We start from the raw sequence: 144179 nt of genomic DNA on the forward strand, positions 1-144179 counted from the left end.
AAAACTGAACACAATATTCCAGGTGAGGCCTCACCAAGGCCCTGTACAACTGCAGTAAGACCTCCTTGCTCCTATACTCAAATCCCCTAGCTATGAAGGCTAACATGCCATTTGCCGCCTTCACCGCCTGCTGCACCTGCATGCCAACCTTCAATGACTGATGTACCATGACACCCAGGTCTCGTTGCACCTCCCCTTTTCCTAATCTGCCGCCATTCAGATAATATTCTGCCTTCATGTTTTTGCCACCAAAGTGGATAACCTCACATTTATCCACATTATACTGCATCTGCCATGCATTTGCCCACTCATCTAACCTGTCCAAGGCACACTGCAGCCTCTTAGCATCCTCCTCACAACTCACACTGCCACCCAGCTTAATGTCAAATGCAAACTTGGGGATATTACACTCAATTCCTTCATCTAAATCATTGATGTATATTGTAAATAGCTGGGGTCCCAGCACTGAGCCCTGCGGCACCCCACTAGTCACTGCCTACCGTTCTGAAAAGGACCCGTTTATCCCGACTCTCTGATCCTGTCTGCCAACCAGTTCTCTATCCACGTCAATAGGTTACCCCCAATACCATGTGCTTTAATTTTGCACACCAGTCTCTTGTGTGGGACCTTGTCAAAAGCCTTTTGAAAGTCCAAATTCACCACATCCACTGGTTCTCTCTTGTCCAGCATGATTTCCCCTTCATAAGTCCATGCTGACTTGGACCGATCCTGTCACTGCTTTCCAAATGCGTTGCTATTTCATCTTTAATAATTGATTCCAACATTTTCCCCACTACTGATGTCAGGCTAACTGGTCTATAATTCCCCGTTTTCTCTCTCCCTCCTTTTTTAAAAAGTGGTGTTACATTAGCTACCCTCCAGTCTATAGGAACTGATCCAGAGTCGATGGACTGTTGGAAAATGATCACCAATGCATCCACTATTTCTAGGGCCACTTCCTTAAGTACTCTGGGATGCAGACTATCAGGCCCTGGAGATGTATCGGCCTTCAATCCCATCCATTTCCCTGACACAATTTCCTGACTAATAAGGATTTCCTTCAGTCCCTTAGTATTTCCGGAAGGTTACTTGTGTCTTCCTTCGTGAAGTCAGAACCAAAGTATTTGTTCAATTGGTCTGCCATTTCTTTGTTCCCCATTATAAATTCACCTGATTCTGACTGCAAGGGACCTACGTTTGTCTTCACTAATCTTTTTCTCTTCACATATCTATAGAAGCTTTTGCAGTCAGTTTCAAAATAGAGGGAGGGAAAGACCGAGTAATTACAGGCCAGTCAGCCTAACCTCGGTGGTGGGAAATTTATTGGAAAAAATTCTGAGGGACAGGATAAATCTTTATTTAGAAAGACACGGATTAATCAAGGACAGTCAGCGTGGATTTGTTAAGGGGAAGGTTGTGTCTGACTAACTTGATTTAATTTTTTGAGGAGGTAACAAGGAAGGTCAATGAGGGAGTGTGTTTGATGTGTATATGGATTTTAGCAAGGCTTTTGATAAGATCCCACATGGCAGTCTGGTCACAAAAGTAAAAGCCAATGGGATCCAAGGCAAAGTGGCAAGTCGGATCCAAAATTGGCTCCGAGGCAGGAAGCAAAGGGTAAAGGTCGACTGGTGTTTTTGTGAATGAAGGTTGTTTCCAATGGGGTTCCGCAGTGGTTCAGTTTGGTTGATAATGAAGAAGAAAGCTGTAGACTGCAGGAAGATATTAATGGACTGGTCAGGTGGGCAGAACAGTGGAAAATGGAATTCAATCCGGAGAATTGTGAGGTAATTCAGTTGGGGAGGGCTAACAAGGCGACACTGGTAGGACACTGAAATGTGTAGAGGGACAGTGGGACCTTGGAGTACATGTTGTAAGAATGTACAGACCATTAATTTTGTATATATTAAAATGCTCTGCCAGGCCAAAAGGTTTTTCGAAGGGAAATAAAGTTGGTGAATGTGACAGACTGTCTTTCACTGATAAATGGAGATAGGCAACCAGCTTTGATGTGCCTTACTAAAAAGCAAATGTACCTGTTGAACTTGTGAACTGTTTTGTGAGTTCAAAAGCTGTGCTGAGATGGTTGATCGGCAGGAGGTACTCACAGATAAACAAATCCCTTTTATCTGAGGCAATTTGCAGACTTTGTGCCTACAACGAAGGAGCCACAGGATAGTAAAACTAGGCCTTTGTGGCTAAAGGGAGCAGTCAGACCATGGGAATTCTGCAAAAACAGGACGCAAGGTAACACGTGAAATGTGACCAAATGGTTTGCTGCCACTTCTGTAAACGCTTATGAGTGACTGAACAATTTGGGATCTGATAAAGGCAGCTAACAAGTTAGGATGTGTGGGTGTGAAAGATTGACAGCTCAGACAACTCAAGTCGAACTTTAAAGGAATGCCTCTCGCAGTCCTTGAATGATGGATTTAAGGAGAGGAACCAAAAACTGTATAAAAAAGTGACTAAAATATATCAGCACTGCAGTCAGAGGAGGTGGCCTGGCCGATCATCTTGCCTATGAAGAGCTGTTGCAGTCAGAAGGTGTTGGTCTGGCCAGTCATTGTGTCTACGTGGACCGACAATCAACGCTGGGCTGATCATCTGGGGGTGGTTGTGTGTATGATTTCTTGTAACATTATTGTTGTACTGCTCGAATAGTGGTTGGGGTTTTGAATCTGTCTTAGGAACAATAAAAGTTTAAAAGCAGAACTCGTGTCTTGTGTAATTTCTCATAAGTCTCAAGTCGGAACTGTATAACCTGTTGGACGGGACATGGGGTAATTCCGCACATCCTACATTGTCCACAGATCCTTGAAGGTGGCAGGACAGGTAGATAAGGTGGTTAAGAAGGCGTACAGAATACTTGCCTTTATTAGCCGAGGCATAGAATATAAAAGCAGGGAAGTTATGCTTGAACTGTATAAAACACTAGTTAGGCCACAGCTAGAGTACTGTGTGCAGTTCTGGTCACCATATTACAGGAAAGATGTAATTGCACTGGAGAGGGTACAGAGAAAATTTACACGGGTGATGTCTGAACTGGAGAATTTTAGCTATGAGGAAAGATTGGATAGGCTGGAGTTGTTTTCTTTGGTGCAGAGGAGACTGAGGGGAGACCTAATTGAGATGTATAAAATTATGATAGATGGAATGGATAGGAAGGACCTATTTCCCTTAGCAGAGAGGTATATAACTCGGGGGCATAGATTTAAAATAATTGGTAGGAGGGGATTTGAGAAGAAAATTTTTCACCCAGAGGGTGGTGGGGGTCTGGAACTCACTGCCTGAAAGGGTGGTAGAGGCAGAAATGCTCATAGCATTTAAAAAGTACTTAGATATGCACTAAGTGCCATAACCTACAAGGCTATGGACCAAGACCTGGAAAGTGGGATTAGGCTGGATAGCTCTTTGTCAGCCAGCATGGACACGATAGGTCAAATGGCCTCCTTCTGTGCTGTAAATTTCTATGGTTCTAGTTCAAGTGTCTGACCTATAACAATTACCGATAATTATTCCCTGCCTGTGAGCTTGGTTCACTTGAACCCAGATAACCTCAGTTATGCTAGATGAGGCAATATCAAGTCTTTCTCTAGCTGTTATATTCTCACTGATAAAAATAGCAACCCCACCTCCGCTTTGACCTACTCTATCCTTTCAACACAGATAAGTGTGAGGTATTACATTTTGGTAGGAAAAATAAGGACGTCACATATTACTTGGAAAATAAGAATCTAAATGGGGTAGTGGAGCAAAGGGATCTGGGAATATAAATACACAAATTACTAAAACTAGCGATGCAGGTTAATAAGACTATTACAAAAGCAAGCACTCGGGTTTATTTCTAGAGGGATAGAATTGAAAAGTAGCGAAGTTATGCTAAACCTCTATCAAACCTTGGTTAGACCACACTTGAATTTCTGTGTACCGTTCTGGTCGCCATTATATAAAAAGGATATAGAGGCACTGGAGGGTGTAAAAATATTCACAAGGATGATACCAAAACTGTGAGGCTATACCTATCTGGAAATGATGAATAGGCTGGTCCTATTTTCTTTTGAAGAGAAGGCTGAGGGGTGACCGAATAGAGGTCTTTAAAATTATGAAAGGCTTTCATGGAGTAAACACACAGAGAGTGTTTTCACTTGTGGGGAAGAATAAAACTAGAGGCCATCAATATAAGATAGTTACCAAGAAATCAAATAGGGAATTCAGAAGAAACATCTTTACCCAGAGAGTGGTGAGAATGTGGAACTCGCTACCACAGGGAGCAGATGAGGTGAACAGTATAGATACTTTTATGGGGAAGCTAGATAAGCATATGAGAGAGAAAGGAGGAGAGGGTTATGCTGATAGAGTTAGATGAGGAAGGATGGGAGGAGGCTTGAGTGGAGCATACACCCCGGCATGGGCTGGTTGGGCCGAATGGCCTGTTTCTGTGTTGTATTTTCCATGTAATCCATCCCTATTTGCCCTGACAAAGCCATAAACGGCTGAAATCCAAGCAGTGATAGTGCTCCATCAATTGTGTTCGGTAGGGATTCCATAATATTAACCCAGCGATAGGATTGCCCTGGAGTCTCCAGGTATTGAAGATTAATCTCCTAGACATGCTGTAAGCAACCCGAGTAAAAAGTCATAACAGCATTAAAAGCAATTAAAAAAAATTATTTGAACACTTTTTTAATCATTATTAAAATGTGGGAGATGGGGAAAAAGGCTTTTTGACAGAGTGGGGCAGTGGGGTCGAGAGGTCATGTGATGAAACCTCCAGGAATACATCCATCCAAAGTTGGCAACCCTACCCAGTGAAAATGAAAGAACGGCGATATACATCTGAGTCAGGATAGGGTGTGGCTTGGAGGTGATATGGTGATCCCAATAACTTCATCAACGAGCACCTGCATTTTCTTGATCTGAATTACACTTAAACCACTTAGATTTATGCACTGCTTCCTTAAAGAAGCAGTAAAAAGAAAGACTTGCATTTATATAGCGCCTTTCAAGAGCATCAGATGTCTCAAAGCAATTTACAGCCAATGAAGTACTATTGAAGTGTAGTCACTGTTGTAACGTAGGAAACGCTGAGCCAATTTGCACACAGCAAGCCCCCACAAACAGCAGTGTGATAATGGCCAGATAATCTGTTTTAGTAATATTGATTGAGGGATAAATATTGGCCAGGACACCAGGGATATCTCCCCTACTATTCTTTGAAATAGTTCCATGGGATCTTTTATGTCCGCCTGAGAGAGCAGATGGGGCCTCGGTTTAATGTCTTATTTGAAAGACGACAGCTCCGACAGTGCAGCGCTCCCTCAGTACTGCACTGGGTGCTTCTATAGATATGTGAAGAGAAAAAGATTAGTGAAAAGAAACGTAGGTCCCTTGCAGTCAGATTCAGGTGAATTTATAATGGGGAACAAAGAAATGGTGGACCAGTTAAACAAATACTTTGGTTCTGTTTTCACGATGGAAGACACGAATAACCTTCCGGAAATACTAGGGGACCAAGAATCTAGTGAGAAGGAGGAACTGAAGGATATCCTTATAAAGCAGTGACGGGATCGGTCCAAGTCAGCATGGATTTATGAAAGGGAAATCTTGCTTGACAAATCTTCTGGAATTTTTTGAGGATATAACTAGTAGAGTGGACAAGGGAGAACCAGTGGATGTGGTGTATTTGGACTTTCAAAAGGCTTTTGACAAGGTCCCACACAAGAGATTGGTGTGCAAAATCAAAGCACATGGTATTGGGGGTAATGTACTGACGTGGATAGAGAACTGGTTGGCAGACAGGAAGCAGAGAAGCGGGATAAACGGGTCCTTTTCAGAATGGCAGGCAGTGACTAGTGGGGTGCCGCAGGGCTCAGTGCTGGGACCCCAGCTCTTTACAATATACATCAATGATTTGGATGAAGGAATTGAATGTAATATCTCCAAGTTTGCAGATGACACAAAACTGGGTGGCGGTGTGAGCTGTGGGGTGGATGCTAAAAGGCTGCAGGGTGACTTGGACAGGTTAGGTGAGTGGGCAAATGCATGGCAGATGCAGTATAATGTGGATAAATGTGAGGTTATCCACTTTGGTGGCAAAAACACGAAGGCAGAATATTATCTGAATGGCAGCAGATTAGGAAAGGGGGAGGTGCAACGAGACCTGCGTGTCATGGTTCATCAGTCATTGAAAGTTGGCAGGTAGGTACAGCAGGCTGTGAAGATGGCAAATGGTATATTGGCCTTCATAGCTAGGGGATTTGAGTATAGGAGCAGGGAGGTCTTACTGCAGTGGTATAGGGCCTTGGTGAGGCCTCACCTGGAATATTGTGTTCAGTTTTGGTCTCCTAATCTGAGGAAGGACGTTCTTGCTATTGAGGGAGTGCAGTGAAGGTTCACCAGACTAATTCCCGGGACTGACATATGAGGAGAGACAGGATCAATTGGGCCTTTATACACTGGAGTTTAGAAGGATGAGAGGGGATCTCATAGAAACGTATAAAATTCTGACGAGACTGGATAGGTTAGATGCGGGAAGAATGTTCCCGATAATGGGGAAGTCCAGAACCAGTGGACACGGTCTTAGGATAGGGCGTAGGCCATTTAGGACTGAGATGAGGGGAAACTTCTTCACTCAGAGAGTTGCTATCCTGTGGAATTCCCTACCGCAAAGAATTGTTGATGCCAGTTCATTGGATATATTCAAGAGGGAGTTAGATATGGCCCTTACGGCTAAAGGGATCAAAGGGTATGGAGAGAAAGCAGGAAAGGGGTAGTGAGGGAATGATCAGCCATGATCTTATTGAAAGGTGATGCAGGCTCGAGGGGCCGAATGGCCTACTCCTGCACCTATTTTCTATGTTCTAGATTTCTATAAGCCTGGATTTTGTGCTTAAGTCTCTGGAGTGAGACTTGAACCTATTAACCTGCTAACTCAGAGGCGAGGTTGCTACCAACTGAGCCACTTGTATGATTTTTTTAAATCCTTCACTTTCTGGTGATATCATCAGGTTTTTTGGCCCCTTTTTTTGCCACAATTGTGTGCCGTTTTTTGGCGTCCAAACATTTTTGGCATCAAATCCTCAGTTTCCAATTTTCGCCAATGTTTGTACGCTGGCGCAGACCATGTACGACAGTTTAAAATTTTTTGCCACAGACATGAGTGAAAACAGGCTCATGCCTCGTTTTTCTGCAGTTAGGCGATTTTGGCAGTCCACGATTTTTGTCAGCGCGATGCACACTGCCAAAAAGCCCCGAAAGAAAAAACCTTCTGTGAACTTAAGGAAATCGGCACGGCGCACAAAAAGACATTTCAGATTGAGGTCAGTCTGGCCATGGTTGAGTGGACGAGATGCTTCCTCACATCATTGCACCAATGTGTGTTCATATGATCTCAAAATGTCCCAACTACAAATAGAACATGTACATCAGGCACCCAGTTATGCACCAAACGACCCTATCCGGATAACACATCCGATAGTCACGACAGGTTCAAGGCAGGATGTCTGTTCACATAAAAATTGCCCCCCGCCCGAAACAGGGCTCACGCACCCTGTTGCTACTGTTTTTACCGCCGGAGTGGTTGAGATGGCCTCTTGAGCGAAATTCTGCTTTTTTGGCTTTTTCTTTTCAAGTGGACCAGAGGTCGCTCATAATGGAGACAGAAGTGGGTCGGTGAATGCACCAGAGGGGCGGAAGTTGGGCGGGGGGGGGGGGGCTGCAGAGCAGCCGTTGCTGTCAGTCATCACGGCACCGTGTCACCACAGCTCTCCCCTTCACTTAAAGGGGAGAGCCTGCACGATTTCTAATGTTTGGTCCACTGGGCCACCAGCGAGGGTTTTGGCTGGGTCAGCGGCCTAGCTATGGGTGCCAGGCTGCCCAGCCAAACCCGGGTGCATAATTGTCGGCCCGACATGGCAGTCGGTGAACAAAAGAAACATGGCGGCAGCACAGCCTCCCCTTTAATGGGAAGCCGCACCGCCATCTTAGAAGGCCACAGCCTCACTGCACCATCGTGAAAAAGCAGATTTTGGCACCGCCCGACAGGAAGAAGATTTTCACGACGGAATTTTGCCGGCGAGCGGGGAACATCAGCGGTCCGCACTGTGATGACGCACTTAGCACGGATTGGCAGCAGTGGAGCAGTGGTGGGGGGGGGGGGGGCGAGGAGAAGAGAGCAGGTTACCACCGAGATACCGTAGGAGCAGAATTTTTAAGCGCCATTATACGTGTGTATGTATGCATGTATGTGCATGTGTACACTACGGGGGCTAATCCTAGACACTGTGCAGGGTGAGGGGGGTCAGATGTGACCTCAGACACGTGGAGGGGGGTTGGGTCAGGTGTGACCTCACTCATTGGGGAGAGGGGTCAGGTGTGACCTCAGTCACTGGGGGAGGGGTCAGGTGTGACCTCAGTCACTGGGGGAGGGGTCAGGTGTGACCTCAGTCACTGGGGGGAGGGGTCAGGTGTGACCTCAGTCACTGGGGGGAGGGGTCAGGTGTGACCTCAGTCACTGGGGGGGAAGGGTCAGGTGTGACCTCAGTCACTGGGGGGGAAGGGTCAGGTGTGACCTCAGTCACTGGGGGGAGGGGTCAAGTGTGACCTCAGTCACTGGGGGTGTCATAGAAACATAGAAACATAGAAAATAGATGCAGGAGCAGGCCATTCGGCTCTTCGAGCCTGCACACCATTCAATATTATCATGGCTGATCATGCATTTCAGTACTCCATTCCTGCTTTCTCTCCATACCCCTTGATCCCTTTAGCTGTGAGGGCCACATCTAACTCCCTTTTGAATATATCTAACGAACTGGCCTCAACAACTTTCTGTGATGGAGAATTCCATATGCCCACAACTCTCTAAGTGAAGAAGTTTCTCCTCATCTCGGTTCTAAATGGCTTACCCCTTATCCTTAGACTGTGACCCCTGGTTCTGGACTTCCCCAACATCGGGAATATTCTTCCTGCCTCTAACCTGTCCAATCCTGTCAGAATTTTATATGTTTGTATGAGATGCCCTCTCATTCTTCTAAATTCCATTGAATACAAGCCTAGTCGATCAAGTCTTTCTTCATATGTCAGTCCTGCCATCCCAGGAATCAGTTTGGTGAACCTTTGCTGCACTCCCTCAATAGCAAGAATGTCCTTCCTCAGATTAGAAGACCAAAACTGTACACAATATTCAAGGTGTGGCCTTACCAAGGTAAGACCTTCCTGCTCCTATACTCGAATCCTCTAGCTATGAAGGCCAACATGCCATTTGTTTTCTTTACTGCCTGCTGCACCTGTATGCCAATCTTCAATGACTGATATACTATGTCACCCAGGTCTCGTTGCACCTCCCCCTTTACCAATCTTTCACCTTTCAGATAATAATCAGCCCTCCTGTTTTTACCACCAAAGTGGATAATCTCACATTTATCCACATTATACCGCATCTGCCATGTACTTGCGAACTCACCTAACCTATCCAAATCACCCTGCAGCCTCTTATCTTCCTCACAGCTCACACTGCCACCCAGCTTAGTGTCATCTGCAAATTTGGAGATATTACATTCAATTCCTTCGTCTAAATCAGTAATGTATATTGTAAATAGCTGGGGTCCCAGCACTGAATCTTGCTGCCTGCCATTCTGAAAAAGACCTGATGTCAGGCTGACCTGATGTCTATAATTCCCTGTTTTCTCTCTCCCTCCTTTTTTTTTTTTAAAGTGGGGTTACATTAGCTACCCTCCAGTCCATAGGAACTGATCCAGAGTCTATAGAATGTTGGAAAATGACCACCAATGCATCCATTATTTCTAGGGCCACTTCCTTAAGTACTCTGGGATGCAGACTATCAGGCCCTGGGGATTTATCGCCTTCAATCCCATCAATTTCCCGAACACAATTTGCTGACTAATAAGGATTTCCTTTAGTTCCTCCTTCTCGCTAGACCCTCATTGTATTTCCGGAAGCTTATTTGTGTCTTCCTTAGTGAAGACAGAACCAAAGTATTTGTTGAATTGGTCTGCCATTTCTTTGTTCCCCATTATGACTTTACCTGATTCTGACTGTAAGGGACCTACATTTGTCTTCACTACTCTTTTTCTCTTCATGTATCTGTAGAAGCTTTTGCAGTCAGTTTTTATGTTCCCTGCAAGCTTACTCTCATACTCTATTTTCCCCCTCCCAATTAAACCCTTTGTCCTCCTCTGTTGAATTCTATATTTCTCCCAGTCCTCAGGTTTGCTGCTTTTTTTGGCCAATTTATATGCCTCTTCCTTGGATTTAACACTATCCCTAATTTCCCTTGTAAACCATGGTTGAGTCACCCTCCCCGTTTTATTTTTACGTCAGACAGGGATGTACAATTGTTGAAGTTCATCCATGTGATCTTTAAATGTCTGCCATTGCCTATCTACCTAACGAATGACCTTAGTCACTGTGGGCGGTGGGGTCTGGTGTTTGGTGGGGGGGGGGGGGGGTGGGAAGGCGCGGGGAGGTGGGGCTCAGGTGTCTGAATGCTTTTGACGGCACATCCGCGATAATTATATGCACATTTGCATTGCCTTTGTAGTGTATCTGTGCAATTGTAAAAAAATAAACTGCTAAAAATATTTGCCTCACTTTGCTGCACAGCCTACATTTTCCGTGCTGGCTACTTTGCTGAGTTCCCACCCTGTGTGTCCCCGGATTCGGTTTAGAAAATATGGTCACCCTATTCTAACAACATAGTAACATGTGCATTCTGATTAAAAAAACAACACATGACAAGTGCAACTGGTGCATTTGTTCCACAATCTGTTATTTATGGCCCTGAGCAACCGGAGGTGTGTCCTTGGTTAGTAAGTAAAACACTGATATCTATCACTTTTTAAACAGTGCAGAGTTCAGTTTAACTCATAAACACCTTATCAAGACAGGAAATGAGAAAAAGCCTGTTGTCTGACAGACCATACTTTTCTCACTTCTAGTCACCAATCTCCCATTCCTTTCTGTTGCAACCATACTTATCTCTCTCTTTTATTAATACTATGATGGTCATTGTTTCTCTGAATGTAATGGGGCAGTGTAGAGGGAATTTAAACGACATCTAATCCGTGCTGTACCTGACCTGGGAGCGCTTTACTCTAGTGAACTTTACTCTATATTTTTTTTTAAATCTTGCGATCTTAGACTTGAAAGCTCCAAATGTCCCAGCATCCACGGCCCTTTGGAGGGAGATGTCATGTATGTAGACCATGTATACTAACTGTATCGTCACATAAGGTGTGCCACCAGAGGGCACTGAGGTGGGAGACCTGAGGGTCATCTACATAGATGTGCAGTGCCCAGTATAAAAGGCTGTCCACCATGCTTGTGCCTCAGTCTGGAGTTACAACAAATGGAACTAAGGTCACAACAGCTCAAATACAATACTAGACCTCGTGGAGTCATTCATAAGAGTATTAAAGACATAACAACTGGCAACGAGATTATGAACTTTCACGCAAAAATGACTAACATTGGTGCATTAGAAAAGTTCTCAGAGGGTGAAGATTGGGAAGCCTTTACAGAGCAGCTCGACCAATATTTAGTAGCAAACGACCTGGTAGGCAATGATCCGGCCACGCTGGCAGATCAGTGCAGAGCTATCCTGTTGACCAGTTGTGGGCCCGCGTTCTACGGCCTCATCAGGGACTTGCTTGCACTAGAGAAATCAACGACCAAATCATACGAGGAGCTGAAAGTGCTAATTCAACTCAAACTGAAGGAGAGCATCCGCACGGCCAGGCATTGATTTTATACACACCGCCGCCCCGAGAGCCAGGAAATCGCGAAATATGCTGCCAACCTCAGGAGGCTGGCAGGACCGTGTGAATTCGGCGCATCCCTCACCGGTGCATTACGGGACATCTTCGTAATTGGCATCGGTCATGAGGCCCTTCTTCACAGGCTACTGTCTGCTGAAACCACCGTCACTCTGCAGAAGGCCATCAGCATCAGCCAGGCGTTCATGACCTCAAGCTGCAGCTCCAAGCAGATGATAACTCAATCTCAGGACTCAAACCCGGCAAGGACTGTAAATAGAATGGCGCCTTTCACAGGCAGAACTGTTGAACGTGAATCTGCCCAGGTCAGAGCGTACAGGCCCCAGAATCCTTTAACTCAGAGTCCGCCGAGGAGTGCAAACGTAAGTCGAGTGCTGGCTTTGCGGAGGTAATCACAGGGCTCATCAGTGTCAGTTCAGAGACTATCTGTGCAAAGGCTGCAGCACAAAGGGCCACCTCCAGCGAATGTGCAAAAGAGTTGTGACGCACCATGTGGAAGAGGAGTCAGCAGATGGCTGTGAATCCAGCGCGGATTACAAGGAGATGGCTAGAGAGGCAGCTCAGTCCCAGGACGAAGTGTATGGAATATATACCTACACCACAGATTGTCCTCCAGTGATAATGGAAGTCGAGATAAATGGCGTTCCAGTCTTCATGGAAGTGGACACGGGGGTGAGTCAGTCAGTAATGAGCCAGGAAGCCTTTGCGAGGCTATGGAACGATCAAGCTGAACGACCCAAGCTGGTCCCGGTTCAGGCAAAGCTGCGCACCTACACCAAGGAACTGATATCAGTCGTTGGTAGTGCGGATGTAAGTGTATTCTATGATGGAGCAGTGCACAATTTACCATTGTGGATTGTTTCAGGTGATGGACCAACGCTGCTTGGAAGAAGATGGATGGGGAAGATTCATTGGAACTGGGATTCTGAGGTGGCTTGACAAGGTAGATACAGAGAGGATGTTTCCTCTCGTGGGGAATCTAGAACTAGGGGGCATAGTTTCAGAATAAGGGGTCGCCTATTTAAAATAGAAATGAGGAGGAATTTCTTGTCTCAGAGGGGCGCGAATCTTTGGAATTCTCTGAATGTAATGGGGCAGTGTAGAGGGAATTTAAACTACATCTAATCCGTGCTGTACCTGACCTGGGAGCGTTTGATGAGGCATTGGGATAAATGGGGAATGGAGAGAAAGCAGGAAAGGGGTACTGAGGTGAATGATCAGCCATGATCTTATTGAATGGCGGTGCAGGCTTGAAGGGCCGAATGGCCTACTCCTGCACTTATTTTCTATGTTTCTGTGGGAAGACTTCATCCCTCCAGCGATCGACGTCCCCCGTGCTCAGAGGCAAAGCAAGCCTCCACCTTCGATTGGACCAGGCACCAGAGAGCAGATCCGCGCAGCCCCCGAGGCACAGGCCACTCATCACGACTGCGTGGCGATGATCCAGCCGAGACAACCTGAACGCACCTTCCCGGTTTCAATGGCAGGACTCCTGGGAGGAAGATTGGATCCGAGGGCGCCTTCCCAGCTTCAATGACAGAATCGCTGGGAAAAAAGATCGCGGCGGTCGACATCATGGACAGGGAAAAGATGGCGTCCAAACCACGAGGTGCAGCGCTAATGGAGCAACGACATGTGGTTCTACGCAAGGAAGATGATTAGGGTAAAAGTAGTAAGGCCGTTTTAAAGGAGGCCAGCAACCCGCCATTTTTGAATGAACTGCTTGAAATTGGTAACCAATGTAAAAGTCCAGCTGTAACGAGCAAAATGTCGGGTGCAAATTGCAATCAGCCAGTGTAGCGGGCGAACACCTAATGGTCGTATACAGGTCCAGCGGGCTACCCAATGCTGTAGCCTGCGTCCCCGAGACCAGAACGATGTATCGCAAAGTGTCCCACAGCTGACAGAATCAGACAAGCCGCAGGGTAAACGATCCCCGGAGAGCAAAGGCACCGGTAGCGATACCCTGCCTCAGATCAGTTTAACATTGCAGCCACCCAATGGCATGAACCGCCAGGGGCCAGAAACAGTAAACTGCACTTATGCTCGCAGTTGGCTACCGTCGCTCACCACCTGGGTGGAAAAGGCACAGCCCACAAACCCACTCGCCACCACGGCAATGCCCAAGAGCGAAGGGTCACCCGCAACGGCTTTTCCGAATGGGATCTGGACCAGTCAGGATTGCAAACTAGAGAGTGCTCACAACAGTGCCCTCAAGGAAAGCGAGTCAGCAGTCTCCTGCGAACTGCTAAACAAGACGAGGCAGCCCCACCGTCCCTTCGATGAAATGCTCACTCGCTCAGACCGCTTCCCAGGGAGCAGCAGTGACACTGTGCAAACGAAAAGGAGAGAGAGGTCACAGACACATCAGCTGTCTTTGGGCCTGCACGACACTCGGAGTAACAGCAAGAGTCCTGAGCTCCGGCAACTCGAGCAAAATGAGCTCACCTCGCCCACAGACCCACTAGCATGGGACGCTGCGCTGCCACCAGACGACCCGGATCTCATCCGGCCGTGCTGGAACTAGACTTTCCTTGTGTACCTGTACTGAGATACCTGTACTGATCATATAAATGTACCACATAAAAATAAACTGTAATCTACCCAATGAATGTACCAAGATGTAAATGTAAAACCCATGTGATGAACTTGAATGCAACTTGCATGTAACGGGCCATTAGCATGATCTGTGTGTGGGAGGGGTGAGGGGGCGGGGGGGGTGGGGGGGAGAATGGAGTAGTCATGAACTCACAACCAGAAACCACGGGGACCTCCACTGACAACAAATCTCACTACCAACCTACCCAAGCTAGAAGCGACCCTCCAATGGTCAACCAGGAAGAGCAAAGCCCAGGTCACCAGCAATGTATGAGTCAATTTGCATTAAAGACTTGGGGGGGGAAGTGATGTCATGTATGTAGACTATGTATACTAACTGTATAGTCACATAAGGTGTGCCACCAGAGGGCACTGCAGTGAGAGACCTGAGGGTCACCTGCATAGGTGTGCAGGGCCCAGTATAAAAGGCTGCCCACCATGCTTGTGCCTCACTCTGGAGTTACAATAAATGGGACTAAGGTCACACAGCTCAAGTATAATACTAGACCTCGTGGAGTCTTTCATAAGAGTATTAAAGACATAACAGGAGAGAATTCCAGATTTCTATTACCCTTTGTGTAACAAACTACTTCCTGACTGTAAACCAACAGAATGGCTTATCTTACATTAAATATATGAACAAACAGAATGTAGTTTTCATAGTAAAATTTGACGACTTTCTATCACTCTCATTCCAAGAAAAACCATAAACTCAGACTTGCTGCCATTCCAGGTGAAAACTCACTTTCAAGCTAACTATTGTCACATTAACTGCTACTGTTATTATTCCCTCGACAAGGTGAACCATTTCCCATACCTCGGGAGTCTCTTATCAACAAAAACAGACATTGATGAGATTCAACACCGTCTCCAGTGCGCCAGTGCAGCCTTCGGCCATCTGAGGAAAAGAGTGTTTGAACACCAAGCCCTCAAATCTACCACCAAGCTCCTGCTCTTCAGGGCAGTAGTAATACCCGCCCTCCTGTATGGCTCAGAGGCATGGACTATGTATAGTAGACACCTCAAGTCGCTGGAGATATATCACCAACAATGTCTCCGCAAGATCCTACAAATCCCCTGGGAGGACAGGCGCACCAACATCAGCGTCCTTGTCCAGGCTAACATCCCAAGCATTGAAGCACTGACCATACTCAATCAGCTCCTCTGGGCAGGTCACATAGTTCGCAAGCCCGACATGAGACTCCCAAAGCAAGTACTCTAGGCAGAGCTCCTTCACGGCAACCGAGCCAAAGGTGGGCAGCAGAAACGTTACAAGGATACCCTCAAAGCGCTGCGCAGCAGGAGCTGCTGGGGGTGGAGCTACAGCCCTGCACCGAAAACAGTGCCGGCGGCTGCACGCGTGCGCAGTAGCTGCCGGCGTCCTGTCTCCGGGGCGGCGACCCTATCCCAGGCCGAAGGGACGTCATCCCTATCCCCGGCCAATGGCCTGCGCATCTTACCTCGGCGGCGGGGCCCGCCCGCCCGGCCTCTCGCTTGGGCGGGCCCCACCCGAAGAGACGTCGGCAGCCCGGCATCGGCTACGTGCGTGGCTTCTTCGTCGTCTTCTCTCTTCCCACCCCCCATCTTCCTCTCTTCTCCTCCCCACCCCATCTTCCTTTCTTCTCCCCCCGCCATCTTCCTCTCACCTCCCCCCCATCTTCCTCTCTTTCCTCCCGCCATCTTCCTCTCTTCTCCTCCCCACCCCATCTTCCTTTCTTCTCCCCCCGCCATCTTCCTCTCACCTCCCCCCCATCTTCCTCTCTTTCCTCCCGCCATCTTCCTCTCTTCTCCTCCCCACCCCATCTTCCTTTCTTCTCCCCCCGCCATCTTCCTCTCACCTCCCCCCCATCTTCCTCTCTTTCCTCCCGCCATCTTCTTCTCTTCTCCCCCCACCCCCTCTCCTCCTTGGTGCTGCAGCAGGTGAGTAGAAATAATGTTTTATTTATTGAGTGATTTTTAAATTTTTTTAATTTTTTTATTGTTTAATTTATTTGGATTGATTTATTGGTTTATTTATTGATTGATTTATCATTTATTATTGATTATGGCTCTTTATTTGTAAAAGTGAAGTGTTTAATGTTTGTAAACCACCCTCCCCGCCCCTGCCCTCCCCCATCTCTCGTTCCCTCGCCTGTTTTTCTGAGCGTACAAAAATCTACAATTACTCCATTTTAAGTTAGTTTGGACTAAGTTTTTGCTGCCTAAACTTGCAAAACAAGCGTAAGTGGCCGGACACACCCCCTTTTGAAAAACAAAATCTGTTCTCAAATGAAACTGTTCTAACTCACTAGAACTGGAGCAAACTAAAGGCCGAGAATTGCAATTTCTAAGATACTCCATTCTAAACTAGTTGCTCCAAAAAAATAGGAGCAACTCAGGCTGAAACTTGTCCCCATTGGAACTGGTTCTGGGGCAGGTGGGACCAGTACAAACCGGACGGTCTGCACCTGGGCAGGACCGGAACCAATGTCCTAGGGTGGGTGTTTGCTAGCGCTGTTGGGGAGGGGTTAAACTAATATGCAGGGGGATGGGAACCTATGCAGGGAGACCGAGCGAAGTAAAATGGGGACAGAAGCAAAAGATAGAAAGAAGAAAGGTAAAAGTGGAGGGCAGAGAAACCCAAGGCAAAAATCAAAAAGGTCCAAATTACAGCAAAACTCTAAAAGGGCAAAGTGTGTTAAAAAGACATGCCTGAAGGCTCTGTGCCTCAATGCGAGGAGTATTCGTAATAAGGTGGACGAATTAACTGCGCAGACAGCAATTAATGAATATGATATAATTGGCAACACAGAGACATGGCTCCACGGTGACCAAGGCTGGGAACTCAACATTCAGGGGTATTCAACATTCAGGAAGTATAGACAGGAACGAAAAGGAGGTGGGGTAGTGTTGCTGGTTAAAGAGGAAATTAACGCAATAGTAAGGAAGGACATTAGCTTGGATGATGTGGAATCTGAATGGGTGGAGCTGCGGAATACCAAAAGGCAGAAAATGCTGGTGGGAGTTGTGTACAGACCAAATAGTAGTAGTGAGGTTGGGGACAGCCTCAAACAAGAAATTAGGGAGGCGTGCAATAAAGGTACAGCAGTTATCATGGGCGACTTTAATCTACATATAGATTGGGCTAACCAAACTGGTAGCAATGTGGTGGAGGAGGATTTCCTGGAGTGTATTAGGGATGGTTTTCTAGATCAATATGTCGAGGAACCAACTAGAGGGCTGGCCATCCTAGACTGGGTGATGTGTAATGAGAAAGGACTAATTAGCAGTCTTGTTGTGCAAGGCCCCTTGGGGAAGAGTGACCATAATATGGTGGAATTCTTTATTAAGATGGAGAGTGACACAGTTAATTCAGAGACTAGGGTCCTGAACTTAAGGAAAGGTAACTTCGATGGTATGAGATGAAAATTGGCTAGACTAGACTGGCAAATGATACTTAAAGGGTTGAGGGTGGATAGGCAATGGCAAACATTTAAGGATCACATGGATGAGCTTCAACAATTGTACATCCCTGCTTGGAGTAAAAATAAAACGGGGAAGGTGGCTCAACCGTGGCTAACAAGGGAAATTAAGGATAGTGTTAAATCCAAGGAAGAGGCATATAAATTGGCCAGAAAAAGCAGCAAACTTGAGGACTGGGAAAAATTTAGAATTCAGCAGAGGAGGAAAAACGGTTTAATTAGGAGGGGGAAAATAGAGTATGAGAGAGTAAGCTTACAGGGAACATAAAAACTGACTGCAAAACTTCTATAAATATGTGACGAGAAAAAGATTAGTGAAGACTAATGTAGGTCCCTTGCAGTCAGATTCAGGCGAATTTATAATAGGGAACAAAGAAATGGTAGACCAGTTGAATAAATACTTTGGTTCTATCTTCACAAAGGAAGACACAAATAGCCATCCGGAAGTACTAGGGGACCGAGGGTCTAGTGAGAAGGGGGAACTGAAGGCTATCCTTATTAGGCAGGAAATTGTGTTAGGGAAATTGATGAGATTGAAGGCCGATAAATCCCCGGGGCCTGATAGTCTGCATCCCAGAGTATTAAGGAAGTGGCCCTAGAAATAATGGATGCATTGGTGATCATTTTCCAATTAGCTATCGACTCTGGATCAGTCCCTATGGACGAGAGGGTAGCTAATGTAACACCACTTTTTAAAAAAGGAGGGAGAGAGAAAACAGGTAATTATAGACTGGCTAGCCTGACATCAGTAGCAGGGAAAATGTTGGAATCAATTATTAAAGTTCAAATAGCAGCGCATTTGGAAAGCAGTGACAGGATCGGTCCAAGTCAGCATGGATTAATGAAAGGGAAATCATGCTTGACAAATCTTCTGGAATTTTTTGAGGATATAACTAGTAGAGTGGACAAGGGAGAGCAAGTGGATGTGGTGCATTTGAACTATCAAAAAGCTTTTGACAAGGTCCCACACAAGAGATTGGTGTGCAAAATTAAAGCACATAGTATTGGGGGTAATGTACTGACGTGGATAGAGAACTGGTTGGCAGACAGGAAGCAGAGAGTCGGGATAAACGGGTCCTTTTCAGAATGGCAGGCAGTGACTAGTGGGGTGCCGCAGGGCTCAGTGCTGGGACCCCAGCTATTTACAATATACATTAATGATTAGATGAAGGAATTGAGTGTAATATCTCCAAGTTTGCAGATGACACTAAACTGGGTGGCGGTGTGAGCTGTGAGGAGGACGCTAAGAGGCTGCAGGGTGACTTGGACAGGTTAGGTGAGTGGGCAAATGCATGGCAGATACAGTATAATGTGGATAAATGTGAGGTTATCCACTATGGGGGCAAAAACACGAAGGCAGAATATTATCTGAATGGCAGCAGATTACGAAAAGGGGAGGTGCAATGAGATCTGGGTGTCATGGTACATCAGTCATTGAAAGTTGGCATGCAGGTACAGCAGGCGGTGAAGATGGCAAATGGTATGTTGGCCTTCATAACTAGGGGATTTGAGTATAGGAGCAGGGAGGTCTTACTGCAGTTGTACAGGGTCTTGGTGAGGCCTCACCTGGAATATTGTGTTCAGTTTTGGTCTCCTAATCTGAGGAAGGACATTCTTGCTGTTAAGGGAGTGCAGCGAAGGTTCACCAGACTGATTCCCCGGATGGCTGGACTAACATATGAGGAGAGACTGGATCGATTGGGCCTGTATTCACTGGAGTTTAGAAGGATGAGAGGGGATCTCATAGAAACATAGAAAGTTCTGATGGGACTGGACAGGTTAGATACAGAAAGAATGTTCCCGATGTTGGGGAAGTCCATAACCAGGGTACACAGTCTAAGGATAAGGGGTAAGCCATTTGGGACTCAGATAACAAAAACTTCTTCACTCAGAGAGTTGTTAACTGTGGAATTCCCTACCACAGAGAGTTGTTGTTGCCAGTTCAATTAATATATTCAAGAGGGAGTTAGATACGGCCCATACGGCTAAAGGGATCAAGAGGTATGGAGAGAAAGGAGGAAAAGGGTACTGAGGTGAAGGATCAGCCATGATCTTATTGAATGGTGGTGCAGGCTCCAAGGGCTGAATGGCCTACTCCTGCACCTATTTTCTATGTTTCTATTCCAACCTCAACTCGAGGGACTGCCTATGATGAATCCAACCACATTGACTGGCAGCAAAGAAGGCCGTCTCTGTTGCTGGCTCGAAAATCTTCTCAATGATATGGCCATTTGAGCTCATGGATTCTAGGTCTCTTCCTGTTGTTTAAAAACGAAATCTAAACTTACAGCAATATCAGAACATAGATTAAAACAAAATGCTCTACAGGCCATTTAGGTAGGGTGCCTTCTGCTGATGACCACCCAGAGATGCCTGATGGGATGTGTGGACATCATGTGACACCATGTGAAGTCAAGCTCAGGCTCAACTGTGATTCTTTCCGCAGTCGAACATCCTGCTGGCACTGCCCAGGCTCACACATGAAGAATTTGGGTGAAGCAACAGAGATCATCTGGTGCCCATGGAACCACGAGTAAGGGTCAGCACCTTCAAAAGAGTTGAGAACTAAGTACGCATAAATGTACCATGATTTCATCAATAAATTTGTGCCAGAACAAAGGCATTTGATCACAGACAGAAAAGATTGCTGTGTCTCTGATTTCATCATATAAGTGCGAATAAACATGTAAATGTGCAATGGATGTTTGACGGTGGAAGGAATCATAGCGGAGCCTAATCCTAACGTCAAATGGTGTCCCACACATACATCTGGGAATTTTTTTCACCTCCTTAAGCTGAGGCACGGAGGACAACTCGCAGCACTCTTAACAGTCTCCCGGCCTTAGATCGGCTAACTCAGCATAGACCAGACAGCCCAAACCTGAATTTTTCTTTTAAAATCATACAGCCTTGAAGGAGGACCTTAATCAGATCAGTAACTCCAAAGGAGACGGGGCAGTTTTCCATGTAATATATATGTGTAATTCTACAATGGCCTCATAAAATATATATGTGACTGTACAGTTAATTGTACCATGGCTTCATGATATATGTGTACAATGACTTCATAAAATATACTTTCTTGAGAATCCAATAAAAAATACGCGATATAAAAAAAGAGAAAATTGGGGGAAAAAAAATCACGTTAGCACATTGCACAGATCGCCGCATTTCTCAAAGCCAAGGAGTATTTATAACTGTCTGATTTATTTATTTATATATAACTGACAAAATAAAAAGTGGCAATGAAAATATAATCAGGGTGTTGTCCCAGGTAATGGCTCTCAGCCAAGGGAGCTGGTTTGCCAGATTTCTCTCTGTTGCTGCTTGTTTATCAGATTATGGGCAGGCGGCCATGGACGGGAGCGGGAGGGGTAACTGGGAAATCAATTGTGTCTCGTCGCCGAGAGCATGCAGAAATCAAGCGCAGGCAGCGGAAAGAGCGTGCGGCAAACCTGTCCCACCCACCCTTCCTTCAACGACTATTTGTCTCACCTGTGACAGAGACTGTGGTTCCCGTATTGGACTGTGTTGTAGAGAGTCGAAAGATATATATATAGACTTAGGCATTAGGCACCTGCTGGATATTTAGAACTCACATAAGCTTAAATGGACACACACATAAAATGGCTGCCCAGGCATTATGGGAAATCAGGTAGTCAAACTGTGAACTGTTGAACGTTCACTGACCGAGCAATAACCCTGTGAGGCCCACTGTAGGAATGCCTGGGAAGACAGAGATAAGAAGGAAACCATCTCCTGTGAACAAGGCCATGAAACCAATTATTTCAGGAAGAAAGATAAGAGGGAAACCATTTGCTGTAAACAAGGCTATATACCAATTATTTCTCCAAGAAGAAAGAACTAGTGAGAGAACCTATATCAATCAGCCCAAGCTGACAAAAGACGAACACATGGTTCCTGAGACATAAGGGGAATTCTATTGGGTTAAAATAACCTATATGTAATCTATAATCGTTCTGATTGGCTTGTGTCCAGCCGTGATGGGCTGTGTAGCTGCAGTAAACTGTTTTGTAACTGTTGTGAAACATATAAAGGTACATGTAACTCTTTGTTCTGTGAAGAGAAACCTGGATACGGTCCTGAGTTTTTCCTTCCCGCTGAGCGTAATAAAAGCTGCTTCAGCATTGGAACCGACCCTGAGTGTTGAGTGATTCTTCTAAGAAAACACTAACGCTAACAATGGCGTAGTCGACGGGATTTCCCGGAGTCGCTGGACGCCCTTGGAAAAAAACCCGGGTGAGTATAAAAAACAATTTTTAAGTATAAAGGGTGCGGAAGGTGGAAGCTGGTTGATCGACATGAGGGATCGTGATACCGAGAGACATCTTCCGGACCCAGTAGTGAAATTTGAAATACCCCGGGGTAGAACCAAGCGGTGTACAGCGGCTAACGGAATCCAAACCTGTGAACAGGGTCGGACCAACAGGCTGAGCGGTGGTAGGTAGTCGTTAAGGATATGTAGAGCACTGCGGGAATTGCTTAAACGCGTTTTTAAGAATTGTATAAGTTTGTGTAACAGCAGAACTTGTGACCTGACAGTAGCCAAGAGACAGTTTACTACAAGTCGCGCTAGAAAGAAAGCGGACCGCTGAGAGTAGATTCCTAACGATACCAGTCCTACCCAGGAATGGCCATGAAAACAAGTAAACTCGAGTGGGGACCAGAAGGGTCGCTTACCCGCCACCTGGCGGAAAAACAAAAGAAGCTAATTGAAAAAATGATTAAAGCAGGGTGGAATCCTCAGGAATTAGTTATGTGAGGAATTATTTAGATAAAACTACGAATTCCCTGAAAGGTCATGGATCCAAAAATAGAGCCGGCCAAAACAAGAAGAGAGACTGTTGTAAATGTCTGATCGTTGAGTGAGAAGTGTCTGTGTGATTTTTGACTGCAGAATGAATTTTTGTTTTATGTTTTCATGTTCCGAAAGCCTGGTTGGAAGAGTAATGCAAGTGTCTGTTTATTTTAGAAACAGAGTGAAAGTCTTTTTTTTTAAACCCTTTGTAATGTTGTCCTGTATGTGGGAAGTTTTAAGACATTTAAGTTAGAAACGCAGGTGTGGATTTATTCGGATGATAAGTTACGGAGCTAGGAAAATAAACAAATAAAGAATAGGTTTGTTGAGCAAAATATTTATTTGACATGCTCACTTACTTGCCGAAAGAAAACATGCAATGATTGATTGGGTTGAAAGACATAAATTTAGTCTCGGAATGAGATAAAGAATGCTTTAAAAAAAAAGAGCTTCTAAAAAAAAAGTTTCAAATAAAGATTGAAATTACAAAGTTTGAATTGGGATTTTGAGATATTCAGAGAAGGCACAGGAAATACTGAGGTGGATTTAAAAAAAAAAGATTAAATTAAATCTGATCAGGTCAAACTCCTGGGCAAGTGGCGAGCTATCTGCGAAGGTGTAAAAGGAACTTTTGGAAAATGTTAAAAAAAAAACAGCAAGCTTCAGTAACGACTTTGAAACTGGAGCATTTTGAGATAACGAAAAAGCACTCAAACTCTCAAAGATGGACTTCATTCCAGTTATGGAGAAAAAGAAAAAGATAAAGACGCCACTTTGAAAGTAAACAAATTAACAACTTTATGGAGTTACGAACCCTCCGTGTAAAATACAAGACCTAATTTGAAGAAAGAAAAAAAAAGATGTAACGGACTAAATGGAAAAAGACATAACTTACTAAATACTAGTTGATGTTTGCTGTGAAAAAGATATTGGTTTAATTAGAAAAAAAAAAATTGGAATAAGTAAAAAACACTCTACATGGATTCGAATTTTCAATTATGAAAAAGTTTCAATGCAGTTTGAAAAGATTTCCAAAATGTCCCGAACAGTCTAAACAAGCAGGAGGGTTTTGAAGATAACGAGGAGAAAGAGAGAAATAAAAAAAAACAGAATTGAATTTCAGTAAACAAAATTGCTATTGTATGTGTGGTCTTGTTTTAAAACAATTTTAAAAAAAAAATTCTTTGGCAAGTACTTGAATTAGAAGTTAAGAAAACATTGGAGTTTACTCTAATGATTTATGCTGTTTAACGGATTCCTAATTTTGAAGCCAGTTTTGAAGGCACAAAGACTTTTTTTTCAGATGATTACGTGAAGTCACGTAATGACATCAGGTCTTCTTACAAACCTGGAAAGGAGTTAACCCTTTCCATTGACAGCCGTTTTATACTGAACATTATTAATTTGGATTTCTTAATAGGAAAAAAAAAAGACTCACCTAACAGAGGAAACAAAAATAAAAACAGAACTAGCTTATGTAATAATACTTGCCTGATACAATAAAGAAATAGATATTCAATAAAACAAATTGAAGAGTTAAAAGCTAAGATAAACAGGCTGGAAGAGATAACGGGACTAGACGGATAGTGCAGTGCGCAGCCATAGCACCATCACCTCTGGCAATAGAGCCAATGTACCCCACGGTGGGTAGGTGTAGTCCACAAACCCAACCTAACGGTAAAGCAGACAGCGATGTTTGGAGGAATAGCTTTGGCCTTGGTCATAATAGGAGTTTGGGTAATATTTAAGTGGGTAAAGACACGGGCGCACGCCCTACAGATTCAGCTCGAAATGGTTCGATTATAACCTTGTCCTTCTGATTTTGCAGGGTGACAGGGACACTCGTAGAGCAAAAAAACTTAACCCCTGGTGACGACCAGGCCGTCTGTTTAAAATTACAGATAATACTTACCGGAATGGGAATACGAACGGCGCTACTCGTAATATGGATAGCCCTGCGACATGCACGTACCCTGGGCAACACCGACGGACAGCAGAGCACGCTGGAAATAAACAACTATATGAACTATGGAGTCTTGTTTAATTTAACGGACGGAATGTGCATCCCAGCAGCCAAGGACTGGAGCAAGGACAGGACTTATTTTAATGCATGGTTACAAGTGAATCCTAATAAGAATCCTAATAAGAATAAGAGTATGTGTACAGTGCTCCACGGGTATAAGGAGCAGATGCATTAAACGGAGGGATGTCAAAGGGCCTGATGAATGTACTTTCGGCATAATTTGCGCGCCTCCGGGACAATCCCAGCAATAACTACTAAGGGACCAGAAAATGGGATTGTAATGTACAACGAGGGGGAACTGTTGTATGATAATGTTAAACATGAATTTGTGCCTGTTCTGATCAATATTTCAGGCATCCAGATGCCGGAATATTGTACCGAACAGTCAAGGAAGATGTACAATGTATTAAGTAAAGTCGTAATGCAGCAGGCTGCCGATGCAATGGGTGCCAGTAAGTTCCGGGGACAGGGGTTAGCACCCAGGGTGAAGAGGGAAATAGTAAATGATGTTGCTACCGTTTTCAATACAGGAACCTCCGCAGTTAACTCGATAGACATACAAGGGCTAAATGAGAGGGTAGAACAGCTTAAAGGGGTGATGAAGGGGTTATTGGAGAGGGTGGAGCAAAACCAGGAAGACCAGGCCAACCTAGGAAAGGAGGGTGTCGAAATCCAGTTGGATGGCATCTCAGTCCTGGAAGCTCACGCTAAAACCATCAATCACCTCATTGATAGAGAACAAGAAGATACAATAAAGCAAAGACAGGGGCAACTCTGTCATGCTTATGGTCTGTGGATGGTGGGACAGATCCGCCACAACCTCGACCAGATCCAACGCGGGGAAGTACCCGATTGGATAGACAGTTCACATTTAGCTCAGTTGGCGAACCAAAGGGGGACGCTGGATAACTGTACTCTGAAGGGACTGACCCGAGTATACCCCGCAATTCTAGATTGCCAGATGGGTAGGACTACCGGGATAGGGATAGTCCTGTTGATCCCTATAGCAACGCCGGACTCAGGGCCGTTCCCCTTATACCAACTAGAGAATATCGGAGTAATACGGGAAAATGTCTCCATACGCTACTACCTAACCACCACCTCTGCCGTTCGTCGAAACAACATACTTACCGGGATTTCCCTAGCAGATTGCAAGCAAAGGGGGGAAATCACAGTATGCCCTCACCCGGTGGGCCGAGGGGAACTAGACGAGTGCGGGTTTAACCGAACCGACGGGTGTGTACTAGAAATAGTGCCCGCACACATGCACTTCGCGAGGGCGGGCTACGGAGGGAGGGGAAGATACTGCGTCTCTACCACAGAGCGTTCATACCAGTATAATGACCTACAGTGCCCTATACCGCAGCCCAACTTTTGCTTCACACCACTACGACCTGTCGCGATCGGGCAAGCGCATATCACCCAGGTTAGGCGCCGGAAGTCCGAAGTTATTGAAGTAACTGATCAGCTCCATGATCATTTGCAGGATTATGACGAGCCAGAGCAGGTCCCTATCCCACATCTAACCGAGGTATTACGGGAGTTGAGGCTCAGAGTGGGTCAATCTGTAAAACTCTATCACCAGCTACAAACTAAAATCAAAGAAGATACCGAGGTAGACTTACAAAGTCAGAGTTGGTGGAGAAAGGTCTGGGACTGGGGAATAAATGTGAACATCCACCCATGGATTCGAATTATTTCACACACACTGGTCGGAATACAATTAATCTTAGCAATAACATGGGGCGTGATGGCCTGCCAGGTATGCAGGCGCCACAAACGGCGGAAACGGACTAATCACCGTTCCCTGGATATTAAACAGGCCTGTTTGATAAGGGGACGGGAGGAGCTAGCCTTTGTTAATTTGATTTGAGCAACCGGAACTCCTGAAACCGCGTGACTGGCCAGCACGTTGAGGCAAGGAATACCGGGCCGTGCACAAATATCAGATAAAGGCAGTATTTCGGTTAAAAGGGGACTAGGACTAGTCCCTTTACCGAAAGGGGGAATTGTTGTAGAGAGTCGAAAGATATATATATAGACTTAGGCATTAGGCACCTGCTGGATATTTAGAACTCACATAAGCTTAAATGGACACACACATAAAATGGCTGCCCAGGCATTATGGGAAATCAGGTAGTCAAACTGTGAACTGTTGAACGTTCACTGACCGAGCAATAACCCTGTGAGGCCCACTGTAGGAATGCCTGGGAAGACAGAGATAAGAAGGAAACCATCTCCTGTGAACAAGGCCATGAAACCAATTATTTCAGGAAGAAAGATAAGAGGGAAACCATTTGCTGTAAACAAGGCTATATACCAATTATTTCTCCAAGAAGAAAGAACTAGTGAGAGAACCTATATCAATCAGCCCAAGCTGACAAAAGACGAACACATGGTTCCTGAGACATAAGGGGAATTCTATTGGGTTAAAATAACCTATATGTAATCTATAATCGTTCTGATTGGCTTGTGTCCAGCCGTGATGGGCTGTGTAGCTGCAGTAAACTGTTTTGTAACTGTTGTGAAACATATAAAGGTACATGTAACTCTTTGTTCTGTGAAGAGAAACCTGGATACGGTCCTGAGTTTTTCCTTCCCGCTGAGCGTAATAAAAGCTGCTTCAGCATTGGAACCGACCCTGAGTGTTGAGTGATTCTTCTAAGAAAACACTAACGCTAACAGACTGTACAGCCACCTAAGGACTCATGTTAAGAGTGGAAGCAAGTCTTCCTCGATTCCGAGGGACTGCCTATGATGATGATATAAAACAAGATGTCCTTGGGTTTTTACAACAACAACTTGCATTTATATAGCGTCTTTAATATAGTAAAATGTCCCAAAATGCTTCATAGGAGCGTGATGGAACATAAAATTGACTGATTGTGATTATCTATGCGAGGAGCTATGCTCCCGAACTCCACACAGTTTTTGCATGTTTCTGTGCTTGTTCCTTCATCACCCTTGAAATAATTGCTCCTCACCAACCACAGATTGTCAAGTTTCTCTCAGGATTGAATGTTTAATTCTACTTTCCTCCAACCCTGGCATCTTGTATATTGGCTCTCAGTCCACCATTGTCTCAATTTTAAAATTCTCATTCTCATGTTCAAATCCCTCCGTGCCTCTCCACTCCCTATCACTGTAATCTCCTCCAGCCCTACATCCGAGAACTCTGTGTTCCTCCTACTCCAGCCTCTTCTGCATCCCCCACTTCCTTCGCCACAGCATTGATTTTCCCCACGCTCGGATACCCACTCCCGAAACGTCTGCGCCTCTCCTCCCCCCCCTTCTCCTTTAAGACCCTCTTTAAAACTCACCTCTGAACCAAGCTTTTGATCACCCCGCCTAATATTTCCTTCCTTGACTCAGCGCCCATTTTTTGATTGCACCTCTGTGAAACACTTTAGAAAGCTATTCTATATTAAATGCACTATATAGGTGCTATACAACAGTGATTACACTCCAAAAGTATGTCATTGGCTGTAAAGTGCTTTGAGAGGTCCGGTGGTCGTGAAAGGTGCTTTATAAATGTAAGTCTTTCTTTCTGTAGAAATGCAAACTGTAATTGCACGCTAGATGCCTCTTATCAGCACAGATTAGGGGAATTGATTAGCATTCTTCCTATAAACAAACACAATCACATGCTCCGGATAAAAGGTTACTGCACAAGATAAAAGTTCACAGGGTTGGGGGTAATATATTAGCATGGATAGAGGATTGGCTAACTAACAGAAAGCAGAGAGTCGGGATTAATGGTTCATTCTCAGGTTGGCAATCAGTAACTAGTGGAGTGCCGCAGGGATCAGTGCTGGGACCCCAACTATTTACAATCTATATTAACGACTTGGAAGAAGGGACCGAGTGTAACGTAGCCAAGTTTGCTGATGATACAAAGATGGGAGGAAAAGCAATGTGTGAGGAGGACACAAAAAATCTGCAAAAGGACATAGACAGGCTAAGTGAGTGGGCAAAAATTTGGCACATGGCGTATAATGCTGGAAAGTGTGAGGTCATGCACTTTGGCAGAAAAAATCAAAGAACAAGTTTTTAAATGGAGAAAGATTGCAAAGTGTCGCAGTACAGCGGGACCTGGAGGTACTTGTGCATGAAACACAAAAGGTTAGTATGCACATACAGCAAGTGATCAGGAAGGCCAATGGAATCTTGGCCTTTATTGCAAAGGGGATGGAGTATAAAAGCAGGGAAATCTTGCTACAGTTATACAGGGTATTGGTGAGGCCACACCTGGAATACTGCAGGCAGTTTTGGTTTACATATTTATGAAAATATATACTTGCTTTGGAGGCAGTTCAGAGAAGGTTCACTAGGAAAGATTGAGTAGGTTGGACCTCTACTCATTGGAATTTAGAAGATTGAGAGGTGATCTTATCGAAACGTACAAGATTATGAGGCGGCTTGACAAGATGGATGCAGAGAGAATGTTTCCACTGATGGGAGAGACTAGAACTAGGAGGCATAATCTTAGAATAAGGGGCCGCCCATTTAAAATAGAGATAAGGAAAAATTTATTTTCTCAGAGAGTTATAAATCTGTGGAATTCTCTGCCTCAGAGAGCTTTGGAAGCTGGGACACTGAATAAATTTAAGTCAGAGATAGACAATTTCTTAACCAATAAGGGATTAAGGGATTACGGGGAACAGGCAGGGAAGTGGAGCTGAGTCCATGATTGGATCAGACAAGGTCGTATTAAATGATGGAGCAGGCTCGAGGAGCCGTATGGCCTACTCCTGCTCCTATTTCTTATGTTTTTATGATGTTGAGAGTACGTGATTTTATCCATGAAGTCAAGCATTGCCATCCCACACCAATGTCAGCTGTGGTTCAGTGGGTAGCACTCTTGCCTCTGAGTCAGATGGTTGTGGGTTCAAGTCCCACTCTAAGGGCCCAAAATTCCACATGTACTTTTCCTGGCGTAGTTGTAGAGGTACGTCCGATTTTTTAATACGTCCAACTGCGCCAAAACAAGTTCCAAGGTTCGCCGGCATAACCTTTCATTTTGGCAAGATGCAGATTGTCCTTAAGCTCTGAGGTTGCCAGGGTAATGAGGGACACACTGAAGGGCTGAGGCACAAATAAAGCATTTCCCCTTTGTAAAATAGATCACTAAGTGAGACTTGGAACAACAAACTGAAATCTCAATATATGAAACCAGGAGCCTATGAACGATATGTAGAAAAATGTTGCGCAAACTTTATCAATTCTCCCTCCAGATGCAACTCTCAAATATGATCATGAATTCAGAACCAGGGTTCTGTGAACAATGTCTCCAGTCCTTCAAGAGTTTTTGTAACAGCAGCTAATAGCATTTATAGATTTTTTTCACCTCTACAGTGCCGGTGCCACTGCACTCCTGGGCTGAAAGGCCCCCCCCCCAGCCCCCGCTGCAGTGTCTTCAGCTCCACTAAAACAATGGCGTCTTCTCTGCGCCAATTTTCTTAAGTGTAGGTAAGGTTTTACAGAATGGTGCACTGCGCCGTTTTTGAAAAAAAATCCTACTTGGCCAAACTCGCTTAATTGGACAAAAATAGCACAGCCGGCAGGTTCCATCAAAAAATCGGGAAATAAAAAAATCATATGGAAGTACTTTAGAATGACGCAGAAACTTCGGAGAAACTTGCAGATTTTAGTCTGCTCCAAAACAAACAGCGTAGGCCAAAAAAACAGCACAGAATGGTGGCGAAAAATAACAGCCCCATGGACTTGAGCACAAAAATAATCTAGGCTAACACTTCAATGCTGTTGAGGGAGCATTGCACTGTCGGAGGTGTCGTCTTTCGGATGAGACGTTAAACCGAGGCCCCCTCTGCTCTCTCAGGTGGATGTAAAAGATCCCCTGCCATTATTTCAAAGAAGAGCAGGAGAGTTATCCCCGGTGTATTGGCCAATGTTTATCCCGCAATCAATATAACAAAATAACAGATTATCTGGCCATTATCACATTGCTGTTTGCAGGAGTTTGCTTGTGTGCAAATTGGCTGTCGCATTTCCCACATTACAACAGTGACTACATTGGTTGTAAAGTGCTTAGAGATGTCCGGTGGTCGTGAAAGGTGCTATATAAAGGCAAGTCTTTCTTTCTTTTTGATGAGCAGAAATTAACCATCACAGAAGCAAAAGTACAGGAGCTTCGGGAAACTGCCACTCTGCTTCAGGTTGAGTCAGATGCAGTACTAAAACAGCCCTTGCCGAATGCTCTATAGACCAAACCGTCCGCAGCTCGGGCTGGTTTGATTTGAGTAGAAAAAAGGGAATGTTTGAGTGTCAGTGATCCAGAACCTATTACGCAGCTCCGCCACTGCTCTGGGAGGGAAGTGAAACAGCTCAGCAATATTTACTCAGCAGGATGGGCCTTTGTTTGAATAGCTGCCTGCTGAAGCCTCACACAGAAGGCCCATTAGTAGTTACTAACTGAAATTCTGGGTAGGCAGGGGAGTTTTCTGGAAGTTCCCAAGTAAAGGTATAAAAGACTTGCATTTATATAGAGTCTCAAGACATCCCAAAGTACTTTACAACCAATGAAGTACTTTTTGAAGTGTAGTCACCGTTGAAATGTACGAAATACCACAACCAATTTGCGTACAGCAAGCTCCCACAAACTGCAATAAAAAAGCAAATTACTGCGGATGCTGGAAACCTGAAATATGAACAGAAAGTGCAGGAAATACTCAGCAGATCAGGCAGCAGCTGTAGAAAGAGAAACAGAGATAACATTTCAAATCTGTGAGCTTTTGTCAGAACTGGAAAGTGTTAGGGATGTAACAGGTTTTAAGCAAGTACAGAGGCATGGAAGGTGGGGAATATTTGTTCGTTATCACAAACAGCGATGTGATGACGACCAGATTATCTGTTTTAGTGATGCTGGCCAGGACAAGAGAGAAAGGAAAGTCAATTTTGCAAGTAGAGGCCCATTACCAGAACGCCTCTAACCGAACATTAACCTGTCTATTTTCTTTACAGATAAACTGGCAGCTGTGTGCTTTCAGCAATACCTGTCTTTATTTCTACAATTTAAATAATTTTGTTAGATTTTATTTTAATCTTTACAGCATTGGGATAGCAGCTGTGTCAGGACATTGTCAGCAGGTACGTCAGCCTGCGGTAACGGGACAATCAAGGACAATGCCCTCAAGCTGTCAAAATCCATTATTTTATACTGAGACGAGCACACCCTTTGCTAGAGTTTGTCTTTCGTTCAACGGTTTATAAAGGCTGCTGGCTGGCACCTGCTCCTATTTCTTTACCTTTTTATTAAAGCAATCATATATATTTTTCGCCATGAGTTGGAAATCCTTTTTTTGGTGTGGAAAGCCAACCTGTTATTTGCTTTGTGCACACGAGGTGTCAAGGGCCATCTAAAGGCGATTGGTGCCGTTTGTAAAAGATAAGGCGTGCAGGGAACACAGACGGCGAAGCGTGATTATGTAAATAGGGACGCACTGTCAGCTGCCCCATTTGCTGCCAATATTTACCCGCACGCTCTGCTTGGGAGACTGAGTACACAAAGAACACTGATACAATATTGAAACAGCACATTTTATCACCTTTGTATTATCCAACTCCAAGCACAGCCCGCGAGCAATGAAAAAACGGAAAGGCAGAGGGACTCTTTGTTCCCAGCCTAGTTGCACATTGTTAGAAACTAATTAAAATGTAAACTGAAAGAATGCCATTCAAGGATGATAAATGTTGCTGTTCCATTAGTGTGAGGGCAAGAGGTTCAGAAGTTATTCCACTTTTACCTAGAGAATTGATCACGGAGGAGCAGTGCTGAAATGGAGACTGCTACCTCTACCTGTCTCTCTTCCTCTCTGCTTTTCTTCCTGATGGGCCCAATTGGCCCTCCATGCCCCACCCCCATAGTCAGGGCACATATGGTGAGTGAGGGCAGGCTATTTGACCATATAGGGCATTACATCCAAAGGCAATCAACTCGGTCATCAACCAAAACCTGCACACATGCAATTTTCAGCCAGGCTCATTGGACAGCGATCCAGGACAGGAACCACCTGATTTTTCCTTTCCTAGGCATGCTGAGGCTAACCCTAGCGCTCCCAACTGTCGTCCCAGTTCAGAGAGCTGTGGAGGCTGGATCATTGAATATATTTAAGGTGGAGATAGACAGATTTTTGAGCGATAAGGGAATAAAGGGTTATGGGGAGTAGGCAGGGAAGTGGAGCTGAGTCCATGATCAGATCGGCCATGATCTTATTGAATGGCAGAGCCGGCTCGAGGAGCCAAATGGCCTACTCCTGCTCCTATTTCTTATGTTCTTATGTTTCAGCAGAGGGAGTTAGACAATGGGTCAGTGACATGGGGAGGCCATTTTGTTTGAACCTCTATGCAGCTGATTGCACTTATCTGAACACTTGATTAAAAGGCAACTTTTGCTAAGCAACAGAAATGTTAAAAAAAATCTGTCCACATCAAGCAGACCTGTATTGATTCCAGTTAACTATGTAATGTTATCGTCTAATTTTCATTATCTACCAATTACACTGGTTTCTGCAAACAGGGAAATAATGCATTCATTAACAACTCACACTATTATCTGATCTAGAACTGCGTATTAGTGTGGTGTGTATGACAGAGTGCGTCTGTAGGTTTACACACTGCAGATAATAACGTTAATATAATTTTAATTTAAAAGACTGAAGAAATTTTTTCCTCTCTGTTCACATCGAGGATGTCTGTCCAGGGAAATATTTTCACATTTCATATCCAGTGTCAGCAATGAACAATCCCAATCAAGTTCAGCACAAGTAAAAAAAACCTCCGCACTGCCCCATCAACACCTCCGGGTCACTCATAGCACAGGGTAGATGCAGAGTAAAACTCCCTCTACACTGCCCCTTCAGGCACTCCCAGCTGTGAACTAAGAGAGGTTAAATGCAGAGAAAAACTCCCACTGCACCACCCTTTCAGAGGAACCAATACAGTTTAGATACAGAGTAGAACTGCCTCAACACTGTCCTTTCAGGGACTAGCAAGGATGAACCAGCACAGATTAGATACAGAGTAAAACTCCCCCTGCACTGCCCCTTCAGGCCCTCCTAGGAGTGAACCAGCACAGATTAGATGCAGAGCAGAATGCTTTGCCAATCAAATATTCTTAGATGAGGTATAATGCAATATAACTTCAACGTAAAACTCACTCTAAAGTCCCATCTCTCATTACTGGATGAGAAGGATATTAGGTTCAGACCAAGGTTCCCTTTACACTGGCCCCATCATGAAAAGAGTAGCCCTTACCTCACAGTTTGAATTTTCTACTTTCCATCTCAGCCATCCTTGTAGCTTCTCGGAGTGCGTTTGCTGATTTGCGCAGACTTTTGTGCCGTGGACTATTGCCCGTGAAGAATTGGGTTGAGGTAGCTCCAAATTCATTTTGCATTGGGCCCTAACTGCTGGCAGTCCATGTTGAATTAAATCAGGTTTCGAAGGTAAAGAGAAAAAGTGTGCTAACCTTCTGTGCTAATAACCATGCCATTTTCTGTCTTCCTGCCGATTTCTCTGCCTCCCCGGATTGGGTAACATCACAAATGTACAGAACAAGCTTCTGATATCAAAGGAATAAAAGTTGCAGAAATAGAGACATCCCAAGTGGTCTGCAAGGCCCACAATTCCTTGTCTAATGTTGACATTCCAGGCCTCAAAAATGCCACCATCAAAGCTTGAACATGGCCGTACAATGACTCAGAGAGAAGTGGGGCCTTTTAAAGTTAGTATCTTTGACACTTGACAGCACTTCTCAAATGTCCAAGAGTGGATCTGCTCCCATCTGTCCCCTTACCTCAAGAGAGGAGCAAGTCAAGAAGGCAGGATACGAATGGGAGAAAGAGAGAAACAAAAGAAGAATAAAGAGAGAGCGACAGTGAGAGAAGAGAATATATGGAGTTACAGCACAGCTCAGCCATGATCTCACTGAATGGTGAAACAAGCTCAAGGGGCTAAATGGGCTACTCCTGTACATCTGTTATTTCTTATGCTGTGGGAACATAGGTGTGAAAGAAAAATGGAAAGGTGTCAGATTATGATTGACAAAGAAATAAGAAAGGGTGAAAGACCCTCGGGGAAAATGGGCTGGAATCTGACAGTGTTCACCATTATTACCCTTTGAAACGGATCGCAACTTCAGGATTTAGCACATGCGCATCTAAACACGGAAATCTTGAAGTTGCGTTCAGTCATTCACTGCTCCGACATGGCTCCAGTGCGCCAGTGCAGCTTTCGGTTGCCTGAGGAAAAGAGTGTTCGAAGACAGGCCCTCTAATCTATCACCAAGCTCATGGTCTACAGGGCTGTAGTAATACCCGCCCTCCTGTATGGCTCAGAGGCATGGACGATGTACAGAAGACACCTCAAGTCACTGGAGATATATCACCAACGATGTCTCCGCAAGATCCTGCAAATCCCCTGGGAGGACAGCTGCACCAACATCAGTGTCCTCATCCAGGCTAACATCCCCAGCATTGAAGCACTGACCACACTCGATCAGCTTCGCTGGGAAGGCCACATAGTTCGCATGCCAGACACGAGACTCCCTAAACAAATGCTCTATGCGGAGCTCCTTCATGGTAAACAAGTCAAAGGTGGGCAGCGGAAACGTTACAAGGACACGCTCAAAGCCTCCCTGATAAAGTGCAACATCACCACTGACACCTGGGAGTCCCTGGTCGAAGGTGGAGAAAGTGCATCTGGGAGGGCGTTGAACTCTTCGAATCTCAACACCGAGAGTGTGAAGAGGTCAAGCACAGGCAGCGGGCGGCAAACCAGCCCCGCCCACCCCTTCCCTCGACGAATGTCTGTCCCACCTGTGACAGAATCTGTGGTTCTCGTATTGGACTGTTCAGCCACCAAAGAACTCACTTCAGGAGTGGAAGCAAGTCTTCCTCGATTCCGAGGGACTGCCTATGAGGATGAATTTATGGTCAGCGGTAGAGCAACACTCCCTCAGTACCGCAATGAAGTGTTAACCTGGAGTACATGCTCGTGTCACTGGGATGGGATTTGAACCCATGACCTTCTGAACCAGAAACAAGAGTGATGCCACTGAGCCACAACTTACAAATAAGACTCTGTTTCAGACCAAATAAAGTGAATTCAGATACAGGGGCAGCGTCCAAAATCCGGAGTTCCAGAATCCGGAATGATCCAGAATCCAGAGCAATTGGTGGCAGGGTCGTCCGGAATCCGTAACATGTCCCAGAATCTGGACCAGCCAACCCTGCTGACCTCGAGGTCCCGCCGTTGCCCGACCTCGGACCTCACTGCCCCTTGCCTCACCACTGCCACTGCCCAACCTCGGGCCTCGCCTCATCATCCCTTGCCTCGCCGCTGCCCGACCTTGGGGCCTCCTCGCCCGAACAACTTCTCCGTGACGGGGCCGCCCGACCAGCTCCTCTTCGGTGGGGCCCCGCCCGATCACTTCCTCCTCAGCGGGCCCGCCTGAACGGCTCCTTGGCGGCTGGGCCCCATCCCACGACCTCATCGATGGAGCCTGTGGTCCCGAACAGCTCCTCGCCGAGCAACTCCCCCCGCTTTTCTGACGTTCTTAAATCCGGAAATGTCCGAACCTGAGCTCGGGTGTTTCCGGATTCGTGACATCAGAAAGAGGTTTCAAAGTCCGGAAAAGCGCAAAATCCGGAACAGCCTCGGTCCCGAATTTGGGGCGTTGCACCTGTACAACATTGTCTGTGCATGTGGTCTCCTGGACTAGTTTTGATTGCTGAGAGAGGAATTTGTCCCTAATTAGCCTTGGATTTTTAAAATCTGTTTTTTCACTTCTTCCAGATTACATGGTTCCTAGTGGGTAGGGAGTGTCTTAGTCATGATGGATAAGGTATCCCAACGATATGAGACAGGCTAGATAGACTTTCCTTGTCTAACATTTCCATATGTTCATAGCTACAAGGGTGAATGCAGAGCACATTATTGACATTCATCAAACAGTGCTTCAGTCAATCCTTGGGTATGTCCTGTCCCACCGGCAGCACAGACCCACCCACGGTGGCGGCACAATGGGATATGGTTGGGAGGGAGTGGCCCTGGGAGTCCTCAACATTGGCTCCAGACCCCATGAATTCTCATGGCTTCAGGTCAAGCAAGGACAAGGTAACCTCCTGCTGATTACCACCTAATGCCCTCCCTCAGCTGATGAATCAATACTCTTCCATGTTGAACACCACTTGGAAGAAGCACTAAAGGTAGCAAGGGCACAGAATGTACAGCAAGGGTGGGGGACTTCAATATACATCATCAAGAGTGGCTCGGTAGCACGACTACTGACTGAGCTGGCCGAGTCCCGAAGGACATAGCTGCCTAACTGGGACTGCAGCAGGTGGTGAATCAACATGAGGGAAAAACCTACTTGACCTCATCCTCACCAAACTTCCTGTCACAGATGCATCGGTCCATGACAGTGATCACCACACAATCCTTGTGCAGACGAAGTCCCGTCTTCACACTGAAAATACCCTCCATCGTGTTGTGTGGCACTACTACAGTGTTAAATAGGATGGATTCAGAACAGATCTAGCAGCTCAAAATTGGGCATCCATGAGGCACTGTGGACCATTAGCAGCAGCAGAATTGTATTCCACCACAATATGTAACCTCATGGCCCAGCATATCCCTCACTCTACCATTACCATCATAGGGGACCAACCCTGGTTCAATGAGGAGTGTAGAAGAGCATGCCAGGAGCAGCACCAGGCATACCTAAAAATGAAGTGCTAACCTGGGGCAAGCTGCAACATAGGACTACATGCATGCTAAACAGTGAAAGCAACATGCTATAAATAGAGCTAAGCGATCTCACAATCAACGAATCAGACCAAAGCGCTGTAGTCCTGCCACATCCAGCCGTGAATGGTGGTGGACAATTAAACAACTAACAGGAGGAGGAGGCTCCATGAATATCCCCATCCTTAATGATGGAGGAGTCCAGCATGCGAGTGCAAAAAGCAAGGCTGAAGCGTTTGGAACCATCTTCAACCAGAAGTGCCAAGTGTATGATCCATATCGGCCTCCTCCTGAGGTCCCCACCACCACAGAAGCCAGTCTTCAGCCCATTTGATTCACTCCACGTGATATCAAGAAACGGCTGAGCACATTGGATACAGCAAAGGCTATAGGTCCCGACAACGTCCCAGCTGTCGTGCTGAAGACTTGTGCTCCAGAATTAGCTGCGCCTCTAGCCAAGCTGTTCCAGTACAGCTACAACACTAGCATCTACCCGACAATGTGGAAAACTGTCCGGGTATGTACTGCCCACAAAAAGCAAGACAAATCCAAAAGGCCAATTACCACCCAAACAAACAGTCTACACTCAATCATCAGCAAAGTGATGGAAGGTGTCATCGACAGTGCTATCAAATGACACTTACTCAAAATAACCTGCTCCCCGATGCTCAGTTTGGACCAGGACCACTCGGCTCCAGACCTCATTACAGCTTTGGCCATAATATGGACAAGAGAGCTGAATTCCCAATGTGAGGTGAGTGTGACTGCCCTTGACACCAAGGCAGCATTTGACCAAGTATGACATCAAGGAGCCCTAGTAAAATTGAAGACAATGGAACTCAAGGGGAAAACTATCCACTGGCTGGAGTCATACCGAGCACAAAGGAGGATGGTTGTGGTTGTTGAAGGTCAATCATCTCAGCCCCAGGGCATCGCAACATAGGTTCCTCACGGGGGTGTCCCAAGCCCAACCATCTTCAGCTGCTTCATCAATGACCTTCCCTCCATCATAAGGTCAGAAGTGGGGATGTTCACTGATGACTGCACAGTGTTCAGTGCCATTTGCAACTCCTCAAAAAAAGAAACAGCTCATACCCGCATGCAGCAAGACCTGGACAACATTCAGGCTTGGGCTGATAAGTGGCAAGTAACATTTGTGTCATACCAGTGCCAGGCATTGACCATTCTCAACAAGCAAGAGTCTATCCGCTTTGCCTTGATATCCAACGGCACTACCATCACCAAATCCCCCACCATCAACATCCTGGGGATCACCATTGACCAGAAACTTAAATGGACCAGCCACATAAATACTGTGGTAACAAGAGCGGGTCAGATCCACAATTTCACCATCCAAAGGGGGTGGAGGAAGAGGCCCATCGACAGCCAGCACAGTGAGGACAAGGCTGCCAATAACCTGATAATGGTCACTGCAGAAACAGCTTTGCCGCCAGGAGGCTTAACTCACCAGGCTGTCATAAAGGGGACAGTAAGTAAACTAGCCTGCCAATGCTGGAAATTTGAAACCAATAGCAGGTCAGTTGGTACCTGCAAAGAGAAGACATGTTATTGAAACTTCAGGGTATAACTATACACCCAACCCGCCCATTTCGCAAACAGACTTGCCCACCAATGCACTCACTATTGGATGTCTGTGGGACACTCACTAGATAGAAGTAGCCCTCTACCTCCTTATGGCGGGTCATGAGATGGTCCTGCGTTGTCCACTGCTATGGTGGCAGACTGGTCCTCCTGGCTTTCTGGCACATCTACTGTTAGTTGAGATAGGGGACTAAATGGTCCGGCAGCCAATCAGAGAGTGAACAGTAGAACTGTGCCTTCTCTAGCCGTGGCAATCTTAGCTTAGTGTCAGAAGGTGATGAGTTCAAGTCCCACTCCAGAGACTTGAGCACAAAATCTAAGCTGACAATTCAGTGCAGTACTGAAGAATTTCTCCACAATCAGAGGTGCTGTCTTTCGGATAAGGCTTTAAACCTCTCAGGTGGCTGCACTTTAAAAGTGCTTAATTGGCTGTAAAGGGCTTCGGGATGTCCAAAGGCCGTGAAAGATCTATGTAAATACAATTCTTACTTTTATTTGTTATTTTACACTCCTGCTGCTGACCACTCCCTCAGCATGTCCAGTGATCTACATGGGAGCAAACCACTGCATAATAGTTTTTCATCCAATCCACCAGCATGGTGATGTTGGATAAAAGGAGCCTGCTGTGGGTTGGAGCCCAACACCTCTCTAGCACCAGTCTGTGCACCCATCGGGAGATGCTCCCGCTGTGCTCAGGATCTCTGCGACAGCTGCCAATGGAGGTGCTGCGTTCTCCATAGTGAACTGCAGCACTTACAAGCCTTCCTACAGAACTGCACTTATGCTGTTTGTGCACTTGTCCATAGCTGTCGCCACTCCTTTACGCAGCTACACATGACTCCATCGTTTTATTCAGATACCCTGGTTATAAAACAGGCAACGGGCCAGCAGTGATATGAAGCTCAGGATAAAGCTCAGTGTTACTGAAAGTCAGACAATGGCACTAAGAGCGGAAAATTACCCGTGCCAGACCAACATGACCTGTTGACTGACATGCTTCCTGCAAGCTGCTCTATCTGCTCCAAGTGATGACATCTCCTTCCTTTCCATTTTCACAGCAGCCTCTGAAGAGTTGCCTTGATATCTGCACGTGCACACGCGCTGGCTTGCACATACTCCAGTCAACATAGCTGCCTTGATCGTTGCTATTTAGTTTGTGGACTGTGAGCGCTCTGGTTAATGGTGCGTGCTGAATGTTGCCTCCAGTGTTATGGTGTCTCTGCTCAGTGTTACGCACTCATACCTCCCATTAAAAGTTCATTACAATTGCGGATTGTCAACTTGTGCAAATTTAAGGTTGACGCTCATTGTGTTAAAAGCTTCACCACTGTTCTACAGCACCACAGAAAAGCAGGATGTAGGGTTACGCTGTGTGATGCTTCGCACAGAGCGTTTCTTCCTTGGGTGGGTTGAATTGTACAACAGTTGGCATGGGACCCTCCCCAGGCTTGGTCAGCATCTTCTGAATTGCACAATGGATGTTTTTGGCCATGGGAGAATCACACTTGAGTCAGATCCTAACTTATTAAAGTCACTCATTAAAGCAATTAAATTTTTGTCCCACCCCCACCCGCTGTCCCTGATCAGGGATACTGAAATTTGCATGTGATGATCACATTGTGAGTCCCTGTCTTACTTGGTATCAAGCTGTCTGACCCGTTAATAGGTCCAACATTATTACTTTGTTTTCCTCACGCCACTGTAAAATGGCACAGGTAAGTCAGGGTGCGACCACTTTTAACATCAAGGGCTATTCTGAGATTTGGAACAAGTGGCACACTTAACACACGTCAAAAAATAAACGTGAACATGTTCCCTCCATCGCCCCTAATGGTTGTGCCTATGCAGGTGGGTGAAAGAGTTAATCCCGCCCTCGAAGGCCAGGAATTCCAGTCGCTAGCTGCACCTGCAGTGTGAAGGGTTCATTCTTTGGCTTAAACCAGCCCGTCCTGTAATGAACTGCCAGTGAAAGAGTTAGCGTCCTCTATTTGCAGCAGCCTAGTGAATGTTTTATTCTGAGTTATAATCAGTCAGAGACACTTCTGACAGGCTCTGAAAAGCAACTTACAATGGAGGAGGTCTATGTGGCTTCTCAGCCTGTTCCTGCACCCCCTCCCTCTTGCCTGCTCACAGCAAAGCATTACTGCCATCTGCTGGCTATAATTTCGCATTACCAACATTGTTCGGAATATACCCAGAATAATCTCCAATTCCATCTTTTTGCCCCACACAACCTCTTTGACCTGGCTCCCACTTTATTGTAGACTTAGCCTGCAGCCTGGGCATTGTTTAAACTTAAACGTGATTGTCCCATCCACTCTCCTATAACACTCAGAGTTAACTAGTGACCAGGGCCAAGTGCTTGCATAGGACTCCTTTGTTGCTGGGCAGAAAACAATGCGTAACTAGCACTTTAACACTGGTTTGCCAGCCTCAGAAATAGGTACTAACCCACGACCTGTACATGTACAACAATGATACCCCAAGGTATACAGGAATGGCCGTGTAGTTGTCCAGGTCTGCCTGCCCAGTGACTGAGAGATCCAATGTTGCAAGTGAATGCAGAATAGGGGGCAGTTTGGCTCAACACAATGGCATTACTTCAGTGTTTCAGCTGACCAGGAAGCAGCAAATTAGAAAAATAGCTATGATAGATGGGAGCTACCAACAGGTGCAGTTTTTCTTTTGCCCACTTGGGGGTAGCACCGGCAAACTTGATGCTTCAGAATCCCCAGGGGCAAGACCCGAGACCACATTACAGTGCTGTGGTCCGAGACCAACCCCTGTAAGTTGCGGCTGTGACAGACAGACCTGAGTTACACTACCAGTTCCTGCATCAATCACTCTTCTCAGGGTGGATAGAGCTATGTATGTCGACACTAACTTGCATGTGCTGGGATCTGCACACTGACTTCTAAATGCTGGTTAAGATTTTATGTTGGGAGAGAGAGCCGACAGTCCACCCAAAATATTCAAAATTAACTTTAAAACAAATGAAATCCTTGACTTCAGCCCGCAATTCATTTATACTGGTTCAATACCCAACACTAGCAAGGCTCCCTCCTGAGGTGGCTCGATGGCCAAGATCTGTGGGGATGCAGAACTCATTTTGCATCCTTGCAGTAATGATAGTGTAACTGGATCAATAGTGATGGAATTGCAATGATTACAGCTTACACACACTGGTACTGTTAAAAATTTCCTAAGAGGGGATGCAGTGATGGACGTACATGGTTGTTGGTTATTAACAAGGGGATGCAGAGATATATACATGGCTGTTCGTTACTAGGGAGAAGATGTAATGATACATGTGCTCGATGGTTATTAGTGAGGAGATAGTGATGTAATGTACTTTTAAAAAAAACAATGTAAAGATGAAAAAAATATTGTAGCAGTGACGCACACTTAACAGGGCACGTTCTGTATGTCAGTATGGAGCCTGGCTGCAGTGTACTTTTGTAATGAAGGGTCCCCCTTTAAACCATTGTTTGGAAAACTGCTACTTTAATTAGAGGTCAATTGACATCTTATCTTAAATCAAGACAACCCCCAAAGGGATCCTTACTGTTCGCAGGCTGCAGTCCCCAAGGGTCACTCGCAAGTCATCCTATTATCCCAGGACTGGCAGATAGGGCTGTGTATGAGAAAATCAATAGGAAGCAGTATAGGGACAATGGTTGTCTGAAGACACAGGGGACTTTCTTCAGATGGAAGATGGTGACTGGTAAAGGATATTGTAAGAGGTTAGAGAGATGTGATGGCATTCCTATATCATCCATCCATCACAGTTAGCAGGGTTTGAGAGGGTGGGGGTGTATGTGTGTGTGGGGGCGGGGAAGATAATTGAATTTTAAAGAAAAACACAAAAGAACTACTGCTAAAGTTTACACAGCCACAGCAACATCTCCCAACAGCAAACCTTTTCTAATGACAATTTTTTTTAAACTAGCATGGTGCCACTGGCTGCCTCTGGCTATCAAAAGAACAAACACAAATCATCACATGAAGAAAAAATAAGTTTAATAACTTTGATTAAATCGATATAAAATCCAAATACAAGTTCTCGGGAACAATGCTACCTATTAGGAGTGAAACTTTAGTTCCACTTGGCCACAAAGTGAATCCTTTCATTCAGTTATATGGAGGAGGGCGACATCACACCAATTCTTTTTTACGGCAGTCATCGTGGCAGGAGTGGCAATTGTTACATTTTGTCTAAAGGGGATGCTCCACACTTGACTATGCCAAATGGTCTCCTGACCGACCTCCCATCTTGCAACTTCGATAAACTTGAACCCATCCAAAGTCGCAACAAATCTCGTTCACCCTATGCCCGCTGGCATACACTGGCCCCCAAGTCTGGTAATGTCTCGATTTTAAAATTTTTACCCTTGCTTTCAAGTCCCTCCATGCCCTCGCCCCTCCCCATGTCTGTAACCTTCCACAACCCACCAAGCTTTTGGAGTTCCTCCAATTCGGAGATATTGTGTATTCCCAATTTTAATCGTTCCACCATTGGCAGCTGTGGCTTCAGCTGTCTGAACCCTAAGCTCTGGCAGGATTCCCTCCTTAAGCCTTGCCGCCTCTCTCTCCTCCTTTAAGATGTTCCTTAAACCCTACCTCTTTGATCAAGTATTTGATCTGTCCTAATATCTCCTTATGTGGATCGGTATCACATTTTATTTGTTTAATGGTGCGGTGACACGCCTTGGAACATTTTAGTAAATCAAAGGCACAATATAAATTCACGTTGTTGTTGATGCAGTGATGGGCATTACGTGTGTGTTGGTTATTAGGAAGAGAATACCCCAAAGGAGTGTGTGTGCTGATTACTGCTACTACTTTCATACGACGGGAAAAGCTTATAGTAGGATATCTAGATTAGCTAGCCATCCCGAGATGCCAAGTGAAGAAATTAGGTGCCTCCCGCAATAGATCTTAGTTGGCAGGTTGATGTGATCTGTTCCATGGTCTGGGACTCGTAGCCAGAGTCGTTCTTGTGGAGCTGGTGGCCACATCGATCGCACACTGTGGATTTGGAGAAGCGCTGACCACTATCTTCGAGGGAGGTCGAAGCCAGAGACTTCTGGGTCAGTGATGAGGTGTTGATTCTTTATGTTGCATACATCCCATAATTCCATCCATCTGGAATATGGGGTGATACCAGCTACATGAATATTGGCTGCTGTTCCCCAGAATGGCCAGCACAATTTTAAGTCCTTTCAAGTTGAATTTTTCAGGTCTTCGTGAATGGGAAGGTCAACATTGCTCATTTTTTTCCACCACACAGAGCATGGTGGCATCACGATGAATGGTAAGCAGGACAATGTGGGACAGCACCGGGAGCCACTCAGATGGAGTGGACTTGAGCATCCCTGCCACCGTCCTCATAGTGGCATTTTGCTGCACGTCTACAATCTTTGTGCAACAGCTGCAGGACGATGAGGCAGAGCAGTATTCTGCGGCAGAGTACACTAGGACCACCATTGCAGTGCAAAGTGTTCTGGCTGTGCTCCCCCAGGATGTTCCAGCGAGTTTCCGGACCAGCTTCATCCTGGTTTTTAATTTTTGGCCTGTGGTAGTGAAATGGGGCCGATAGGCGAGAGAGCTGTCCAGGATGCACCCAGGTATTTTGGATGGGCTTCATGGGTATGTCCCTTCCTGCAGAAGGAAGTGTTGAGTTCTTTCCCGGCAGTGTTGTTCAAATGGAGGGAGAGAGAAGGTGGGTAAATATAGCCTGACATCAGTAGTGGGGAAAATGTTGGAATCAATTATTAAGAATGAAATAGCAGCACATTTGGAAAGCAGTGACAGGATTGGTCCAAGTCAGCATGGATTTATGAAAGGGAAATCATGCTTGACAAATCTTCTGGAATTTTTTGAGGATGTAACTAGTAGAGTGGACAAGGGAGAACCAGTGGATGTGGTATATTTGGACTTTCAAAAGGCCTTTGACAAGGTCCCACATCAGAGATTGGTGTGCAAAATCAAAGCACATGGTATTGGGGGTAATGTACTGGGGTGGGATAGAGAATTGGTTGGCAGACAGGAAGCAGAGAGTTGGGATAAACGGGTGCTTTTCGGAATGGGAGGCAGTGACTAGTGGAGTGCCGCAGGGCTCAGTGCTGGAACCACAGCTCTTTACAATATACATTAATGATTTGGATGAAGGAATCAAGTGTAATATCTCCAAGTTTGCAGATGACACTAAACTGGGTGGCGGTGTGAGCTGTAAGGAGGATACTAAGAGGCTGCACGGTGATTTGGACAGGTTAGGTGAGTGGGCAAATGCAGTATAATGTGGATAAATGTGAGGTTATCCACTTTGGTGGCAAAAACACAAAGGCAGAATATTATCTGAATGGCGGCAGATTAGGAAAAGGGGAGGTGCAACGGGACCTGGGTGTCATGGTTCAACAGTCATTGAAAGTTGGCATGCAGGTACAGCAGGCAGTAAAGGCAGCAAATGGCATGTTGGCCTTCATAACTAGGGGATTTGAGTAGAGAAGCAGGGAGGTCTTACTGCAATTGTACAGGGACTTAGTGAGGCCTCACCTGGAATATTGTGTTCAGTATTGGTCTCCTAATCTGAGGAAGGATGTTCTTGCTATTGAGGGAGTGGAGCAAAGGTTCACCAGACTGATTCCAGGAATGCTGGACTGACATATGAGGAGAGACTGGATCAACTGGGACTTTATACACTGGAGTTTAGAAGGATGAGGGGGGGATCTCATAGAAACGTATAAAATTCTGACGGGACGGGACAGGTTAGATGCGGGAAGAATATTCCCGATGTTGGGGAAGTCCAGAACCAGGGGACAGTGTCTTAGGATACGGGGTAGGCCATTGAGGACTGAGATGAGGAGAAACTTCTTCACTCAGAGTTGTTAACCTGTGAAATTCCCTGGCACAGAGTTGTTGATGCCAATTCATTGGATATATTCAAGAGGGAGTTAGATATGGCCCTTACGGCAAAAGGGATCAAGGGGTATGGAGAGAAAGCAGGAAAGGGGTACTGAGGTGAATGATCAGCCATGATCTTATTGAATGGTGGTGCAGGTTCGAAGGGCCGAATGGCCTACTCCTGCACCTATTTTCTATGTTTCTATGTTCTATGTTACAACTGTCTTCCCTAGATTGGGGTGGAGGTGTCTGGTCCGGAAGTAACATTGCAGTAGGTCCAGATAGCTTGTGACCGTCCGACTTGCTTCCTCTAGCGTTGATACCTGCATCAACAGTGCTGTGTCATCGACATAGGTGAACTTCCAGGATTTGGTGCAGGGTATGTCCGCCATCTAGATGTTGAAAAAGGCCGGTCTTACCACCAAGATAGACGCCAAACTTACGGTTGCTTGTTAGGGTGTTGATAAGCCCAAGTATTGTGGCATTGGATGATTAAGATCTGCTACTTAAGCGTTCAATAATGTCAGACAGTGTCAGTGACAGTGACAGTGACAAGTTTATGAAGGCTTCAGCTGCTTCTGGAACCTTACCTCAATGTTGGCGGTGAACAAGGACCTGGTCAGAGCAGCTGCTTTCCTCTCTGAAGCCGACCTGCTCATTTGGGAGGGCGACTTCTAAAGCTGGTTAAGGACAAGCCATTCGACCATCTTGTCGACCATAGACAAATGGTCGTTGGTTTGCCTGGCTTTAGGACGGCAACGATTTTGCAATAGTGTTTCCTGCTGGAGCGTGTGAAATCCAGGTTTTCTGTGGTTTCGCGCCATCGCACTAACCTGCCTGCGTCTTGAGTGACAGACTGCTGCCAGAATTCACTCACTCTCCTGGGACCTGCCTCAATGTTGGTAGTGCCGTATTCTTTCAAGTCGCCATACTGGATGCTACTGGCAGCCCCCACTTTCAGCAATCGAGCAAAACGGTCGTAGTTCTTGGGGACGACTATATTCTCTGGAATTGTACCCTCCACAATGCGCATGAAGGTGGGCCATGAAGGCTTACGGAAGTTCCATTTTGGTTTCAGGACCGAGGTGACTATTGGAACTCTATCCCTACATGTACGATACTGGGAAGCATCTTCCGGGAGCAGGTGAGCACTGTCCTTTGTTGTCACTGGACGTGACTCAGAGGTCCGGTGAATATTCCTTCCGCAAGCGGGCAGGAAAAATGGTTCCTGGCTGTTTGGCTTCGTAGACGAGATGAGATGAGGCCAGCGCTCAGTCTTCTAGCTGTTTGCCCACTCAGTTTATTTTTTGGTAGCCCCACATGTAGTGGTGGCGATTGAAATCGGCAATGTAGATGGCTGGGTCGTTAGCAGTTGCTAGGGCGATGGCTAGCCAAGTCACCTGTCAGCGGCTTGTAGACATTCATGATGGTCAGCATGATTGCGATAGAAAACGGCGAGTTTTCTGCCGGTGGGATTTCTTCAGCTTCAGAAATTCGGTTGGCCCAGCCATATGTGGTATTTCATGTGGTATTGGCTTGCTATCATGTGGAATCCATGGAGCGGGTTCAGGCAGGTGGGTTTCTTGGAGGGCAAGAACAGCGATCATTTAAATTCCAAGTTTCCTTGACAAGACCACAAACTTCGCTCTAGATAAGCCTTCAACATTGAGTTGATAAATGCGGACAGCTGGGCCTATTATCTTGGTTGGTTGGTTCTGAAAGAGATCTTTGGTTGACATGTTCAATGCTTTCATGCTTCTCAGACCAGGTCGTCACTTTCCGGCATTCCGACATCTTCTTGATGACATTAGCTGGCACGTTCTCAATAAACGAGCACACACAGGGAGACCATATATTAGGTGGGCATCAGCTCCCCTGCTGGTTATATGGAAAGGGATACATCAATGGAATGTACTGGTTAGTAGGAAGGGAATCTAGGAAACCCATGTTGACCCCTGAAGATAATCTAGTTGTGCGCCATATCAAACGAATATTACCATCCATATTATTCATACCTGACTAGATGCATTCCAGGTAAATTTTCATGGTTCCCCCAGCACAAGATTCATCCTTCTCACCCACAACACAGATGTGCAGAATAGAGGTGGCGGCATCGGTCATGTGTCTCTTGTAGAGTTTCAATTTTGTGGGTTTTTTTCCCCCCCAATATCAATTCAATATTGCTGACTGGAGCGTGCGCAGGTACAGTTGGAGCAACGATGAGTGATCATGGAGCGACATGATCGGGGCCCGAGCCCACCCACACTGCGATAATTGTGTGCACTAGGTCCGTGCAGCAGAGCTAGCCTCCGGTTGTCTTGGTTAATCCTTGGCACTGGACCAAGACCTAGCTCTGTCAAGCCCGTATGGTGGCTGTTGTGCAACGGCTACCACACATTAAAAAAATCCACGCACAGGCTTCTTCCACCCTTCAACATGTAGTTCTGGACCTGGCATATTAGGTCCTTCATTGAAACACCTGTGAACTCATTCCTTTTTGCCGTGGAAGCAAGTTATCCTCGATACGAGGGACCACCTATGATGATGATGTAGAGTTTCAATCAGCATAAAATCATTCGGTGGAAGTTTCCTCAAGGCACCAATGGCAGAACTGATTGAGGAATCAGCTGTTCTCTAAAACCAATAACTTAACTAGGCTGAATCCCTTGAGAAATATGACTAGAGTACAGGCTGACAAGACACTAGCCCCATCTTTTCAATTGCATTGTTCAGACTATTACCTCAAGGTGAGGGACAACAGGGCTGATGGTTTCCCTCTACAACCTGGAAGAGCACAAAGGGATAATGTTTCTGCTTTTGCCGTGATCGGTAATCTGGGAGTAAATTGCATTAATTTGCCAAGTGTATGGTTCAAGTTTCCATTCAAGTTCATTTCCATAATCACAAACTTCAAATCTTCCATGAAACAGCACAATTGGACGGAGAAATATCATAATTGTTTCTTTTTATATTCTTTCCATTAAAAAGTATTCCTTGATATATTTAAGAGTGACAACCTAGTGCAACTCTATGTAACCTGGCCCAGGTGATCAAAACCAGTAAATCTTCCTCACTGCCATTACCTCCGTTCCACCACCATCATTGTCCTCAATTAAGTGAACTCAATGGCAAGAATCAGGAGAATGGAGATGAGATAAATAGTGTTCTTGAAGTGATTTTCTATAAATTATGTGTATTAAAACTCACTATAGAAACAGGCTCACTGTTGAATGCTCAGATTTTATTACAGGTGTTGGATTAAAACTTATTACTGTCCCAAGGCAGCAAGTTACATTATTGAAATTGTAATGGTTTAGACAGATATCGAATTGAATTACTGGCAGGCATCTGGTGCTCCTAATGGACTCAGTATCGTACCAAACAGGAACAACATTGGAGATCATTAGTTCCTCAGTATTTTAAAAAGGCAGTGAAATCTAAAATGAGGGCAAGACTACTTTAAAAATCTGTGCAAGAAACTAACAGAAATGATGTTTACATTAAAAATACAGATTTGTAGTAGAATAAAAAAAATTCAACACTGCACAGGCAGCAATATCAGCAACAGTGTGAAGTCCGTTATAAAGGTTTAGTACATCTGGAATAAGATGTCCACTCCAATTTCAAATACAGCTATCTTTTTCTTTTTAAAATGTAAAAATGACACTGTCGGGACAGTAGTTATCACCCAAACACATTGAGACTATATTGCAGAGGTCTTAATCGTTGTTAGGAAAAAGTTCGATCTTCATAGTGACACAACCGGCGTTGATTTTATTTATGGGGGAGGGGGGAGACGTCATGGAACAAAGGAGGACAAGTATCTCTGTTCAATAGCTTTTCATCTATCGGTGGCCCACCAGGAAAATTTGGATACCCTCCCCCCTTCCAACCCCATTCATCGGGAATGTCACTATCTCAGTTGAAATGCCCGCTTTGAAAAAGCTACTCAACAACGTAACAAACCCACTCTATAAACTGACCAATCACACAAACAGCAAGGGTGACACAAGGGAAGGAAACCCCACCCCAAGCAATCTTAAAGCATCCACTTCATCTTGGGACTAACGTACTTGAGACTCTACAGAGGAGTTTTGCAAATGGGAATTTGTAAGACGCATCCCAGAGGCTTCAGCTATGCTATTACTATGTACAAACGCATACACACAGACACACACATATATGCACACAATGGTGCTCCTTGGCTAGACCACCACCAGGAGCCACACCGAGGTTGGTCATCATCTTCAACCTTGAGCTAATTTGACCACAAAGCAAAGTTAAAGTAATTCTGCAATCCTCAGTGCCAGTAACTGCATCATTAAGTGACACATCACCTTACTCTGGCAAGTTTATTAATACTCGCCAGGGCAAGAGCCACTCTTCAACTGGTTAAGTGGCTCAAAATAAGAGCTGGTGACAGATCTACAGTTAGTTTGCAGTAAATCACTCTTAGCTGAGATTATTGGTGTTCAGCAAGCAAAAGCATAGGTTGGCATGGCAGTGCTGTTTGGAACACGGTCCAATGAACATTCATGATACCATTAAAGTGGAAGGAACGGTAAACAAAGAATCCAACCTAGGCAGTGTCAGCTACAACCAGTGTTGTTAGGGGCCCTAAGAACAGCTTATCTTGATGTGGTATGGAAGTGGAAAGAGAGGGGTAACAATAGTTGGTAAGGTTTAAACTGGAAGATTGTCCCAAATGCTTCTTATAATTGCGTCATTCTACGTAAATTAGATCTTACTCCATTGCATGGCAATGATTTGATTTCCATTGAAAAGGCCGAGATCTTCCTTGGCCTGAAATCCAAGATGCACTCTCTCGGTTGTGTCCGACCTGCTGGCACCAAGGGGCGTTAATCGCTCAACAATGCATTGCCCACTTTCCTGATTACACGAAGGACACAACCAGAGTCCAGTGTTCTGATTATTTCTTACAACCAGTATCTGCACCCCTGATGTCTTTAGATGCTTCACAGTTATGGAGGAGTCAGCTACACAAAGTTAATACTAGAGTAAAGAAGCCCAGTAGGGAGGGAGCTACACATTTTATATTCCTGTGGAACAAGTCACGAGTATCCTCAGTTGGTAAGCACATAAAATATAAACAGATAATGTGCACTACACACCACACTCAGTTTACAACAGAATCTTAGCCAAATATAAACCTCACCTGGTGCAGCCCTCCTCCCACACTGTATTGCTGTACTGGTTAATACTACTAATTTTTAAAAAGCACATTTCTACTAAAAAAAAGTTACTTTAAGTTTTCTCTTCCCTCAGCTTGGCATGCCAGTGTACATTGCCACAGAACTGTAGGGCACAGATTTGAACGATTCCACATCCAACTCATTCTCATGTGATCAGAATCACATATTGGAGGGCTCAGAATGCCAGCTTTATGGTGGTGTGGAGAAGGATGAAATGATGGTGGGAATTTATTGTTTTAATGTTTTAAATGAAGGAGCACCATCTTTCTAGGAAGAACCACAGGTCCATCAGTCTGCAGGATGGATTCCCAGTAGCTCTGGTGTGCTGGCAGCTCAGCTTGTGTTCATTTACAAACATCTAATTTGGTTTTGTTGGGAGTGAAAACCAATATAGAGCAAAAGAAATGACAGCACTCCCATCAACCCAGCCACCAACTTCAACATTTCACCATTGCCTGGATGAAGACATCACAATCTAATCTACATGTGCTTTTTCTGACTGTTACTTATGTGTAACCATTCTCTTTCCTCAAATATTTGAACCCGTTTTACAATATTCCTGCATATATCCCTCAAAAAAAGGGAAATATTCAATGATTTAATACATTTAGAAACATTTATATTATTCCATCAACTTTTTTCTTGAATTTAGAAACCATTTCATGGCAACATGACTCTTTAATTCCTTTTTGTGTCCAGTTTCAGCAAAAAAAAAAAAAATTGCCAGTCACCAAAATGGAAGCAAAGGTCACATGAGGTCAAGTACAACATCTAAAGCCCGACCTTCCCAAAAGTCCTGACATACCCAACTCTTCCTTGTTAAAAAAAACATTACATTCTGTCTGCCCCAGTTAGTTGATCTTAGGTGGGGAAGCGATTGGACCTCGGTGATTAGCCTGAGTCTTGAACTCTGGGGTGGGGTTACAGGGTGTTGGGAAAGTCAGCCAGGGGCTCTGCCTGTGATCACCATCCAGTGACTCCTGCTGGAAGATGCATGTATGGCCAACAGATGAAGACAAGATCAGTCTTCACGCAAGTTTTGACAATAATTATAGTCTGGCTGTTCAACTGTGGAGGATAGGATGCCACCCAAATCTCAATATTTAACAGCACTCACCCTCAAAACTCACAAAGGGAGAATGGGTACTTGGGTTAAATGATGGAGGGCCAATGGCATCACAGAATCTTTTCCAAGAGTCAGCACCTTCAGAAGGAGAGGGAAGAAATAAAACTGGGTTTAAAGAATTCAAGCCTGGTTACTGATTTTTTTTTTTTAAAACTGTAATTAATACCACATCTTGGAAGGTTGGAGATTTTAGTACTCTAGACAAGCCCTCTACAGGAGTGTCCAGTATAAATACACAAGCCTCACACAGTTAAGGCATGTATTGCAATCAGGATTTTAGCAATTTCATTCATATTAAAATAGCTGAAGCCATTGTGATGCTCCATGTATCAGGTGTCACATTCACCCCTCATACAGATACTGATACAGTATTTCATAGAGGATCCAGAATACACTCATACTATGAGCAGATTGAGCTCCTTGGTGATTCAGTGAGTAAAGCCATCGCTTGGTGTAACACCAGGACTGAGATTCCATTCCTGGTCTGTATTACATTAGCTCATCTCAACCAAGGCAACACTAGGGAGGGGGATTGCTATATTTGAAGGGAATTTTTAAAAACTGCAGAATTCACTACTCACCACTATCCAGTGACCCTTGCTGGAATGCACATGTCTGTAGATTTCAGGCAAGACCAGGATCAGGCCATGCTGTTGTACCATTCATGGTCAAACAATATTCTGACACACGATGCGTAAAGCCATCACAGCACAATTGCCAGCGTGCTGTTTGGCCATGAATGGCACCACTGCCTGGCCTGATACTGGTCTTGCTTGGCATCCACAACACGGAGGGAACTCCAGCCATCTTCCACAGAACGACCCTTTACTTCAACAGGGGTCAAGTACCGACAATAGCTAGTTTAGAAATGGCGTGCGAGAAGGGAGAGGGGGGCTGCCCGAGGGACTGGTGAAAGCATTCAGATTGCTGGTCGATGCTCACCGTATTAGTCAGGCCCACCTCTGACATCCGCCTGCCCATCTCCGCAGAGTAAAACGGTGCGCTCTGCTGTGTTGTGAGAAAGGGGTACTGAGGTGATGATCAGCCATGATCTTATTGAATAGTGGTGCAGGCTCGAAGGGCTGAACGGCCTACTCCTGCACCTATTTTCTATGTTTCTATAAAAGGAGAACCTTATGACTTCTGCGAGCTGCCCATCCTTCTGTCTGACGGCCAGGGCACAATCTACTCACCAGCACCAGCTCTGGTGAATAACCAAAAAGTTTCAGACTAAACCATCAGTCGGCAGTCAGGTCTCCGCTTCATCCTTAAGCTCAATCTAATTTACATTTTGCATCAACATTTCTAAATACCGCCCGAGTTAGCTCAAATGGAGGGTTGGATGTGGGTACCATGTGGAATTGTTCTTTAGAAGTGACACAAGATCACTTCATAAGCAGACAGCTTGGCAACAAAAATAGATTGTTTCACAGTATCTGTTCGTAGTGCAATGCACAGAAAGGGGAGCTTTCTTGGTGATGTAATTATTCTCATATTATCCCCACCCGCCCATGGCAAATGTGTGAGGGAAGGTGGAAGAGGTGTGCAGACAGACAGACAGACACACAGAGACAGACAGACCTCAGCGGCTTCTACCAATTGACCACAAGATTGGGAATTCACGGCATGGGGAAATTACAGGAGCAAAGTGCCAGCTATTATTCAGCAGGGCAGTAGTTGGTAAAGCCAGTGATCGCCGCTGCCCATCTATGGCCATGTTGGGTAGGTGGGATGGTTGGAGGAAGAAGGATGTCAGACGGTCAAATCACTTCTCAAAAAAGCCGAGGGAGCTTCTATTAAATTAAGACGGTTATCCTTAAAGCAAATTCTTCAAAAAGCGTAGTGGTTAAAAACCTCTTCAGTCGCAATCCATTTTGTTTCAGTTATGCATGTGGCAGTTAATCTTCATGCTTTCTGATTCTGTAACATTCCAAGATTTGGATAGAAGGAGAACCTTCCTCTGCTAATTATGTGTAATGGTGGAGTTGGAACATTCTGGAATTGCCCATTGTCACAGTGGACGTAACCAGTGAAAAGATAGTGCCTATTAAATGGCGAGGGAGTGTCCCATTGCCTTTTTCTCACATCCAATCACTTCCTCAATCTCGAGATTAGGTCCCGTCTCCGACGGTCTCCCGCCCAGGATTTGCTTTTTTTCCGTAACTTCAACATCTCCTCCTGGTAGTCTTCATGATCCATGGGACAGTACTCAGGTGGGTCGCAGTGACTCTGCAGTACAGCAAACGGGAGAAAAATCAGTCAGACATTAGTTTTACAACTTTGGAAGAGACCATAATCTAGAAACATAGAAATTAGGTGCAGGAGCAGGCCATTCGGCCCTTCGAGCCTGCACCACCATTAAATAAGATCATGGCTGATCATTCAACCTCAGTACCCCTTTCCTGCTTTCTCTCCATACCCCTTGATCCCTTTGGCCGTAAGGGCCATATCAAACTCCTTTTTGAATATATCTAATGAACTGGCCTCAACAACTTTCTGCGGTAGAGAATTCCACAGGTTAACCACTCAGTGAAGACGTTTTTCCCTCATCTCGGTCCTAAATGGCTTACCCCTTTATTCTTAGACTGTGACCCCTGGTTCTGGAACTCCCCAGCAACAGGAACATGACTAATCTAGAGTCACTTCATGGTGAGGCAGGTCATCAAGACATCACTGACATTTCTGATCAAATCCCTGCCCTATCGCCTGCGAAACCCCCAACATAAAAACAATGGTCCTCTCAACAGATGACGCAGACCACCTTTCGCAATGGGCTTCTCTATAGACGACAAGAATCAAAACCATTTTATTTCCAATTAGAAAACTTGTGATCAAGCAGCAGAGCAACTTCAGTTTCCTGGGCGCTTAGTTTCTGTAATCATCTTTAAAAAGTTGCAAGAGTAGCAATGCTACCTTTAAAATATAATTGCTCTGCTCATTCAGAAACGTTTGCAGTATTTATTTACCGATGAGATATATATTTTTTGAAATCTCACTTATCAGATGGAGTAGCAGAGATTTCCTCCACAAAGCTGGTTAATGTCAAGCAACACCAACATTCAGTGTTAATTTACTGGATAATCAGCTGCCTTGCAATCCGATATGAGAGGTCATCTAGTGCACTACAGAAGTGGTCCCTCCATTTTCCCAGGGAAATGACAAGCCATTTCTTACCGTGAACTGAGGAAAGAAAGCCTTGTACCCTCCTTTCAGTATGTAGAGCTCTGGATAGCACAGATTTGGGTACTCGTTCATACTTCGATCCTCCTCCCGCACCAAGCGACACCTTCAAGGAAAAGGAGACCAGACAGGTCTGTACCGTACTCATGCAAAGCCTCTCAAATTGTGAATCGAATCATTTTACTATTCTGTGGTGATGTGCTTCCTCTCCACCTCTCCCTTCCTCAAGATAGCGATTAGCACTATGTCACAGTTATAGGTGCTAGCAAGCCTCCAGTACATAGGGGTCAAGTTTCGGCCGCCCGCTAGAACGGCGCACATCGGAGGCCCGCCTAATTTATTGAACAAAAATTGCGCCGCTTACCTACCTCAGGATTCTCAGATAGCTGTTGGCCCATTTCCACCTCGGCGCTGCGTAGCAGGAGCTGCTGGGGGCAGAGCTACAGCCCTGCGCCAAAAACAGTACCGGCAGCTGTCCCGGGCCAAGTGGCCTGCGCATCTTCCATCGGCGGCGGGGCCCGCCCGCCCTCCCTCTCACTGGGTGCGGGCCCTGCCCGAAGAGACATTGCCGTCAGCCCGGCATCGGCTGCTTGCGGGCCCTGCCCGAAGTCCTCGGCTGGGCCCGTGTCCTCTCGCTGGGGGCGGGCCCCGTCCGAAGAGTCGGTGGCGGCCCAGTTATTGATTTATTTATCATTTATTATTGATGTTGGCTCTTTATTTGTAAAAGTGAAGTGTTTAATGTAAACCCCACTCCCCTATCTTTTGTTCCCTACACCTGATTTCTAAGTGTAGGCAAGGTTTTTCTGAGCATACAAAAATCTACACTTGCTCCATTCTAAGTTAGTTTGGAGTAAGTTTTCGCTGCCTAAACTTGCAAAACAGGCGCAAGTGGCCGGACACATCCCCTTTTGAAAAAAAAATCTATTCTAGAATGAAACTGTTCTAACTCACTAGAACTGGAGCAAACTAAAGGCCGAGAATTGCAATTTCTAAGATACTCCATTCTAAACTAGTTACTCCAAAAAAAATAGGAGCAACTCAGGCCGAAACTTGACCCCATAGAGTTTTACAGCACAGAAACAGGCCATTCGACCCAACAGGTACCGACAGTACCTTCCCTCAAGAGCCTGGACAGTGAGTTTCACATACTTTTTGGACTCTAGAGCCACCGTAACCAAGTTCAATCCTCACCCCAAATCCACATCCACCCATTTTCCTGCAGATGCTACCAAATAGTTTTCCGTCTCCTTGACCCAAGGAGTAAAAAAGGGGTTGAACCTCGGTTGTTACTCGGTTAACTCTGTTTCTCACCACAGATGCTGCCTGACCCGCTGAGATTTCCAACATTTTGTGTTTTTATTTCAGATTCCAGCATCCGCAGTATTTTGCTTTTGTGTAGATCGTTACTGGTCTGTGTGACTAAGTAGCACGTTGGCCAGTACACTTATCCACCAAGCAATTAGGGAATCTCTACAGTATGTTTAAAGGGGATTTCTTCAAATTTTCTTCTAAAACATTAATCACAAAATCTTTACTTCACAACGCCTTGTTCTGAACCGTGCTCATTTAATCTTTTATCCTGTAATGTCCTCCTTACGTTTTACCACCCACCCCACTGCAGGATTCTTCCCTACGTCATCAATGGACAATTCCATTCACATCTGGCCTTTGACTGTGGTATCACTATAGTAACTGATTCTACATTACTAGAGCGTGCCTGTGTTTACTTGGGACAGGATTCAAAATGCCAAAACTCATTTTACAAAGAATACCCGTTAAAACTATCAGCAAGAGGAAAATCATATCTGGTTCTAGCCACGTCAAATGAAGGAGTGACCCCTGCCAACAAACCAGAAGCTACCGGAAGCTGCGCAGAAGCATGCTGCCATAACGGTCAGGTCCCAAATTTTAAAAATACCGTTCACGACAACAGATGGAGGATCTGAGAAGTGCTGAAGCACATCACTAATAAAGTTTCATTATTACTAGGTTGGATTACTGTTACTCATCATCGCCGTCTGTCCCTGGGAGTCAAGGATGACTTGGTTACTGTTACTAGGTTGGGTTAATGTTACTGGTGATTTTTCTATTTTAAAAACTGTTGTCTCAAAGGACTAACAACAGCTTCTTAAAAATAAACTCAGTTTGAATTTTATTTAAAATTAACAGTGCTAACAAAATTCCCTAAATCTGCTTCTTTATTCCTCATTTTAGGAAGGCCGGCGACAACAAACAGAAAAACCACTTGAACTCCGCATGCGCAACTCTTCTGGTTCAGGAGTCTTTCCCGAGTGATGGGACAGAGTACAAGGCTCAACAGATTGTGGCAGCCAGCCCCTTGTCAATGAGAATAGTTCATTGGGTTCGAGCCTCACTGCACGAGTCAGTTATCTGTTGAGCTCTCACTTCACTCCTGGGTCCCAGAAAGTACGAGACAGTTCACCACTGTGCCAAGTCACTGTCCCAATCTTCAGCCTACATTTAATACCCTTTCGATGGAGATCAAGAAAACAATTCATGCAACTCACATCTTTGGTCCTCGCTCCGATGAAAATTCACAATGGAAGATTATAATCAGTCTCTTGTCTTTGGATTTGGGAACAATGGGCTCCTTTAGGAAATGGTGGATAGCATCATCTGCTTTGTGAAGGTTCAGGGCACCCTAGGAAAGTTGGAGAAGCAGCAAGAATCTCAGCAAGGACTAATTACAATGAGAAATATTATTCCTAGACTGGGACTTCTCAAACTTGCAAAGAAGTCGAAAGCGCAATTAAAAAAATACACATCTGCTGAAATGCACCCAGGTTAATAATGGAACTTCTGCAATGAATTCAGATCCTCACACGATTGGATATATTAATTCAAAGTCCAGCTTATGTCAGGAGTTTAAAAAACAGATATGCAAGGAAGCAGACACTGGCTGCTCACAGGGAGGAACAGATCTCACGTTCGATAATAATCCATTTGCTTCATGTAGCAGAAAGGGGGAAGTTTGGAACAAAAACAGAAGGGTTGATTTACAATTGGTGACAGATTACCCAACAGTCCTTTCTTCTCGGAGGAATGGTGCGAGTGTAGGTAGGGTGGAAGAAAGATGTACTTGATCATTTGTTATCCACTGCACTTACCTTGATGTGTCCTCCTTCAAACTCGTAAGGGTAGCGACAATCAACGATATAGGCGCTTTCTAAAAGGTGGTCATATTCTCCATGCAGTACCTTGGCCATCTGTGCAAAAGTCAGCAAATTTTACAGGATGTACCCTTTATGGTTACTTTCTGTTCTTGCAACTCAATACCCAAACACCCTTACATAATCTGCCAGCTGAAAGATCCCAGGGACAGGTGTGTAGCATTTGTAGATGATAAGCCAGATCTACTCTACACCTGACCGATCATTTTTGTTTTGCCCAAAACACAGGCTCACATTCAGTGAAGGACACGAAAGGCAGATTCTGACTTGTGGGTGTGAGATGGGAAAATGCAATGTTCTACTGTGTTGGCAACTCCATCTCTATGCCAGTGAATCACAATCTAAAATACAATGGTGCTGGGCAAAATGACTGACAAAAGAAAACAGCAAAGAGGAACCAATGACACCAATGAATGAATTTGTGTGCATAATAGCATCAATACATTCTTCCAAAAGTCATTACAGGACCATGTGTTGACCAAGAACACGAGTGAGTTGTTTTGATAGTGAAGCAGATCGATGGCTTATACTCAAAAGGAAGAGAGCTATGCCAAAGTATTGTACCAATCCATCACTTCAACAATAAAGGGATGCCAACATCATGGAGCTTGGCCAAGCAGCTGGCAGGGATTTGGACATACGCTGCTAGAACCTGATGCGCTGCTGCCAGCAAGGTGGTCATTGAAAAGGACTTGCCTCAAGGATCCATGGCCCCAACTCCACCAAGGTATGTGAGCAATGTTATTCAGAGTCAATGCCTTTGAAGAGAAGGCAAGGTACATCGACCTGCACCCAGACCTCCACCAACTCAGTTCTATCGCTGGTCACTCGGAACTGCAAAAGAATCCTGGTATCGGCTGGGCTGTCTAGGGGAGAACTCATTACCATACCTCCCCTCAGAAAATACAAGCATCACAGGCAGCAGGAAACATTTATAAAACAGTTTTAATGTGGTGAAATATCCCAAGGATTTCACCAAAGGTTGGCAAAAGACACTAATCAAGAATTGGGAGCATGCTAGGAGGGCAGTGTGTAGCATGGGGTGACTCCTTCCAATTTTTCTTCTCGTGGGTGGAAATGGAAACCCTTGGCAACCATTTATGCGACAGCACAACTGAGATCTATGAATCGACCCAGGCATTTCTATTCTGTGCTGCAGTATTACGTACTGTGATTAGTTCAATAAATCTCATTAAAACAAGCATGCTAGCCAGTTTTATTTTGAGTGAATCCTTTGACATTGCAGTGTTTGACAAAAGTTGAGCAGCTCAGTTGGCCAAGTATCAGACTCATGGGCAAAAGATGCCAGGTTCAAGTCTGGCCAAGGTTCATTCGTCTTTCATCCCAGGACGTGGGAGAACATAGAAGACAGTGCGCAGCAGTACTTGTGTATGGATAATCCTGGTTGTTCTGACTGGTAATGGCAATTGGCATCACACCCAATAGGCTGTCATCTTTATTAACAGAGATGGACCTAGCTGGAGGCAGTCGTCCAATAGGGAATCTGTCTCATTGCAGTGTCACTCAAACATACTTCAGCGCAAGTCCTAATCATCATAGGCAGTCCCTCGAAATCGAGGAAGAGTTGCGTCGGAGGGGCCAGCGGGGAGTCAGAAGTCAGAGCGGCAGTTCGTGAGGCCTACAAGGGGCCCAACAGGAGCGTCGGAGGGGCCAGCGGGGAGTCAGAAGTCAGAGCGGCAGTTCGTGAGGCCTACAAGGGGCCCAACAGGAGCGTCCGAGGGGCCAGCGGGGAGTCGGAAGTCGGAGCGGCAGTTCGTGAGGCCTACAAGAGGCCCAACAGGAGCGTCGGAGAGGCCAGCGGGGAGACGGGAAGTGGTGCGGCAGTTCGTGAGGCCTACAAGGAGGCCAGCTTGTGCAGCTGCAGCAGGGAAGCAAAAAGGTAGAAAGAAATCGAAGGGTGACGTCACAGCCAAGGGAGTAAGTGATTGGTGAGTAGTTTTTCTTTTTCTTTATCAGCAAGTAACCTTTTAGCATTGTTGTTGCCAAATTAAGTTAATCCAAGGTTTAAGTCATGGCAGGAGAGCTCGGGCACATGTTATGCTCCTCCTGTGCTATGTGGGAAGTCAGGGACGCTTCTAGTGTCCCTGACGACTACATGCACGGGAAGTGTATCCACGTGCAACACCTGACAGACCAAGTTATGGCACTGGAGCTGCAGGTGGATTTACTCTGGAGCATCTGCGATGCTGAGGATGCCGTGAATTGGTCTTACCACAGGTAAAGGTTACACAGACAGATAGGGAATGGGTGACCAACAGGAAGAGGAGTGGAAAGAAGGTAGTGCAGGGGTCCCCTGCGGTCATACCCCTACAAAACAGATACACCGCTTTGGGTACTGTTGAGGGGGGCGGGGGGGTGGATGACTCATCAGGGGAGAGCAGCAGCAGCCAAGTTCATGGCACTGTGGGTGGCTCTGCTGCACAGGAGGGCAGGAAAAAGAATGCGAGAGCTATAGTGATAGGGGATTCAATTGTAAGGGGAATAGATAGGCATTTCTGCGGCCGCAACAGAGACTTCAGGATGGTATGTTGCCTCCCTGGTGCAAGGGTCAAGGATGTCTCAGAGCAGCTGCAGGACATCTTGAAGAGAGAGGGTGAACAGCCAGTTGTCGTGGTGCATATAGGTACCAACAATATAGGTAAAAAACGGGATGAGGTCCTACAAGACAAATTTAGGGAGCTAGGAGCTAAATTTAAAAAGTAGGACCTCAAAAGTAGTAATCTCAGGATTGCTACCAGTGCCACGTGCTAGTCAGAGTAGGAATTGCAGAATAGCTCAGATGAATACGTGGCTTGAGGAGTGGTGCAGATGGGAGGGATTCAAATTCCTGGGACATTGGAACCGGTTCTGGGCGAGGTGGGACCAGTACAAACCGGACAGTCTGCACCTGGGCAGGACCGGAACCAATGTCCTTGGGGGGAGTGTTTGCTCGTGCTGTTAGGGAGGGGTTAAACTAATATGACAGGGGGATGGGAACCTATGCAGGGAGACAGAGGGAAGTAGAATGGGGGCAGAAGCAAAAAATAGAAAGAAGAAAAGTAAAAGTGGAGGGCAGAGAAACCCAAGGCAAAAAGCAAAAAGGGCCACATTAAAGCAAAATTCTAAAAAGGGACAAAGTGTGTAAAAAAGACATGCCTGAAGGCTCTGTGCCTCAATGCGAGGAGTATTCGGAATAAGGTGGACGAATTAACTGCGCAGATAGCAGTTAACGGATATGATGTAATTGGCTTCATGGAGTCATGGCTCCAGGGTGACCAAGGCTGGGAACTCAACATCCAGGGGTATTCAACATTTAGGAAGGATATTCAGAAAAGAAAAGGAGGTGGGGTGGCTTTGCTGGTTGAAGAAGAGATTAATGCAATAGTAAGGAAGGACATTAGTTTGGATGATGTGGAATTGGTATGGGTAGAGCTACGGAATACCAAAGGGCAGAAAACGCTAGTGGGAGTTGTGTACAGACCACCAAACATTAGTAGTGAGATTGGGGCCAGCATCAAACAAGAAATTAGGGATGCATGCAATAAAGGTACAGCAGTTATCATGGGCGACTTTAATCTCCATTTAGATTGGGCTAACCAAACTGGTAGCAATACGGTGGAAGAGGATTCCCTGGAGTGTATTAGGGATGGTTTCCTAGACCAATCTGTCAAGGAACCAACGAGAGGGCTGGCCATCCTAGACTGGATGATGTGTAATGAGAAAGGACTAATTAGCAATCTTGTTGTACGAGGCCCCTTGGGGAAGTGACCATAATGTGGTAGAATTCTTTAATAAGATGGAGAGTGACACAGTTAATTCAGAGACTAGGGTCCTGAACTTAAGGAAACGTAACTTCGATGGTATGAGATGTGAATTGGCTAGAATACACTGGCGAGTGATACTTAAACGGTTGATGGTGGATAGGCAATGGCAAACATTTAAAGATCACATGGATGAACTTCAACAATTGTACATCCCTGTCTGGAGCAAAAATATATAAATTGGGCAGAAAAAGCAGCAAACCGGAGAACTGGGAGAATTTTGTAATACAGCAGAGGAGGACAAAGGGTTTAATTAGGAGGGGGAAAAGAGAGTACGAGAGGAAGCTTGCTGGGAACATAAAAAAGGAAGATACAAATAACCTTCCAGAAATACTAGGGAACCGAGGGTCTAGTGAGAAGGAGGAGCTGAAGGAAATCCTTATTCGGCTGGAAATTATGTTTGAGAAATTGATGGGATTGAAGGCTGATAAATCCCCGGGGCCTGATAGTCTGCATCCCAGAGTACTTAAGGAGGTAGCCCTAGAAATAGTGGATGCATTGGTGATCATTTTTCAACAGTCTATCGACTCGATTGGTTCCTATGGACTGGAGGGTAGCTAATGTAACACCACTTTAAGAAAGGAGGGAGAGAAAACAGGTCATTATAAACCGGTTAGCCTGACATCAGTAGTGGGGAAAATATTGGAATCAATTATTAAAGATGAAATAGCACATTTGGAAAGCAGTGATGGGATCGGTCCAAGTCAGCATGGATTTATGAAGTAAATCCTGCTTGACAAATCTTCTAGAATTTTTTGAGGATGTAACTGGTAGAGTGGACAAGGGAGATAGTGGATGTGGTGTATTTGGACTTTCAAAAGGCCTTTGACAAGGTCCCACACAAGAGATTGGTGTGCAAAATTAAAGCACATAGTATTGGGGGTAATGTACTGACGTGGATAGAGAACTGGTTGGCAGACAGGAAAGCAGAGAGTCGGGATAAATGGGTCCTTTTCCAAATTGCACGCAGTGACTAGTGGGGTACCATAGGGCTCAGTGCTGGGACCCCAGCTATTTACAATATACATTCATGATTTGGATGAAGGAATGGAGTGTAATATCTCCAAGTTTGCAGATGACACTAAGCTGGGTGGCAGTGTGAGCTGTGAGGAGGACACCAAGAGGCTGCAGGGTGACTTGGACAGGTTAGGTGAGTGGGCAAACACGTGGCAGATGCAGTCGAATATGGATAAATGTGAGGTTATCCACTTTGGTGGCAAAAACACAAAGGCAGAATATTATCTGAATGGCAACAGATTAAGAAAAGGGGAGGTGCAACGAGACCTGGGTGTCATGGTACAGCAGTCATTGAAAGTTACCATGCAGGTTCAGCAGGCGGTGAAGGCAGCAAATGGTATGTTGGCCTTCATAGCTAGGGGATTTGAGTATAGGTGCAGGGAGGTCTTACTGCAGTTGTACAGGGCCTTAGTGAGGCCTCACCTGGAATATTGTGTTCAGTTTTGGTCTCCTAATCTGAGGAAGGACATTCTTGCTATTGGGAGAGTACAGCATAGGTTCACCAGACTGATTTCCAGGATGGCAGGACTGACATATGAGGACAGACTGGATCGACTGGGCCTGTATTCACTGGAGTTTAGAAGGATGAGAGGGGATCTCATAGAAACACAAAATTCTGACGGGAATGGATAGGTTAGATGCAGGAAGAATGCTCCCGATGTTGGGGAAGTCCAGAACCAGGGTACTTAGTCTAAGGATAAGGGGTAAGCCATTTAGGACTGAGATGAGGAGAAACCTCTTCACTCAGAGTTGTTAACCTCTGGAATTCCCTACCGCAGAGAGTTGTTGATGCCAGTTCATTGGATATATTCAAGAGGGAGTTAGATATGGTCCTTATGGCTAAAGGGATCAAGGGGTATGGAGAGAAAGCAGGCCATGATCTTATTGAATGGTGGTGCAGGCTCGAAGGGTCGAATGGCCCACTCCTGCACCTATTTTCTATGATTCCACTCTGAGTTCTCAGGTGGCTATACGGCCCAATGCGGGAATTGCAGGAACGGGTGGGTGGGGAGCCTGGTTTGCCGCACGCTCCTTCCGCTGTCTGCACTTGGTTTCTGCATACACTCGGCGACAGGACTCGAGGTGCTCAGCGCCCTCCCGGATGCTCTTCCTTCACTTTGGGCGGTCTTGGGCCAGGGATTCACAGGTGCCAGTGGGGATGCTGCACTTTATCATGGAGGCTTTGAGGGTGTCCTCGAAAAGTTTCCTCTGCCCACCTGGGGCTTGTTTGCCATGTAGGAGTTCCAAGTAGAACGCTTGCTTAGGGAGTGTCCTGTCGGGCATGCAGACGGTGAGGCCCGCCCAACGGAACTGGTCGAGTGTAGTCAGTGCGTCGATGCTAGGGATGTTGGCCTGGGCGAGGACACGGATGTTAATGCGTCCGTCCTAGAAAATAGGTGCAGGAGTAGGCCATTGGCCCATTCAATAAGTTCATGGCTGAACATGCAACTTCAGTACCCCATTCCTGCTTTCTCGCCATACCCCTTGATCCCCCTAGTAGCAAGGACTTCATCTAACTCCCTTTTGAATATATTTAGTGAATTGGCCTCACAGGGGGATCTGCAGGAGGCAGCACTGGTGGTTCATCTCTGGCGCTTTGAGGTGTCTACTGAATATGATCCACGTCTCTGAGCCATATGGGAGGGCGGGTATCACTACTGCCCTGTTGACCCTGTAAGCTATCTTAACAGCTAACATGACTTCCAGTTACAAACATCTAAAGGGTCCGACGATTACAATATGGAATGATTATTTGCACAGCATTTTTGATTCCCCCTGCGCATGTGCGCCCGTTTAGTACCACGCATGCACACTCTTCCCAGTCGTGCATGTGCAGTAACAAACTGTGCGAGGTCAGAACATTTCTGATGGAAGATCATCAACCTGAAACGTTAACTCTGTTGCTCTTGCCGATGATGCCTGACCTGCTGAATATTTCCAGCACTTTCGGTTTTATTTCAGATTTCCAGCATCTGCAGTATTTTGCTTTTGTATTCGAGGGAACATTGTCCAACAACACCTTGATTTTAAAATTCTCATCCTCATGTTAAAATCCCTCCATGACCTCTCCCCTGCCTATCTGAACCCAGCAGTGTATTAGCACTGTTGAGCTCTGGAGCTGACTGTCTCAATGAATGGATCACATTGCACGTTGCAAAGTACTTGATTACTCAGGCAGGCAGGAGCCAATTACACATTCCAGACAAACTGCCAGGTATGTCTTGCCCTCCAAAGGGTCCAATCAGGACTTGGGTGTAAAAATACTAACAGCCACAAAAATACACCATGAAGAGGTGGGACACGTGTTTGTTGATAGATGCCTTCACCATTCTCATCCTTGCCACTCGGCAAAAATGCAGAGCAGATGCTAGTTGCTTCTCCATATAAATAAGAAGAAGAAGAAGTAAGTTGGATTCTAGTCTTCAATATTTGGACTGGACTCTTCACAGGCAGCACCTGGAGTTTTGGAAGGAAAACGGATAATATAGGCCTCAGCAAGGCTCAGTAGAACTCTCATTCCACTCAGATAGAAACATAGAAAATAGGTGCAGGAGTAGGCCATTTGGCCCTTCTAGCCTGCACCGCTATTCAATGAGTTCATGGCTGAACATGCAACTTCAGTACCCCATTCCTGCTTTCTCGCCATACCCCTTGATCCCCCTAGTAGTAAGGACTTCATCTAACTCCTTTTTGAATATATTTAGTGAATTGGCCTCAACAACTTTCTGTGGTAGAGAATTCCACAGGTTCACCACTCTCTGGGTGAAGAAGTTCCTCCTCATCTCGGTCCTAAATGGCTTACCCCTTATCCTTAGACTGTGTCCCCTGGTTCTGGACTTCCCCAACATTGGGAACATTCTTCCTGCATCTAACCTATCTAAACCCATCAGAATTTTAAAGATGTTTAAGGATTCAAATAACTGCAGGATCTGAGCACATTATGGAGGGAGTGGCTGTACTGTTGGAAGTGCCATTAAACTGAGACCCATCTGCTTGTTCAGGTGCAAGCAAATGATCCCGTGGCATATTCAAAGAAAAGCAAAAGGAATTCACTGTGTCCTGGCCAACATTTAACCTTAAATCCAACACCAGCAAAAGAGATCGGTTGTCCATTTATCTCACTACTGTTTGTGGGACTTTGTGCACAAATTGGCTACATTAACAGTGACTTCTGTTCAACGATAATTCTTTGACTGAGAAGTGCTTTGGGATGTCCTGAGCATGTGGAAATTACAAGTAGTTCATTTTCTTTATAAACATAAGCAGCACCAGGCAAGCAGTGGAACTCACCGTTTCCGGGGTGATGTACTTCAGATCCTCATGCTTACCCATTACCGTGGGCAATGCATACACCTGCCAATAAAATAAATCATTAGCACCAGAGCAAGCACCTCAACAAAACAGGTCAGGCGTATAACTTCACATCAGTTGGGATCCTGGACTTACCCAGGCTATCTAGCGAAGATCTCATTGCCATACCTCCCCATCAGATGGTACTAAAGCATCATAGGCAGCAACAACACTTATTCAACTGTTTTAACAGAGAAATGTCCCAAGGACTTCACCAAAGGTTGGCAACAGACACTGATCAGAAATTGGGGGCAAGCTAGGTGAGGCGACCAAAGGAATAGTCAGACATGTTCCATGGGCTGACTTTTTCCTCTTTTCCCCTCCGTGGGTGGGAATGGAGTTCTTTGACACCCACTCACACAACAGAGCAGGAACTCACCATCTGGGTATAGCAGAAAGATAGGTTTTGAGGCAGCTTTCGAAGGCGAGGAGGAGTTTAGGGAACGTTCTAGACCACTGGGTTACAATACCTAAAGAGTGCACCAGTGGAGAGAGACGAGTGGGGTGAGGGGGGAGTTGGAGTGAACCTGAAATCCAATGTTTGGAATGATTTGTAATTCTTCTCCAATAAATGTTTAATAAGAAAGTGATGATGTTGGACATGGGCGTTTACTCACTATTCTGCCGGATCCAACAGTGATTGAAGTCAGAAACAGCCCACTCACCAGATGCAGCACATATCGGACACCTCCAGCCCAGTGAGTAAAGGTGGTGCCTAGAATAGCACTAAAACACACAGACCAGAGGGAGGGTTCCAGGGTCAATTCCTGGTTTGTACTGAGTCAGCCGCCAGGGCACCAAATGGGGCAACACAATTGGCCTCTGTGCTTCTGGGTTACTGAGACTGGAACTGGAGGTTTGCCGGGGGGGGGGGGGGGGGCGTGGAGATCAGCTAGAGTGCCCTTTCCCGAGGGCTGAATTATGAGGACAGATTGCATAAACTTGATTTATACTCCCTTGAGTTTAAAAGGTTGAGGGGTGATCTGGTCGAGGTGTTCAAAATGATAAAAAGATTTGACAGTAGATTCAGAGCAACTGGTGGGGAAATCCAGAACAAGGAGGCACAATCTTAAAATTAGAGTTAGGCTATTCAGGAGTAAAATCAACAAGCATTTGTTTCACACAAAGTAGGAGAAATCTGGAACTCTATCAAAAGACTGTGGGATGCTGGGTCAATGGAAATTTTCTAGACTGGGATCGCCAGATTATTATTAGGCAAAGGTATCAACGGATAAGGATCAAAGGCAGGTAAATGGAGTTGATGTACAAACCAGCCATGATCTAAGTGAATAATAGCTGTATTGTCTACTCCTGTTCCTATGTTCTCTGCTGAAAGGGAGATATGTGTGTGTGTGTGTGTGTGTGTGTGTGTGTGTGTGTGTGTGCGTGCGTGTGTAGATGGACCCCATAGTTTAATAACCTGACACTCATTGTCAAGGCTCACATTTTGGCCATGACTTGCATCAATTTTTTTTGGAGTAAGTTGTTTTTTCTGGCGCAAGTTAAAAAATGCCATTTCCCCCAAAAAATTTGCTCCAGAGCAAGTCAGTTAGGTACGATTTCTTTTTAGTTCAGGTTTTTTTTCCCCCCCCAAAGGGGGCATTCTCAGACACCTATGCCAGTTTTGGCCATTTATGCCACTTTGGCCAGCTAAAACTTACTCCAAATCCACTTAGGTCAGCATATGTGGCCAGCTCTGAAAAAACTTGAGGGCAGTTAAGAAATCGGCGCAGTTTAGTACATTTAAGGAACCAAGACTGACAAAGCACAAAAATAAGCATTCAGTAACAAATAAAAAATAGAAGGAAGCCGAGGACCTGCACCAAGACTTACAAAGCACAATTCAAACCTCAGAAAGTAATAAGCAATCAATCAATAACAAATAAAAAATAGAAGTCTTACCTTTATGCCAGAATCAAGTTTTTTTAAAAAAAAAAGTCCCTCCCCCCCATCAAAACTCTCAAGCACAACCATCAATAAAAAATAAAACTGAAGTCCTACCTCGGCCCGGGAACTCAGCGGACCGGCCGGTGCGGGAGGCCACTCAGCCGGGGATAGGGTGCAGTGAGATCAGGGCGTTCCTTCGGCTGGGGATAGGGGCTGCGAGCATCGGGTCCTGCTCACAGCCCGCAGGACACACTGGGAGGGCAGGAACATGCACGCAGACTTTACTGCGCATGCACGCAGCTGCCGGCGGTGCTTTCTGCGCTGGCCTGTTGCTCCGCCCCCCACTACACAAGCTACGCCACGCTGGGACACCGGAGAGTCGGCAGAGCGGGCAGGATGGGGCCCCTTTTCTTCGGCGCTGTTTCCAGCACGCAAAGTCGCCGCATTTAAGGTAAGTGCACCGAAAAAAGGGGTTGGGGAAAATTGGGCCCCTGATTAGTGACCATTAGGGTGAGGCATGAAGGGCCATCTGGCACTCGCTGAACCATATCCAGCAAAAGCCACTGGGCAGGAAGGGAGAAAAAAAAATAGATAATGTAAGAAGACAAATTTCAAAGAATGTTTAATCTCACTTTGGAAAAGTTCCCTATCAACTTTATGGGGTTCCTCTCCTCGTCCAAAACATTTGTCACGTCGATATTACAGCTGGTCTTGGTTCGTCTCTGCAGAGGAGTGAAAAAATATTTAACAGTTGTTTGAGATTTTTCATGGATTTTTTTTTCCAACTATGTAGAATTAGACATAAGTCACCCGAGAAGACCAAGAACCAAGATGTCCAACCCCAACACCACCACCCCCGCCCCCCCACACTGCATAAAGATGGCAATTGTAATAAAGACTGAAATATTCACCTCCTAAATAAGATATTCTGCGACTGATGCTGCATCTGTGTTCTTATGAAAGGGCTGAAGAACCGATGACAGTCATAATTCCCCCACCCTTATTCACATTCCCCAGAATCAAAGTGTGAAAAACAGGGAGATTCACCAGCTAGCCCAAGCTCAATACTTCAACAACATAAAGCTAAAGAGAATCACCAAATGCTGAAGGAAAATAAAAACATTTCAATTGCAAATAACATGCAGCAAACACCAACCTTCAGAGCTGCTGAAAGGATGAACAAGTTGATGCATTTCCCCGATTAGATCACAGTGAATTAACACCAGTTTATTTTTTTCTATTTGGAGTGGACATGGAGCCCCATGAATGGAATCCTGTTATTTTCAAGATGGTGCCCAGTCCATTCAAGACTGGAAACAAATGGCAGGTCATGTGACAATTAAAGGACCGTTCCTGCTTAAAACATTTCTGGAATCTCGAAATCTCCCCCCCTCTCCATTAATAATTGCATCCTCTCTTCATCCACACAACACAAGAGGGAAAGTAGATGAACTGCTCCAGGCTCCCGCAATTGGACAGCGACACAGTACTGGCAACAGTTTATTTTGCTGGGAGAAAGAAGGGAGATGGGGAGCAATATGAGTGCAACCATCTGATTTTTCTTGGCTTGCTTTGTATAATCCTCTCAACACATTCCCTCCCTCCAACACAGCAGACAGCATGGTGGCGATTGATGACTTAGCAAGTGGGACATCGTGAGAATGAAGCATATTAACTGAACGACTATTTCCTCTGCTCAGGGAACCAATGGCAAGGGGGAAGCTATTTATTAAAATGGTCCTTGAGAGAGAGAGTGAGTGAGGAAAGGGGGTCAGAGCAAGTTTTGTTGGAGCACAGAATGCTTTGCCATTGGGAGTAGTTGAGATAAAGAACATTGAATCTAAAATGAAAATGGGGTAAACATTTGAAGCAGAAGAAGATGCAAGGCTATGGGGAGAAACCAAGGTCGTGGGATTAGTGTTGGAGTGCTCGAGCAAAGAGCCAGCATTTACGCGATGGGCCAAAATGGCTTCCTTCTGTGCTGTGAACTTCTGTGGTTTGAACTGAGCAAACAATCAGAAGGTTTCTTTACCATGAACCGGCTCTCCTGCCTCTTCTCATCCTCATCCCGTGAGGGGCTTCTGATACTCTTCTGCCGCTTAGTCTTCACTGGAGTGTCCATTTCCCGAGAGCTCTCCAATCTTTTCAGGAAAGGTCTGTGGAGCTTCTCCGGCATAGAGGGTGACCGAAACAGGCCTGGCCTATTCCTGCGGACTGGCACCTAACAAAAACAAAGCAAACAATAATTATAAGTAGGAATGATTTTGATGAATACTTAGCATGTCCCCACCTTCTGCAGAGTATCCCAACGAGGCAGATCCAGCAGAATAGTGAGCAAACGCCCATGTCCAACATCATTCAGAACCAGCTCTCTCCTTCATGCAGCTATCGGTGGATTAGAGTCCTCTTGAATCACAAGATGGCTCTTTCAACTCTGAACGGTTGGAGTTAAACTCCTTTTAATTAGAGATGAATATAGTCATACACACAGGAACAGAGCTTCGCAATGATTGCCTACAAATTATGTTGGAATTATTGGAGCGTCATCAAGGAACAACTGTTAATTTGTATGTGAATGTCGTCACGCTTCACAGAGAGAGCACAGTCATCAGTGTAAACAGCTGCTGTTGCTACAAAACACAGACAATATCCCAATAGTAAAATGAAGAACATTTACTATAACAAGTAACCAATAGGGAATGATCCTGGGCACGATATCAGCAGGAGGCTCAGGCAACTAGACAATGCTTGGAGTTTCGTACAATAGTTGTGGCACTTGCCCAAAAAGTAGGCCATTTCTCCTCTTCCCTCTTCCCCAGCTTGATAAGAACTCACTTTGGCTTTAATTTAAAGCACACAAGAGTGCGGTAGTCCCTACTGGTTATGGCACTGGACTAGCAACAGAGGTCACAAGTTCAAATCCCACCAATGACAAGTAGTGAAATTGAATTTAATAGATCTGAATTTGTGGGCTGGCACCAGATAAAATGAGTATGAAAGCTGTCATAAAAACCCACTGGTCCTGTTAAGGAAGAGATCTACCACCCCTACCTGGTCTGGCTTACATGGGAATCCAGTACCACACTACTTGGTTAACTTTTAATAACTTCAGGGTAGGTGCCAGCCTTCACTCAATGGGCCAGAAGGTTGAAGATTCATGTCCCTCTCCAGTGACTTGAGCACATAACCTAGGCTGACACTTCAGGGCAGTACTGAAGGAATGCTGTACTGTTGAGAGGTGCTGTCTTTCAGATGAAACATTAAACAAAGGCTCCATATTCCCTTTTGAATGAACATAAAAGATCCCACGGCACTATGAGTTCTTTAAGTGCCCTGGCCAGCATTTATTCCTCAAGTAGAATCATTAAATGCACTGCCGCATTTGCCTGCATAACAGTGAACGCACTGCAAAGTAATTCATTGTTGTGAAATAGTTTAGGACATCCCAAGGATACAAAATGTGCTATATTCATTCTTTCAGGGCAGCTAGGGAGGGGCAGTAAATACAGTCTTGCATCACCCACATTCCAAGAACAAATAAAAAAAAAACACTATTGGAACCAAGGCTGCAGCCTCACAAACTGCCTTGATGCTTTAATCCATTAAATAACATTATAGAGAGATCACAGACCTCACAGCAACTTAGCTAGAAATTGCACAGCAGAGTATTGACGGGAGGTGACTTTTTGGGTGAGATACAGATAGCATTAGGATTGCAATCTGGGAAAAATTAGCTCAGTATGAGTGAAAATCCTAAACGCCAATCATACAGCTCAAATAAACTCACGGACTTCAACCTCAGCAACTAGGAAACACAAGTGGATCCTTAGCCCTTGTCCACATACAGTAGCATTTCCTCAATACTCAAAATTCTTACTGTGCTTATGTCCATCCCCTGGTTCATGAGATCACTGGTGAGAAGAGCAGCCATGCTCGAGGACATAGTCATCTTCATATTTCCCTGTGGAATCAATATAAAAACTGATACACTAATTTCTCATTTACAAACACAGTATTTTATAGTACATTACACAGCAGGGGGCTTCCAGCTCAGTGACTGCAAGTCAAAATCAGAGTGTCCAACCTTGCAGCACAAAGCAGGAATTCACAACACACTAAGTTATTGAAAGCATCTTTACCGTTTGAATTGTAATGGAATATCTTTGATACCATTACTATCATTTGCTGTATGTTTGAAATTGGAGTCATATATTGTACAGAAATAAATCGATTTCAATTGCAATGATCACAAATCGGAGATCAAATTATTTACATTTAATTGGTCTCCACTGTTTAAAATGGATATTTCCATTTTCTCCTGTCCTATCATCATGACCTCACTGACCCTTGCTGTAGTTCCCCAGTTGGCAGCAGTCCTGTGGTACCTCACCCCAGGGGCCATTCTTCCTGTGTGTACCTTGGTAAAGAGTGTCAGCAGGATATTCAACTGTGAGGGCATCATAGCGGAGCCTCATCCTGTTCTCACTCAACATCCCACAAATATACAGTGACTCCTGCTGGAAAGTGTATCAGAGATTTCCCTCACTCCAAGAGGCCAATTATAGCAAACCCAACTGTTGCCCCACCAGAGATTGGCCAACTGGTGGCGATGATACCTGGGACTTTCCGATCTGTAGAGATCAATCCTACAGCAGGTGGTGTCCAGTCCCAGTAGGCCATCCTAGGTTAGGGGAGGAAAGAATCATTTTTTGCTCTTTCTAGTAAATATTTACTCTTGACATTCACTTGAGAGATACAGTCAACTGTAATATGTCCTGTTTTCTATTCAGAACCCGTGCCCTGGTCAGTAGACAGTTAACAGCTGAAATGGAAACGGATTGAAGAGAGGTCTTTCATTGGGGAATAATGATTTTAAGATGAGGATTTCCACATTACCTCTGTATCATTGTGCATCAGCTCTGAAAACACATCATATGTGTTGTCTTCATTCATGGGATCATCTAGGCAGGGAGGTTCTGTTGACGTGGGACGACTGACTCCCTCCATCTCAAGGTCAAACTAAAATTTTAAATTACAAAAAAATAGCTGAATACAACATTGCTCTCCTGCTGTGTGGAGAGATTCACAGGAATAATCCAAGGTTAACATCCCACTCAGTCTGCAGCAAGATTGATCCACCCCCCCATGGGCGCCATCTTAATTCTGCAATTCAGTAAAACTTCACATTTTTAAAATCAAACCTTCCAGTTGCTATGAACACAGACATCAGTGTGATAGAAGGAGTCATCAACAGTGTTATCAAATGACAAACTCACCAATAACCTGTTCACCAACATTCAGTTTGGATTTTGCCAGGAACACACAGACCCCATTACAGCCGTGGTCAGATCATGGATACTAGCTGAATTCCATAGGCGAGGAGAGAGAGATTGATTGCCCTTGACATCAAGGCAGCATTTGACAGAGTGAGGCACCAAGGAGCCCTAGTAAAACTGAAGTCAATGAGGATCACGGGGAAAACTCTCCAGTGGCTAGAGCCATAGCTAGCACAAAGGTTGTTAGAGACCAATCATCCCAGCCCCAGGACATCGCTGCAGGAGTTATTCAGGGCAGCATCCTAGGTCCAAATATTTTAAACTGCTTCCTTAATGACCTTCCCTCCATCAAAAGATAAGAAGTGGGGATGTTTGCTAATGATCACACAGTGTTCAGTTCCATTCGCAATCACGCTAATGAAGTAGTTCATGTGCGCATACAGCAAGACTTGATCATCATCCAGGCTTGGGCTGATATTTGATGCAAATGTTGCTTGCCATTTAAGTGCCAGGCTATGACCATCTCCAACAAGCGAATGCCTAACCACCTCTCCGACAGTCAATGGTAGTACCATCGTTGAATCCCCCACCATCAACATCCTGGAGGTCACTATTGACCAGAAACTCAACTGGACCAGCCATATAAATACTATGGCATCAAAAGCAGGTCAGAGGCTGGGTATACTGCAGCGAGTGGCTCACCAACTGACTCGACAAAGCCTCTCCACCATCTACAAGGCACAAGTCAGGTCTGTGATGGAATACTTTCCACTTGCCTGGATGAGTGGAACTCCAACAATACAAGAGGTTCGACACCATCCACGACAAAACAGCCTGCTTGATCAGCACCCCAGCCACCACCTTCAACATTCACTCTCTGCACCACTGGCACACTATGTATGCAGTGTGTACTACCTACAGGATGCACTGTAGAACTCACGAAGGCTTCTTTAACAGCACCTCCAAAACCACCTAGAAGGAAAAGGGCAACAGTGCATGGGGACACCACCACCTCCAAGTTCCCCTCCAAATCGCACACCATCCTAACTTGGAAATATATCGCTGTTCCTTCATTGCTGCTGGGTCAAAATCCTGAATATCCCCACCTAACAGCACTGTGGGAGTATCTTCACCACATTGACTACATTGGTTCAAAAGGTAGGCCCAACACCTTCTCAATGGCAGCTAGGGGTGGGTAATAAATGCTGGCTTTACCAGCAATGCACATATCCGAAAATGAATTTAAAAATAGTGACAAGGTTTAAAAGTCCACACCAATGGCTTAGTCATTCAACACACTGTGCAGCTGACCCACACTGACCAGGAAGGTTCTGGGTTACTCACTGACCCACACTGACCAGGAAGGTTCTGGGTTACTCACTGACCCATCCTGACCAGGAAGGTTCTGGGTTACTCACTGACCAGGAAGGTTCTGGGTTACTCACTGACCCATCCCGACCAGGAAGATCTCGGGTTACTCATTGATCCATCCTGACCAGGAAGATCCCGGGTTTCATCCTGGATACATGCCGAATTAGTGTATCTCAGTGGAGCAGCTGCAACTGGCCTCAGGCCTCAAAGGGAGGAATGGTGCAAAGTTAAGAAGAACTGAGTACTCCAGTGATACTCACTGCCCTCATCCAAAGAATAGCAGCAGTGCTGGGGCGGGAGTGGGGAAGCGAGACAAGGAAGACAAACACCAAAGTGAAAGATTTAAAACCACACTACTCAATTTCCCTTAAACACACCTGTTTAAGTTAGACTCACCAGAGAGGATATGGAGGAAGATGTTGTTCCACAGACTTCTGGGTTTTGTAAGGGGACCAAAGTTATCCTGGGAGCTGGGCAAATAGGTCTTTTAAACCAGTCTCCTTCCTAGGGGCAAGGAATAAGAAGAATTCCATTAGACATTGTTGGTGAAATCTGTACTTCGCAGTCAGCTTCAAGACTGCTCTGCTACCTCAGCATTCTGATGTCCCCCAGTACACACAAACCCAATCACCGCACATGAACCAGTTTCTCAGTGAACTTTGTGGGTAATATACAGTAAAAACAAAATACTGCAGAGATGCTGGAATCCAAAATAAAAACAGAAAATGCTGGAAATCTCAGCAGGTCAGGCAGCATCTGTTGAGAGAGAGAGAAACAGAGTTAACACTCAGGCAGGATTTCCGTTTATTTCTTTTACTTAATCTGTTATATTTCCATCTATTGCCAGTTTTGACAAAGGCTCACTGACCTGAAACATTAACTGTTTCTCTCCACAAACACTGCCTGACCCACTGAGATTTCCAGCATTTTCTGTTTTTATTTGTGATTAATATCCTTGGTTTTCTATCTGGATATTCAAATGTCAAGAGCAAATACGGTGATTGAGGCCAACAAAGAAGATTATTGGTGAAAAATGAAGGGATATGGAATTCGGGGGTGAAGGTAGAAAATTGGATTAAAAACATGTTAGAAAGGAGGAAACAGAGTATTAGTTACAGGCTGTTTCTCAGGGTGGAGGAAGAGGGTAGTGGTGTCCCACTGGCGTCTGCTCACTGTGTATATCAATGATTTGGATATAGGGCTAGAGGGAGTGGTGTCAAAGTTTGTAGAAGATACTAAAATAGGAGGGATAGTAAATAATGGAGGATAAAAGGAAGCTGCATGAGGATATCAATAAGTAGGAAAAATAGTGGCAGATGGAATTCAAGGTTAGTAAATGGGAAATGATACATTTTGGTAGAAAAAAAGTAATAATTAAACCATGAATGGGAGAAAATGGATGATGTGGAAAAGCAGAGGGATTGGGGGTTCAGGTTCACAAGACATTAAAAGCTGCACCCCAAGTGGATCAGATCATGAAAAAAAAGCAGAGTTTTATGACAGGAGGTTTAGAATATAAAAATCAAGATGTAATGGTGGATGTACATAAATCCTTAGCAAGATGACATTTGGGAGTAGTGTGTGTGGTTTTGGCCTCCCCCCGAGGTCCCCACCATCACAGAAGCCAGTCTTCAGCCAATTTGATTCAATCCAGGTGATAAAGAAGCGGCTAAGCGCATTAGATAGAGCAAAGTCTATGGGCCCCAAAAACATCCTGGCTGTCGTGCTGAAGACTTGTGCTCCAGAACTAGCCATGCCTCCAGCCAAGCTGTTCCAGTACAGCTGCAACACTGACATCTACCAGACAATATAGAAAACTGCCCAGGTATGGCCTGTCCACAAAAAGCAAGACAAATCCAATCCGGCCAATTACCGCCCCATCCGTCTACTCTCAATCATCAACAAAATGACGGAAGGCGTCGTCAACACTGCTATCAAACGACACTTACACACCAATAACCTGCTCACCGATGCTGAGTTTGGGTTCTGCCAGGACCACTCAGCTCCAGATCTCATTACAGCCTTGGTCCAAACATGGACAAAAGAGCTGAATTCCCGACGTGAGGTGGGAATCAAGGCAACATTTGACGGAGTGTGACATCAAGGAGCCCGAGTAAAATTGAAGTCAATGGGAATCAGGGGGGGAAACTTTCCACTGGTTGGAATCATACCTAGCACAAAGGAAGATGGTTGTGGTTGTTGGAGGTCAATCATCCCAGTCCCAGGACATCGCAGCAGGAGTTTCTCAGGGCCAAACATCTTCAGCTGCTTCATTAATGACCTCCCCCCCCCCCCATCAATGTCAGAAGTGGGGATGTTCACTGATGATTGCAGTGTTCAATTCCATTCACAACTCTACAGAAAATGAAGCAGTCCTTGCCTGCAATGCAGCAAGACCTGGATGACATTCAGATTTGGGCTAAGTGGCAAGTATCATTCACACCACACAAGTGCCAGGCAATGACCATCTCCCCTTGATAGTCAACGGCATTACCATCACTAAATCCCCCACCATCAACATCCTGGGGGTCACCACTGACCAGAAACTTAACTGGACCAGCCACATAAATACTGTGGCAACAAGAGCAGGTCAGAGGCTGTGTATTCTGCAGCAAGTATCTCACCTCGTGACTCCTCAGAGCCTTTCCATCATTTACAAGGCACAAGTCAGGAATGTGATGGAAAACTCTCCACTTGCCTGGATGAGTGCAGCTCCAACAACACTCAAGAAGCTCGACACCACCCAGGACAAAATAGCCTGCTTGATTGGCACCCCATCCACCACCTTCAAAATTCATTCCCTCCACCACTGGCGCACCGTGTCCGCAGTGTACCCCATCTATAAATATACACTGCAGCAACTCGCCACGGCTTCTTCGGCAGCATTTCCCAAACCCGTGACCTCTACCACCTAGAAGGACAAGGGAAGCAAGCAAGCACATGGGAGCACCATCACCTGCAAGATCCTCTCCAAGTTACACACTATCCAGACATGGAAGTATATTCATCGTAGCTTGGTCAAAGTCCTGGAACTCCCTTCCTAACAGCACTATGGGAGTACCTTCACCACAAGAACTGCAGCGGTTCAAGAACATAAGAAATAGGAGCAGGAGTAGGCCATTTCGGCCCTGCTCCGCCATTCAATAAGATCATGGCTGATCTGATCTTGGGCTCAGCTCCACATAACCCTTGACTCCCTTATCGCTCAAAAATCTGTCCATCTCCACCTTAAATATATTCAATGACCCAGCCTCCACAGCTCTCTGGGGCAGAGAATTCCACAGATTTACAACCCTCAGAAGAAATTCCTCCTCATCTCAGTTCGAAATGGCCAACCCCTTGTTCTGAAACTATGCCCCCTAGGTCTAGATTCCCCCACGAGGGGAAACATCTTTTCTGCATCTACCTTGTCGAGCCCCTTCAGTATTTTATGTTTTAATAAGATCACCTCTCATTTTTCTAAACACCAATGAGTACAGGCCCAACCTACTCAACGTTTCTTCATAAGTCAACCGACGAACAAGTCGGGAGGTCGACAAGTCGGTAGGCCCTGTGAGGTCGGCGAGTCGGTAGTTCGGAGGCCGCTGAGGTGAGTTGGTGAGTAGCTCTCTTTTCTCTTTCTTTTTAAGTAGATTTTAAACTAGATAAGGCTAACTAGAGGGATGGCAGTGCAGCTCAGTCCCGTGGAGTCCTGGATGCTTTGCGCAGCCTAGACAACCATATGTGGAGCAGGTGTCTCCAACTTCAACTGCTCAAGGTCTGCATTTTGGAGCTGGAGCAACGGGTGGAGTCAATACGGTGCATCCGCGAGGCTGAGAGCTACATGGATAGCACGTTTCAGGAGGTGGTCACCCCGCAGCTTAAAGGCATGCAGGTAGAGGGGGAAGTGGGTAACCACCAGACGTAGTAAGTGCGCTAGGCAGGTAGCGCAGGAGTCCCCCCTTGAGTCCATCTCGCTTTCAAACCAATATTCACTTCTGAGTATCAGTAAGGACGATGGTGCCTCTGGGGAGTGCAGCCAGAGCCAATTCCAAGGCACCACGGGTGGCTCAGCTGCACAGGTGGGAGGGACGAAGAACAAAAAAAAGAGTTCTAGTGATAGGGGATTCTATAGTTAGGGGAACAGACAGGTGTTTCTGCAGCCATAGACATGACTCCCGAATGGTTTTGTACCTCCCTGGTGCCAGGGTCAAGGAAGTCACAGAGCGGACGCAGCGCATCTTGGGGGGAGGGGATGGCGGAAAAAGAGGGTAAACAGCTCGAGGTCGTGGTCCATATCGGGACCAACGAGATAGGTAAAATGAGGGATGAGGTCCTATAGGAAGAATTCAGGGAGTTAGGAAGAAATTTTAAAGGGTAGAACCTCAAAAGGTAGCAATCTCCAGGTTACTACCAGTGCTACATGCTAATGAATATCAGAATAGGATAGAGAGGATGAACACGTGGCTGGAACATTGGTGAAGGAGAGAGGGCTTTAAATTCTTGAGGCATTGGGACCGCTTCTGGGGGAGATGGGACCTGTACAAACCGAACGGGTTGCACCTCAACAGCGCCGGGACCAATATCCTCGCGGGGAGTTTTGTGCTGTTGGGGAGAGTTTAAACTAGCTTGGCAGGGGGATGGAAACCTGAGGCCAAATTCAAAAGGGAAGGAAGTAAAGCAGAAATTGGATAGCAAGAATCTAGAAAGCGAATCTGTAAGACAGAGGAAACAGGGTTTAATATGTAGTAAGGAAGGAGGTCTTCCTGTGCTGAATGGTACATACATTAATAAAAGGAGTAAAGCAAATAAGGTGCATGAGATAAGAGCACAGGTAGACACTTGGGAGTATGACATTATAGCCATTACACAGACACGGCTGAAAGAGGGACAGGTTTGGCAGATCAATATTCCTGGCTACATGATTTTTAGACAAGATAGAGAGGGGGATATAAAAAGGGTGGGGGTTGCAGCATTGATTAAAGAAACTATTACAGCGGTGAGGAGGAACATCAAATGAGGCCATATGGGTGGAATTGAAAAAGTTAAAAAAGGGGCGATCACACTGCTGGGCGTGTATTATAGACCCCCAAACAGTGGGAGGGAGATAGAGGAGCAAATATGTAGGTAAATTGCTGTGAAGTCCAAAAACCATAGGGTAATAATAGTAGGGGATTTTAACTATCCAAATATTGATTGGGACAAATATAGTGTGATGGGTATAGAGGGTGCGGAATTCTTGAAATGCATTCAAAAGAACTTTTTTAGTCAGTATGTAGCAAGCCCAACATAAGAGGGGGCGGTCTTGGATTTAGTTTTGGGGAATGAATCTGGGCAGGTTGAAGGGGTATTAGTGGGAGAGCACTTGGGTGCCAGTGACCATAATTCAGTCAGATTCAAGTTGGTTATGGATAATGACAATAGGCCTGGATAAAAGTCCCGAATTGGGGAAAAGCTAATTTTGCTAAGTTAAGGAGTGATTTAGCCACAATGGACTAGAAACAGCTACTTATGGGTAAATCAGTGTCGGAACAGTGGGAGGCATTCAAGGAGGAGATCCGGAAGGCTCAGGCCAAACATGTGCCCTTAAAGAAAAAGGCTGGGAAAAATAATTCGAGCCCCCTGGATGTCTAGGGACTTATAGGGGAGGATAAAGAAAAAAAGGGACACTTATTTCATATACCAACGGCTAAATATTTCAAAATCTTTAGAGGAATATAGAAAGTTAAGAGGCAAAATTAAAAGGATGTTAGGAATGCAAAGAGAGAGCACGAGAAACTGTTGGCCAATAAAATTAAGGAAAACCCTAAGATGTTCTATAAATATATAAAGAGTAAGAAGGTAACTAAAGAAAGGGTAGGGCCTATTAGAGACCTCGAGGGTAATCTTTGTGTGGAGGCGGAAAATGTTGGTAGGGTTCTTAACGAATACTTTGCATCTGTTTTCACAAAGGAAAGAGGTAATGCAGATACTGCTATCGAGGAGTGTGATATTCTGGATAACATAAATAGCGAGAGAGGAAGTCTTAAGGGGTTTAGCAGCTTTGAAAGTAGATAAGCCCCCAGGCCAAGATGAAATGCATTCCAGGCTGTTGAGCGAAGTAAAAGAGAAAATAGCAGAGGCCTTGACCATCATTTTCTAGTCCTCTTTGGATCTGGGCATGGTGCCAGAGGATTGGAGAACTGCTAATGTAATACCCCTTGTTTAAGAAGGGAGAAAGGGATAGGCTGAGTAATTACAGGCCTGTCAGCCTAACCTCAGTGGTGGGAAAATTATTGAAAAAAATCCTGAAAGACAGGATAAATCTGCATTTGGAAAGGCAAGGATTAATTAGGGACAGTCAGCATAGATTTGTTATGGGAAGATCGTGTTTGATTAATCCGATTGAATTTTTTTGAGGAGGTAACCAAGAGGATCGATGAAGGTAGTGTGTACGATGTAGTATATATGGACTTTAGCAAAGCTTTTGATAAGGTCCCACATGGTAGACTGGTCATGAAGCTTAAAGCCCATGGAATACAGGGCAAAGTGACAAGTTGGATCCAAAATTGGCTTGGAGGTAGGAAGCAAAGGGTAACGATTGATGGATGTTTTTGTGACTGGAAGGATGTTTCCAGTGGGGTTCCGCAGGGCTCAGTACTGGGTCTCTTGCTTTTGTGGTATATATCAATAATTTAGATTTGAATATAGGGAGAATGATTAAGAAGTTTGCAGACGACACTAAAATTGGCTGTGTGGTTGATAATGAACAGGAAAGTCATGGGTTGCAGGAGGCTATCAATCTACTGGTCAGGTGGGCAGAGCAGTGGCAAATGGAATTTAATTCAGAGAAGTGTGAGGTGATGCACTTTGGGGGGGGGTTATACACATTAAGCAGTAGGCCACTGAACAGTGTAGATGAACAAAGGGACCTTGGAGTGCTTGTCCACAGATCCCTGAAAGCAGCAGACCAGGTGGATAAGGTGGTTAAGAAGGCATACGGAATGCTTGCCTTTATTAGCCGGGGCATAGAATATAAGAGCAGGGAGGTTATGCTTAAATTGTATAATACTTTGGTTAGGCCACAGCTAGAGTATTGCGTGCAGTTCTGGTCACCGTATTATAGGAAGGACGTGATTGCACTAGAGAGGGTGCAAAGGAGATTTACTCGGATGCTGCCTGGAATGGAGAATCTTATGAGGACAGATTGAATAGGCTGGGTTTGTTCTCATTGGAACAGAGGAGGTTGAGAGGAGACCTTATTGAGGTGTACAAAATATTGAGGGGCCTGGACATAGTGGATAGTAAGGGCCTATTTCCATTGGTAGAGGGGTCTATTACAAAGGGACATAGTTTTAAGGTGGTTGGTGGAAGGATTTGAGGGGGGGCTTTTTTTTTTTTTTAAAACGCAGACAGTTGTGGGGATCTGGAACTTGCTGCCTGGAAGAGTGGTGGATGCAGAAACCCTCACCACTTTTAAGAGATGGTTGGATGGGCACTTAAATTGCAGTAACCTGCAGGGTTCTGGACCTCGAGCTGGTAATTGGGAGTAGACTGGATGACCTTTTGTTGGACGACGCAGATATAATGGTAAGTACTGCAGGGAATAGAATATGGCCAGGGTAATCTCCTGGACGGGTCGGAGAGGAATTTTCCCAGATTTTTTCTTGCTAAATTGGCTTGGGTTTTTATATCTGGTTTTTGCCTCTTCCAGGAGATCACATGGCTCTGGTTGGGGTGGAGTGTAGAATGTTTCAGTACAAGGGATGTCGCAGTTGTGTGAGGCAGACTGATTGGGCTGGGTGCTCTGCCTTTCCGTCATTGTTCGTAGGTTTATATGTAACCTTTAGGGTTGCTGACCAAGGGCCGTACGACTCTGTCGGCCGGCGCAGACACGATGGGCCAAAATGGCCTCTTTCTGCGCTGTAAATTTCTATGTTTCATCTTGGGAATCAACCTCGTGAACCTTCTCTGAACTGCCTCCAATGCAAGTATATATCTCGTTAAATATGGAGACCAAAACTGCATGCAGTACTCTAGGTGTGGCCTCACCAATACCCTGTACAGTTGTAGCAGGACTTCTCTGCTTTTATACTCCATCCCCCTTGTAATAAAGGCCAATATTCCATTTGCCTTCCTGATCACTTGCTGTACTTACATACAAATGTTTTGTGTTTCATGCACAAGGACCCCCGGGTCCCTCTGTACTGCAGCATTTTGTAATTTTTCTTCATTTAAATAATAATTAGCTTTTTTAATTTTTTCTGCCAAAGTGGAGAACCTCACACTTTCCCACATTATACTCCATCTGCCAAATGTTTGCCCACTCACTGAGCCTGTCTATATCCTTTTGCAGATTTTTTGTGTCCTCCTCACAACTTGCTTTGTATCAGCAAACTTGGCTACATTACACTCGGTCCAGTCATCCAAATCATTAATATAGATTGTAAATAGTTGAGGCCCCAGCACCGATCCCTGCGGCACCCCACTGGTTACCATTTGCCAACCAGAAAATGACCCATTTATCCCGATACTCTGTTTTCTGTTAGTTAACCAATCCTCTATCCATGCTAATATATTACCCCAATCCTGTGAACTTTTATCTTGTGCAGTAACCTTTTATGCGGCACCTTATCGAATGCCTCCTGTTCTCTACGGCCTGGAAGACAGACAGACACACGCACAGAGATTGATGTGTAATAGGCTGCGCAAAAACTAAGAACACATTCCTTACATTTTCCTTGTTATGGCCCAGGCTTCTGAAATCCATGTGATCCTGGATCAGGTTCTGAGGGCCAGACACTTTGAACATAGGACTGCTGCAGAGAATCTTCGGCTGCAAGGCAACAAATACATATAAATGTATATAGCTGTATATATATATATATATATTTTTTTTTTCACCTTATTTTCTCCAGTCAATCTTTTACTGTGTGTGTTGGGGAAGGGTTAGAAAGGCAGGGAAGAAATGGAGTTCTCAGACTTCATCAGCAGCATTTACAGGTTTCTTCAAAAAGTTTGTCCTTGGGATATGCTGTGGAAGTCAGGTTCGCACATGGGACATTAGCAAGACCGTTCGAGTTTTTAAATGACAAACTGACCCCTATCAGGGTCTATATTTGTGGTTCCAGCCCACGATAACTAGATTTATTGAACTGAATTTCTCAACCTCAGTTACTCTGGGTCATAACCACCACACTACAGTATCAATTCCTCAAGGTGTTTGTGTCACTATTGTTTAGAGCACACACACACACAAAAATTTTTTTTAAAAATTCGGATTCAACCTGCTTCTCCCTTCCCCCTTGCTCCCCATGGCATCTCACCCCTCTGCTACCGAGATACTACAAACCGCCTTGCCACAACTAAGCACAGTTCCCGAGAACCCCGTGTTCATCTCGGTAAACAGTGTGCTCTCCAAATTGGACAGCTCTTGTGCCAGTTGCTTTTATTGGGGGAAAACCCCAGGAGTAGATGTCTCTTTTCCTTGCGCGTCACATTGCATACTCTGAAGAGATACTTCTCACCGGAAATGCGGGTTCTTACCAGAAGTGGTTGGGCTCTTTCCATGGGTTGTTTGCTATATAAAAAAAAACACAGAAATCAGGGGAGACACAGTTACACTTTACAACAGAGACAGCAATAGCCAGTGGTAGGGCCAATTAAATACTGGAGTGACAAAAGGCAAGAACTGAAGTCACAAAGGCATATTCAGAAAATCAAATTCTACAGTAAATCAAACTGTCCAGGGTAAGGAGCACCATCATATAGGTAGGAGTCTTTGCGTGCTCCATATTGAATTGTCATAGTTTTTCCGGTAAAGATCAATGGAGCAGCTTCAGTGCTCCAACGCCTGCATCTCAGGGGTGACGCCGCAAGCTTCTGATCTCTCCTGCACCAACAGGAAGCACTGAGGAGAAGTCAGCATCTCCACACAGCAGTGGGAAAGATCTCACCTCGGAGTCAGAAGGTTGTGGGTTCCAATCCCGCTCCAGACTTGAGCACATAATCTAGGCTGACACATCAGTGCGGTACTGAGGGAGTGCTGCACTGACGAAGAGGTTGTCTGTCTGATGAGACCTTAAACCAATTTACGTCCATCCCATGTGTATGTAAAAGGTCCCATGGTAATATTTGAAGAGGAGCAGGAGAGTTCTCCCTGGTGCCCAGGACAATGTTTATCCCTCAATCAGCAGCACTAAAAAAAGAGATTATCTAGTCATTATCTCACTGTTGTCTGTGGGATCTTGCTGTGCATAAATTGGCTGTCACGTTTACTACATTACCATAGTGACTACACCTCAGCAGTATTTCATTGGCTGTTATGCGCTTTAGGATGCCTTGAAGTCGTGAAAGGTGCTATATAAATATAAGTTTTTCTTTTCTTTTGGAAGAGGCGTTTGGGCAGGTAGTTCAAGAGCAGCTACAGCCAAAGTATGGCTTTGTCCTCCACAATCCAGGGAGACTGTTGTAACGACAGCTGATGTTACATTGCCCAGCTTGAGCCAGAGTGCCTCTGCCACTGAAGGGGAGGGGGAGCAGGGAGGAGCAGTCCCCAAGTTAATTAGGAACCATATTCAATCCCCATAGGAATTTCTAAAGAGGTGCAGACCCCAAACCAGAGAATTTTAGTCCGGTTTTGAGGTCCACACCTCTTTGCAGAGCCTATTAGCATCAAGTGCGTTAATTTAGAATGACACATGTCACTCATTTGCTTTCATGTTCTTCAAATCAGGCGTGGTCTTCAGCCTGAAAGGAAATTACACGACAATTTTCAAAACAGAAATTGGCAATGCTTAGCGCTCAAGTAGTAATGGGACAATATTCCAGGAGAATGAGCCTCTCCTGAACTGCTGCCACAGAGCAGAAATTAATGGCAGCCCCAAGCTCACCAAATAACTGCACACATAAATCAGCTGTCTAGAAAGAAGAGAGTTCTTCCCAGAACAAGTCCCTAGGAGTTCGAGTCTTTCATTGCTTCACTTTCTTTGCCATAGTTTGGGGCAGGGTGCAGGTAGGTGGAGAGAGACAGAACTCAATTTCTTCCCGATATTAAACAAGCAATGCAATGGCCAATTTGAACACAAAAGGCGTCACTGATAACATCTCCTCCAAGAAATCAAACGCTATCTGAATAATGCAGCTGCCAGAAAGCAGTATTGAGAGGGAGAGGGCGATGACGGTTTATAGTGCACATGACTATTGATCAACACTGGAAGTGTTAAGATGTCAATGGTGTTTCTTGCTCTGGAAATGGATGGGGCGGCGATGGGAGGTGGGTGGAAAGAGAAAAAGAGATCAATAGACACAAACCATCCACATCACCTTTCTCAACAGGTGGACCTGGATCGATCATTCAGAAACGAGACAAACAGATTCTCAGTTCAGCAGGGAACAGAGGGATAAAGGTTTGATGTGAATGCAGGAGTGTGTCTTCAAACTAATTCAACACTTTATGATCGAGTAGTACATTTAGAAACTTGAATGAGCTAAATCATCTTTCCTCATCTTTAGCTTCTTGTGTTGTTACGAAGGGAAAAGTATATAATATATATATATTTTTTTTTTAAATGCATTTTCAGTAACTCTCCAGTCTGGAATGCTGCATCCATGATAATGTGTGTGTAGATCTCAGTTTCCAATCTATGTGGATTTCTCTACTGTATTCTGTTAAAGTTCTCATCGAGTCAGTGGCAGAGTTTTTGAACACTACTTACAATTCTCCGGATTGTGCATCTGTTAGAACAGGTGACTCAAGACACAAACCTGAAACAAAGAGAGACTGCCTTGTATATATTTATTCCCTTATCATTTTATTTCCATTCATACCCCCTACCCCACCATTCTAACACTTGGAAATTTCCTCCACTGTGTCAGCAGATGCAATTCTGCTAGCACGAGCTGGTCAGAGCCAGATTCCCCTACATCTCCCCTTCATTCTACCAAGGCAGAGCCAGAACCATCACACAACTAGCATGGTGAGGGCCAGCGAAGGCCCAAATTGAGCGTTCATATTTTTGACTAAGTCAGAGGTGAACATTAGTGCCAGCTCAGTGCACAGCTCTGACCTATGGAACCATCAGTTCATCCCCTCAATGAAATCTCCAGCTTTATGCATTGTGCCCATGTCACTCCAGCAAAGACTTCAATGAGCACAATGTGCAGGACAACTTGACACATAATGGCAACATTACACCTCTGCATATCTTTATTTTGCTTTAAAACTACTGAAGTTCATCAAAGGACAGAGAGACTCAATTGTTGTGAAGTAAATAAAAGCTCAGATCAAGCACAGGTTGGCTGCGCAGTCAAGAGTCTTTGCAGATTGGAATGTGTGGCTCTTTTCAGACCAGAGACTAGAAGATACATGTATTTTAAGATTGATTTGCATTTATAACAGAAGTGTGATATCTACATGTGCAAGCTGCACCATTTTAAATACTAAACTGGGGGACCTCTATGGTGTTACACAGTGAAGCACACGTTACTCCTCCGACCGACTTGGGGTGGGGGAGGGGTTGCCAGAGTGTGAAAGTAGTGCACATCTCTAGAGAAGGAATTTAGAAAGAGATTTCTAAGACTTCTACCCAAAAATAGTGATGCGAGAATATTTTGATTTGCTGCTGGAAAACAAATAATTCGTTCCCTATTTACTACTGCTGCAGAAATAAATCTTGATCCAAATAATCCTTATTTTGCTTATATTGAGAAATAAGGCACAGGTGGTTTACTTATTCCCTCACCACCCCACCAATCCACCGCCACCTTGCTTTCTATGAACCAGCCTTTCTCTGAAGTTTTTTTTAAAAAACATTTTAATTTTCTTGTAAAGTTTTAACCTCAAAAAGTTGTAATATTCATCATCAAGCTCTTTTCAAAACATTCAGACAAACAAAGAACTCAAATATATATTCTGATGAAAGGTCATCAGCCTGAAACACTTTCACTCGCCATAGATGCTGCCTGACTGGCTGAGTGTTTTTCTGCATTGTCTGTATTTATTTCAAATATAAATCATAGCCGAAGGAAAGACGTGCTTTGACTTTTGCACTGAGAATAATAAATTTGAAGGAAAGTGTTACTGACCCCTGCATACAATCTCTGGAGATGCCGAGATCTCACTTCCATTACTCAGATTTGACATGTCCAGACAACGTTTGGGAGTGTCACTGAAAAGAGAACCAGAGCCAATTAGCTGCAATTCATACAATACCTTCACCAAGTTTTTGACACTACTAACTTTTAATTCTTACTGGTAAAAAGGAGTATATTCTCATTTGGGCCTTTGGACTGCAGAGAATTGCACCACAAGATGGGGATCAAAACCACATCATTTTGCTAGGTAAGCAGCACCTCTTAGTAATTAACAGATTTCTTCTTGCGTAGAGACACTTGGATGGGCCTGGCCAGTCTATGGGATTAATCCAACATCAGCTACAACAAATTATAGCTCCAAAATGTTTCAACTATTTCGAACCATCTCTCCTTTTACACACAAATCTTTTTCTCTCTCAACTTGGGTGGCATTTCTAGCCAATCTACTAGTTTGAGAAAGGTCTTTAAACCATACTGCCCGAATGTTGATTCCTTCTGACAAGTGAAAAAAAACACTTTTCAACACTGGATTCTTCTGCCCACTCCCCAAAAACCAATGGTTCACACCTGGAATATTCATTCTAGATCCCCATACTAACCCAATTAGTGATCTAAATTTCATCCAAAGTCCATCTACTCTCATAATTTTTTTTTTTTTAAATGCACTGCTTGATACACTTCAATCTCAGCCCAAGGGGAATTTCACTTTCTCCGACATCGGTGCTGGGACCTCAACTATTTACAATCTATATTAATGACTTGGATGAAGAGACCGAGTGTAATGTAGCCACGTTTGCTGATGATACAAAGATGGGTGGGAAAGCAAGTTGTGAGGAGGACCCAACAAATCTGCAAAGGGATATAGACAGGTTAAGTGAATGGGCAAACATTTGGCAGATGGAGTATAATGTGGGAAAGTGCAAGGTTATCCACTTTGGCAGGAAAAATAAAAAAGCTAATTATTATTTAAATGGAAATAATTTACAATATGCTGTAGTACAGAGAGACCTGGGGGTCCTTGTGCATGAAACACAAAAAGATAGTATGCAGGTACAGCAAGTAATCAGGAAGGCAAATGGAATGTTGGCCTTTATTGCAAGGGGGATAGAGTATAAAAGCAGAGAAGTCCTGCTACAACTGTACAGGGTATTGGTGAGGTCACACCTGGAGTACTGTGTACAGTTTTGGTCTCCTTATTTAAGGAGGGATATACTTGCATTGAAGACCGTTCAGAGAAGGTTCACTAGGTTGATTCCTGAGATGAAGGGGCTGACTTATGAAGAAAGGTTGAGCAGGTTGGGCCTATACTCATTGGAGTTTATAAGAATGAGAGGTGATCTTATTGAAACATTTAAGATACTGAGGGGGCTCGACAAGGTGGATGAAGAGAGGATGGTTCCACTCATGGGGGAATCTAGAACTAGGGGGCAGTTTCAGAATATTTATTTAGAACTGAGATGAGGAGGAATTTCTTCTCAGATGGTTGTAAATCTGTGGAATTCTCTGCCTCAGAGAGCTGTGGAGGCTGGGTCATTGAATATATTTAAGGTGGAGATAGACAGATTTTTGAGTGATAAGGGAATAAAGGGTTATGGGGAGTAGGCAGGGAAGTGGAGCTGAGCCCAAGATCAGATCAGCCATGATCTTATCAAATGGCGGAGCAGGCTCGAGGGGCTAAATGGCCCACTCCTGCTCCTATTTCTTATGTTCTTATGTTCTATCAGTCTCTCCTGAAGAATCTCAGATGTTCAAGCTTACCTTTTTACTAAACGCACTAAAAGTTGTGCAGCAAATGTTCTAACTGTGTTTGCTACCACCTTGCAGAAAATGTATTACACATGCAATCCTATAAAAACCCCTGCTATATCTCTTGTGCATATAGCAGACCCAGCCTGAAAGCTTTCTTCTGTTGTTTCACTCTATAAAGCTGTTGAAACTGCCTTATTTTGTCTCTCCAACATGAACAGGCCACACAAATGCCGCAGCCTCTTTTCCAACCATCCTAAACCTTCCCCTTAAAATTTATTATTCTTCTCTTTTATAATTTCCTACCACTCTCCCCAGTCTTAAAACACTGCCAAAGATAGCTAGCCAGCCACCAAACGACCCAATTGCCCACAGTTCCAACAGAATTTCAGCATTCCCCGATACATAACCTAGCCCCGAACTAAGCAAAAAATATGATTTCAGAAGGTGTCTAACTGAGCCTGGCACACTTGGGATCAGGTGGTAACTGAATTTACGATTTTATTACCCCACAATAGGAGGTGACACCTCTTCAGTCATGATTCAGAGTCAAGTGTTGTGTATCTCTCCACTGTACAGTTTTAGTGCAACAAATGTAATTTCACTATCCACTAAGGTTTCCATCCGGAATGTAATAAACATTTCTTTCCTGGTTTTTGTCCATTAAAATGTTCCCAAAGGACTCTTAGCAGCTGGGCATTTTTGAAGCTCACTTCATAAACTGTCCTCATCTTCAGGAAATACAATTATAGTTTAAATCAAATCATCCAAACTGGAGTGATTTTTATTTATTTCTTTTAAAACAGAATCTCTCTGCTAGAGTTAACTGCAGTAAGCTCCCTCCTTCTCTCTTCTTCAACACCATCCTTACTGCATTAAACTATCGCATTCCCAATCGGGCGTGGACCAGTATCTACCCTCCCCTGAGTGAACGACAGAAGGATTTCAGTATGGAGCTGCTGTGACTGACTGTATCACAGGAGTCAAATCACAACAAAAAACACAATGTGCATAAATATGACATTGTTTGCATAACCCTAATCCCTAGAACAATCTACAGAAAGAGCACTCGACACCAAACAGGCAGTGGGTGAAAAGTTAAGGGAGGTAAGCTGAAGCACAATTCATGGGGTAAAGTTTGAAAGGCAAGGATAAGGAAAGCAAGACCAAGAATTTAGGAAGTGAATTCCAAAATACAGGATATGGTGGCTGAAGGTTCTTTTGCTGACGGGGTTGTGGGAGGAGGTGGGGGGCAAGAATGCACGGTAGGTCAGAGTCAGAAGAGCAGACAGAGCAAGCTAGGACAGAGGACTAGAGAAGATTGAAGAGGGAGGGTGTCACCTGGGCCACAGAGATTTGAAAATAAGGAATTTGAACAGCCCAATTGATGTCCTTACATCATACTGTCCTTTCCTCACCTCAGCCAAGGCCTTCTATATCGACTTTTCCCAACTGGGCCCGGTTGGATCAACCTCCAAAGGGAAAGATCCTCAGCCACACAACAGGAAGCACCCTGCCCACTCCAACCTTTCATTAAACATTCTCCAGACGTCAACAGCTCTGGCAGGTCAAATCCAGGACCTGTAGCCCAATGCTGGGAAATTGCACAAAGCAGGCATAATCCTATATATTTCCTTGATGTGCCCAAACTCCAATCCAACAGGCAGAGATGTCATCCAGCTCTCCATTTCCCAAGACTGATCAGAATAACCCCATTGAACCCCAATATAAGGAGATTTTGGGGCTTCCTCCTCACCGTAGCTTACCGATACATAGAAGTGGAATCAGACAAAATCTTCCCTCTCCATTCAGCCGTTATGGAATGACGTGCGAGAAGAGAAAGCACTCCTCTCACCCCCACCCGCTTACCCATCACAGGAGCTAAGGTTACTCATGTTGAGTGCACGATTAGGCATTGGCGAGGTCATCGGCTCCGGGGAGAAGGACATCGAAGAGTTGGTGTCCTGGATGATAGACAGCAACTTCTTGCATCCAAGTCGAAAACTTGGACAGAAGTCAGGACTGAGAGTCATGGAAATATCTTCACACTCATCCATCATTGTAATAAAAGGTCCCAAACACCTGGGAGAGGAAAAAACAAAGAAGTGAGGGGGCATTTCGTTTATCTCAGAGATGCAAGTTGAGATCCAGTCGACTCGATAGAAATGCTTTACTACTTTCTATAGGTTTCTACCAGCAGAGAAAAAAATGGTGATCTAGAAAATAAAATGTAAAACATGTCTTTTATAATTCCTTCTCCATTCTTCCCATGAAATGGATGCCTCCAAATTTTCCTGGAATATGACAGTTGAAATAGACTGGGTTTGTAGTTCCATAATACCCTTTAAAATGTTGTTCTGTAAAACATTCAAGTAGTGTTCAACAATGCTCGACACTGCGAAAGGTTAGTTAATGTGGCTAACCGAAAGAAGAAATAATTGGGGAAGAAGTCAAGGATTTTTAGTAATTCCCTTCCCACAACCCAAGAACACTCTAAATCACTGCACCAGGAAGAGATGTATAGCTACACTCACAGTCATCCCATGCAATGAGCTATTTCAACCAAGCTCAGACTAACACTCACCGCAAAGAGAAACAAAGATGGCTGGTCATTCTGGACAACTTGCTCACCACCCTCCTAGGACCTGGTTACAGGTTGGGATTAGCATCCCCAAGGCACAGAAAGATGCACAACATAGGAGAGGAATTCAGACTCTGTCCATTCCCAATAAACCATCTGAACCCATCCCATTATATTACAGCTGCATCTCCCAGCTGGTATCCATTATTCTCTCCAAACATTCCTCCACCTGGTTCCCGACATCAGTTTGTTTACTTTATCCTGGTATCTACACAGAGGGCAGCCATTTGCTTAACTGGAGATAGATCACTGCTGGCTGCAATTAAGACAGTCTAAGACAGCGGTTGTTTTTTTTTTAAAACCACAAGTATGAATGTAGCATGAAAATCCCTAACATCCTAAACAGCTCTGACCATCCAGTTGTGGAATAAAAATACCACTCCTGTCTTATGTAGTGACCAACAGTGAATCTAGTATCCTACAATCTAGCTCACTTCACAATGTGTAACATGGCCACCACTTATACCTATCGACTTCCACAAGTTTTGACTCTTTAGACAATGCACTGGGTATAAAGAATTACAATGGACATAGAGCTAGCTTGTATTGTCCATTCCAGCTTCTGAAACTTGAAATACAATTGTGCACGCAGATGAGACAGACCGCATCAAGTTTTAAATTAAGCAGAAGTGTGCACTGCTGGTGCAATGGAAACAACTTAATTTAACATATTTCAGTCATACTGACAGACAAGGAACCACAAGGACATTCAACACAGAGCTAGCTTTTTTTTAAAAAGATAAATCTAAAAAAAAAACTATTTTAAATGAAGACTGATGAGAGAAAAAAAGAAACACTTGTCTGATGATTCAGTGAGTAAATGAGGACCCAGTTTGGAGCCGAGCTACAAATTGCTGAGTTGTGAAATCTCAGCTGGGGGTGGCAGTGGAAGTGCAATAATTTCCTTAGTGTCCCTGAGCTTGGAACATGAAATTAGCCAGGGTTCCTAGACAGTAGCCAGTGACCTCCACTGGAAAATAGCAAATGCAGATTTCAGTGAGGACAAGGTTGGGCTCAGCTTTGGTGCTTTTCACAATCAAATAGCCGGTCAACACTGAGTTCACTCATGATGAATGGCTATTTGGGCAAAGTGCTGGACAACTGCCAGCACAGGTGGAACAGTATCTCAGTACAAGGCACTAATCAGGAGAGCATGGGGAAAAACTGGAAAATATATATATTTTTTAAAACTGTAAAGTCTACAATGGAGCCTTTGGGCTGTTTACTTGGTGACCAACATGGCCACCAACATTTTAGATTGGAAGATTCACCAGAGAAGCTGGTATTATTGATATATAAATGCAGATGCAGTCCTGTGAACTAGAGGAAGGCTCGGTCAGATGAGAAGATAGCTGCACCAGTCCAAAATATGGATAGGCAAGATAACCTTTAATAAAACCTTATTTGGAGAACAAAGATGGACAAATTTTATAATGGACGTTGAGAATGTACAACAGCTCCAATAGGTGTGAGGCCATTTGAACCTGCAATCCCCTGTCGTGACAATAGACACTGATGTTCCAATGTACTGTACAACATTACAGTCAATCAGTCCATCCCCCTATCAAAGTATGTAAAATAGAACTAATTAAACAGTGAAGATCACTTACCTCTTTCAGATTCATGAAGTAGGGAGTGGGCAAATGTCAAGGCTGCATTTAGGTTACAGGACTATCAACTACAAGCATGGATTTCCTCCTGGCTGTAACTGGTCAGACAGATGGCATGGTTTCACCCAACCTATATGATCCACCAAATCGAAGCCAGCTTGGAATTGTCAAGGGTTGTTATTTCCTATTCCCCTGAATAGTGTCCAGCCAGCACTTGATGCAGAGGGGCTATTGCTCCAATTCGTCCACCACCTGATACAAGGGAATTTTTTTCCCTCTCTCACATCCCCATTTCTAAGTGAAAACTTATGTCTCCTCCAGACACCAAGCACAGAGGGTCTAGTCTCTATAGTTCACCATAACTCCCAGTAGTGTCCAATTTCTCTCTTACCCTAACTCCCAGGGTGTAGGCTCTCCCTTTCACACTGTAACTGCCAGCAACCAGGGTCGGTCCCTGTCACCCTAACCCCCAGTATTCAGGGTCCAATGTGTGCGTCTCTCTCTCTCTCTAACTCTAACTCCCAGTATACAGGGTCTAGCCTCTCTCTCCCTTATTCTGACTCCCAGCACAGAGGGTCGAATCTTTCCCTTTCCCAATGTACCTGCCAGCACACAGGGTCTTTCTCTTTCTCACCCAACTCCCAGGAACTAGGATCTAGTATCTCTCTTCACCTCACTCTCAGTACACAGGGTCTCTCACTCTCTTATCCGAATGCAGCATATACTCTCAGTCTCTCTCTTCCTTACCCAGGTTTTCTCTCTTTCTCTTACCCCAAAGCCCAGGGTGCAATATCTCTCTTACCCCAGTTGCGGGTACATAATTCCCATCCTGCCCAACAGCAACCCCTGCTTCCCCACTTCCGGCTTCAAATGGATTTTAAATCTGCCACGATGACGCGCCTATTCCAGGAGCCAATGGCGGCTCCGCTTTCGGAAGCCGCCAATCGCGGCCTGCTGCATTTTGCGTCACAGAGGCTGTGATCCCGCCTCTTAGACTCGCTGATTGGCCATTGACAGGCTTCGCATTGCTGTATAATTGGATAATCCGACTGCCAATCAAGCCTCGGCCCCCTTAAAGGTATACCATGCATAATATCTTTTTGAATTGGCTTTTGAGTGTAGTTTGGCGACTTCTTTTTGTATCCTCTCGAACCTCACCTGGTGTGGTGAAATATTCTTGAAAAAAAAGCAGTTCAGCAGATGTGAAAACAAAAGCACGGGCAATGTTGTAGATGGCATGGGGAAAAATGGCACAATCATGTCACCAAAGATCTGGGACAAAGTGCTTACATATTAACATAAAAACATAGAAAATAGGTGCAGGAGTAGGCCATTTGGCCCTTCGAGCCTACACCACCATTCAATAAGATCATGGCTGATCATTCCCTCAGTACCCCTTGCCTGGTTTCTCTCCATACCCCTTGATCCCTTTAGCCATAAGGGCCATATCTAACTCCCTCTTGAATATATCCAACGAACTGGCATCAACAACTCTCTGCGGTAGGGAATTCCACGGGTTAACAACTCTTTGAGTGAAGACGTTTCTCCTCATCTCAGTCGTAAATAGCTTACCCCTTATCTTTAGACTGTGTACCCTGGTTCTGGACTTCCCCAACATCGGGAACATTCTTCCTGCATGTAACCTGTCCAGTCCTGTCAGAATTTTATATGTTTCTATGAGATCCCCTCTCATCCTTCTAAACTCCAGTGAATACAGACCCAGTCGATCTCTACATTAGAATGAGCGAAACAAAAATAATTCCAAAAAGTTAGCGCTACAACAGATGCAGGTACAGCATTTGCTGGAGTCAAAAATTATACTGACATCTAGGTGGTGAAGTCTCAGCACACTCTTTCCGCTGCCTGCGTGCAGCAAACCAGTCCCACCTACCCCTCCCCTCAATGACTATCTGTCCCACCTGTGACAGGGACTGTGGTTCTTGTATTGGACTGTTCAGCCACCTAAGGAATCATTTTCCAACAGTTTATCAACTCTGGATCAGTTCCTATGGACTGGAGGGTAGCTAATGTAACACCACTGTTTAAAAAAGGAGAGAAAACGGGTAATTATAGACCGGTTAGCCTGACATCAGTAGTTGGAATCAATTATTAAAGATGAAATAACAGCGCATTTGGAAAGCAGTGACAGGATCGGTCCAAGTCAGCATGGATTTATGAAAGGGAAATCATGCTTGACAAATCTTCTGGAATTTTTTGAGGATGTAACTAGCAGAGTGGACAAGGGAGAACCAGCGGATGTGGAGTATTTGGACTTTCAAAAGGTTTTTGACAAGGTTCCACACAAGAGATTGGTGTGCAAAATTAAAGCATGTGGTATTGGGGGTAATGTACTGACATGGATAGAGAACTGGTTGGCAGACAGGAAACAGAGAGTCGGGATAAACGGGTCCTTTTCAGAATGGCAGGCAATGACTAGTGGGGTGCCGCAGGGCTCAGTGCTGGGACCCTAGCTCTTTACAATATACATTAATGATTTGGATGAAGCAATTGAGTGTAATATCTCCAAGTTTGCAGATGACACTAAACTGGGTGGCGGTGTGAGCTGTGAGGAGGATGCTAAGAGGCTTCCGGTGTTACTTGGACAGGTTAGGTGAGTGGGCAAATGCATGGCAGAGGCAGTATAATGTGGATAAATGTGAGATTATCCACCTTGGGGGCAGAAACACGAAGGCAGAATATTATCTGAATGGCGGCAGATTAGGAAAAGGGGAGATGCAACGAGACCTGGGTCTCGTGGTACATCAGTCATTGAAAGTTAGCATGCAGGTACAGCAGGCGGTGAAGAAGGCAAATGGTATGTTGGCCTTCATAGCTAGGGGATTTGAGTATTGGAGCAAGGAGGTCTTACTGCACTTGTACAGTGCCTTGGTGAGGCCTCACCTGGAATATTGTGTTCAGTTTTGGTCTCCTAATCTGAGGAAGGATGTTCTTGCTATTGAGGGAGTGCAGCGAAGGTTCACCAGACTGATTCACGGGATGGCAGGACTGACATATGAGGAGAGATTGGATCGACTGGGCCTGTATTCACTGGAGTTTAGAAGGATGAGAGGGGATCTCATAGAAACATATAAAATTCTGACGGAACTGGACAGATGCAGGAAGAATGTTCCCGATGTTGGGGAAGTCCAGAACCGGGGACACAGTCTAAGGATAAGGGCTAAGCCATTTAGTGCTGAGATGAGGAGAAACTTCTTCACTCAGAGAGTTGTTAACCTGTGGAATTCCCTACAGCAGAGAGTTGTTGATGCCAGTTCATTGGATATATTCAAGATAGAGTTAGATATGGCCCTTACAGCTAAAGGGATCAAGGGGTATAGAGAGAAAGCAGGAAAGGGTACTGAGGTGAATGATCAGCCATGATCTTATTGAATGGTGGTGCAGGCTCGAAGGGCCGAATGGCCTACTCCTGTACCTATTTTCTCTGTTTCTATGCTTCTAGAGTGGACTGCCTATGATGATGATGATGATGATGATGATGATGATGAAGTCTCAGCAGACTGTTGTCGAGCACAGCCTTTGCCACAGACAACTCACGCGTGTTTGCCACAGCTCTGTACGGGATTAGGCCATACATGTTTTGAATTGGCTGTTTCACATTTCCTAAAAGGTAAACTGGACACCAAAAGTGCATTGTAAAAATCAACAACAACTTGGGTTTATATAGCACTTTCAATATTAAGAAACATCATAAGTACCGATCCAGGATTGGAGAGATTAGGTGAGGTGACTGAAAGCTCGATGGAAGATTTTGAAAGTTTTGTTGAATATGGAGAGGTGGAGTTTCAGAGAGTAGAACTGAGATAGCTGCAAGCTCTACCACAAACATTGGACCAAAAGCGGGAGGGACACACAGAAGTCTGGAGTCAGAGGAAAGGAGCACCCGGGAGGAGATATGGGGCTGCTGGAGATTACAGAGATCGGTGGGGAAAGACAATAAAGGAATTATAGATGAGGACCAGGATTTTGAATTTAATATATCAGGGACTGTTAGTAGAGATGGGGCTGATGGCCAAGGTGGATTTAGCGTGGGAAAGGATACATGCATCAGAATTTTGGACAATTTGTAGTTTATGGAAGATGGGAGGACAAAATACTCGAGTGTGGATGTGACAAAGACATGGCAGAATTGGGGGAAATCTGGGCAATGTTACGGAGATGGAAGGAACCAGTTTTGGTGATCAAGACAATGCAGATGGCTTTGGTCTGAATGCTGAGCTGGAGGAAGTTGCGGCTCATCTCATCTGAGACTTAATGTAGAACAAGGATTCTGACAGCATGGCGAACATTAGGGGGTGGGGAATGGGGGTGGGTGGCAGAACGTTGAGAAGTAGTGGAGAGATAGAGCTGGATATCATCAGCCTTCACAGGAACACTAGTTCTGTGCCTGTGGATTATGCCACTAAGGGGCATTATGTAGATAACAAAAGGGAGGGAGGCAAGGATGGATCCTCAGAGTTGACAGTGCGGGTGATGGAAGGGAAGCCAGTACTGAAGATCCACTAGCTGCATTTGGATAGGTAGGAGTGGAACCATGCAAGTGCAATCCTACATAACTAGGTGACCGAAGAGAGGTGTGGGAGAAGGATCAAAATGCTGCAGAAAGGTCCAGGAGGTTAAGGATGAATAATGTACCAAAATCACAGAGGATATCATTTGTGACTTTGGTTGAAGTTTTTTCAGTGGTGTGAGAAAGCCAGAGGCAGACTGGAGAGAATCAAACTGTTATGTATGCAACCCTGTGTAACCTGTATCATACCGGCACCAGAGGGCAAACCTGTTGGAGTCCCAAGGGATCCCAGCATCCCTTGGGAGCACTGTATATAAGCAGGCATCCCACGCTGCACGAGCACTCTGGAATTTGAATAAAGGAGCTAAGGTCACACTTACTCACGTCTACAGTACTCAGTCACATTACTTTATTATGAACATAACAACTGGTGACGAGATAACGAACAATCATGCGAAAATGCATAGAACTGTTGGTATCCTGGAGAAATTATCAGAAGGGGATGATTTGGATGCCTTCATGGAGCGACTCGACCAATACTTCGTGGCCAATGAGCTGGAAGGGGACGAGAACGCTGCCAAACGAAGGGCAATCCTCCTCAACATCTATGGGGCAACAACCTATGGCCTCATGAAGAATCTTCTAGCTCCGGTGAAACCAACAACCAAATCGTATGAAGAACTGTGTACGCTGGTCCGGGAGCACCTAAATCCGAAGGAAAGCGTTCTGATGGGAAGGTATCGATTTTACACATGTCAACAGTGTAAAATTCAGGAAGTGGCGAGCTACGTTGCCGAACTAAGACGCCTTGCAGGACATTGCTAATTCGATGGATTCCTTGGGCAAATGCTAAGAGGCTTCTTTGCGCTTGGCATTGGAAATGAGGTTATCCTTCGCAAACTATTGACTGTTGATGCACCGAACCTGAGCAAAGCCATAACGATAGCCGAGGCATTTATGTCCACCAGCGATAACACCAAATAAATTTCACAACATGAAGAGGTTTTGGCAAGAACTGTACACAAAGTAACATCGTTTTCAGGCAGGAATACATATGGCAGAATGTACACGCCTGCAGCTGCATGACCTCAGATGACCCAGAGTCCGCCATCAAACGTTAATGCGAGGCAGTTAACACCTTGTTGGCGCTGCGGAGGAGATCATCGAGCCCATCAATGCTGCTTCAAACACTATGTGTGCAAAGGCTATGGAACAATGAGACACCTCCAGCGAATGTGCAGACGAGCTGCAAACCTTGCAAACCACCACGATGCAGAGGAGGATCGATCCATGGCGGCTCAGGCTGAACTAGAGACTCGAACCGAGGAGGTAGAAGTGTACGAGGTACACACCTTCATCATGAAATGTCCACCGATCATGCTAAAAGTCGAACTGGACAGAATTCCGGTATCCATGGAACTGAACACGGGTGCGAGTCAATCATGAGCAAAAAGGCCTTCGACAGGCTGTGGTGCAACAAGGCACACAGGCTCAAGCTTAGCCCCATTCATACCAAGCTAAGAACTTACACTAAAGAGCTGATCCCTGTAATTGGCAGTGCAGCAGTAAAAGTCCCCTATGATGGAGCAGTGCACGAACTACCACTATGGTTAATACCAGGAGATGGCCCCACACTGTTCGGCAGAAGCTGGCTGGGAAAAATCCGCTGGAACTGGGATGACATCCGAGCACTTTTGTCCGTCGACGACGCCTCATGTGCCCAGGTTCTGTGCAAGATCCCGTCGTTGTTTGAGCCAGGCATCGGAAGTTTCTCGGGGGTGAAGGTGCAGATCCACTTGGTTCCCGGTACATGACCCATCCACCACAAGGTGCGGGCGGTGCCATATATGATGAGAGAGAAAGTGGAAATTGAGCTGGACAGGCTGCAGCGAGAAGGCATCATCGCGCCGGTGGAGTTCAACGAGTGGGCCAGTCCGATTGTTCCGGTTCTCAAAGGCGATGGCACGGTCAGAATCTGTGGGGACTATAAAGTAACGATTAACCGTTTTTCGCTACAGGACCAGTACCCACTACCCAAGGCAGACAACCTATTTGCGACCCTGGCTGGAGGAAAGATGTTCAACAAGTTGGGCCTGACCTCGGCCTACATGACACAGGAGCTGGCAGAATCTTCGAAAGGCCTCATCTGCATCAACATGCACAAAGGTCTGTTCATCTACAATAGATGCCCGTTTGGGATTCGATCGGCCGCGGCAATTCTTCAAAGAAACATGGAAAACCTGCTAAAGTCGGTTCCATGCACCGTGGTTTTCCAGGACGACATACTGGTCACAAGTCGGGACACCATCGAACATTTGAAGAACCTGGAAGAGGTTCTAAGTCGGCTAGATCGCGTGGGACTCAGGTTGAAACATTCGAAGTGTGTTTTCCTGGTGCCAAAGGTCGAGTTCTTAGGGACAAGAATCGCGGCAGACGGCATCAGACCCACCGACGCCAAGACGGAGGTCATCAAGAACGCGCCGAGTCCACAGAACGTGATGGAACTGCGGTCGTTCCTGAGACTCCTCGACTATTTTGGTAATTTCCTACCCGGGTTAAGCACCTTGCTAGAACCCCTATATGTGCTGCTATGCAAGGGAAATGACTGGGTATGGGGGAATTCACAAGAGGCTGCTTTTGAGAAAGCCAGAAATTTGTTAGGTTCCAACAAACTGCTTGTTCTGTATAACCCATGTAAATGTTTAGTGCTAGCTTGTGATGCGCCTTTGTATGGGGTCAGGTGTGTGTTACAACAAGCAAACGAATCGGGAACATTGCAACCAGTTGCCTATGCGTCCAGGAATTTGTCCAAGGCCGAAAGGGCTCACAGCATGATTGAAAAAGAAGCTCTGGCATGCGTTTACGGGGTGAAAAAATGCACCAGTATCTGTTTGGTCTCAAGTTTGAGTTAGAAACTGGCTATAAGCCACTCATATCGCTATTCTCAGAGAGCAAAGGGATTAATACCAATGCCTCTGCCACATCCAAAGATGGGCACTCATGCTGTCTGCATATAACTATGTTATTCGCCACAGGCCAGGCACACAGAACTGCGCTGATGTTCTCAGTCGGCTACCATTGCCCACCACCGGGGTGGAAATGGCACAGACTGCAGACTTGCTTTTGGTGATTGATGCATTTGAAAATGAAAAGTCACTCATTATGGCCTGCCAGATCAGGATCTGGACCAGCCAGGATCCTTTACTGTCCCTTGTAAAAAATTATGTCCTCCATGGGAGCTGGTCCAGCGTCCCAGCGGAGATGCATGAAGAGATCAAGCCGTTCCAGCGGCGCAAAGATGAAACGTCCATACAGGCGGACTGTCTTTTGTGGGGCAATCGCATGGTTTTGCCCAAGAAAGGCAGGGAAACGTTCATATACGACCTACACAGTACCCACCCAGGCATAGTAATGATGAAAGCTATGGCCAGATCTCATGTGCTGTGGCCCGGCATTGACTCAGATTTGGAGTCATGCATGCGCCAATGCAACACTTGCTCTCAACTGAGCAATGCACCCAGGGAGGCACCGTTAAGTTTGTGGTCATGGCCCTCCAAACCGTGGTGTAGGATCCACGTTGACTTTGCGGGCCCGTTTCTAGGCAAAATGTTTTTGGTTATTGTGGATTGAGTGTGTAATAATGTCTGTAAGGACGTCCACTGCCACCATCGAAAGCCTACAAGCCATGTTCGCCAGGCCTGCCTGATGTCCTTGTCAGCGACAATGGGTCGTGTTTCACCAGTGCTGAATTCAAGGAATTCGTGACCCGCAATGGGATCAAGCACGTCACATCTGCCCTGTTCAAGCCCGCATCCAACGGCCAAGCAGAATGGGCAGTCCAAACCATCAAGCATAGCTTGAAAAGTGTGTCGGAAGGCTCCCTGCAGACCTGCTTGTCCCGAGTCTTGCTCAGCTACAGCACCAAACCCCACTCGCTCACCGGGGTTCCCCCAGCCGAGCTGCTCATGAAAAGGGCACTCAAAACAAAGCTTTTTCTTGTCCACCATTATCTCAATGATCACGTCGAGGGCAGGCGGCATCAACAAAGCATGTACCATGCGCAAACTTGTCACGCGATATTGAAGTCAATGACCCTGTATTTGTACTCAACTATGGACATGGTCCCAAATGGCTTGCTGGCACTGTCATAGCCAAAGAAGGGAGTAGGGTGTTTCAGGTCAAACTTGCTGATAGACAAACTTGCAGAAAGCATTTGGACCAAACCAAACTGCGATTCGGAGACAGCCACGAGCAACCCGAAGAGGACACCACCAACTTCGACCCTCCGACACACGCACAAGTGGCAACTGACATCACGGTTGACCACGAAGCTGGACTCACCATCCCCAGCCCGGCAAGGCCAGCTGCCCAGCAGCCCAGCAAAGAAACAACCAACACACCCACACCTGCATTTGTATCGAGACAATCGACAAGGGAGCGAAAAGCCCCAGATCGTCTCACCCTGTAAATAAGTGTACTATTGATTTTGGGAGAGAGTGATGTTATGTATGCAACCCTGTGTAACCTGTATCATACCACCACCAGAGGGCATACCTGTTGGAGTCCCAAGGGATCACTGTATATAAGCAGGCCACCCACGCTGTACGGGCACTCTGGAGTTTAAATAAAGGAGCTAAGGTCACACTTATTCACGTCTACAGTACTCAGTCACATTACTTTATTATGAATGTAACACAAACGAGGAGTATCAGGAAAGTGGGACACCAATCTGCCAGGCAACAACACGTTTGATGACCTTAGAGAGCAAAGGAAGATTAGGGATTGGGAGATAACAGCAGACAGTGGACAAGCAAAGGGTGGGTTTTTTTGAGGAGGGGAATAATGACAGTAGTTTTGAAGAGAAAAATACCCAAGGAAAGGGAGCCATTAATAATGCCAGCGAACATGGCAACCAGGAAGGGAAGTGGAGGTTTCAGTACTCAAATGGGGAGGGCATTGGGGGAGCAGGAATTGGATCTAATTGATGAGGGGAGCTGGCAAAGGGTGGGGCAACTGGGCAAGCAACAGCGCAGAGAAGAAGGTCCTGAGCTAGAGTGCGTGGATGATTGAGGGGCAATTAGAGGCTGGAGTAGGACAAAGGGAAGAAAGCATCAAAGTACATTTACCCACATATATGTATGCCTTGTGAAGTGAAAGCATTGGCCAAAAATGTTTCAAGGAAAACATCAGAACTCTCAAGCCATGATCTCATTCTTCCCCATTGTAGTGAGAGGTTACTGGGGCAAAGGAATATCCAAAGAAAATGTTGAGGAGGTTTATGAAAACAGGGAGAGGGGTGGCAAGTTGGAAGGATCTAGATAAGGAGTTCCAGAGGAGAGTGGCTGGAAGTGCAGCCACCAATGGTGGACTTGGAAACAAATATTATTCATAGAGGAACAAGGAGCGAAAGATTTGTGCGAAGATAATTATATGCAATGCCAAGAAACTTTTTGCAGTGAAAATATTAGTGGGTGGTCCATGACACAAAAGTCTACTGACCCCAAACATATGCCACAATTTTGCGGCATTTTCTTACAGATCTGATTGCTGAGACAGCACCATCAGGGTAGTCTGTGCTACTGCAAGTATGTTTATCTGCTGTGGTACAAACTTTTAAAGTGAGATGTCCAGACTTTTCTTAATTATCGTTTATTCACACTGTGTAGGCTTGCAAATGAAGAATGAACTACTTGGGTGGCGTAACAAGGGGGCTGTTGGTGCCCAAGGAATGCTCCTACCCGAGAAAGAGTCCGTATCTTTAGGAGAAAGGGGATAAAAAGAAATAAAATGGCAAGAGCCCAAAATATTTAAAATAGTTAGTTTGATACTCAAGACAGTTAGTTTGGAATAAGATAAGGAAGGTGGACCAAAGCTAATTAAGTGTGGAAACACATTTAACACTGTAACATGGTTAAATAATTAAATAGTTTGTTATACTGATCTTGTTTTCAGGTAATCAATTGTCAGTCACTAAACTTGCAGTGATTAGATCACAGTCTTTCAAACAGTGACTCATTCTTTTCACGGACCGACTCTCCTCGTAGCTGGAGAATAGCCATCTGGGTGAGGTAGGGCTATGTGCTTATGGAACCGGTACGAGTCACTGCCGTCAACATGGGTAGGGAGAAAATTACTAAAACCATTGAAAGTCATAATGCTAATTACATAATCCCTCTTTCACTTACAGTACCTAATTTCTCTCAACCTTCTTTGTCTATTTTATTGATACCACAATGGTCATTACTCCTCTGAATTTTCCTCCTGAAGCTGTAACTAGGCTGTCCTATACACTCTTACTCCATCAACATCCTCACAGTGTTGAAATCACGACTTATCCAAAATTCTGCTTCTTGTAACCTATCTCACACCCAGTTCCCCTTCTGTCCTTCCTGACCTATGTTGGCACCCAGTTCCCCAGTGCCTCAAAGTAAAAATTCTCCTCTATGAGTTTAAATCCCTCCATGGCTTTGCTCCCTCCCTTCACCTCAACATAGACAGCCATGACGTCCTGAACCCCAGCCTCTCTCTGCTTCCCTCTTCTTCTTTAAGATCTTCTTCTTTGACCAAGCTTTTGATCATTCATTCTAATCACTCCTTTGGCCCGGGTCCAATTTTTTTTCCTTAACACTTTGGGATGTTTTAATTTGTTAAAAGTGCTACATAAAAGCAAATTGTTGTTGTTCTACTCTAATTCTTTGAAAGGAACTCAGAATTGTGAAACTCCGTACCGGCCTCAGTCTTTCCCTTCCTTCTTCAATCTTTCGGTTTTTAGAACCCAAGCTCAACATCATCTAATTGCTATTTTATGATTTACTTTATTATTTCATTCACTCTTTTCGACCTTGGTGGTATTCTGTGCTAGAAGCCTTGGCCTGTCACCTTAGTTTCTCAAAGAAAATAAATCATCAGGATTTACAAAATCTGAGCATTTCAATCCAGGCTTGATTTTCAAGGGCAACCGCTGGGGGAAATGGAAATAGTTATTCCATCGGCCTTTTAACTCTGGGACCTGTGTTCAAATCCAAACCAGACAGATAGGATGAAAGTGTCTGTTATGTTTTTGATTTTTTTATACCTACCTTGCTCTAGATTTTTTGGTTTCCGTATTTTAGATCATTCTTGGCGATTCCCGACTCCCTATGACCTTGAGAGTATCTTCACCGATACTTATGTAAGCTTTTAACAATGGGCCCAGAAGAATAAACATTAAACCGTGCTATTAATTAATTTAGCTACTGGAATTATTCTGTGCCTCCAGAAGATTTTTCTCTCTTCTACAAAGAGCAGCAGAACAACTCAACATCAGACCTTGTTTTAGACTTCAACTACCAAGTGAATTTATTTAACAGTCGGCCAACAAGTGAATAAATAACAGTTAACACCTGTACACTATCAAACTTCTCTATATTAAATTCTTTCCAATTAATCTTTTATATGCTGTTTACGTTCACAGATGAAGGATGACACTTGGGTGAATTAACAGACAGCTGCTGATCATAGAATCATAGAATGGTCAACACAGAAGGAGGCCATTCAGCCCCGTCGAGCCCGTGCCGGCTCTCTGCAAGAGCACTTCAGTTCGTTCCATTCCCCTGCCCTTTCCCCGTAGCCCTGAAAATGTTTTCCTTCAGATACTTATCCAATTCCCTTTTGAAAGCCATGATTGAGTCTGCCTCTTCCACCCTTTCAGGCAGTGCATTCCAGATCCTAACCACTCGCTGCGTAAAAAAGTGTTTCCTCATGTCACCTTTGGTTCTTTTGCCAATCACCTTAAAAGGTGTCCAAAGAATAATTCTACCTGAAAAGAGTCAGTGCCTTCAAGAGAGAAGTAGTAAAAATTGGGATGGCAGAAAAAGAAAAAAATGACATAAACCTAAAATAGTTAGTTGCCCGTGTCCTAACTCACACCAAGTCTCGCTCACCCATCACTCCTGTGCTCGCTGACCTACATTGACTCCCAGTTAAGCAAAGCCTTGATTTTAAAATTTTCATCCCTGTTTTCAAATCCTTCCATGGCCTCACCCCTCCTTACCTCTCTAATCTCCTCTAGCCCTACAACCCTCCGAGATACTTGTGCTCCTCAAATTCTAGCCTCTGGAGCATTCCCGATTTTAACTGCTCCACTGGATGTGCCTTCAGTTGCCAAGGTCCTAAGTTTTGGAATTGCCTCCCTAAGCCGCTCTACCTCTCTTTCCTCCTTTAAGATGCCCCTTAAAACCTACCTCTTTGACCAAATCTGCCCTAATATCTCCTTATGTGTCAAATTTTGTTTGCTAATGCTCCTATGATGCACTTTGGGATGTTTGACAACATTTAAGGTGCTGTGTAAATACAAGTTGTTGTTGTTTTTAGTTGGACATTGAGGACAATTGGTTCTAGGTAAGATGCTGTTATTCTTAAATTTCTCACCACTGTAGGAGCTATGCTAGTCGGACCCAGCTCTTGAAAGTTCCAAATCAATCTTTTCTTATTTCAATAATTGAAATTACTTAAATACCCCTGAAACCATTGGCTTGGATTTATAAAAAAAGGACAACTTGATTCACAAAGCAGCTGTCAGTGATATGCATTGCTGAACTAATCGCACAGCATTGTTTAAGCTTGAATTACGTGGTTGGGTTCCACTCTCAATCCTATAACCTTAGAGACAATTGGCTAAAAGTTGATATCAACTTAGATTGGTTGTCATGGAATTTATCTGTCGCTGATTTTTAAACTCCTTGGGCCCGAAATTGATCGACATATCGTCCACTACCGCCTGTGTACCGCCCACTTACCACCCAAAAATGTGATTTTGGTGAAAAAACATCTACGTACCACCAACATACCGCTCGGTGGAATATTCATCATTGACATACTGCCGAGCGGTGTGCACACCGTCCGCCGTGCAGGACCGCCCGCATATCACCCAAAAAGTCTGATTTTCATCACATACCCGCCGATATACCACCGGAGCTACATACCGTCCTGGAAAAGGTGGTTTTACACGATGTTAAGTGGAAGGCAACGGGCGGCCGCCATTTTGGAAATCAGGAACTGTCAGCTAAAGCAGCACATCTGTATTTCTGAGGTGAACAGTGACTTTACAGTGCGATTTAGAGTGGAAAAGATATTTTTATTGGTACTGAGTAACTTATTAAGATAGAAGGCATTTTAGTTATTTTTTTAATGAAAAATATTGTGGAGATTTAAAAGGAATGGGGCCTGTACTATCTCAGTCTGCATTGTTGACTACCTGTCTAATGGAGGAACCAGATGTGACAAGGTTTATAAATGAATGCTTTGCTTGAATGTGGAGAGCTACATTTTGGGACCCTGATGACTGTTACCCCAAAAGTTTGACACTGTACAAGGGTGCTTAAATTCAATTCAAACGTTTATGTAAAAATGTCAAAAATAGACACAATTTAAAACTTTGTAAAACTTGTAACTATAAAACAACTGTAACAACTTTAACAACTACTTTAACAAAACTTTAAGAAACTTTTACAAATCAAACTTCAATTATTCAATGAACAAGTATAACAAAAGATCCTTTACTGTCCTCAACCACGACCTCGACCTTGTCCTCGACCATGTGCTACACCACCCTTGGGACTATTCCCCCCTTTCTTACTCCCGCCCTTCCCTTTCCCACTGCCCCTGAGCCCAGACTTCCCCATGTTGGTACCAAGCCGCACCGCACCCAGAGTGCTGTTGCTGTCATTGGGGGTCAGATATTGCAGGCGCAATAAATGGGGCCTCAGGAGAAGCTTGTGATGTGGAAGGCACGGCTTCAGGGTTGGAAGATGATGTCAGCTCCCCACCCTCAGGTGCTGTCCACCTGACTACTATGGCACGGGGGGGTTCCGCGCCATGTCCCGATCCTGTCGATTGCCGCATGGCTTCGACGGCGTTGGTGGTTCACTCCATCGCAGTGATCATACACGACATATCCTCCAACTGCCGCTCTGATAGAGCCGCGATGATTGCGGCTATCATAGTCATGGACTTGAGCAGCTCTCGCCCTATGTCGATGCTGGCCTGTAACAGACGCACTATGTCCTGGTACACGCCTACAGCAACCGACCTTTTCTGCACTAACCCCCATCGCTGCGGCAAAGGCGCTGCAACACTGGGCGTGCCTTGCTGCGTACCACTTGGTCCCACAGAATCAGAGGGGGAATCCCCTGAATGCAGACTCTGTGGTGGAAGATGTTCCAGCTGGCCCACATGGAGCTGGTGTATCGTCCTCCGTCTCCACCCCCACCTCCACCTCCACTGGCTCCAGGATCAGCAGCTCTTCCTCTTCCTCTTCGTCGTCCTCATCTCTGCCAGTGGTGAAGTCAGGAGAGGGTTGGGTGATGCCAGAGGTGGAGGCAGTGGGTCTGTCATCTGGTCACTCTGTGTCGGTGTGGTCTGAATTGTCCGAGTCTGGAAGTACAAAACAACATTTAAAAATGCTTGACACAGGGTTACAAGAATACATAGTACAGTGACTTATTGCAGTCTTACTTAAATGTCCACCACTGCTGCAGTATTGCATTACATATCGCAGACAGACAATACATATATGTATTGCGTTACATGCCCCTAACATTGCAGTACATCACATGAGACCAACATTACAGTGTAATAAACTTACATTACATTACATCAGGCCAACATTATAGTTAGTTACATTACCTGACATGAGAGGACCGCAACACAGACCGGGGATTGTATTCAACTTACCATCCTGTGTGAGTGGGTCAGCTCCAATGTCGGTGGTGGCACGGTTGCTATCCCTGACCAGGGACAGGGCACGGATCTCGATTTAAGTCAGAGGCTCTTGGGTTGTGAGTCCTCCTCCCGTACACCGTTGATCGGTTGCTATTGCAGATGTCTTCTGCAGAAAGTAAAGTCAATGAAAGTAAAAATCTTCAATCCATTTAACATCGCAGGCACACAGGGTCACACACACACACACACACACATAAAAAATATTGCGATGATCCTCTTGTCATTGCTTGAAAGCACGAATACATTGCCGTAACCTTAAGATAAGTAACATCATCCGTGTGACACGGAACCTACATCTACACGGTACATGGCACATGGGGGGTGCATAAATAAAATCATTACTTACTCTTGCTACCTTCACCAGGTCATTCCCCTCTTACTGCACCTTTCCCTGGTACGTACCATGGTACTTGTGGGGGACACAGCCTCCCCGATCTCGTCTCATATCCTGTTGTACTCCTTTGCGGGGGGGGGGATGGGTTTCCACGACCACCCTTCATTAGCTCAGAGTACCTCTCTGTGATATTCTCGAGAAGGGCAGGTAACTCTGTCTCATCGAAGGCAGGTGTCCTTAACCTTCCGACCTTTTCAATGTTCCTGCACTTCGATTTTTTTTTAACATTTCCATAATATTTATGCTATTATGATTTTTGCTTTGTAAAATATGTCTTTTTATTCTTCAAACTGTAGAATCATTAGTTGTTATGAATATTTTTTAACTCTGCAATGTGTTTTTAAAGTAATTGCCCATCGACTGGCTTGCTGCTCCTTGTCACTCTCTCTCCCTCCTCTTCAACTCACTGTGCATGCACGGGTGACCCCTGACCCCCGAAACCACGGATAAAATGCTTCTGTGAAAAAACGGGGCGGGGGGGGGGGGTGGAAATCACACATATGCAGTTCAGTGCCGCACCGTCCATCGAAGAGAAAGTCGATCTGGATCGACTACTAGGTTGTCTACCACCCGCTGCAAACCGCTGGCATACCGCCGACATAATGCTGGAAAAAATCGACCAATTTTGTCCTCTTCAGTCTCGGCGGTATGCCGGTGGTTTGAGACGACGCACCGCTGGCATACCACCGAGAAATGGGCGGACCTTATGCATTGATATATTCGGGCTCCTTGTGTGTTGTGATGGATTCAAAGGGACTTCACTCATGTCACCTCTGTCTACTTTGTCTGCAGGCTATAAAGGTCCTATGTGAAATGAGTTTCAGCAATCTCATTCCATTTCCTAGTGAGCATGGGCCTACAGCATAAAACTGTCCCTAGTTGGCACAAATTTGCAATTTTGTGCAAAGAGGCTACAGGATGTCTGGTGTGTAGAAATAGAAACGTGTTGCACTGGTCAAGTGGCAGGGTGCTCTTCTGAGACTGAAGCTGAGGGACACTGTTGGGGCTGAGGGAGCTTTACTCTGTTAAAAGTGGCATTGACTGATAGTCTATCTGTAACTGGTAGTAATATGTGTAATGCCCCAATATCCTACTTGTATCTAGTGGTAATCCTATGACCCTCTGATCTTCATCCTGCAACTACAGCCAGAAATCCCCCTGCACTGCACAAGGTGCGGTCAGGCTCCCCAGTCAATGCCACTTTTAACAGGCCTCCTCTCTCTCCCTATCCCCTTGGACTAGGGTTTGGCCTCATGTTCTGTCTGAAGGTGACAACTTAGGAGCATCAGTCAAAGTTGATCTGTACTAGGATTTCACACGTCAAAACCAGCTGGCACAGATTGACCTGATCCAAACTGAGAGACCGCACAATGGGTAGTGGGCTCAGTGTTTGGGGCACTTCTTACAGGACACATCATCCTACGCACATCTCAGTACCAACATTTCTAAAAAAATCCCTAGGTTCATACTCAATAAAAGTAGAGTTTTCATAGAATTGTAGAAATTACAACAGAGGAGGCCATTTGGCCCCACGGTGCCGATGCCTATGCTGGCGCTTTCTCCTGTAACTCCATTCCCCCCAGATCCTTTTATATTCATATTTTCAAATACTTATCCCATTCCCTTTTAAATGATGTTCTAGTCTCTGCCTCAAAAGCCACTTGTAACGAAGCATTCCATGGTCTAATAGCCCACAGTTCAACAACTTTCCTTCTTCCTACCCCCTTGGTTCTTCCAGTGAGAATCCTTGGTCTCCATCCCTTTGTTTCTCATTCGGCCACCAGAGGAAACAATCTTTCACTATTTTCTTACAGTAATGTCCCCAGGTTTCACTCACTCTTTGACTGGCTGCCGCTCCCACTCACCATGTTGCTGCTATTGTGCTCCCAGCACTGCAGGAAATGCTGGGCCCCACACCCACCCCATTCCCCTGTCTCCCCCCGCCTGAGCCCCAGTCCCTCTCTCCCATTGCCTGACCCCTAGTACCCCAACCGAGCCCTCAACCTTCATTTCCCTTCTCTCCCCCAAGCCCCCATTCCTGACCCTCTCTCCCCTACTATCACAAGCCCCATCTCTCTCTCTCCCCAAAGCCCCATTCCTCACTCCCGCTGATGCCATCCCTCAATCTCCCTCTCTCCCCAGAGCCCTTCTCCCCGATCCTATTCCCCAGTGTCTCTCTCTATCCCTAAACCCACTCCCCTCCTCGACCCCAGTGCCCTATCTCCCTCTATCCCTGCGCCAATTACACTGCTGAATAGTAGGGTCAGAGACCAGGCAGAACCTCAAAGGATGGATAACTGGAGAGCTAGTCCTCATCTAATTATTCTCATTCATTGTACACCTCCTTTAATTGCCTGTAGGGTTACATGGGGAATGGCCAATAAGAGAAAAGGTTGGTAACATACCATCCTACAAGTACACATTCTACCACTTATAACAAAATTTGTCTTGAAACTACTTCCCTCATAACAAACTGTACTGAAATGTCTACAGCTCCCATAATACAGTGTGGACTATTGTGTCTTATCTTGAGAAAAAAACTCTTAAAAGATCTAAAGGAATACCATGTCATGATCCCACAACAGCTTGTATACAACGCCTTTAACATAGTAAAACATCCCAAGGCTATTCACAGGAGTGTAATCAGACAAAAGAATTGACATCAAGCCAAAGAAGGAGACATTAGGGCAGGGAACCAAAAGCTTGGTCAGAAAGGTAGGTTTTAAGGAGGATCTTAAAGGAGGTGAACGAGGTGTAGATGTTTAGGCAAGAAATTCTAGAGTTTATGACCGAGGCAGCTGAAGGCACAGTCGCCAATGTTGGGGTGAAGGAAGTCAGGGATGCACAAGATCCCAATTAAATAATATATATTCATGTTTTTTGTTGTTTAACTTATAGTATTTCTTAAAACAAGCAAACCTGATTAATTGATCATAACTTCCTCAGATTTGATGCCATTTGGAAGTTAGGATTCCAGACATTTAGGATATCGCAGCATGCATTAGGGTAGCACTGCAGTATCCTAATTTTTTGCATTTAAAACACACACACAATTCACAAATTTGCTTTAAAAACTGGAAAATGCAACAGGCCAGTATTTCAGTGAGAGTTTTAGTTTTAAAATGTCCATTTAAAGTTTCCAGTTTTTGTGTGTATGTGTGTTGGGGAAGGGTTAAACATTTAACGAGGTATAATTGAATCTCTCAAATTGTTTGTATATTTCAAAAGATCACTCACCAATTTGATATTATTTCAGTGTGTTGGCTATGCTTAACAGTTTAATGTCATGAGGTCCTTTTAATAAAGTTTGGTGTAGAGAGGAAAAAAAATCTCATGACCCCTTTTCTTGTTTTATGGAGTAGTCCAATAGGCTGAAGTGTGAGACAAAGCCCACCCCTTGAAGGTGATGTGGTATTTAAAGGCTGCAGCTGTCATTTAAAATGAATAGTAAAGGAGAGTGTGGGGGGAAAAAAAAAATAATAATGCAGTCTAGCCTTTATAGTCACAACCCACATGCAAACAGGTTATAGTGTTTACCTACTAGATTTTTTGTTTTAAATTGGCTTCTTATTAACATTTATTGATAAGAATCTTTGAAATAGAACTTGATATCTTGTTAAGCCTGAATTTGAAGGTTATATGGATAAGTATAGGGTAGGATGAGGAAACAATTTATGAACAAAATAAATCCCCTGCTGGGGATGTCATGTATAAAATGTAACTTCTGCAATGTTATTAGTGACCAGCAGGGGTCAGGGGCTAACTTAATGGAATTTCATCCCCTTGTATCTTTGTGGTTAAATGTCTCTTTTGGGAAATTATAGAGATTGGAAAGTGCAAATTGTGTATACTCTGTTGTGAAGAGTGGGCTGATTACATTTTATTTTGATATGCTATCTTGCTTTTTAGTTTTACTTAACTACTGATGCTTTTGTTTCCAATATTTTTTTGGTGTGATAGAATAAATGTAATCTCATCAGTTCTAGCCCTACTGCCACCTAATGGATGGGGCAGAAATGTAATGACTTAATTGTTTCTATGTTATCTACTAGAATGTTGTTGACCTGTTAAAAGAATTGATGGAAAGATTGGGGTCAGCTGGAATTCTTTGACTTAACAGCACATTAATTTATTCCAACTTAGTTTAGCTTATGTCCAAATTGTGAGTATACTGCTGGTGAAGTGACCTGGCTCCTTTACCAATAATGCCATTCAAGGTGCTTTGCATGTGGACAGCTGTGGGAGCTTAAATGTTAGCTGTTGGCTCTAGCAACACCTTTCTGAAGGTGTAACTTGCAGGCAGACCTGTGAACACAAGCTGATGACTAAGTTACCTTACAATGTGGTGCTTGTTTTTTTTTATCCAATGGGTTGAGTACAGTGTTGGTAGTTTAACCTTTTTGTTTTTGGGCATAGATTTAAATCTAGCTCATTTAAGGCTGGATAAAAGTCACCACTCCCTGCTGGCTGTAATAATTCCAGGTGACATGAGTTTGAAGCAGTCTTGAACCAGTTCCTAGTGTGTATGAATCAACAGCACAAAGCTGCTTGTTTTCAGGACAAATTAGCAGCCTTGATCAGAGACCATAAAGCTGGTTAATTGGGAAGTATAAGTCTTCAGTTGTGCTTGAAGCATCTTTCTTGGGGAAGTTTTTCTTGTCAGAAGTTTATTGTACATAATGGCCTTATTGTTATTAAAAATCTTGGATGATGGGCAAATATCCAATGATGTCAGAATTTTTCTGACTGCACAACAAATAAATTTACCTCCTCCTTCCTTCTAGTTTACAATTTCACTGGATAAATTAATCACAATTTGTATTTCACAGCTTCCCCATTACAAATGCCCACATTCCATGGTTGGACTTTGGAAACATTGGTGCAGCAGCGGTGCCAGACGTTGACCTTGCCAGTTGGGTGGTGAAGAGGTTAGAGTATTACTGGAGTTTTATGATTAGTGTCCTATCCATCAATGTGCTTGCAGAGACTGTACTTGAGGAAAGTGTGAAATCCAAAGAAAAGTTGTTGCTTGATGCAAAGTTTGAAACAACACTCTGCTTGCTAAAGTTTGCATCTCATTCACTCAGTGCTCAATACCACAGTTTTAAATGTATTTGTACTTGAAGTGCCAGATATCATCCATGATGTCAGTCAGTAGACAACTACAATTAAAAAATTTTTGTTATTTGTTCTTGGGATGTGGGTGTCGCCGGCAAGGCTAGCATTTATTGCCCTGGAGAAGGTGGTGGTGAACTGCCGCCTTGAACTGCTGCAGTCTGTGTGATGACGGTACTCCCATTGTGCTGTTGGAGAGTTCCAGGATTTTGACTCTGAATTGTAACCTTCACTGGCAAAAGTCAGCCATTCCATTCCATGCCAACCCTCCCCCCCTCCCCCTTCAATTTTCTCTCCTGAAATACTCCCTTACTGGAGTTTGTTTCCATGAACATTGGCTCACTCCAAGTGTTGGTGGGTTATCTGGCTGAAGAATGTCACATGTTACTGTTGTCTTGTGTTCATCTGGCCTGTGCTCTAGCAGGTGACTTGGGGCAGGAATCCTGGTGGGTTTTCACTTTATTAACCCAGATGTGCTGCAGCCAATTGTTCCCATACTGCTGCCTTGACTTGAGATCTGTAAAACTGGGAATTGAACTTGGGACTCTTGGTCTATATCTAAGATGGTGACTTTGACTTCCCTTCCATTCTTGCTTTGTGTGTGTGTGGTCTTGTATGTGACTAACTCCTTCACACATCTGGTTGTTAGTGATGAGCCTAAATGAGTGAATGTTGACATTTGGGATGTGACCCCCTCATGGTGTCAACATGACATGCATTTGAGGGATTGATTGTCAATGCTCAATAACAGTCACCCTGGTGTCTTTTATTTCTATGGAAAAAATACTTTGATATAGCGCCTTTCATGACCACTGGACGTCTCAAAGGGCTTTACAGCCAATGAAGTACTTTTGGAGTGTAGTCCCTGTTGTAATGTAGGAAATGCAGCAGCCAATTGCACACAGCAAGCTCCCACAAACATCACTGATAATGACCAGATAATCTGTTTTTGTTATGTTGATTGAGGGATTAAATATTGGTCAGGACACAGGGGATAACGCCCCTGCTCCTCTTCGAAATAGTGCCACAGGATCTTTTACGTCCACTTGAGTGCAGATGGGACCTCGGTTTAATGTCTCATCCGAAAGACGGTACCTCTGACAGTGCAGCGCTCCCTCAGTACTGCACTGGAGTGTCAGCTGAGATTTTTGTGCTCCAGTCCCTGGTGTGTGACTTGAACTCTCAACCTTCTGACTCTGGGGTGAGAGTGCTATGCACTGAGCCACAGCTGATACTGTCTAGTTCTGCTTTGCTCAGGCCATTACAATACTTCAATTTTACTTTCCAGACTGCGATCAGCAGCTTACTTGGCAGAGACTTTTGATCTTCCTGGTCTATTGGCTTAATAGTGTACTGTGTTATTTGGGGGAGAAAGGGAGAGGAGAGGGAAGCTTGTTAATATTTAAGCTTCATTTCTTTTTGGGAGGGGAAGAAAAAGGAACCATATATGACAAATGAAGTGTTTTTGATCCAGTTTCAGTTTGGAAGTCTAGTCACAATACATTTCTCGTCAAAAGCTTCACTTAATACAAATGTTTCAAGTTTTGGTTGTTTGCAAAACTTGAGGGAGGAGCAATACACAGACTGGTTGTGTATGATAACCAATTATTTTTAAATATGGTCGTTATCAGATCCAGAAAGTCCCAATAACTTTTTAAAGACATGGATATATGAGGAACTATATTTTTTGGTTGGTGTGAAATTTGAGTAGTTTAAGCTGGCATCAGCTTAGCATCACCTTCCACAGTGGTAAATGAAACATTGTGTATATATACAAGAATTCTACAAAAGAATGGCTTGGCATTCGATTGCAAACTTAAGTCCGATTGGCTCAGTTAGTAGCACACTTGCCTCTTCAGCCACAGTTGCAGGTTCAATCCCACTGCAGACAAGCACATGATCTTGGCTGACATTCCATTCAGTACTGAGGGAGTGCTCTATTCAGAGGTGCTGTCTTTCAGGTGAGGTGTTAAACCATGCAGATTGACTTAAACAATCCCTTGTTACTATTTGAAAGTGTCCTAGCAAATATTCCTCCAACAACACTACTTCATTGTGGGACTTGGCTGTGCACAAATTGACTGCTGTTTGCCTACAAATGTGTCTGACTGATTCAAAAGTATTATTTGCATAATATAAAAAATGCTTTTGGATATCCTGAGGTGGTGGTGAGGTGCCATATTTGTAAGTTATTTTCTGTTTGAGAAGCATTTCTACTGTAAACTTATTGGATTACTGTTTGTTTTAAAAACAATTGCTTTAATTTAAACCGAAAATGAGCTCTAAAGTTGTTCTAATATCTCAGATGTGTGGGGCTAGATCTTTCAGAGACCTAATTATTCCAGTAGCTAAAAGCAATTGAAAACATTTGTTAATTTATCCTGTGTGCAATATCCAAAGCCTACCTGGACATTGATATCTAGGCTTGTGAAGACAATTGCAAACATTGATCTAAAAATTAGATGCTGACCCTCCTAGAAGGGTAGAAAAAATGTCTTGTTTTTTTTGTGAAATGTTTTTTTTAATTGTTGCGATCATCCTTGATCTATTAGTCTGAATTTGAGTCATTACTGTATATGGGAGAGTATTAATCTATCTGAATTCTCTTAGGCCTGATGCCTATACACCAAGAACAGCCAGCATTGGAGTGGGTACAGCATCTGAACCCAATAGGGGATGGAGCTGGGAGAAAAGGTTTGTTTTCCATTTCTCCAAGAGATGAAATATACAAGGTTATACTTGTAACTTTCCCATACTGTTTGAACTTGACTGATCACAAGTGGAGGTCAACAGGAATCTCTACAGAAAGATTCTGTTGGAAAGTTGGCATTGTGAAGCCCTCTGTGGTTTTAGAGGAGTAATAGTGTAAGAATATCATTCTTTCCTCCCCACCCCCAACTGAACTCCCCTGGAGCAGCTGCCTCTGTCTCCGAGCCAGAGTTGACTCAAAGATTGTTTCTGCAGTTGTAGATATTGGGAATGGACAGGATCAACCATTGCTATTGTCTGTTGTACTACCCCTCGAACCTTGCATATGTACCAGGGGAAAATGGCTACCTGAGGAGGATACAACGGGTCTGACAACTGTACCTAATACAGCTTTCCAAAGATTGGGTGGGGGGAGAGGAGAAAGAGACTGAGAATTAACAAAAAATACCATTTTAGTGTTTTTTAAAAAATCTTTGGTCTTGACCTGATGTATTATGCTCTTCCCACATTGAATAGAACATTCTGCTGTTGAAATGGCCTTTGACTTGCTATTGGGATGAACTTGGACCTGACACTTCATCTCCAATAAGAGCTGGATTAAAGCTTCCGTGTCTCAATGAATGCTGTCGTCTTTCTTCAGGCTACTCTGCGCCAGACATTTACCAATGTGCTGACCTCTGTTACCAAGTGGTAGATGAAACTGACTGTTTCCTCATTCTTATGGGGGAAGCATGTGACTTACAATTGTCACTTCAAGTTGGCATGGCAGACCAAATCCCTTGTGGAGGCTTATCATGGTTGTGAACGTATCTTCACCCCAATAGGATGCAGTTATATAACACTTCTAACTGCTATGAAGCACCTTGGGATGTTTTATTACATTAAAGGCACTATATATAAATACTTGTTGTATTAGTGCTCCAAGATTGCACAATGCCACTAATCTGCTTGATGCAAGCAGTACACAACACACCAACACCAAGTCTGGAGTTTATTGGTAGGAACCACCAATCAAGGGCAGTATGTCACAGTTGTATGAAATGAATGCTGCCAGAGTCTGCTTGAGGAACAGTAATATTCATGTTATGATTTAGTCTGCAGAATGTCCTACCATCCCTGTATACCAGGGCAAAATACCATCCTGCTCTGCCTTTGCTGCAGCACACACTACCATTTGGTTGTAGATCAGACACTGAAGCCTAATCCAGTAGTGTCTACTAACAAGATGATACCAGGTTGTACTAAACTGAAAAATGCTGCTTAAAATCTGAACCCAAGTTGAGTTTTCTTTGTTTCCTCCCCCACCCAAGAAACTACAGGTGTTGGAGCTTCACTCCACAAGCCTGTGACAGTCCAATCGAATGCTGTAAGCCAACAGAAATTGAAACTGATGATACGGTGCTGAAGAGGCGACAGAAGCAGATAGATTATGGAAAGAACACCCCAGCTTATCCAAGATACCAGCAGGAAGTTCCAAAGTAAGTTTTCTAAAGGCATATTTGGAGTAAGGGACGTGTTGAGGTTGGGTGTATGGCCATCCTACACAATGTCTTCACATTAGTATTGTGTTGCTTTTCAGTTTTGCGGAGATTTGATGACCAGTCCAGATTATTGGGGCTGACGTGGTCAGGATGGTAATTAACATTGGTGCAGGGGATAGTTACATGCTGCAAGTGAGGGAATACTAACTCCTCTGTGGGATCAGGTTCACCTCTGACCTTCTGAGTGGTTCGAATCGCTCCCACTCCCTGGGTTCTAGACTTTGGATTTATTTGGGGATGTGACAGTGCAAGAGACAACTGGTTTTGGTGCAAAGAACTTTGATTTTATTACGGACAAGAAATGTACAATGTCCAGCTTGTAATGACTAGAATAAAGAACACTTCATCACACATTCAAAAGGGGTTACAGAAAATGGTACACCTCCCACCTCCAATGCCTAACTCTGACTCTGTTAAACTCCACCGCAAACAGGGATCATGCTCACCAAACCTTATCAGTTGGCAGTGATTTGGGGTTCGCTGGATTCTGTAGCTTCTGCTTGCTGTACCCCGAATGTTGTAGAAGACTTCTTACTGCGTATTTTTCAGTTGGGTGGTGTTCGCTAATGCGGTAGGGTGTGTATTGGACTTATGGGGTGAGTACCCACTTTCTTCTGTCAGCAGTAGGTTTTAAAGTATCTTTAGGTAATGTTTCACCTGTTGGGAGCTAGGAACAGATTGTACAGTGGAAACTTTCGAATCTTTGGTTTCTTCTTGACTAGTTTTTGAATTGGTCGATCGCAGTGCTTTCTATGTTACCACGTTGGCTGTGGTCAGTTGCTGCCGTGATGGCGATGTCTGAAGTTACTGGGAACTGCTTTCTCTGCTGCGATGATCTTCCTCCTTCTTTCAATAGCTGGGCAGTGTGGCCCAGGAGTGTTGTTGGGGATGTTGGTGCTCAGAAGAACTGCATAAAACAGTTGTGGTGGTCGGTCTCTGTCCTTCCCCTCTTCAAATAAATGAATGGCTGCTCTTTTTTGTTAAAAAACCAGGCCCCAGTTATACTTTGGGAGCTGTTCTAATCTGCACGCCAAATCAGCCCTGATTCTTTGTTTTAATTTTGGCAGGCTTGTTATCTGTCATATTTTGGTGGGCCCATTAACGGTAACCTGTCTCGGATGTGTCGATCTTTCGAATTTGTTTCTTAATCGGGAAAAATTAGCTTTGGTATTTACAATGTCTGCCTAGGCCTGGGTTTTCCATGCGGGCTGGATGGACCATTATCATTATGTATGCACTGGATGGGTTTCCTGCTCAGAGCAATGGCTGGCTATCACTGGGTTGATTGTTGCTATGTTAATGTCTCCTGGGGAGAAGGGTTTTCGAGTTTACACAATTCCTCAGACAATTTGTTTTAGCTTCAATACCCAAAACTTGTTTCTTTGAAGGATAGTTATCCTTTAGTTTTCAGCCCTTTCCACACAGCCCCAATCTGCCTTGTTTTAAAAAAAAAAAATCCCAAATTCAATTTTTAAAACTTGTAGCTTCTTTCATGTGCACTTTAGGATCCCAAACTTTCTGGTTGACAGTTCCAAATTAAATTCCCTTTCCAATGAGTCCAAACATGTGGGTGGGTGGGTGGGTGGGTGGGTGGGTGGGTGGGTGGGTGGGTGGGTGTTTCCCACGAATATTGCAATCCTACACTCGAGTGGAGATTTTGATAATTTGGCTTTTAATGATCTTGATTCCATTCTTAATTCATATTCTGCAGCACTAGATTCTTCAACATAATGCCAGCTTTTCTCTGATCTTGATCTAAGCTTGGGTTAATTTTCAATGCATTATATAGTATTCTGAAATGACAAAAGCATTTATGTCCGAAGATATCGTCTGCATCTGAATATGAATTGCATGCACAAACACACAACTTTGGGCTTTTATTGATGACATCAAGAACAATTCAGAAATCATAATGGGTAAATGTATTAAATAGCTATCTCCTAAATTACTAAACAAATTCTGATATCCCTCCCCTGCAAACCACAAGCATGGCTGCTCTACTCCGGCACCAATATTTCACTTCACTTGCACACTATGCTCATGATTGTTTACAAACGTTTAATGATCCATCTATCCTCAATTTGTGCCTGCCAGATAGTAATTTCCAAATCTACGTGTGCATTCTGGTCTTCATTCACAAAGATGATGATGACGTACAATATTGTAAAACACTTAAACCCCTATAAAGCTGGTATTGCACTTTGTCAAAATGGGTGAAGGTGGCACGTCAATGTTTTTCTTTTTTAAAGGAGACTCCGAGTGCCAGGAATACACCCTCAGACTCCCAACAAGTACAAGAAGTACAGCCGACGCTCCTGGGATAAGCAGATCAGACTATGGAGGAAGGCACTTCATGCTTGGGACCCACCACTTGAGCAGGGGGATGGCCCAAAGCCAGTGTATGTAAAATACCATTATACTAGATGGCTATGTATGGGTAAATCTGCAGAAGCAATTACATAGGAACAGGAGTAGGTCATTCAGCCCCTAGAGTCTGTTCTGCCAATTGGATAATGGTTGATCTGTATCTTAACTCCATTTACCCGCCTTGGTTCTGTCACTAATACCCTTGCTTAACCAAATCTATTAATTTCCATTTTGAAATTTTCAATTGACAAGCCTCGTGTTTTTTGAAGGAGGGGGGAAAAGAGTTCCAGATTTTCACTACCCTTTGTGTGAAATACTTCCTGATTTCACCCCTGAATGGCCTAGATCTAACTTTAAGGTTATGGCCCCTTATTCTGGACTCTCCCCACCTTTTTTTAATAGTGACCCCTGCTGCATGGAATGCCTACTCGAGCTTGTAAATAAATTGCCACTTGGATGAGTTACTGGAGGGTGACTCCTCCCATGGAACTGTGTTCCAGTAAAGGAAGTCAATGCCGACTGGAGAGAAAGAAAACCTAACCCAAAACTGAGTGATTATGTATGTAACTGAAATTCCCCATAACTGTAAAATTTGTCTTTGCCACCTAATGTTCAATCTATGGCCCTTGCTGCTTCTACTTTCCACTGAGGAAGGAACAATGCTCTCTGACATCTGTGTGGTCATAGTCTGTGAATCTCATCCACCAATTTTTGGGTGCTTAAATGTTACCTTCTAGTGCTTTTGAAATCTCATTCATACAAGCCCAATATACATGTCCACAGTGGTAGATGGAGTTTGTCATGGCTCCTCAGCAAATATCTAATTTGGTATACCTGGTCAGAGCTGGATACTTCTGCATTGGTTCCTAACGCACATTTTTGCCAACTAACTGTAGTAACCCTTATTGTAGAGGAGCTATTTGAGGCTTGCAGATAAATTGCAACTTGGATGAGCCACTGGCCGGCAATTCTTCCTGTGTGACTGACTATAGATCAGCTGAAGCCTGGCATCATCACTTAATAATGAAACCAGGAATCTCGGCAGAAATGAAGACTTTCTAATAAAGTAAATATTCAATCGGCAACTGAAATGGTTTTCTTATGGGTGGGAGAAGAAAAGGTTATCTGAAATTTGTTGTGATTTGGTCATGTGTTATGTATTCTAGTTTTTCTCTTCTAAAGTGCTTTATGTCTCTGGTACAATTATCTCTTAATGTTTCAGACCTGGGATAGATATATGGACTCCACTGCATCGGATGGACATGGCAGAGAGACCCCTGGAGCAATGGTTTGGTCCCCTGGGCTATACAAGCATGACTATGAGCAACTCCTTGCCACCGGTAAGCTGATGTTCTGTAGTCCCCCGCCCCCTGCCATTGAAAATGTGATCAATGTCGTGAAATGAAATGGGGCTGACACAGGAACATGCATATAGCATATTTTAACACACCAACTTCCCATGGAGCTTCAAAGATGTAACTCAGACAAAAATGGATGCTGACTCAAAGAAGGAGGCATGGTGAAGAATGACCAAAAGGCTTGTTAAAGAGGTGGGTTTTAAGGAGGGCCTTGAAGGAGATGGAACTGAGATAGAGGGACTCTGAGCATGGAATCTAGATGGCTAAAGACATAGCTGCCAGTGGTGGATCAAAGGGAAAGGGAGGAATGCAGAAGAAAATCATCTTTCACTCTTTTTTGTAATAGGATGGTTTAAAATTTATCTTCTATATTTGGTCACGTATCCCCTCCTCTCTCTCCTTTCAGATAGATGGGGCTTGGAACTGGGCCAGGATAAGTTTGTGGTTTGCCTGCTTGGAATGCCTTCAATTTCATCTACAAACTAACTGCATTCATTCAAGATTGATCTCTGTTACCAATACTTTGGGGAAGGAGAAAGGAAACTATGCATATTGTATAAATACCTTTTTTTAACAGAAAATGAACAATGCAGGGTGTGTTGGTTTTTAAGATGTAGATTTGGGATGTATTAACATATAAGGGGACTGGGTATGCCCAGGCCACTATCTAATAAAGTCTGTAATTTAGAGTAGTAAGAGGCACCTGCAGCTTGAGGAAAGTAAGAAGTTGCAAACTGAACTGTGGAGATTTCTTCAACTGGGCATCAATGCTACTGAACTTTTTTTTTGGGGGGGGGGGGGGGAAATTCAACCGTAAAAGATTGAGACACAGGGTTCCAACAGCAGCAAAGCAAACCCATCTGGTTCACTAATGTCCTTTTTTAGGGCAGGAAATCTGCCACCCTTACCTGGTTTGGCCTATGTTACTCTAGACCCACAACAATGTGGTTGACTCTTAACTGCCTTGCAAGCCACTCAGTTGTCGAAGGCAGCTCACAACCACCTTCTCTAGGGCAATTGGGGATGGGCAGTAAATGCTGACTTTGTCAGCAGTGCCCACATCCTGTGAATGAATTATTCTAAGCCCTATTGCCTCATGGCACTAGCTGGTCTTTGACTTGGCAAAAAAGCAGCAACCCTGACAAAGGAATAAAAACAGAAAATGATGGAAATTTCAGCGGGTCAGGCAGCACCTGTGGAGCGAAAGCAGAATTAACGTTTCGGGTCGATGACCCTTTGTCAGAACTGCAGTGTGTTCAGAGAACCAATTCTTGATGAGCACTGAAAGGGGGAGGGTGAAAGAACAAAAGGGTGCCAGGCCGCTGGCCTCACCAAAATCCTCCCTGGTGGCCCAGGGGCCAAAGTTTTTTTTAATTAATTAAATAAATAAAATAGATTATCTCCCCTTTAACGGAGGGGAGAGAGTGTGGTGGTGCACACGCTGTGACATCACCATGACTCCACTGCTGATTTACAGCGGTGGAGGTGCCAAGCGACCCATTTTCAGTCAGTCTGGCTTTGAATCTAAGGCCTGTCCCATTTCCTGTAGGACTTTGAGAAAATTTTAAAGTCCTGAAAATGGATCTACTTACTGGACCAGGAGTTCCAGCGGTAAGTACCACTACATAGGTGCGCCAGCATCCTGGTGCACTTGAATTTCATTTCCCCCCCCCCCCCACCCCCGGAGTTCATGCTACCAACTGTGGCATTGAAGGTCCCTTAGTCTTTCTATATCACGCACAACTAGCTAGCAAAGAAACTAGCAATCTCTAGCAATGTTTGTCAGCAACCTTTTCTGGGATATGTCCAACATAACTTTTTTTTTTTCCTTCTCATTATTCCCCTCTTTCTCTGCCCTCCCTCTTTCCCCCCCCCCCCCCCCCCCCACCCCAACTGATGATAAATATCTAGGCTCTACTTTGATCCCATGAACAATGACAGACAAACTGATGTGTAAAATGTAGGCATGAACAGTCAACTCCTATTTACCTAAACTATCTGGTTGAGTTGTTAATGCCGAACTGATCCATTCGATGCGTTAAATAAATCAGCAGCCAACATGATTACTAGTTATTTACTAAACAAGATTGCATTCTGTTTCTGAATTAAGACTCTCTTTACCACTCAAGAGGTATTGCATTTTTTTTTCTACAGATACCAGATGATCAAACTCCCTTCCCATTTCCTCTTGACTTGTCCTCAAATGGAGATGAGGACCCCTTTGAACTGCTCAGGTATTTAAGGGAAGCTCCTGGTAATAACTGGAGACCATGGTAATGCACATTCAACACTTCTTCCTGACCGAAGGAACGGACTTCAGTCCGGAGTACAGAGGAAGGGCAAAGCAAAAAGATTGGATATGATTTTGGTTTGTGGATTTTGTATCTGATTATTTAATGAATTTAAATAGTTTTTCTTCAGGCTGTTTTTTAAAAAAAATCTACAGCTTGTATTTTTTGTGGGGGTGAGAGCAGGGAAAGAGGGTGAAGGAGAACCTCATGGTTTTCCCACACAATATCTGTAATCATTCTATACCCTAGGTGTTTGTTGTAATTCCTAGTGTTGTACTTTGGTTAAAGCTGAACACCACCACCCCACCCCCATATCAGTAAAGATACTGTCTTTGTGAGCATGGCTGAGAAAATATTCGCTTGAATAAGGTTTTTAAACTGTGGAAATTGCTGAATTTTTCCTGAATTTATTTCTGCAGAATTTGCATTTCCAGATGTCATTGTGATATCAAAGTTTACTGTCTCTGATCCTAGCATGTAGAATAGAAATTGAACACTCCAAAAGTGAAGGATCTGAGACTAAAGCCAAGCTCCTGGCTATCTCTTCTATGCTGAAACCTAGTTCATCCATGGTGTGTGGAAGAAGGAAGAGAAACTGCCCCATTACAATTTATGGTTATCATGGTTACTTGTAAGTATTTTTCTGTGCATAAAAGTTGGCACTTTTTTAAACTCCAATTTGAGGGGTACAAAAGTGTTTGCTGGCAGAGCAGGAAGGCTTCATTCCCCTTCCCTCCCCCGCCCCCCCCCTTCCCAGCCCCATTCACTTAAACTGGATTTAAAATGTCTGTCCACCTCTTCCATTTCCATCCCCCTGTCCTTCACTGTCGGGATTTTTTTTTTTGAAGTACATTTTTAGTGAAGTACATCTCTAAATCAAATTGAGGAGGGAAAACGCTGCAAATTAACTTGGGGACGAGTCTACTTTTCTAGAGAAGACTTTTACATTGATTTCACATTGTTACTTTATCCTTGTGTTAAAGTCTTTTCCTCTCCACATCCCCCCCCCCCCCCCCCCCCACTCCCCAACAAGGTGCCGTGCATTCTGAGCATTACCATCTAATCTCTCTAGCATCTTCCACGAATATTCATACTACTTTGCAGTGGATTGAGATTAGATCTCTTGTCACATGTTTGACTTTCCATGCTGGTCAGTACTTAGTCCTCCTCATGACACTTCCACCTGTCCCCCCCCCCCCCCCCCACCCCCACAAACACACCCACTCCCATTTCACTACATGTCTACATACTCTTGGTCACTTGTAACACTACCACAGTATCTTGCTCACTCGCACAAGATGTTTTTTTTCCAAACTATCTTGCATTCCTTAAGATGGCAGTCTCTTTGCACCATCAAAACTTATGCCTGTTAGACACCCATTCTCAAACACCAGCCCATGTTTCCCACATTGATTTGCTTGTGATTTGTTTTCCCTCTGCAATTATCTAACTTGATCACTAGTAAAATGATTTTAAGTCTGACGGAGATTAGCCATTTGTTTGAGTCAGGGTAAATTGAGCAAAAAAAATCATGTTGCTGTTGGCTCTTTGCCAATGAGTGTTGATATGAAATGGATTCTGCACATGTATTGCCTCTTTAATTCCTTGGTATTTGCTAGCATGAAGTTGTGTACCAAGTGTCCATGTCTTTTGTATCCTGTAGTCCTGCTTGTATAAAAGGGATTAGGATGTGCATGTCACACCTTGTTTAACTTTTGAGTCTGTAAATGTTCTGTTTTTAAATTATTGTCTCTTGCTGTAAGGGTGAGTTTTTCTAACTTTGATAAACCAGTAAAAATGATCCGAAAGAGTAATAAGTCTCTGATCTACTTTATCAAAAGTTGGTTCTAATGTAAATCTATTGGATTTATCACCTGTCACAGAAGTGAGTGAATGCCAAAGGATGGGATTGGATTCCTCTGCAATGCCCACTTACAGTTCAATTGTTGAGGTCACCAACTGTCAAGGCTCGCATGAACTGGCTGGCACCAAGAATAGAACTGCAGCTCAGTTTAATCTTAACTTTGGGATGAGATTATTAGTTATAACACTACAAAGAAGCAGTTATGAATAAGAATAGCAAATGGGTAAGTGGGTTGGGGCGGGGGGGGGGGGGGGAGGAAAGAGAGACATAAGAACTTGCACCTATCATGACCTTGGGACATGCTTTATAGTTAATGAGGCACTTTTGAAATGTCATCACTTCATAGAATGATAGAATGGATACAGCACAGAAGGAGGCCTGTTTGGCTGCCACAGTTCCCTGCAAAACTCATGTGCATGAAGCAAGAACCCTATAGTTTACAGCAAAGTACTTTTTAAATGTGATGAGGGTTTCGAACCACCCTTTCAGAACCCCCCCCCCCCCCACCCTCCTGACACACTAATTCCTGGGGGGGGGGGGAAATGGGGGTGTTGTGTCCGGTTGCAATGTTCCTGATTCATTTGCTTGTAAGACACACACAACCCTGTATGAAGATGCATCGCAGGGTGGCACTAAATGTTTAGATGGGTCATAACAGATTTCTGGCTTTCTCAAAAACAGTCTTGTGATTTTTTTTTTTTTCCCCCCCATACCCAATCATCTCCCTTGCGTAGAACACATGTAAAAGTTCTAGCAAGGTGCTTAACCCAGGTAGGAAATTGTCAAAATAATTGAGTCGTCCCAGGAACGACCGCAGCTCCGTCACGTTCTGTGGTCTCTGCGTGTTCTTGATGGCCTCCATCTTGGCGTCGGTGGATCTGATGCCATCTGCCACGATTCTTCTCCCTAAGAACTCAACCGCTGGTGCCAGGAAAACACACTTCAACCTGAGTCCCACATGATCTAGCTGACTGAGAACCTCTTCCAGGTTTTGCAAGTGTTCGACGGTATCCCAACCTGTGATCAATGTTGTCAAAAATCACGATGCGCGGAACCGACTTTAGCAGCCTTTTCATGTTCCTTTGGAAAAATAGCCGCGGCCGATCGAATCCCAAACGGGCATCTATTGTAGATGAACAGACCTTTGTGTGTTGATGCAGGTGAGGCCTTTCGAAGATTCCGCCAGCTCCTGTGTCATGTAGGCCATGGTCAGGAACAACTTGGTGAACTACTTTCCTCCTGCCAGCATCAAAAATAGGCCTTGGGTAGTGGGTACTGGTCCTGCAGCGAGAAACGGTTAATCATTACTTTATAGTGCCCACAAATTCTGACCACGCCATCTCCCTTGAGATGGAACAATCAGACTGGCCCACTCGAACTCAACCAGCGCGATGATGCCCTCTTGCAGCCTGTCCAGCTCGATCGCCACTTTCTTCTGCATGTATGGCACCGCATGTTCCTTGTCGTGGATGGGCCATGTACTGGGAACCAAGTGGATTTGCATCTTCACCCCAGAGAATTTTCCGATGCCTGGCTCAAACAACGACGGGAACTTGCTCAAAACCTGGTCACATGAAGCGTCATCGACGGACGAAAGCGCTCGGATGTCCTCCCAGTTCGTGGATTTTTCCCAGTCAGCTTCTGCTGAACAATGTGGGGCCATCTCCTGATACAATCCATAATGGTAGTTTGTGCACCGCTCCATCATAGACTTTTACTGCTGCGCTGTCAATAACTGAGTTCTCAGCTTGGGCCTTTGGGCCTTGTAGCACCACAGCCTCTCGAAGGCCTTTTTATTCATGCTAGACTGACTCTCGCCCTTGTCCAATTCCAGGGATACTGGAATTCCATTGAGTTCAACTTTTAACATTTCGTGGTGAAGGTGTGTACCCCATACACTTCTGCCTCCTCTGTTCGAGTCTCTAGTTCAGTTTGATCCGCCATGGATCGGTCTTCCTCTGCAATGTGGTGGTTTGCAGCTCATCTGCACATTCGCTGGAGGTGGCCCATTGTTCCACAGGCTTTGCACGCATAGTGTTTGAAGCGGCATTGATGGGTTTGATCACCTTCGCAGCGTCAACAAGGTGTTAATTGCCTCGCATTCACACTTGATGGTGGACTGAGTCATCGGAGGTCGTGCAGCTGCAGGTGTGTACGTTCTACTATATGCATTCCTGCCTGAAAGAGGTTACTTTGTGTACAGTACTTGCCGATGCATCTTTATGCTGCAAAATTTGTTTGTTAGCCCAGGCATTTATGTCCACCAGCAATATCGTTATGGCCTTGCTCAGGTTCGGTGTTTTAAGTCAATAGTTTGCAAAAGATAACCTCATGGCCAATGCCAAGCACACAAAGTCTCTTAGCATTTGCTCCAGGAATCCACTGAATTCACAATGTCCTGCAAGGCGCCTTAGTTCGGCAACATAGCTCGCCACTTCCTGGCCTTCAGACCATTAACGTGTATAAAATCGATACCTTGCCATCAGAACACTCTCCTTCAGATTTGGGTGCTCCTGGACCAGTGTACACTGTTCTTCATACAATTTTGTGGTTGTTTTCACTGGAACAAGATTCTTGAGGCCATAGGTTGTTGTTGTCCCACAGACAGTGAGGAGGATCACCCTTCGTTTGGCAGCATTCTCATTCCCTTCCAGCTTGTTGGCCACGAAGCATTGGTCAAGTCACTCCACGAAGGCTTCCCAATCCCCTTCTGAGAATTTCTCCAGGATACCAACAGTTCTCTGCATTTTTGCGTGATGGTTTGTTATCTATTACTCATCGCCAGTTATGTCTCAAATAAAGCAATGCGACTGAGTACTTAGACTTGAGTAAGTGTGACCTTAGTGTCTCTGTTCTGACTCGTGTGCCTGCATGAGAGGCCTGCTTGTATGCAGTGCTCCCAAGGGATGCTGGGATTTCTTGGGACTCCAACAGATGCACCCACTGGTGGCAGTAGAATGCTGGTTACAAGATGTTGCAAAGATAACAATTGAGAGATATTAAGGAAGGGACCTAGTACAAAGTCCTGTGGGTCCCCACTGGAAACGGCCGTCCAGTCACAACACCCATCAACCATTACCCTTTTGCTTCCTGTCGGTGAGCCAATTTTGGATACAAGTTGCCACTTCCTTGGATCCCATGGGCTTTTACTTTTCTGACCAGTCTGTTATGTGGTACCTTGTCAAAGGCCTTGCTAAAATCCATGTCGACTACATCAAATGCACTATCCTCCTCATTACCGCATCAAAAATTAAATCAAGTTAGTCCAACATTATCTTCCCTTAAATCCATGTTGACTGTCCTTGCTTGAGCGGTGTCTTTCTAAATGACAATTTATCCTGTCCCTTGGAATTTTTTCCAAAAATTTGTCCACCACCTGACTGGCCTGTAATTACTGTCTATCCCGTGCTCTCATTTATTAAACAAAAAACAATGCTACAACATTAGCAGTCTGGCACCACTCCTGTAACCAGAGAGGGTTGTAGAATAATGGTCAGAGCATCTATTTCCTCCCTTGCTTCTCTTACAGCCTGGTATACATTTCATCTGGGCCTGATGACTTATCCACTTTCAAAGATGCTAAACCCCTTAATACTTCCCTTCTCGCTGTTTATCTCTAATATTCCACACTCTTCCTTAACTATGTCTGCGTCATCCCTTTTCTGTGAAGACAGATGCAAAGTATTCATTAAGAATCCGCCCACGTCGCCTGCTTCCACATACAGGTTACCTTTTTGGTCTCTAATAGTCTCATTCATTCATTTATTTAGTTATCCTCTTGCTCTTTATGTATTTATAAAACATCTTGGGCTAAAAATTCTGTTTTTGGCTATAATTTTTTTTCCTGTTTTACAGAAAAAAAAAACCCACTTTAAACCGTCGCCATTTTTAAGGGGATAAAATTGGCGTTGCACAAATTCGTGGTGAAAACCACGGTCCTCACCAACTTTAGTCTGAGGCCTATCACCGCCAAAAATACAGGCCCTGGGAGGGGAGAGAATGCACAATTTGAAAAAATAATTTAAAAACAAATGAAAACATTCACTACACTTAACTAATGAATCACCTGAGAATTTAAAAAAAGTCAACTTTTTTTTGTAGGTCTTCATAATCTTGAGCTTCAACACAGGGTTTTCTCTGTTTTTTTTCACCTAGAGTACAGGTTCACTAAACAGCCAATTTTAAGTGGTGCAGTTTTTTTTTGTCGTTGCATATCGTCCGTCTGCTTTTCAGCAATATTTTGAAGCTGCCATTTGCCAATTTAGGGGAGCACCTCTTACTGGCAATTTAAAAAAAAATTCACCCCTGCACTTTCTATACTCTAAGCTTTCCTGCAATATTTTGCTCTGGTATCTGACAAGTGTTATGTCTTTAGATGCTCTGATAATGACTCCCTCAGTGTGTTGTACTTGAACTGTAGTGACCTGAGTCCTTTATTGATAACTCCAGAGTGAGGATCACACCTGGTGGCCTGCCTTTTATACTAGGCACAGCTGTACAGGTAACCTACAAGTCTCCCACTTGTACATCCCTGTCTGGTGTAAAAATAAAACTGGGAAGGTGGCTAACAAGTGAAATTAAGGATAGTGTTAAATCCAAGGAAGTGTCATATAAATTGGCCAGAAAAAGTAGCAAACCTGAGGACTGGGAGAAATTTAGAATTCAGCAGAGGAGGACAAAGGGTTTAATTAGGAGGGGGAAAATAGAGTAAGCTTGCTGGGAACATAAAAACTGACTGCAAAAGCTTCTATGGATATGTGAAGAGAAAAAGATTAGTCAAGACAAACATGGGTCCCTTGCAGTCAGAATCAGGTGAAATTTATAATAGGGAACAAAGAAATGGCAGACCAGTTGAATAAATTAGTTCTGTCTTCTTGAAGGAAGACACACATAACCTTCAGGAAATACTAGGAGACAGAGGGTCTAGCGAGAAGGAGGAACTGAAGGAAATCTTTTAGTCAAGAAATTGTTCGGGAAATTGATGGGATTGAAGGCTGATGGTCTGCATCCCAGAGTACTTAAGGAAGTGGTCCTAGAAATAGTGGATGCATTGGTGATCATTTTCCAACAGTCTATTGACTCTGGATCAGTTCCTATGGACTGGAGGGTAGCTAATGTAACACCACTTTTTTAAAAAGGAGTGCGAAAACGGGTAATTATAGACCGGTTAGCCTGACATCAGTAGTGAGGACAATGTTGGAATCAATTAAGGATGAAATAACAGCGCATTTGGAAAGCAGTGACAGGATCAGTCCAAATCAGCATGGATTTATGAAAGGGAAATCATGCTTGACAAATCTTCTAGAATTTTTTGAGGATGTAACTAGTAGAGTGGACAAGGGAGGACCAGTGGATGTGGTGTATTTGGACTTTCAAAAGGTGTTTTGACAAGGTCCCACACGAGATTGGTGTGCAAAATTTAAAGCACATGGTATTGGGGATAATGTATTGACGTGGATAGAGAACTGGTTGGCAGACAGGAAGCAGTGTCTGGGTAAAGGGGTCCTTTTCAGAATGGCAGGCAGTGATTAGTGGGGTGCCGCAGGGCTCTGTGCTGGGACCACAGCTATTTACAATATATATCAATGATTTTAGATGAAGGAATTGAGTGTAATATCTCCAAGTTTGCAGATGACACTAAGCTGGGTGGCAGTGTGAGCTGTGAGGAGGATGCTAAGAGGCTGCAGGGTGACTTGGACAGGTTAGGCGAGTGGGCAAATGCATGGCAGATGCAGTATAATGTGGATAAATGTGAGGTTATCCACTTTGGTGGCATAATATCTGAATGGCAGCAGATTAGGAAAAGGGGAGGTGCAATGAGACCTGGGTGTCATGGTACATCAGTCATTGAAGGTTGGCATGCAGGTGCAGCAGGCAGTGAAGAAGGCAAATGGCACGTTAGCCTTCATAGCTAGGGGATGTGAGTATAGGAGCAGGGAGGTCTTACTGCAGTTGTGCAGGGTCTTGATGAGGCCTCACCTGGAATATTTTCAGTTTTTGTTTCCTAATCTGAGGAAGGACGTTCTTACTATTGAGGGAGTGCAGTGAAGGTTCACCAGACTGATTTCCAGGATGGCAGGACTGACATATGAAGAGACTGGATTGACTGGGCCTGTATTCACTGGAGTTTAGAAGGATGAGAGGGGATCTCATAGAAATATAAAATTCTGACTCAGCAGGTTAGATGCAGGAAGAATGTTCCTGATGTTGGGGAAGTCCAGAACCAGGGGTCACAGCCTAAGGTTAAGGGATAAGCCATTTAGGACTGAGGAGGAGAAACTTCTTCACTCAGTTGTTAACCTGTAGAATTCTCTACCGCATAGTTGTTGATGCCAGTTCGTTGGATATGGCCCTTGCGGCTAAAGGGATCAAGGGGTATGGAGAGAAAGCAGGAAAGGGGTACTGAGGTGAATGATCAGCCATGATCTTATTCAATGGTGGTGCAGGCTTGAAGGACTGAATGGCCCACTCCTGCATCTATTTTCTATGTTTCTATGTGGTGCCCTCTGATGGCACACCTTGTAATAGTACAAACAGTAACCATGTAAGATAAATGACAAGCTTTCCTTTTTTACCTTGTCCTACCCTGTATGCTCCTTGACTTCCAGGGGGCTTTAGATTTGGAAGTCCCACCCTTTCTCTTTGAGAATATAATTTGCTCTGGACCCTCACTCACTATCTCCTCCTTGAATGCCTTCCACTGCTGACAATGATTTATCTTCAAGTAGCTGTTTGCGCAAAAAATAAAGTTGACTGAAATCACATCTCTGCTTAGTCTACATGCATTTTACCATCAAATATGCTACCCTCCTCGTTGCCACATCAAAAGAATTCAATCAATTGAGAACTTTTACTCCTAACATAATTCTAACTGAATTATGATCTTGCCACCAAAATGCTCTCCCACTGATGCCCCTTCCACCTGCTCAGCTTCATTCCCTAAAACTAAGTCCAGAACCAACCCTCCTTTCTTGTCGGGCTTGCTACGTACTGACTAAAGTTCTCCTGAATGCATTTTAAGAATGCTAGACTTGTATGTGAATAATATAAAAGGTGCGTGAAATTTTTTGTCATGCCCCCAAATTGAGGGTGGGTGCATGGCAAGTTAGAAGTGGGCAGGAAGACTCGAGACAGGTTAGTGTAGTATGTAGATGTCATTCAATGCTGAGACCAGTAATATCTAGGCATAAAAATACTCTATCTTTGTTCACACTTTTTGATAAAGTGAGGAAGTGGTGTTGAATTAGCATTGGTTAACACATGCAGTTGGGGGCATTTGTTCTAGGAAGTATATTGGAGTCATCAAAAAGTTGCAGTGAATCATCACTAGAATTGTGGTGGATGAGAGGTTGAAGGTTGAGTAGGAAGCAATTCAAGATCTTCAAAATAAAGTTTGAGGAAAAAATTGCTTCAGCTGGTCAGTAAATTGAAAATAAATACTTGCCTTTTTTATATTGTGCCTTTCTTGACCACCAGCTGTCTCAAAGTGCTTTATAGCCAATTAAGTACTTTTGATGGTGTCACTGTTGTAATGTGAGAAACAGGGCAGCCAATTTGCACAAAGCAAGCTCCCACAAACAGCAATGTGATAACCTTTTTATGTTGATTTAGAGATAAATATTGGCCAGGATACTGGAGATAACTCCCCTGCTGCTTCTTAGAAATAGTCCCATGGAATCTTTTTATGTCCACCCGAGAGCAGACAGGGCCTCAGTTTAACGACTCATCCGACAGTGCAGCACTCTCTCTCAGCACTGCACTGGAGTGTCAGCCTAGATTTATGTGCTGGAGTCCCTACAGTGGGACGTGAACCCACAACCTTCTGACTTTTGAGGTGGGTGTGCTACCTACTGAGCCACAGCTGACACACAGGGCATAACTTCCATTATCAGAACAATGAAGGGGGAACTTGATACTTTTGCAAACAATTATTAGCACATGGCAGTGGTTATTGAAGCGAGACCATAATATTGAAAATGGGTTTTAAAAAGTGAAATATTGCAGGTGCCGGAAATCAACTATAAAATGCAGGAAGCGCTCAGTAGGTCAATCAACATCGGTAGAGGGAATAAAAGTTAGGTGCAGGCCCTTCAAAAGTGCGCATATCCAAAATGTTGAATCATAATTTTAAAACTGAAGAGGGTAAGTATTTAAAGAGGATATGGGGATAAAGCAGGGAAATTGAATTTGAGCTCCAGTCAGCTAGTACAGGTATAATGAATAGGCCAAATGGCACCTGCTGTAATTTCTATGAATGGCTGGAAGTAAACAACTGCTGCTGGCCCAGAGAGGATGGAGGACACTTGCATTCTATTCTAAGTAATTCTATTTACAGGACCATAGTCCTGCTGTGGATTTAGACGCACTGTTGCCAGTCGGCCTGCGTATCCTCTGGGATGCCTAGCTAGTACTTGCTTAGATACCCTCATAGTCATGTACCTCCATCTAATCTGCTAGCTGTTGAGGCACTCTCCTTGTCCTATCCTCCTGACACTCGGCACTGTATTCCAGCACTGGATAGGTTCCAAGGTGCCTGTAATCTTTCAATCAGATGGCACTTGCCTGTAGCTTGGGGCTTAATTTCCCCTACAGGTGGTCTGGTGTCTACCTTGATGGTTTGCCTGTCCAGATACCTTCCTGTTACTATTCAACCAACTACATTACCGTGACACTGAATGGGTTCTATATTTTGTTTTTTCCTTCAAACTTCACCCATTGGTTGCCCTATCTCAAACACCGAACAAAGTACACAAATGATCAGGGCATATAAAATCAAGGATTAAAAATAAAATGTGCATTATGAACAAAATGGCCACTGTATTCAGTCAAAATTTACAACTGGCATTAATTTGGGATACAGTGGTAAAACAGGCCATCTGTTTGTAGGCAACTGTTTGTATAGTTGTGATTTCCAGTTAATTGACACTATTGGCTTCTGCACTGGTTTCTGACACTTGAATGCAGGCTTTGATTTGTTGCCCATATTTTGGTAGGGGTGGGAATCAGTTGCCAGAATTATTTTTTTGAAGTAAATCAAGTATTTCTCCACTTTCAATTAATGAAGCTGAGTGCCACTTTTTCTCTGCTCCTGTAGGTTAGTGCACTGCACTCTTCTCCAACATGACTGATAATTGCAGATCCTGGGATCTGGCATATTCTCTGCAAAGGAGAAAAGGCACAAGCAGAACAGTTTCACATTGTTCAAGATCTAGTGCCTCAGATGGACAGACAGCTGAAGCCCTCTGAGAACAGAGTGAGATTGTGCTGGTGTGCCAAGGGAGATGCATCGGGCAAATGCCACCAGCCAGCTAACTTGATCTATTTCAGGATTTAAAAAAAAAAATTAAGTGCTTAAGAGTATTGCTCATACTGGGGAAGATCAACTGGATGATGTCAGTGCTGTTTTGTAGAGCAGTTACAGATGACACCTAGGCACACTGCCAGACTCTGGGTGAGTGACTGCCATTTAGAATGAAACTGCACCAATGAGCTTGTGCTCCCGAGCACAAGGAGAGCTCCTCTCTGAATCCAGCCATGTTCACAGTTTTTACTCCAAGTAACTGTGCCAACTAACGCCTCATTCTACTACACAAGTAGTAATTTTTAAATGACATAGCAGTGTAGATTTGAGCCTTCTACAGAGGACTTGTACTGCAAATTGCAGTGAATGTAAGGACTTGTCATTCGTATTTGCACTTGCATGCTACCCAATTTTCTTCTCTCCTGTACTGAAGGAAATGATTCATATTGCTGTATGGTTCTAAAAGGAATGCAAGGATTGGTCATTGGTATATGTACTTGTATTCCACCCAATTTTCTTCTCTCCTGTTGTGAAAGAAACATAGAAACCTAGAAAATATGTGCAGGAGTAGGCCATTCGGCCCTTCGAGCCTGCACCGCCATTCAATGAGTTCATGGCTAAACATGCAACTTCAGTACCCCATTCCTGCTTTCTCGCGATCCCCCTAGTAGTAAGGACTACATCTAACTCCTTTTTGAATATATTTTGTGAATTGGCCTCAACAACTTTCTGTGGTAGAGAATTCCACAGGTTCACCACTCTCTGGGTGAAGAAGTTTCTCCTCATCTCGGTCCTAAATGGCTTACCCCTTATCCTTAGACTGTGACCCCTGGTTCTGGACTTCCCCAACATTGGGAACATTCTTCCTGCATCTAACCTGTCTAAACCCGTCAGAATTTTAAACGTTTCTATGAGATCCCCTCTCATTCTTCTGAACTCCAGTGAATACAAGCCCAGTTGATCAGTCTTTCTTGATGTCAGTCCCGCCATCCTGGGAATCAGGCTGGTGAACCTTCGCTGCACTCCCTCAATAGCAGGAATGTCTTTCAAGTTAGGAGACCAAAACTGTACACAATACTCCAGGTGTGGCCTCACCAAGGCCCTGCACAACTGTAGTAACACCTCCCTGCCCCTGTACTCAAATCCCCTTGCTATGAAGGCCAACATGCCATTTGCTTTCTTAACCGCCTGCTGTACCTGTATGCCAACCTTCAACTCTTGGGGGGGGGGGGGAAAACAAAATAAACATTAGATCAAGTGCCCCCCGATCTGGGGGACACTCCAGACACTTAACTGCCCCTTTTTCTAATAATTTTTTTTTTTGTGATTTTTTTTTTTGGGGGGCATTAAAACCATATATTTTACAAGTGCCCCCTATAAAAGGGGAGGGGGACACTAAAAATCGGGCAATTAAAGCAAATTAAACTTTAAAACATAATGCCAACTTTCAATGACTGATGTACCATGATATCCAGGTCTCGTTGCACCTCCCCTTTTCCTAATCTGTCACCATTCAGATAATAGTCTGTCTCTGTTTTTACCACCAAAGTGGATAACCTCACATTTATCCACATTATACTTCATCTGCCATGCATTTGCCCACTCACCTAACCTATCCAAGTCACTCTGCAGCCACATAGCATCCTCCTCACAGCTCACACTGCCACCCAACTTAGTGTCATCTGCAAATTTGGAGATGCTACATTTAATCCCTTCGTCTAAATCATTAATGTACAGTGCAAACAGCTGGGGCCCCAGCACAGAACCTTGCGGTACCCCACTAGTCACTGCCTGCCATTCTGAAAAGTACCCATTTACTACTCCTCTTTGCTTCCTGTCTGCCAACCAGTTCTCAATCCATGTCAGCACACTACCCCCAATCCCATGTGCTTTAACTTTGCACATTAATCTCTTGTGTGGGACCTTGTTGAAAGCCTTCCGAAAGTCCAAATACACCACATCATCTGGTTCTCCCTTGTCCACTCTACTGGAAACATCCTCAAAAAATTCCAGAAGATTTGTCAAGCATGATTTCCCTTTCACAAATCCATGCTGACTTGGACCTGTCTTGTCACCTCTTTCCAAATGCACTGCTATGACATCCTTAATAATTGATTCCATCATTTTACCCACTACTGAGGTCAGGCTGACCGGTCTATAATTCCCTGTTTTCTCTCTCCCTCCTATTTTAAATACAACTGACTCATATTGTTGTATGGTTGGTTCTAAAGGGAATGGCAAAGTGATATTTCATCCCAGTGGCTAGTTATCATGCCCAAGCCTATACTGTCAAGGAGGTGTTATTCAGGGAGCATCACAGCCAGTCTTGATCCTGTCATAACATAAGAAATAGGAGCAGGAGTCGGCCATATGACTGCTCGATCCTGCTCCGTCATTCAATAAGATCATGGCTGATCTGATCATGCACTCTGCTTCACTTCCCCGCCCGCTCCCCATAATCCCTTATCCCCTTATCGTTTAAGAAAGTGTCTACTTCTGTCTTCAATTTATTCAATGTCCCAGCTTCCACAGCCCTCCGAGGCAGCAAATTCCACAGATTTGCAACCCACAGAAGAAATTTCTCATCTCAGTTTTAAACAGGTGGTCCCTTATTCTAAGATCATGCCCTCTAATTCTCGTCTCCATCAGTGGAAACATCCTCTCTGCATCCACCTTGTCAAGCCCCCTCAATCTTATACGTTTCATTAAGATCACCTCTCATTCTTCTGAATTCCAATGAGTAGAGGGCCAACCTACTCAACCTTTCCTCAAATCAACCCCCTCATCCCCGGAATCAACCTAGTGAACCTTCTCTGAACTGCCTCCAAAGCAAGTATATCCTGTCGTAAATATGGAAAACAAAACTGCACGCAGTATTCCAGGTGTGGCCTCACCAAAACCTTGTATAGCTGTAGCAAGACTTCCCTGCTTTTATAGTCCATACTCTTTGCAACAAAGGCCAAGATACCATTGGTCTTCCTGATCACTTGCTGTACCTGCATACTATCCTTTTGCGTTTTATGCACAAGTACCCCCAGGTCCTGCTGTACTGCGGCACTTTGCAATCTTTCTCATTTAAACAATAACTTGCTCTTTGATTTTTTTTCTGCCAAAGTGCATGACCTCACACTTTGACATTATACTCCATCTGCCAAATTTTTGCCCACTCACTTAGCCTGCCTATGTCCTTTTGCAGGTTTTTTTGTGTCCTTCTCACACATTGCTTTTCCTCCCATCTTTGTATCGTCAGCAAACTTGGCTACATTACACTCAATCCCTTCTTTCAAGTCGTTAATATAGATTGTAAATAGTTATGATGTCCACACTTCTAGAAATGGAAGTGGCTAAGAAATGTTTATTTGGTTTTCTTTTCTTTTCTCACCACCCTGACACCCCTTGATTTCTGCTAAGGCCAACTGTAGCATTCCTCCTGACGCTTTGGTGTTCCATGTGGAGTTAGCTAATTTCAGCCAATCAAACCTGGAGCCTATCTGCCCTTACCCACAGCATGGAGTGTATTTGCACACTCAGCAAGCAGGGGCAGGAAAATATTCTAGAACTACCATTCATCAGATTGTGTGGAATAGACATGGTCTTCCACTATGATATGAAAACTGGTTTTAACAATGAGTCCTAACTCCACAATACAATTTTGTTCTCATTGCTCAGCTGTGCCTCCAATTTATATTTTAAAAAAGAAAACACATTTTCAACATGTAAATTCTACCCTCCAAGATAAAGGATGTCACTGTTGGAATAGAATACATTTCCATTTATGGGTACTTAATTTCATGGTGATCCCAGAATAGGTATAGCTTACATAGATGTAGAGTAAACTCCCTCTACTATATCCCTGCATGCCTTAACTCCATCAAAAGAGCACAGTTTTGCTCTGAGGTGTGCTGGGAAATGGAATATTGTTCCTTTATGGCTCGGTTAGCTCTAATTTGGTCAGAGTGGCATTTTTCACACCTGAGTACGACTGGGAACAGCAAATCACACTACGATGCAGATAGAGAAAAACTTGGGTGGGTAGAAAGAAACTTTTTCTGCTGGTTGGGGAGTCTAGGACTAGGGGGCACAATCTAAAAATTAGAGCCAGTCCTTTCAGGGGTGAAATGATACCAAGGGTGGTAGAAGTTTGGAACTCTCTTCCACAAATGAGAATTGATGCTAGATCAATTGTTAATTTTAAATCTGAGATTGCTAGATTTTTGTTTACCGAATGTATTAAGGGATATGGAGTTAGGTCGCGGATCAGCCAGGATCTCATTGAATGGCGGAACAAGCTCAAGGAGCTAAATGGCTTGCACCTGTTCCTGTGTTCCTATATGTTTGTGGGATGTTGTGCCGTGGCAGACAGTGACCTAATTATGGACACCCAATGCCAATATCGAGCACTCCAGGGCTGGTATAGCAAGGAGGAAGTGCAGCTATGTTGTAGTTCTGATGTTTGAGGTGCTTTTCTTTTCTTTTCTCTTCTTTCTCTTTCTCTCCCTGCCCCCCCCCCCCCTCCCCCCTGCCCAAAACAACAACTATATACTGCCTTTAACATAGTAAAACATCCCAAGGCACTTCACAGGAACGTTATCAAACACCGAGCCACATAAGGAGATATTAGGACAGGTGACCAAAAACTTGAGTAAAAAAAGTAGGTTTTAAAAAGTGTCTTAAAGCAGGAGAGAGAAGCTTAGGGAGGGAATTCTAGATCTTCACTGCCAAGCAACTGAAGGCATAGCTGTCAATGGTGGAGTGATTAAAATTGGGGATGCTGAAGATGCCAGAATTGGAGGAGCACAGATATTTGAGGGTTATAGAGCTGGAAGAGGTTAGAGATGGAGTGGGGTGAGGTCATGGAGAGATTTCAAAGCAAGGATGAGAATTTTAAAAACTTGGCAGATCAGGAGCCAAAGTAGGTTCAGTTCTGGATAAGCAGAAATTTCTTCCAACTAAATACTGGGAAGGCTGAAGCTATTGTCTTTGGTCCCTGCCACAAACTCTGTTCTCTAGCCACTGACTCCATCCCTCTCACTGGTCATTGTCGGAGGCTGAACTAGACCATTTGCAAACTTGCTGTCCTATTTGAGCTTGAGATGAGCTCTGACCATGTGTGCTCCATCACTAAGTCCACCTACTTCCATCTCCATAACATTACCTGTTTTCTGCCCCTGCCTCAGCTCATCTGATGCTGAAACCCTCATCCATGTCTTTGTTACCTCTAGACTTGATTAATCTAATGCCCTCCTTGTCAGTCTCATTTTCCACCCTCCATAAACTTGAAATCTGAAACTCTGCCTGTATCCTAACTCAAGTCCTGTTCACCCATCACCCCTGTTCTAGCTGATCCTCTTCTTATCCTCTGTCCCCTTGTGCAGGGGAATAGTTTCCCAGATGCCAGCAGATCATTCTTCATCTATGAACTTAGACAAATGAGTGCTGGTGGACATTTAATCATGGGTTTGGGTAGGGAATGGGAGATTACCAGCTTTGGACTCTTGGAATTGTTTTGAGGAGTTGAATGATAGTCTGACTCTCATCAAATGCAGACAAGGTGTACCACAAATACTGGGGATGGATTGTCTGAAACAAGCATCAGGGTTTTAAAGAATATTGTTCATGTGAGGGTCCCTTGACTTTGTGGAGGATACAACTGAAGAATGGCAAAATCCAGCTGTGTATTTGCTACTAGTAGAGTAATAAACTTGCGCTCACTAATATTCCATGGCTGAATTACAAGACTTAGTCAACAGCAGATTGGTTGCAAGAGCTTTTTGTGTAACTCGAGCCACTCAACTATCTTGTCCCTAGTGGCCCTGAGTGATAAGTGGGCTATTCGTGTAAGTCAGCCTGTTGCATATGAGGCGTGTGGGCTGAGTCCATTTTAATAGCTGCTTTACAGTTCTGTGGAACAAGCCAAAACCAACAGCGGTGAGTCTTGATAGTGAAAGAGGAAGCGGGTAGCGACATCTTCACTCCTAGTTCCTTTTCTAATGACCTGCACCATTGTTAAGTGATGACCAGAAAAAAATAAATTACTGGAGCGGAAACAGATCAGCGAACAGTCTGTGGTAACCTTGTCTAATAAGAACTAAAAATGAATCTCATTCCCTGGAGTGTGGGTGGCCTATTCCAAGGTCGCGGTGCTATAATTGGCCTTAGCATCTCTTAAATGAAGGAGGGAAAATTGGTGAGAATTCCAATTCCAGATCACTATTCTGAATCGTATTGGAAACTATTTATCGTAGAATTTTAAAATTGCCATAATGTGGCATCTTTTTAATGTAGAATAACATTCCAAGGGCGGTGGAGAAGCTGAGGGGTTCGGGGAGGAAATTGTAGACAAGATTAGGACCTAGGTAGCTGAAGGCACGGTCACCAGTGGTGGAGTGGAGTGAAGGGAGGGTAGGATGCACAAGAAGCTGGAATCAAAGTAATGGAAAATTTGGGGGTCCTCGAAGGTTTGAAATCGAGAGGAGAGATTTACACATGGATAAGAATTTTAAATTTGAGGTATGGGAACTGAGAGCCAATCGGGAAAGGGGTGCTGGACGAGCAGGATGGTGCGAGATATTGTTAGCTGACCTTGGTATGAATGGACTTTTATGGAGAGTAGAGGATGAGAAGACAACCAGGAGAGCACTGGAGCAAAAGTCTGCAGATGACAAAGGCATGTATGAGGGTACTGGTGGTAAGGGTGGAGGCAGGAAATGTTGGAAGTGGATGTAGGCAGTCATTGGAGAGGATATGGGGCTGGTTGCTGAGTTCAGAGGTAACAAACAACCAGGTTCATAGTGGTTGGGAATGGGATAAAGTTGGTGGCAAGGGTAGAGTTTATGGTGTGAACTGAAAACAATGGCTTTAGTCTTCCCAATGTTTAACTGGAGCAAGTTGAGGCTTATCTACGATGTCTTTCAAGCAATATGACTGCACAAAGGAAGTAATGACTGAGCTGGTGTCATCATGTGGAAGTACATCCATTGTTCTCTGATTATGTTGCCAAGAGAAGCATGTAGATGAAAGGATGGGTCTAAGGATGGATCCTTAGGTTATCTTTGGAATCATAGAATTTTACAACACATTTGGCCATGTGTCTGCACTGGTGCTCAAAGCTATCTATCATGTCCCTTTTATAGAACTGTACAATATGGGGATGTCAGGTGATGACTGGATCATGCTCAACTGCAATGTTCTTCACACGAGGAAAAGCCTGCTGATGTGCGGTGTCTCGGTTCACCTATAAAGAATGACCACTTGTGTGAGGTGGCTGGTGGAACTAAACCCCAGCAAGAGTATGCCTTTTAGGAGAGAAAAGACTTGCATTTACATAACGCCTTTCAAGATCACCGGATGTCCCGAAGCACTTTACAGTCAATGAAATACTTTGAGTGTATTCACTGTTGTAATGTGGTAAAAGTGGCAGCCAATTTATGCATAGCAAGCTCCCACAAACATCAATGAGATAATGACCAGATAATCTGTTTTTGTTTTGATTGAGGATAAA

General features: G+C 44.5%; 1 protein-coding gene and 1 long non-coding RNA gene across 5 annotated transcripts in view; both read right to left on the minus strand.

Moving 5' to 3' along the window:
• Positions 1 to 49192: 49192 nt before the first annotated feature.
• LOC139263042 (M-phase inducer phosphatase 1-B-like) lies at positions 49193 to 95302 on the minus strand. Of its 4 annotated transcripts, XM_070878531.1 has the most exons (16): positions 94450 to 95302; positions 92068 to 92280; positions 88444 to 88526; positions 87075 to 87123; positions 84904 to 84937; positions 84092 to 84193; positions 75796 to 75903; positions 73649 to 73771; positions 72630 to 72713; positions 70785 to 70973; positions 69385 to 69474; positions 66806 to 66868; positions 58614 to 58712; positions 58014 to 58147; positions 55480 to 55591; positions 49193 to 54534 (listed from the first exon to the last, which is right to left on the minus strand). In XM_070878531.1, the coding sequence occupies exons 2-16, from the start codon at positions 92256 to 92258 to the stop codon at positions 54397 to 54399; spliced, it is 1599 nt and encodes a 532-aa protein (XP_070734632.1). In that variant the 5' UTR covers positions 92259 to 92280; positions 94450 to 95302; the 3' UTR covers positions 49193 to 54396. The 4 variants fall into 4 exon arrangements, with proteins under 4 accessions (XP_070734632.1, XP_070734634.1, XP_070734633.1 ...); XM_070878533.1 differs by lacking the exon at positions 92068 to 92280; XM_070878532.1 differs by lacking the exon at positions 58614 to 58712.
• A 13328-nt stretch (positions 95303 to 108630) lies between these two features.
• LOC139262155 (uncharacterized) overlaps positions 108631 to 144179 on the minus strand; it is a 37404-nt gene continuing 1855 nt past the window's right edge. The window contains exons 2-3 of the long non-coding RNA XR_011592917.1: positions 109691 to 109844; positions 108631 to 109390 (exon numbers count right to left, since the gene is read on the minus strand). This is a non-coding gene — a long non-coding RNA (uncharacterized lncRNA). The remainder of the gene's footprint in view (positions 109391 to 109690; positions 109845 to 144179) is intronic.

This window comes from Pristiophorus japonicus, chromosome 4 (genome assembly GCF_044704955.1).
Source record: "Pristiophorus japonicus isolate sPriJap1 chromosome 4, sPriJap1.hap1, whole genome shotgun sequence".
In the NCBI taxonomy this organism is placed as follows: domain Eukaryota; kingdom Metazoa; phylum Chordata; class Chondrichthyes; family Pristiophoridae; genus Pristiophorus; species Pristiophorus japonicus.

Coding starts and splice junctions, on each gene's coding strand:
- LOC139263042 (XM_070878531.1), bottom strand. CDS start 92,258: ATGATGGATGAGTGTGAAGATATTTCCATGACTCTCAGTCCTGACTTC. Junction 69,475..70,784: donor GGCAGGAGAGCCGGTTCATG/GTAAAGAAACCT, acceptor ACTCCTCTGCAG/AGACGAACCAAGACCAGCTG. Junction 58,148..58,613: donor TTGAAGGAGGACACATCAAG/GTAAGTGCAGTG, acceptor CAACTTTCCTAG/GGTGCCCTGAACCTTCACAA.